Here is a 144179-nt window from a genome sequence, read left to right on the forward strand (position 1 = left end):
GTACACTAATGGTAGGAACAGCAAAACAAAAGCTAATTCTAGCTACTGAGAAATCTTTCCTGACACATTGCACCAATCAGTAGCTGGTCTTCAGTGGCTCATATTCCTAAAACTATACAGACAGTTTTGAAGTGATATATATGGAAATGTAAAATGAACAGTTTCAGTGTCCAAGGTGCAAAAAAAAAAAAATGCTAAGAAATTGAAGTTTACAGATAATTCTGGAAATGATAAAATATATGGGAAAAATCCTGGAATTTTTTTTTTTTTTTTCAGGAAGATGAGGTAGGTGGAGTGGTTCTGTAGGTCGAGGCAATCCCAAGCACAAATCCAGGCTGGGCACTGACTGGCTGGAAAGCAGCCCTAAGAAGAGGGACATGAGCTGTCAATGTGCACTTGCATCCCAGAAAGCCAACCAGATCCTGGGCTGCATCTGGAGAAGTGTGGCCAGCAGGTCAAGGGAAGTGATTCTCCCCCTCTACTCAGCTCTGGTGAGACCCCACCTGGAGTACTGCATCCAGTTCTGGAGCCCCTATTACAAGAGGGATCTGGACATGCTGGAATATGTCCAGAGAAGGGCCACCAGGATGATCAGAACTAAGGGCTGGAGCACCTCTCCTATGAGGAGAGACTGAAAGAGTTGGGGCTGTTCAGTCTGGAGAAGAGAAGGCTCCGAGGTGACCTAATTGTGGCCTTCCAGTATCTGAAGGGGGCCTACAAGAAAGCTGGGGATGGACTTTTTAGGATATGAGGTAGTGATAGGACTAGGGGGAGTGGAATAAAGCTGGAAGTGGGGAGATTCAGGCTGGACGTGGGGAAGAAGTTCTTCCCCATGAGAGTGGTGAGAGCCTGGAATGGGTTGTCCAGGGAGGTGGTTGAGGCCCCATCCCTGGAGGTGTTTAAGGCGAGGCTGGATGAGGCTCTGGCCAGCCTGATGTAGTGTGATGTGTCCCTGCCCACAGCAGGGGAGTCAGAACTAGATGATCCTTGTGGTCCCTTCCAACCCTGACTGATTCTATGATTCTATGATTCTAATTTCATCAACCTGACACAGTTCAAAATCCTAAAATGTGACTTCATGAAAGTCCTGCAATAAACAGAAATACCAATGCAAAAGGTTTGTCTGAAAACAAACGTTTATTTGAAAAACATCAACAACTATTATTAAAAAATTAGTTTTCCTCTCTACATTAACCTATTTACATACAGAGATTTACCATTTGAATTGTGCATTACTATAATGAATTCATAGAACTGTGTATTGCACAACAACTTGGTTTAAGGTTTTGCATTTCTTGGATAGAGTTACAGTCACATATCTGAAATTGTCTGAAAATTAAGCACATGGAAGACACATTAAATGAATGCATTGCTAGGAATGTTGTGTAGACACTCTTATTCACGTTACTAGACCATGCAGCCTTTTATAGGTCCTCTACTAGTGGTAGACATTGACTGGTCATTGCTGTTACTACTGTTGGGATTAAAAGTCTTTTTACAAATGAAGAGATTGAAAAGTTGCCTCTGATACTGAGAAGCATTGTAGTAAAGAGGTCAAGGCAATAGCTAACGCTGCTAATACAAACACAAAGTAGATAGGCACAGCAAAGATGGAGAGTGATAGGGCAACCACCTCAGCCAGCTCTCTCAGCACTCATAGGTGCATCCTATCAGGGCCCAGGATTTCTCATGTTCAGTTTTCCCAAGTGATATCTAACCCAATCTTTGTTGACCATTGGAGAGTCTTCCTTCTACCAGGTGGCCTTTTTATTACTTCCACGGTCTGGGATTCCTGAAGGCTGGTCTTAGCAGTAAAGACTGAAGCACAGAAGGCGCTCAGTAGCTCTGCTTTCTCTGCATCCTCTGTTACCAGGTCTCCCACCTCATTCAGCAGTGGACCTTCAGTTTCCCTTCTCTTCCTTTTAGAATTCTTTGAAGAAGCCCTTCTTGTTCTCTTTTACTTCATTTGTCAGATTTAATTCTAAGAGGGTTTTGGCCTTTCTTGTTGCGTTCCTACCCTGAAAACTTTCCTATAACTCTCCCATGTGACCAGTGCCTTTTTTCACATACTGTGAACTTCTTTCTTCCACACGACTTTTTTCAGCAGCTCCTTGGTCATCCATACAGGTATCATTCCTGCTCTATCTTGAGTTTGGAGGAAATGATGTTTGAATATCAGCCAGCTCTCTTAGGCCTCTGCTACCTTCTAGAGTCTTGTTGTAAGATAGGCCTCCATTCACTCCCTTCATCCAGGGTGCTGCCTCTGGTATGGCAGGGGCAGGATACAGGGGCCCACTGCTTCTGCATTTTCAGATAGCTGCTTCCAAATATTTCTACTCCAAGAAGGGCAGATCCTGTCTTCATCAGTCTGTCTCCATTTAGGCTTCCCTTAATGACTGTCATCCTTTAAACTTCCTCTTGCAGCTCTGCCACCGAGTAGAGATCATCCACCTGCTCACCTGCAGCAGTTATCATAACTGCCACATATGACCATTGTCATAACTGCCACTTGCTGCCATTGAAAGGCTCTGACACTCCCTACAGCTTGTCACCTGGGCAGCTGCAAGTTTCCATGGGTACTCCATCTGGGTTCCCACTTCTGCCCTGGCTAGCGTTGAGCACATGACCCTTTGCCAGGTGCAGACCATAGTTGATGACTTTCCAAGAGGGTGAGAACCACCAACAGGGGTCACCTGTTCAGCAGGCAGCACTGGTGTTCCTCTGTGTCTGCCCTGATTGCTGTGCTCCTGAGAGCTCTGCACACACTGCTCCGAGATGGTGCCACATCTGAGAGCTGTCGACTCCTGCTGGGTCTCTCCACTCTCCCTTGGGCTTCCCTGGCTCCTGTCTGTCTCAATCTAGTGCACAGGCACAGAACTTGCTGTTGCCTTGCTCCACATAGTCTGAATCTCCCTAAAATGATGCTCCTAAAACATCCTGTGACAAACAGACAGGCCTTATGCCATGAACAAAGAAAATACATCGTTATACATTGTACATGCAGCCTTAAAGGTAACAGGAGGAGAGATTCTAGGCCATTTTTACAGCCTATGGAACTTTCAGTTGGAGACAATAAACTAGCATGAGTGTCTCTATATAGTAAAATGTAAATTGTCTAGTAACTCCAATGGGAAGAGGCTTGTTAAACAAATTAGGAACACAAATAGCTTTTAAGTTGAAACAAAGTTAAGTACATATTCAAACTAATAATGTTTGGAGAGCACAAGTATGCGGAGGGCATGACCCCTGAGCACTGCTCTTTCAGGAAGATCACCACCTTGATCAAGAAGAGGCCTATCTTCACAGTGTTCTTATTGATGAGTCTTGCTGCTCTTGGTAAGTGTTTGCCTGGTGCCAGTGGAGCCAAGGAGGCACCGAGCACAAGCTTCAGAATGATTTTGAGAGGCATTGGCAGGGCCCTTCCAACCTCCTGTCTCTGCCATCTGGGGAGCTTCCAGGATGCTCACTATATGCAGTGTCCACCTAGCACCAGAGCCAGCAGAGGAAATGAGTGTGCAGTCCGTGGAACCTAGCGTTGGTGCTCACTGCAGGAGGGAAGGGAAGTGGGATGCGGCTGTGGGGCACCAAGCCTGCCCAGAAATAACGTCTGTGCTGAGCCCCAAGGCCTGGGGAGAAGGATCCCTACTTGGAGCTGCAATCTCTCTCTGCACCCCTTCCACATGTCTTCAGCCAGCTTCTTCCCACCCTGATGTGGGAGGAGATGGCACGACTACAGTGGTCACGAGGAACTGCAGTGAAATAATGCTGTCTTGGTGATGTGAATTACAGCTGGTGCCTGGTGTGGGACTGTCATTTTGACACGGAGGCTGCGGACAAACGATGCAGTACAAGAGGTCAGTAACTGCTGCTGTGGAACAGGAAAGTCTCCCAAAAGGAGCACTGCAGGAGGTGGGCAACATAAATCGCTCAGTCCCTCCAACTCCTGGCAGTGACCTATAGTCAGCAGCAGCTTCTGCTGTGCCTTCCTAGGGCTCCAGGCTTGGGAAATCCCCAGCAGCCCTCTTCTCTCTCCTGACCTGCAACACATTTGGTGGGGTAAGAGCAGATGAGCCTTTTGGGTTTGCACACATCTGCACATTGCCCAAGGCCCAAGCAGAATAGTGGGAATTGGGAGAGACCTCTGGAGATCATCCAGTCCACCTTCCCTCCTGGCACCAGTACACCTAGATCAGGCTGCACAGGAGTGTTCTGGATTTTCAAAGTCTCCAGAGAAGACTCCAGAACCCTGTGTGGGCCCCTGTGTCAGTTCAGGCTGGGTGCCTCCTGTCACTGCCACATAAGCTACACCTCCGGTGCTCCAAGTGTCCAACCCCATCAGGTGGACACAGGAAACGGTGTATTGCTACCCACAAATCCTGCCCCCTATAAATCCATCTGCAGAGTCATTCTCTCTCTCTTTCCTCCCTCTCTGCTCCCATGGGAGATGCTCTCTTATCAGGTAATGGTGGGGGAGTATCTCAAGGCCTCTTAGGCCTGTCTAGGCCTAATGCCAGGAGGAGAAAGGAGGTGTGTGGGGGGGGCAGTCCCAGACCTGGCCAGCCTGAGACTTGCCTAGCAGTGGGGGGGGGGAAGAAAGAGCCCTGGGGGTTTGGGTATACCCTCAGGTGGGAGGAAGGAAGAGTTGGGAAGCCTTTGGGTGTTATGTAAGGGACTCTGTACGCTTTGGGATATTCTTGGCACTATGCTGGTAGTTTTTTGTAGTTTCACCAATTGCTTTTCCATTTAAACTTTCCATCACTCTCCAATCCATTTGTGTGAGTGTCATTCTTTTGTCCCTCTCGGGGGAAGAGAGGATCTGTCTGGCTTCAAACCAGTACAGCCCAGACTGGTGTTGGCACTGTGTTTTTTCCCTGGCTGTGCCTGGTGAGTGGGTGCTGTGTTACACCACTCTCTTTACACATTACTTCCTAATGTCATTGCTTTTTTCTGTTCTTTCATTGTTACTTGTACTGTGCTGTACTATTGTATTTGTATTGTACTGCACTAATGAACAACTTTCCTTATCTGATCCTGAGGAATTTTGTGTTTTGCCCCCAGTTTTGATTCCTCTCTTACCAGGGTGGGGTGCAAAGGGAGTTGGTGGTGCACCATGCCAGCAGCTGCATGGGGCTCAGGCTGCCTGATGGGCCTAGACCAGGACAGCCATAGCCAGGAGAACACTGCTGCCTACAGGCCCCCAACTAGACTCTGCACTGCTGATCAGAGCCATCTGAGCTCGGCCTTTCTGCCAGTTCTCAACCCACCTCACAGTCCACTCATCCAGTGCAAGAACTGGCCGCAGACTAGACGGGAGGACTGTGGGCAGTGGAGGATCTGAGGCAGGGACATCTGCTGAGAGGCTTTCCAAGGCCTGTCTTCTGGCCAGGACCTCTGCATCGACAGCTCACCCCTCTCTTTGCTCACGTGGCAGGGAGACAGGCCCCATAACAGCTCCATCTCTATGCTCTTTCAGGAGCTCACTGTAGTCAAGACCTGGCAAGGCAAAAGGAGCCCTTGTAGTGTCCTGCATGATAATGGATTTTGGGAAGGATGGAGGTGGGCAACAACAGCTTGACAGATTCCTGGAGCCACTTTGGTGGCTAAAGCTCCCCCAAGATGATGTGGAGCCAGAGGGCCTGAGTGGACCAAAGCCCCATGCAGCCCCCCATCTCACTTCATCCACAACAAACACCACCTTGCCTTGCCCCATGAGACCTCACTGTCTGGCAAGGCTGGGTATTTCCCAGGGCAGGGGAACATGGGGGAGAGGTGCAGTACCCCTTGTACCACTGTACTGCCATACCAGATACACAGTGCCCTCAGGGCACCTTGTGGCCCTACAAAGGAACCTTCCTTGGTCCATTGGGAGATGATGAAGCAGACAGTAAATTTCTTCCTTCCTTGAAACAGGCCGTGGTGGTCAAGCAGGGCAAGGCCCAGCCAGTCCCCAGGCAATGACTATCTCTGTAAGTTACTGCAGGGTACTGGGGGTAGGACTCAGCAACAGGGTGAAGCTCTAACTTACTGCTGCCTGTGCATGTGCTGAGATTTGTGTGCTACCAAGCACTGCTGATCCCTGAAGGGGAATTTCAAGGGACTTGCAGGGTAGTGTCACCCCTTCTAAGATTTGCTTAGCACTCTCTCCTGTCTCAAAACAGGCTACGGTAGGCCCAGCCAGTCCCCCGGCAATGACTACTTTGGAAAGACAAAAAGCCCAGGCTTCACTGGGGATCCTGAGCTGATTTAGCAAGGAGGATCCCTTTGGCCAATTTGCATTGGCCATCCCCAGCTATGTCCCCTCCTAGCCTCTTGCTCAGCATCTGGCTACACATCTGGGGACAAAGAGTGAGAAACAGAGGAAGCCTTGGTGCTCTGCAAGCACTGTTCAGTAGCAGCTAAAGCACTGGGGGCTTTTCAATGGGGCCTAGTTGCAAAAGCCAAACACAGAACCAAGTGGGCTGCAGCGTGTCTCTCCAGTGCCACACTGCCCCCGCTTTAGGTCTGATTGTATTGTCACAGCCATGACCTCACACAGTGTGGAGCCAGGCATTTGTGACATCAGTGTGGCCTTTTTATTGTGGGTTTGGAAGGAGCCTGTACAGTGTTGGTTGCTGTGTGAGGGTTGAAGGTGTTCTGGCTGCCTCCAGGAGATTTGACCCAGACAGGCAAATCTCCACTAACATCTCACGAGGATGAGGACAAGGGCATCTTCAAGAAGCCAAGAGGCTGCCTGGCTGAAGAGAGAACCCAGCAGCAACAAGGAAAGGTCTTCGGTGGAGACTGAGGACATCAGCACTCCTGCTCAAGATGAGTGTATGTTTCTTCCTGCTTTTCTCCTCATGTTTGCACCAAGCCCACTGATGCAGCCAACCTTCCTGCTCCAGGTAGAGAGGAGACTTTGCGGGTTTTGTCGCGCTAGGGGACTTCAACTACACCAGCCTCTGCTGGAGAAATAGCACAGTAGGATGTCAATTGAGGAGATTGCTGCAGTGCCTCCATGGCAACATCCTGAGCCAAATAATAAACAGCCCTACCTAAGAAAATGCAATACATGAAAACTCAAATGAACTCATCAGTGATGTCAAGACTGGGGGCAGTCTGGGCTGTAGAGAACATGCACTGGTGGAGTTTGCAGTCCCTAAGGGACAGGCAAGTAGCAGAGTTAGGACTCTAAATTTTAGGAAGGCAAACTTCCAGCTCCTTAGGGAGTTAATCAGTAGGACCCCATGGGAAAGCATCCTCAAAGACAGGGGAGCAGAGCAGAGTGGACAGATCTTTAAGGACATTATCCTTATAGTTCAAGACCTCTTTATCCTTGTAAGAAATCAAGCGAAGAAGAGAAGAGAGACTGGCATGAAGCAGGTCCAGAGGAGGGCCACAAAGATGAACAGAGCACTGAAACACCTCTCCTGTGAAGGCCCACTGAAAGAATTGGGGCTGTTCAGCCTGGAGAGGAGAAGGGAGACCTTACTACATTTTATTATCTGAAGGAGACCTAGAGGAAGGCTGGGGAAGGGCTGTTTAGAAGGGCTTGTAGAGATAGGACAAGCGGCAATGATTTGAAATTGGAGCAGGGTACATTGAGGTTAGACATAAGGAGGAAGTTTTTTACAATAGAGTGGTAAAATATTGGAACAGGTTGCCCAGCGATGGGGATGAAGCCCCATCCCTGGAGACATTGAAGGTTGCAGCCCTGGGCACCCTGATCTATTTGGAGGTGTCCCTGCTCACTGGAGGGGGGTTGGACAACATGACCTTAGAGGGTCCCTTCCAATCCAATGCAATTTGTGAATCTGAGAACAATCTGAGACTTATGCCATCCTCCTACTCCCCACCCCAACATGCTTTCAGTGCCATGCCTGCATGTGGATCCTGCCAGCCCTCCACTTCTCACTCCCAGCTACTCCTCTCTCTAAAAGGCCAAGGACCAGCACTGTCTCCCTGCAGGCATCTGGCATGTACTAGACTGGTGCCCTCATGTTTTTCTCTTGTTTTTGTGCCTAGGCTTTTTCAGCATGAAAATGAACCTGACCAGCCCATGTTCGTTCATCACTGTGTGAGTACTACACATGTCCAGTCTGGACACAGAAACGTAGGGTGCTGGTGGGTGAGGGCAGTCAGAGGGATGCTGGTAGTATAACACAATAAAGGTCTTCACTTGGAACTGTGTTGCTGAGTCCATGCCAGGGTCACCACAAACACCCAGATTTGGAGTTCCACTGGGAATGTCATCATAGAGAGGACCTAATTTTACAGCAGAGATTGTATAAAATTTATCCAACATAATGGAAATTAACTGGGACCTATATATCACGTGAACACTAAACCTTGTGGGAAAGTAGAATGGATAAGTCAGAATCTAAAAAGACAAATTAATAAATAAATAGCAGGAAATATCACTTAAAAAGCCTATGGTTCTTCCTTTACCCACTTAAATTCCTAAGAGAAAGTGACTCTTGACAAGTTGTGCCATGGTCTGTTGGAGATGGCTAGGACTACCTGTCTTTAACATGGGACAGTCACAGCCTCTGCTCACAGAGAGTCTCTTACCAGTGCTACTGCAGCCAACATCTGAAAATGGACACCAAGTGCATCAATGCACCAGGTGGGTGGGCCTACAGCAGCAAGGTTCCTGTGCAAGGACTGGCATCAGACTAGGTGGAAGGACTGTGGGCAGTGGAGGAACTGAGGCAGGAACTGCTGAGAGGCTTTGCAAGGCCCATCTTGGACACAAAAATGTAGGGTGCTGGTGGGTGAGGATAATCAAAGGGATTCTGGTGGTGCTCCCCACCAGGGCACCCAGGTCTCCAGAACTGCTGCTACTCAGTTTGTAAGACAAAATCCCCACCCATGCAGAGGGCATGACCCCTGAGCACTGCTAGCACCACAAACACCACTCTTTTTCAGGAAGAAGATCACCACCTTGATCAAGAAGAGGCCTATCTTCACAGTGTTCTTATTGATGAGTCTTGCTGCTCTTGGTAAGTGTTTGCCTGTGCCAGTGGAGCCAAGGAGGCACCGAGCACAAGCTTCAGAATGATTGGGAGAGGCATTGGCAGGGCCCTTCCAACCTCCTGTCTCTGCCATCTGGGGAGCTTCCAGGATGCTCACTATATGCAGTGTCCACCTAGCACCAGAGCCAGCAGAGGAAATGAGTGTGCAGTTCGTGGAACCTAGCGTTGGTGCTCACTGCAGGAGGGAAGGGAAGTGGGATGCGGCTGTGGGGCACCAAGCCTGCCCAGAAATAACGTCTGTGCTGAGCCCCAAGGCCTGGGGAGAAGGATCCCTACTTGGAGCTGCAATCTCTCTCTGCACCCCTTCCACATGTCTTCAGCCAGCTTCTTCCCACCCTGATGTGGGAGGAGATGGCACGACTACAGTGGTCACGAGGAACTGCAGTGAAATAATGCTGTCTTGGTGATGTGAATTACAGCTGGTGCCTGGTGTGGGACTGTCATTTTGACACGGAGGCTGCGGACAAACGATGCAGTACAAGAGGTCAGTAACTGCTGCTGTGGAACAGGAAAGTCTCCCAAAAGGAGCACTGCAGGAGGTGGGCAACATAAATCGCTCAGTCCCTCCAACTCCTGGCAGTGACCTATAGTCAGCAGCAGCTTCTGCTGTGCCTTCCTAGGGCTCCAGGCTTGGGAAATCCCCAGCAGCCCTCTTCTCTCTCCTGACCTGCAACACATTTGGTGGGGTAAGAGCAGATGAGCCTTTTGGGTTTGCACACATCTGCACATTGCCCAAGGCCCAAGCAGAATAGTGGGAATTGGGAGAGACCTCTGGAGATCATCCAGTCCACCTTCCCTCCTGGCACCAGTACACCTAGATCAGGCTGCACAGGAGTGTTCTGGATTTTCAAAGTCTCCAGAGAAGACTCCAGAACCCTGTGTGGGCCCCTGTGTCAGTTCAGGCTGGGTGCCTCCTGTCACTGCCACATAAGCTACACCTCCGGTGCTCCAAGTGTCCAACCCCATCAGGTGGACACAGGAAACGGTGTATTGCTACCCACAAATCCTGCCCCCTATAAATCCATCTGCAGAGTCATTCTCTCTCTCTTTCCTCCCTCTCTGCTCCCATGGGAGATGCTCTCTTATCAGGTAATGGTGGGGGAGTATCTCAAGGCCTCTTAGGCCTGTCTAGGCCTAATGCCAGGAGGAGAAAGGAGGTGTGTGGGGGGGGCAGTCCCAGACCTGGCCAGCCTGAGACTTGCCTAGCAGTGGGGGGGGGGAAGAAAGAGCCCTGGGGGTTTGGGTATACCCTCAGGTGGGAGGAAGGAAGAGTTGGGAAGCCTTTGGGTGTTATGTAAGGGACTCTGTACGCTTTGGGATATTCTTGGCACTATGCTGGTAGTTTTTTGTAGTTTCACCAATTGCTTTTCCATTTAAACTTTCCATCACTCTCCAATCCATTTGTGTGAGTGTCATTCTTTTGTCCCTCTCGGGGGAAGAGAGGATCTGTCTGGCTTCAAACCAGTACAGCCCAGACTGGTGTTGGCACTGTGTTTTTTCCCTGGCTGTGCCTGGTGAGTGGGTGCTGTGTTACACCACTCTCTTTACACATTACTTCCTAATGTCATTGCTTTTTTCTGTTCTTTCATTGTTACTTGTACTGTGCTGTACTATTGTATTTGTATTGTACTGCACTAATGAACAACTTTCCTTATCTGATCCTGAGGAATTTTGTGTTTTGCCCCCAGTTTTGATTCCTCTCTTACCAGGGTGGGGTGCAAAGGGAGTTGGTGGTGCACCATGCCAGCAGCTGCATGGGGCTCAGGCTGCCTGATGGGCCTAGACCAGGACAGCCATAGCCAGGAGAACACTGCTGCCTACAGGCCCCCAACTAGACTCTGCACTGCTGATCAGAGCCATCTGAGCTCGGCCTTTCTGCCAGTTCTCAACCCACCTCACAGTCCACTCATCCAGTGCAAGAACTGGCCGCAGACTAGACGGGAGGACTGTGGGCAGTGGAGGATCTGAGGCAGGGACATCTGCTGAGAGGCTTTCCAAGGCCTGTCTTCTGGCCAGGACCTCTGCATCGACAGCTCACCCCTCTCTTTGCTCACGTGGCAGGGAGACAGGCCCCATAACAGCTCCATCTCTATGCTCTTTCAGGAGCTCACTGTAGTCAAGACCTGGCAAGGCAAAAGGAGCCCTTGTAGTGTCCTGCATGATAATGGATTTTGGGAAGGATGGAGGTGGGCAACAACAGCTTGACAGATTCCTGGAGCCACTTTGGTGGCTAAAGCTCCCCCAAGATGATGTGGAGCCAGAGGGCCTGAGTGGACCAAAGCCCCATGCAGCCCCCCATCTCACTTCATCCACAACAAACACCACCTTGCCTTGCCCCATGAGACCTCACTGTCTGGCAAGGCTGGGTATTTCCCAGGGCAGGGGAACATGGGGGAGAGGTGCAGTACCCCTTGTACCACTGTACTGCCATACCAGATACACAGTGCCCTCAGGGCACCTTGTGGCCCTACAAAGGAACCTTCCTTGGTCCATTGGGAGATGATGAAGCAGACAGTAAATTTCTTCCTTCCTTGAAACAGGCCGTGGTGGTCAAGCAGGGCAAGGCCCAGCCAGTCCCCAGGCAATGACTATCTCTGTAAGTTACTGCAGGGTACTGGGGGTAGGACTCAGCAACAGGGTGAAGCTCTAACTTACTGCTGCCTGTGCATGTGCTGAGATTTGTGTGCTACCAAGCACTGCTGATCCCTGAAGGGGAATTTCAAGGGACTTGCAGGGTAGTGTCACCCCTTCTAAGATTTGCTTAGCACTCTCTCCTGTCTCAAAACAGGCTACGGTAGGCCCAGCCAGTCCCCCGGCAATGACTACTTTGGAAAGACAAAAAGCCCAGGCTTCACTGGGGATCCTGAGCTGATTTAGCAAGGAGGATCCCTTTGGCCAATTTGCATTGGCCATCCCCAGCTATGTCCCCTCCTAGCCTCTTGCTCAGCATCTGGCTACACATCTGGGGACAAAGAGTGAGAAACAGAGGAAGCCTTGGTGCTCTGCAAGCACTGTTCAGTAGCAGCTAAAGCACTGGGGGCTTTTCAATGGGGCCTAGTTGCAAAAGCCAAACACAGAACCAAGTGGGCTGCAGCGTGTCTCTCCAGTGCCACACTGCCCCCGCTTTAGGTCTGATTGTATTGTCACAGCCATGACCTCACACAGTGTGGAGCCAGGCATTTGTGACATCAGTGTGGCCTTTTTATTGTGGGTTTGGAAGGAGCCTGTACAGTGTTGGTTGCTGTGTGAGGGTTGAAGGTGTTCTGGCTGCCTCCAGGAGATTTGACCCAGACAGGCAAATCTCCACTAACATCTCACGAGGATGAGGACAAGGGCATCTTCAAGAAGCCAAGAGGCTGCCTGGCTGAAGAGAGAACCCAGCAGCAACAAGGAAAGGTCTTCGGTGGAGACTGAGGACATCAGCACTCCTGCTCAAGATGAGTGTATGTTTCTTCCTGCTTTTCTCCTCATGTTTGCACCAAGCCCACTGATGCAGCCAACCTTCCTGCTCCAGGTAGAGAGGAGACTTTGCGGGTTTTGTCGCGCTAGGGGACTTCAACTACACCAGCCTCTGCTGGAGAAATAGCACAGTAGGATGTCAATTGAGGAGATTGCTGCAGTGCCTCCATGGCAACATCCTGAGCCAAATAATAAACAGCCCTACCTAAGAAAATGCAATACATGAAAACTCAAATGAACTCATCAGTGATGTCAAGACTGGGGGCAGTCTGGGCTGTAGAGAACATGCACTGGTGGAGTTTGCAGTCCCTAAGGGACAGGCAAGTAGCAGAGTTAGGACTCTAAATTTTAGGAAGGCAAACTTCCAGCTCCTTAGGGAGTTAATCAGTAGGACCCCATGGGAAAGCATCCTCAAAGACAGGGGAGCAGAGCAGAGTGGACAGATCTTTAAGGACATTATCCTTATAGTTCAAGACCTCTTTATCCTTGTAAGAAATCAAGCGAAGAAGAGAAGAGAGACTGGCATGAAGCAGGTCCAGAGGAGGGCCACAAAGATGAACAGAGCACTGAAACACCTCTCCTGTGAAGGCCCACTGAAAGAATTGGGGCTGTTCAGCCTGGAGAGGAGAAGGGAGACCTTACTACATTTTATTATCTGAAGGAGACCTAGAGGAAGGCTGGGGAAGGGCTGTTTAGAAGGGCTTGTAGAGATAGGACAAGCGGCAATGATTTGAAATTGGAGCAGGGTACATTGAGGTTAGACATAAGGAGGAAGTTTTTTACAATAGAGTGGTAAAATATTGGAACAGGTTGCCCAGCGATGGGGATGAAGCCCCATCCCTGGAGACATTGAAGGTTGCAGCCCTGGGCACCCTGATCTATTTGGAGGTGTCCCTGCTCACTGGAGGGGGGTTGGACAACATGACCTTAGAGGGTCCCTTCCAATCCAATGCAATTTGTGAATCTGAGAACAATCTGAGACTTATGCCATCCTCCTACTCCCCACCCCAACATGCTTTCAGTGCCATGCCTGCATGTGGATCCTGCCAGCCCTCCACTTCTCACTCCCAGCTACTCCTCTCTCTAAAAGGCCAAGGACCAGCACTGTCTCCCTGCAGGCATCTGGCATGTACTAGACTGGTGCCCTCATGTTTTTCTCTTGTTTTTGTGCCTAGGCTTTTTCAGCATGAAAATGAACCTGACCAGCCCATGTTCGTTCATCACTGTGTGAGTACTACACATGTCCAGTCTGGACACAGAAACGTAGGGTGCTGGTGGGTGAGGGCAGTCAGAGGGATGCTGGTAGTATAACACAATAAAGGTCTTCACTTGGAACTGTGTTGCTGAGTCCATGCCAGGGTCACCACAAACACCCAGATTTGGAGTTCCACTGGGAATGTCATCATAGAGAGGACCTAATTTTACAGCAGAGATTGTATAAAATTTATCCAACATAATGGAAATTAACTGGGACCTATATATCACGTGAACACTAAACCTTGTGGGAAAGTAGAATGGATAAGTCAGAATCTAAAAAGACAAATTAATAAATAAATAGCAGGAAATATCACTTAAAAAGCCTATGGTTCTTCCTTTACCCACTTAAATTCCTAAGAGAAAGTGACTCTTGACAAGTTGTGCCATGGTCTGTTGGAGATGGCTAGGACTACCTGTCTTTAACATGGGACAGTCACAGCCTCTGCTCACAGAGAGTCTCTTACCAGTGCTACTGCAGCCAACATCTGAAAATGGACACCAAGTGCATCAATGCACCAGGTGGGTGGGCCTACAGCAGCAAGGTTCCTGTGCAAGGACTGGCATCAGACTAGGTGGAAGGACTGTGGGCAGTGGAGGAACTGAGGCAGGAACTGCTGAGAGGCTTTGCAAGGCCCATCTTGGACACAAAAATGTAGGGTGCTGGTGGGTGAGGATAATCAAAGGGATTCTGGTGGTGCTCCCCACCAGGGCACCCAGGTCTCCAGAACTGCTGCTACTCAGTTTGTAAGACAAAATCCCCACCCATGCAGAGGGCATGACCCCTGAGCACTGCTAGCACCACAAACACCACTCTTTTTCAGGAAGAAGATCACCACCTTGATCAAGAAGAGGCCTATCTTCACAGTGTTCTTATTGATGAGTCTTGCTGCTCTTGGTAAGTGTTTGCCTGTGCCAGTGGAGCCAAGGAGGCACCGAGCACAAGCTTCAGAATGATTGGGAGAGGCATTGGCAGGGCCCTTCCAACCTCCTGTCTCTGCCATCTGGGGAGCTTCCAGGATGCTCACTATATGCAGTGTCCACCTAGCACCAGAGCCAGCAGAGGAAATGAGTGTGCAGTTCGTGGAACCTAGCGTTGGTGCTCACTGCAGGAGGGAAGGGAAGTGGGATGCGGCTGTGGGGCACCAAGCCTGCCCAGAAATAACGTCTGTGCTGAGCCCCAAGGCCTGGGGAGAAGGATCCCTACTTGGAGCTGCAATCTCTCTCTGCACCCCTTCCACATGTCTTCAGCCAGCTTCTTCCCACCCTGATGTGGGAGGAGATGGCACGACTACAGTGGTCACGAGGAACTGCAGTGAAATAATGCTGTCTTGGTGATGTGAATTACAGCTGGTGCCTGGTGTGGGACTGTCATTTTGACACGGAGGCTGCGGACAAACGATGCAGTACAAGAGGTCAGTAACTGCTGCTGTGGAACAGGAAAGTCTACCAAAAGGAGCACTGCAGGAGGTGGGCAACATAAATCGCTCAGTCCCTCCAACTCCTGGCAGTGACCTATAGTCAGCAGCAGCTTCTGCTGTGCCTTCCTAGGGCTCCAGGCTTGGGAAATCCCCAGTAGCTCTGGTGCTGAAATGGGAAGCCTTTCCCTTTCAGGTGCTGGCAGTGCAGACAGCAGCTGAACTGAAGACTGAATGGTAAGAGCCCTCTTCTCTCTCCTGACCTGCAACACATTTGGTGGGGTAACAGCAGACGAGCCTTTTGTGTTTGCACACACCTGCACACCATCCTGGGCCTGTTCTGCTCCTGTCTGGTCCTTCTGCTAAACCTGGAGAGGAAGGGAAGGATTGGCAAAACAGGGAAAGAAAAGGGAGCTCAAGCACCTTTGTCTCTGCTCCTGAGCTTGTACACTCTGGGTGGGGCTGGGCAGCTCTCTAACAAGATCTGCTTTCCCACTCTCTGCAGGAACATGCTCATCATGTGGAAGAAGTTCTCCCAAGAGCTGCAAGTGCTGATGGAAGAGGTGGCACACCAGGCTGCTGAGATCAGCATGTTGAAGGTGATCCTGCACTTTAGGAAAGAGGGCTGTGACAAGCAGTGGTGGACACAAGGCACTTCCTGGGCCAGCTGGTGGCCTTTTCCTGCTCAGCCCACACAGCTGTCCCTTGCCAGGAGTTGCTGGTTGAGCTTTTCCACTGTAAAGCCCTTTGTCTTGGCCAGGTCTGACGTGGTGATTTTCCCTCTTCATTTGTGTCTTTCCCAGGACTCTCAGCAAATGAAAGAGGCAGTGTCTGCCAGTAGAAGTACGTCTGACTGGCCTCTGAGAGGCACAGGTATGGACAGACACAGGCAGATAGGACTATCATAGCACTGGGCTCCTGCTTAGCACTCCCAAAAGGAGGCTGTGCAGCACACTCTGCTCTTGAGGCCATGGAGACATGGATGAATCCACAGGCACCAAAAGGATGGCTGTGACTGAGGATGACTTGGACTGTTCCCAGCCCTGACACCAGATCCTTCACTGGTGCTTCTGTCATGCCCCTGAAAGCTTTTGTGCTCCCTCCTGCTCCACAGACCTTTTCTGAGAAACAAAAACCAGGTCATACTTTGCTGTTCACAAAATGGGGCTGTGACCTGGGGCTGCTGCCATTCCTGTGGGAGCTTGCTGTCTCCTAGCACCTGCAGACCTTCTCTTTGTGTGGCTGGGAGAGAAATATTGTCACTGTGTGCAGGGATTCCCTCCTTTTCCAGAGGCATCTCTGAGGGTGCAGTGCTGCATGCAGGGCTGGCAGGCAGATGTGGAAATAGCCTGCAGTGGAGCCTGGGGCCTCTTGCAGGCAGCTGTTCTCTTTTCTCTCTAGGGGATGCCATCTACCTGCATCCATCATCCAGTAGCTCAGCACAGTTCTGCAAGGTATTTTGGTTCCTGTGTGCTCCACTCCTTCAGGATACAGATACCTTTGTGCAGGTAGAGTAGCAGAAAGTGTCAGTGTTACTTCTTTTGTGTCCTGTGAAGCAGTATGCAAACCCTGGGGCTTCTGCCCTCAGGCCAGTGCTATTACTCAGGGCCACAGCACTGCTCTGATGCCTGACACCTGAGCTCTCACACAGGGCTTGTCTTTCAGAAGTTGCCCTCAGAAGGGAGCTGAGCTAAGCCTCCTGCCCACATCCCTCCTCAGTACTTGGTGAAGAAGCTTCTCCTTATGGACCCCATTTCCCTGACACAACTCTGATTGTTCACCTCCTGGTTGGAACAGTGGAGTCTGGGGGGGGATGCAGCTGAGCTTGCTGGCCAAAAGGAGATGTTTCTTGAAAGCCCTGGCTCTGGTGCAGAACATCAGCCAGTAGCTGGCTATTTTCCTCTTTCTCCTGCTGGGGAAGCAGCTGGGCACTCCTACCCACTTCCCAACCCCTCATTCATTTTGAGCACAAGCACAGGCACAGTGCCACTGACTGCATAGGAGCACAAAAGACCCCATCACAACCTCGTGTTCATTGCTCTTTCCCTCTGCTTTCAGATGGACAATTCCCCAGGACACTGCTGGCCTTTCCAAGGTTCTTGGAGCAAGGTGCTAATCCGGTTGTCCACACCAGTACGACCATCAGCCATCACCATACAGCACAACTCAAAGATGGCCTCTCCGCTGGGGACTGTCAGTAGTGCTCCCCGAGATTTCACAGTCTCTGTAAGTTACTGCAGGGGACTGGGGGTAGGACTTGGCAACAGGGTGAAGCTCTAACTTGCTGCTGTCTGTGCATCTGCTGAGATTTGTGTGCTACCAAGCACTGAGGCTCATTAAAGGGACATTTCAAGTGATGTGTAGGGTGGTGTTACCCCTTCTAAGACTTGCTTAGCACTTTTTGGTCCAGTACTTCCAGGCCCTGAGAAACACACATGGAGGAGACTCATCCCCAACCCATATCCTGCAGCAGACTATACTGAAGCTGCAAGAACTAGGTTTGGAAGGATCAAGGGCCTGGAGCTTACATGAGCATTTCCTCATGTGCAAATTGTGCCTGACCTGCTACCCTGTGCTTCTTCTCCAAGGGACTAGATGAGGAAGACAAGGAGGAAATTCTGCTGGGGACATTCATCTATACTGTGCAGAAAGACCCGACCCAGACCTTCCTGCTGCAGGTACAGTGAGTGTCTATGGGGAAGAGGCCAGTGCAGAAACACTAGTTTGCCAGCAAGTTGCTTGCAGGAGTGTAGACAGTTGCTGCTGGGGCAGGGGTCCAACCTTGGATGAGAGAAAGTCTGGTGGGACTGGGAGGAAGAGTGGCATCTAGCAAGGTGGCAAAAGCAGAACAGAGGCTGCATTGCCACCACATCCCTAGAGCTGCCTGACAGGCAGGTTGTTGGCAGGGAGGTTGTCAGCACCTTGCCCTGGCAGCAGGACTTTTCTCAGGCGCCATTACCCCAGCATCAGCAAACCTCAGATTTCCACAGCTGCCCACTATGCCCTCTGAGGCTGGGTGTTTGGTCTTCAGGAGCACAGAGTAGGCCTTAGCTGCTTGGATAGGAGAAGGGAAGGTGGGAGAAGCTACCATCTCCATGAGGGTGGGAAGTGGTCCCTGACAGAGGCTGGACTGGCAAATGAACATGCATGGAGCCTGTGGTCACTCTGTACACCCCAGGAGTGACTCTGCTTTTTGCTACCCTTTCTTTGCAGAATGGAATCCCCAGAGCCTTTGGGATTCTGAAGCTTGTTATATGGAGCAACTGGGGAACACCAGGATATACGTGCATTCATCAAGTGCAGGTGCATGGGAAGATCACTTGAAATCACACAAGCAGGATTGCAGGGGTTGGGAGAGACTATGCCATGGAGACACCAACAAAACATACAGCAGCAGCAAATAAAAACCTCTGGATTTATTACAATTAATCTACTCTCCTTCCAAGACAATAAAATTACAGATTTGAGTGTGAGCTGGGAAAATACTGTTGCACAAGCAATTCGAAGAGCTGAACCAAAATGTGCACAGACTCAGAAAAGGTAAATCTCCCCACAGGTACACTCGCCAAGGCAGGGGTGAAGTTCCATTCTAAGGGGAGCAGATCTGACTGCCAGGCTGCTTCTGTGTGGAGAGAACTCAACTCTCTCCATAGCAGAACTCCAATTATAGCCTGTGCTGTGGTCAATTTCTTAATGACTTGGAGGGCTAGCTCCTAGACCCAGATAGTCCAGGGGCATCAGGCTGATCTTTATCAACTTCTACCATGCCCTGGCCCCATGCTCCGGGTCTGTCAGGACACTGTGCTTGGCGGGCAGGTAGTTGTACCTGCCACATGCTGGTACGCTTAGATCAGGTTGAACAGCAATGCCCCAGATTTTGAAAGTCTGGCAACAGATTAGATGGAAGGACTGTGGCCAGCAGAAGAACTGAGGTAGGGACATCTGCTGAGAGTCTTTCCAAGGCCTGTATTCCGGCAAGGGCCTCTGCATTGATGCTTCCCCCTCTCTCTGATTGCATGGCATGGAGACAGGGCCTAGTAGGGCTCCATCTATATGCTCACTTTTGTCATCACCTGGCAGCACCCTGCAAGCTGGCTCATCCCAGAAGGAGCCATTGTGGTGTCCTGGGTGCTCATGGGTTTTGGGAAGGATGGAGGTGTGCAGCAACATTTTGATGCCACTTTGGCCACTTTGGTATCTGAAGGTGCCCAAAGATGATGTGGAGCTAGAGAGGCTGAGTGCAGCCCCCAGCCCATTTCACCCACAGCCAGCACCCCTCTTCCTTGCCCCATGGCACCCAAGTGTCTGGCAAGTCTGGGGTCTTTCCCAGGATGGGGGGAAGTTGGGGACCAGGCTTGGTACTCCCTGTGCCCCAGTGCTGCCACACCAGGTGGCCAGGGCCCTCATGGCAGCTTGTGCTGCCTACACAGAAATCTTTCTGGTCCACTGGGAGACAAGAAAGCATGCAGCAAACTCTTTCCTTTCTCAAAACAGGCTATGGTGGGCCAGCAGGGCAAGGCCCAGCCAGTCCCCCAGCAATGACTACTTTGGAAAGACAAAAAGCCCAGGCTTTACTGGAGATCCTGAGCTGATTTGACAAGGAGGATCCCTTTGGCTAATTTGTGTTGGCCATCCCCAGCTATGTCCCCTCCTAGCCTCTTGCTCAGCATCTGGCTACACATCTGGGGACAAAGAGTGAGAAACAGAGGAAGCCTTGGTGCTCTGCAAGCACTGTTCAGTAGTAGCTAAAGCACTGGGGGCTTTTCAATGGTGCCTAGTTGCAAAAGCCAAACACAGAACCAAGTGGGCTGCAGGGTGTCTCTCCAGGCCCTGGCTCTCATGGGGGATTTTAACTGCCCAGATATTTGATGGAAAGTCTATTCAGCTGTCCATCCACAGTCCAGGAGGTTCCTCCACTGCATCAATAACTTCTGGATGCAAATGGTGGAGGAGCCAACTAGGAGAGGAGCACTGCTGGATCTGATACTCACTAACAAGGAGGGTCTGTATGAAGAGGTGAAGGTTGAGGGCAACCTTTGCTGTAGTGATCATGAGATGGTGGTGTTCAGGATCTTGTGTGGTAGGAACAGAATACCAAGCAGGATCACAACCTTGGACTTCAGCAGGGCCAATTTTGTCCTTTTCAAGCAATTGCTAGGGGAAATCTCTTGGGACAGGGTACCAGAAGGCAAAGGCGCCCATTATAGTTGGTTAATATCCAAGGACCTCTTCTTCCAAGCTCAAGATCAGAGCATTCCAAAAAGTAGGAAACCGAGAAAGGGAACCAGGAAGCCTGCATGGTTAGGTAAGGAACTGCTGAGCAAATTCAAGTGGAAGAAGAGAGTCTAAAGATCATGGAAGCAGGAGCTGGCCACTTGGGAGGAGTGTAAGACTGCTGTCAGAGGATGTAGGGAGGCTACTAGGAAGGTTAAGACCTCCTTGGAATTCAACCTTGCAAGGGAGGTCAAGGACAACAGAAAGGGCTTCTTTAAATACACTGTAGGAAAAACTAACACTAGAGGCAATGCAGGCCCCCTGCTGAAGGAGGTGGGTGCCTTGGTGACAGAGGACACATAGAAAGTGGAGTTACTAAATGCCTTCTTTGTGTCCATCTACACTCAGGAGCTCCACACCCCTGAGGCCACAGACAAAGGGGGAGTTTTCCTTGGTTGAAGAGGACTAGGTTAGAGAACAGTTAAGTAATCTGAACATCCATAAATCCATGGGTCCTGGTGGCATGCACCTGTGGGTGCTGAGAGAGCTGGCAGAGGTCATTGCCAGACCACTCTCCATCATCTTTGGTAAGTCATGGCAGACAGGAGAGGTGCCTGGGGACTGGAGGAGGGCAAACGTCACTCCAATCTTCAAAAAGGGTAAGAAGGAGGACCCAGGTAACTACAGACTGGTCATCCTCACCTCCATCCCCAGAAAGGTAATGGAACAACTTATCCTCAGCACTGCCCTTAGGCACATCAAGGACAAGAGGGTCATTAGGAGCAGTCAACATGGTTTTACCAAAGGGAACTCATGTCTGACCCACCTGATAGCCTTTTATGAGGACAAAACCAGGTGGACAGATGATGGTAGAGCAGTGGATGTGGTTTATCCTCATCTCAGTAAAGCATTTGACACTGTCTCCCACAGCATCCTTGCAGCTAAACTGAGGCAGTGTGGTCTGGATGATCAGGTAGTGAGGTGGATTGGGAACTGGTTGAAGGAAAGTAGTCTGAGAGTTGTGGTCAATGGGACAGAGTCTAGTTGGAGGCCTGTAACTAGTGGAGTCCCTCAGGGGTCAGTACTAGGACCAGTTCTAATCAATGTACTCATCAATGACCTGTCAGCAAGTTTGCTGAGGGCACAAAACTGGGTGGAGTGGCTGAGACACCAGAGGGTTGTGCTGCCGCTCAGTGACACTTAGACTGGAGAGTTGGGCAGAGAGAAATTTATTGAAGTTCAACAAAGGCCAAGTGCAGAGCCTTGCACACGGGAAAGAACAAGCCCAGGTGTCAGTAGAGGCTGGGGACTCACCTGCTGGAGAGCAGTGAAGGGGAAAAGGAACTGGGGGTCCTAGTGGATGGAAGGTTGACCAGGAGCAGTGTGCTCTTGTGGCCAAGAGGGAAATAGCATTCTGGGGTGTATTAGAAGGGGTGTGGTTAGTGGGTTGAGAGAGGATCTCCTTCCCTTCTATGCCACACTGGTGAGGCCTCATCTGGAATACTGTGTCCAGTTCTGGGCCCCTCAGTTCAAGAGGGACAGAGAGCTACTAGAGAGAGCCCAGTGCAGAGCCACAAAGATGATTAAGTGGAACACCTTCCTTATGAGGAGAGACTGAGGGATAATTTCAGCAATCTCCCCACTATGTCTGTGGGAAGTATATCCATAGAAAGGGGGTCTTTACAGATGTAGGTAGGGGCAACCAAGCAGTAATAATAGGTTCATTGAGGACAGATGCAAATCCTTGTACAAGGTTTTTAGGTTATCATCTAAACCATATGTAACTTGGAGACATAAAGTTTGCCTATTTTCAGTCCAAGTATCTTCTTGATTTCAGTTAAGATGCTATCCATTTCCGTAACAAAAATAAATGTATCAAGCCAAAACCTATCTTCCCAATACAAGTTATAAATGTCATGTTTACCAACTCTAGTTGTTACCTACGTGTGAGAATGTAGAACTTGCAGCTTGCAACACCTTTGGTCATGACCGAAAGTTATCAAAAATGGTCTCGTTTACAAACACATACACAAAAAAAGAAACAAAACCCACACCACACATAAAAACTAACCATCTGTGTGGGCACTTGGAGGTTAGCATAGAAGAGTCATTGATTCTAGGTGCAGTTTTCTGACATCCAGGGTACCAACAACCAGGTATCTTTAGACTGTGGACCGTACTGTCTCCATTGTCCTGTAAGAAAACACAGAACTGGCCTTGGTTTAGAAACCAGGCTTCAGGGTTGGAAGTCAGGGAATGTTCCCCAAGAACAAATACAGTGGGTTTTACCATTCCATCCAAGGCTTTCCAGGCATGGAAGCCTTTGGGTTTTGCTAGGGTCACAGGTGTGGTACCTGCTGAGGTTATGCTTGTGTCAGCATCTGCTATCAATGAGGTATTGCTGTTCAATTTTCTATAATCGTTAAATTTGTAAGCCTAAGAGGCTTACAAACTGGTCACACTAGAGTGGGTGCGACTAATTATCTGTTTCAGTCACTCTGTGATGGCCCCTTAAGCTGTGACTGGCAGAGGTTGAGGACTGCAGGTGACTTCAAATTGCAACAGTGCAGGGGAGCGAGCTTGGGATCCTAAAGTGAGCTCCTGCACATGCAGCCATGAAGCAGATCTCACCACCTGCTAATGCACCACATCCCTGTATACTCATAACTTAAGGGCTTAGAGCCACCTCCATGGTTCTCATCTGCTTTATCCCAGGCATTCAAGAGTGACAGTTAACGTATTTCTGCTGTACCTGTTACTCCTATGTTTATGTTTTTCTTGAGGATTGAATTCGTGGTTCCTTGGCTTGTTCCTTATTCAGAACATTGGTGTCTTTAAGCTTATTTGTTCTGGACACATGGGAATATGTATGCAATGTGGGCTTGACTTCAGCTTTTTAAGCGACAAAAGCAGCAGCATTGACACTTTCTGCTACTCCACCTGCACAGGGATTCGAGTTTAGGAGTGGCACCTGAGAGTACTTGCAAAAGCAGACATAGGGACTGCAAGGCTTTTAGATTGCCCTGCATTTGTGGAGAAATCAGCTTATTGAATTCAAGCAAAACAAGCAAGCTTTGATGTTGTTTACGTTTCTCCACATCAGATCAACACGTTAAGGAATTTTCTGAGTATGCGTCGCCTTCCAAGTACCAGAGACATTTCAACTTGACTTCTAGCTCTGCTCCTGCGGGGCAGCACGGAGCTTGCCTTGGACAAGCTGCTTGCGCCTCTTTGTCTGCACCTCCCGTTTCCTGACGCTGCCGAGCCCACAGCCCGGCTTCCTTTCTACGCTGCGTGGCAACGCTCTCCGCTGCCGTTTCTGCAGGGGGTGGGTTCCTGTGCTGCGCGGGGGGAGGGTTCTGCTATCTCTACGCTTCCCCGTGTCGCCGAGGGCCGGCTCTCTCCCACGCATGTGGGTGTCCCCTCGGCCTCGGCCGGGACGGGGCGGCGCGGCAGCAAGGTGCTCCCGTCTCCCCCGCAGAAAGCCCGCCCTCAGACCCAGCTTCTCGGTGGCTGCGATCCGCCGCGCATCGACCGGAGAGTCGCGGCCGCAATGCACGTGGGACCGGCCGAGGGACGCAAAGCCAACGCCTGCCCCGGCCCCACCGGGGCCCATCACAAGACGCGGCACAGACGCTTGGCGGAGGCTCAGCCCCGGCTTCCGGCGAGGTGTGGGCGGTGGCAGTGCCGTGTCCCCTGGCAGCGCGGCCAGTGGAGCCGTGAGCACCAGCAGAGAACGAATTAAAATCCGCGTCAGCACACGGCATGATTGGCCTGCCCTCAGCCCGGTCAGAGGTCTACCACCTCGGGAGTTCTGCCTGGAGCTTAGGATCCAGTTTTCTTTGGCATTGGGAAAAGCTGTGGTGGGTTTGCACTCATAGTAGTGGCACGAGAACAGGCTAAAACATAATTTAGCCTGCTCCATCAGCTCCATATCCTTCCTATATATATGGCTCCAGACCCATACACAGTACTCCAGGTGAAGTCTCACCAGAGCAAAGTGGCAAGAATCACCTCCCTGGATCTGTTGGCAACGCATCTTTTGATGCAGCCCAGGATGTGTCAACGATTCCTTGAAATACTGATTATTAGGAGAGTGCCAATCAGAATGCAACAGTCCAGTTTTGCCTGTCAAGAAGACTCACTCAGATTGCAAGATCTATGGGCTATAAATCAGGTTCCAACAAATGTACACCCAATGGTAATATTAGAAACAATAATTGACTCAAATATCTATTCTAAAGAATTGGATTTAAAAGATGCTTTCTTTTGTATTCCATTGGAGCAAAAAGTTAGAACTTGTTCGAGTTTGAACAATGAAGGCGGGCAACAGGATGCAAAATGCAGCAATGCTGGACAATACTCCCAAAGAATTCTCACTGCAGCCAGACAGCCCACTGGGCTCTTGAAAAGCCCTTGTCCTCATCCTCATCCCAGTGAGAAATAAACTGCTACTGGACCATTGCCTATCTAGGTCTGATCTCCTCCTAGAGACAGCCAGAACACCTGCAACACTCATGCAGTGACCAACACACCCTACAGGCTCCTTCCATACCCACAATGTAAAGGCCATGCACTGTGTGAAGTCATGGCTGTGACATCACAATCACACCTAAAGGGGGGCAGCATGGCACTGAAGCTCACTTAGTTCCCATTGTTTTGGATAAATTTTATACAATCTCTGCTGTAAAATTAGGTCCTCTATCTGATGACATTCCCAGTGGAACTCCAAATATGGGTATTTCTTTTCACAAGACTTTTGCTACCTCACTAGCTTTGTTGGTGATGGTCTCATCTCACTTTCTTCCTCTAGGGTGACCACAGCATATCCAACGTTTTAGTCGCTCTTTAATATTACAAAGGTTGCCATTGCTCCAATTCTTTTGCCAGTACATTACCCAGATTGTAGGGTTGTACCTAAATTCTTGAGGAAGTACTGTCAGCACAGTTGTAGTTTTTGGGCTTTCTCATTCAAACCCAATTTCTAACTTTGTTCCTCTTACGGAAGTTCCATACAACAAAGTTCCATAAGTTCTTCTGCCTCTCTACTCTGCCCTGGTGAGACCACACCTGGAATACTGTGTCCAGTTTTGGGCTCCCCTATTCAAGGGAGACAGGGACCTGCTGGAGAGAATCCAACGGAGAGGCATAAGGATGATTAAGGATCTTGAACATCTCCGCTATGAAGAGAGACTGAGATCCCTGGGGCTGTTTAGTCTGGAGAAGACTGAGAGGGGATCTGATCAATGTCTATAAATATGTGAGGGGTGGGTGTCAGGAGGAGAGGGCCAGGCTGTTTTTGGTGGTACACAGTGATAGGACAAGGAACAAAGGGTTCAAACTAGAATATAGAAGATTTCACTTCAAGATGAGGTGAAACTTCTTTACAGTGAGGGTGACAGAGCACTGGGAACAGGCTCCCCAGGGGGGTTGTGGAGTCTCCTTCTCTAAAGACTTTCCAAACCCACCTGGCTGCGTTCCTGTGCAGACTATCCTAGGTGATCCTGCTCTGGCAGGGGGGTTGGACCTGATGATCTCTTGAGGTCCCTTCCAACTTCTGATATACTGTGATACTGTAAATATAAAAGAAAACATCTTTTAAATCCAATACTGTAAAATAGATATTTGAGTCAATCATTGTTTTTAATTATTATATAAGGATTAGGTATTACTGGATTTTTGTCTGTCACAATCTGTTTTATAGCCCTTAGATATCCTGGAGAATGGGCTTCTTGACAGGTGAAACCAGAGTATTCAATTCTAACCCATGTTTCAAGAAATTGTTGATTATGGGCGGTAATTCCACACAAGGTTATTGTTTGCATCTTACTGGTTCTGCCCTTGGTCTCAGTCCTGTTTTTACTGGTTCTGCCACTTGGACTATTCCAGGCTTTTCAGTGGCCCATACAGAAGGAATCACCACATTCATTATTTCAGGAGGGATCTCCTCCAAACTTCCTCTTCTATGTTCTCTTTCTGAGATGATTCCTGTAGCATTTCACAGAGGTACCCACTAAACAGACCGTAACAGTCACCTGAAAATGTGGATTTATTGTAACTGCTCATCACTCCCTCTGACACAATAAAATGACAGGTTTGGATCTCAGTCAGGAGTATACTGTGGTGCAACCAATTAATCTGTCTAGAGAGAGATGAATCAAAATGGAAGACAAGAAGGTTATCTGGAGTAGCCAACATGGATTTACCAAGGGGAGATCCTGTCTGACTAATTTGCTAGCCTTCTATGAAATTATGACCAAATGGGTAGATGAGGGAAGAGCAGTGGATGTAATATATCTTGACTTCAGTAAAGCTTTTGATTCTGTCTCCCATAACATCCTCATGGGAAAGCTCAGGAGATGTGGCATAGATGGCTGGTCAGTGATGTGGATTGCAAACTGGCTCCACAACAGAGTTCAGAGGGTCATCATCAATGGCACAGAGTCAACTTGGAGGCCTGTGGCAAGTGATGTCCCCCCAGGGATCGGTACTGGATCCAGTTTTGTTCAGTATCTTTATCAGCAACCTGGATGAGGGCATTGAGTGCACCTTCAGCAAGTTCACTGATGATACAAAACTGGGGGGGGTTGGCTGACACCTGTCAGGCTGTGCAGCCATCCAACGTGACCTGGATAGGCTGGAGAGCTGGGTGCAGGCAAACCTCATGAAGTTTAATAGGGACAAGTGCAGGGTCCCCCAGCTGGGGAGAAATAACAGCAGGCACCAGTACAGGTTAGGGGCTGCCCTGCTGGAAAGCAGCTCCGCAGAGAAAGACCTTGGAGTGCTGGTGGACAGCAAGTTCTACAATGGGCAGCAATGTGGTCTTGTGGCCAAGAGAGCCAATGGTATCCTGGGGTTGTTATAGTTTATGATAAAAATTATAAGCTGAGAATATGATAAAATATGCATTCTAGTTTATTAAATCATTGAGTGTCTTATGCTTTGCTTCCAACCTCTCTACTTTTTTTTCCAAATGAAAAACCCTATCTTCAAAAATATGATTTTTTTCCTTGTAAGCATTAAATTCAGCAAGCCCCTTGCTGAACAGGGTTGCTAGCAGCATCAGCTAATTTGCCTGCAATGCTTTCCATATTGTTATAATTTTGTTTTGCCCATTCCAAGTCTGAGACTGTTAATTCATAAACTAATCTGTGTAAAACCTCTATAATTGGGCACCCTGAAACTTACTGTGCCATCTATTACAGTTTATGATAAAAAAAATGTAAGCCAGGAATGTGATAAAATATGGATTTTAATTTTGTTAATATAAAAAATTATTTTCTCAAGCTAATTTGATCAGGACCGTTTGCCCGGTCGACAGCAGGTTGATTACACACGATAGGATGTTAATAAGCAGTAGGGTAACAGTCTAGGAAAGTCAGAAACTTGGCATTAAGAGGCAAAAACTGGAATCGATACCAGGAGTTGTGATTTGTAATCCAAGAGGCAGGGAAAATCCAAGCGGCAAATCCCAAAGAGAGGAAATACGAGAGAGTCTGCTACTGTGGCAAAAAGCTTGGTAGCTGGAAACACGTTGCCGTTGGAACAAAGAGGACCTTGCTCTGAAGACAGGAACACAATACAGGTGCTGGTCGTAGCCCGATCCCTTAACCAACAGGCAGGCTTTTCTCAAATCGTCCCCTATACATTCCCTTTTTGAAAACTGAACGGCCCAGTGGCAGATTGCCTGTTCAAATCTAGCCAGTCCAAAATGCTGTACCGCGGGCACACTGCACACGCATTCTCAAGTAGGCAACTGCACGTCTCAGAGGCTATCTGAAGCGTGAGGCATGGGGCTCAGCTTTCACTCCCCCCAGGCCACCTTAATGGTGCCTGCCCGTTATTGGCTCCTCCACCTCACCCTGTAACTTGGGAGGGAGGAGAGAGGCTAGTGGCCAAACAGGTTTAGCAGGTTCATTAACTCCTCTTCCAGGACAGGGTTGCATCAAGATAAGTGTGTCCAGCAGCTCTGGGGAAGTTCTTTCCTCCCTCTACTCAGCCCTGGTGAGACTACACCTGGAATATTGTGTCAAATTTTGGACTCGCCAGTTCAAGAGAGACATGGACCTGCTGGAGAGAATCCAATGGGAGCCATGAGGATGATTAGGGGACTTGAGCACCTCCCCTATGAATAGAGACTGAGATACCTGGGGCTATTTAGTCTTGAGAAGACCAACAGGGGATCTCATCAATCTGTATAAATATCTGAGGGGTGGGCATCAAGTGGAGGGGGCCAGGCTCTTTTTGGTGGTGTGCAATAATAAGACAAGGAACAATGGGTACAGGCTTGAAAGTAGAAGATTTCACCTCAACATTAGGAGAACATCTTTATGTTGAGGCTGATGGCACTGGAACAGGCTGCCCAGAGAGGTTATGGATTCTCCTTCTCTGGAGACTTTCAAAACCCACCTGGATGTGTGCCTGTGCAGACTACCCTAGTTGATCCTGCTTTGGTGGTGTTGGGGAGGGGAGCCAGTGTTGGACTTCATGACCTCTGGAAGTCCCTTCCAACCTCTAATGTTCTGATTCTGTGATCTACCTACATCCATCATCCAGTGGCTCAGCAGAGCTCTGCAGGGTGTTTTGGTTCCTTTATGCCACACTCCTTCAGGATACAGATACCTTTGTGCAGGTAGAGTAGCAGAAGGTGTCAGTGCTGCTTCTTTTTCTTCATGTGAAACTGTGGGTAAGCCCTGGGGCTTCTGCCCTCAGCCCAGTGCTATTGCTCAGGGCCAGAGCAGTGATCTGGTGCCTGACAGCTGAGCTCTCATGCAGGGCTGGTGCTCTCAAGAATGGTACTGATGCTTTTCTCTTGTTTCTGTGCCTAGGCTTTTTCAGCATGAAAATGAGCCCACATTCCTTCATCACCATGTGAGTACTGCATGTGTCCAGTCTGGACACAGAAATGTAGGGTGCTGGTGGGTCAGGCAATCATAAGGATGCTGGTGGTGCTCCCTATCAGGGGGCCCTGGCTCCTCCAGAATTGCTGCTCCTCACCTGGTAAGACAAAAATCTCCTCCCATGCAGAGGGCTTGAGCACTGAGCCCTGCTAACACCAAGACTCCCTCTTGTTTTCAGGAAGAAAAGCACCACCTTAGTTAAGGAGAGGCAGGGACATCTGCTGAGAGGCCTTCCAAGGTCTGTCTTCTGGCCCCAGCCTCCAACACCAACAGCTTGCCCCTCTTTTTTGCCTGCATGGCATGGAGACAGGGCCCAGAAAGGTTATGCTCTTACAGGTGCCCACTTCTGTGTGGGCATCAGTGTGAGTTTTAAATTGTGTGTCTGGGAGGAGCCTCTAGTCTTTTGGTCAGGTGTTCTGGCTTTCTCCAGGAGATGTGAGCCAAGTATGCAACTCTCCAGTGACAGTTCGTTTTTCACCAGGATGAGGACAATGGCTGATTCAAGAGCCCAATGGGCTGCCCAGCTAAGGAGAGAATCCATTGGGAGTATTGTCTAGGACTGCTGCATTTTTGTCCAGTTGTGATACCTCATTTTAGTTGTCTCCAACAGCGCCACTGAAGGGCAGGCATGCACACAGCACTCTGCCCATCTGTGGGGGCTGTGCCCTCTGCTTGTGGCTGTCATGCTGGGGATAAAGGAAAAATGGAGATCCATGGAGGCTGGGGGGAGCAGGGGGCCAACTGTGCTCTGCCTACTCTGTACAGCCCAGTGCCTCTCTGTTCCCACTGCTGCCTGCATGCCTAGAAGGTGTACTGCTGGCCTCATGCTGCTCCATTCCCACCAGTGCCTGCATCCTGGAGAAGAGCTTCCCTGCCTCCATCAAGAACTACTCCCATGACAACACCACAATTTTCAAGCCATAGAAATGGTGATATCCCTTCTCTTTGATATATATTTTTCTCACTGCTTCTCCTTCCCATTTACCCTCTGCTCCAGTCCAATCTAATAAACCCAGTTTATCAGGCACTTGGTGTTATTTCACCTTTATTTATTCCAAGGGAATTATTTGCTTTTAAATGGATATTAGAGTCAGTTAGTGTTATTGATACTACCATTGGGTGTACATTTGTCACAACTTGCTATATATATAGCAGTCTATATAGTTTGGTGCATGCCTGGGGTGGGTAGCTGCTGCTCAGAGAGGGTTATTTTGGAAGGATATTCCAAAGGCAAAAATAATTTCTTCAGGAAGAGGGTTGGTCTGTCTGGTGGTGAACTTTTTGAAATCAGATTTACTTTTAGAAGAGACTGTGGCACGTTGCTCTTGTATTTTTTTTTAAAAAGAGACAGCTAATGAGGAAGGTTTGCAGACAGACACAAAGTCAAACACAACAAAATCGTCCTGTAGTGGTTTCTGTTTTCTTGGCCACAGAAAGATGTTGTTCTGCGACTTTGTGGATAGTTTTGGAATCTCAGAGTCCCATCAGAATGGTTAATTTCCAAAAATAAGCTAAGGTAGTCACCAAGCCCTCCTATTGAGCTCTAAAGAAGTGTTCATCTTGTAAAATGTTTGTCACAAAGAAAGTGAGAGTAGGAAATACTTTCCTCAGTTTGTGTATTTATCACATTACCTACTATACACACTTTTACTCTATAGGCAGAGTTGGCAGTTAATCAGCAAAATCATCATCACCTTCAGTGCATAAAAGCCAGGAACTCTTCACTGCTGAGCAACCTTCCCAAAGTGTTCTATGAAGACAATCAGGCTAAATTACATTCAATTTTATAAAAGCACTGAAAGAAGTTCTTTCACTATCATCTGGATTAGTGCTTTAATGACTTTTCTAAATGAAATTTAGGAGTGAAGCCAGTTCAATTAGGTAATGTTTATTTTACATAGAACAATCTCCAAAGAATATTTTAAAAAACTATCTAAAAACTTGATTTTATTGCATCTTACAAAAAAAGACAGGCAGGCACAATTTATGTATTCAAATATTTCAAACTGAAGGATGACTGTTTACTGTTCAGATTTCCCCAATGCCACTCCAAAGGTATTCAAATACTTCAAACTGAACAACAGCTGTTCACTATTCAGATTTCCCCAATGCCACTCCAAAGGCTGCGAAAGTAGAAAATGTCATTTTACACAAGGCAGTAGTGCATTTAGTAGGAATGAATCACAAAATATATTTTTGTACAATAAGACGTTACTGTCACTTTATAATTACCTCTAAATTTTTTTGAATTGCACAGTAAGTTTGCTTTACAATTGACAACTGCCACAAAATAGGCTTAGTATGTAACTAAATATTTGCCCCAACTATCCCTTAAAAAGAAATCAGGGTTTGTTGTTTGTTTCTTTTTTTGTTTTGTTTTTTTTTGGTAAATACTTAAAAAATCTAGTAGGAACTATATTATGTATCTGAGGTCATTTAAACATGTTTTAATTGGAAGAGGTTTATATATTCAACTAAAAATCAGCTTATGGCTACCTCAAAATCCATACAACTCCGAAAGTTGAGTGTCCTAAATAATATTTTGATTTGAAAGTACCAACACCAATGAAATCTTGAACTGTTTAATCTATTTCCTACTTTTCTGCTTCATTATCAATGTGGAAAAGGCACTGTGTACATTTTTCTGAACATTTGGTGGTTTAGTTCTTTTTTTTTTCTTCAAAATTAAAAACAGTTCAGCAACAGACTTAAACCAAATCTTTAAAAACAAAAAAAATACTGAATTGACTTCCCACTGGTAGATGTGGTCCATGGTATCTGAAGACACTCATTTTCCATAGAACTTTTTGTTCAACAAGAATATGAGCAAATTCACATTCACTTTCGCTTTATCAAACATTTTCATTACAGCCACACCTTCATACTGCATCTGAAGCAAATCCTGTAATCAAAAGAAAAATCATTAGCTGCTGTTTGAATCCATTTCTCTCAGCAAAAATATTGGGTAATTTTTATCATGCGATAATGTCCTGAAGGGACAACCACCAAGCATCCCTTAAACCAGACAGGGAGCTAAACACCTGTGAATTTGTAAACCTGGACATTTCCTGGGGTCCAGATGGTCCAGGTGAACGTGTGGCAAGTGAAGCATGTGTGATTGGCCTTGTAACACAACTGTGAACTGTGTGTGCCTCTACCCATGTTTGGACTTGCCTTATTCTACAGGTTAAGGTATTGTTTTACCAATGGACATTAATTGTCTTTGGACAGTATTTAAACCAGCCGAGATGATAGGCAATTTGCCTTGTTCTTACCAAGAAAGCAATAGGAGCTGAATGATGCTGAATTTGCAGCTGAAAAGCTTGCCCTAGGCAGGCAAACTACACTGTGGCTGAGCCAAGAGCTGCAAGGGGGCAAAAGATTCCCCCAAAACGCCCAGAAGCTGTCACAGCCAGCACACTGAAAGAACTCCCAGGAAGCAGCCAGATGGCCTGGCACATCAGCTGTCCTGCCAGCTGTGTGCCCGAGATGCATCCCTCAGCTACAGAGCAAAGCTACCGACGGGAAGCCTGTTCCCGGCACAGCGTCCCACATGGTGAATGCCATCTTTGCTTTGTTCACCTGCACGAAATTTCAAACGTGCACTGCCCTTCTTGGGTAATAATGACAGACTCAAGGAAGATACCAGACAAAAGCAACAAAGCCGTGAGTAACCTGGCTAATGTGCTGGAGAGTCCCTCTGGTGGGAAATTGCAAATCGCAGCACCTCTGTTTTTTTGAATTGCTGTACTGGAAATTCTGGCATTTTTGCTTAATCATTTAAACTGTGTCTTCCTAGTCGTTTAAACTAGTCTTCCTGTTACTTGTATGTGAAATATATTACCCAAAACCAAATATCGGTACCTGTAAATATGCTTTATAAGTAAGTTAAGGCACTGTCTGAAAATATCACCACCTGAACTATTAAATATAAGATTTATTTATATTTAATGCCAGGTGATTCAGAGTTTAGAAAAATTTCAAGTAACTATTGGACAGGTGTAGGAAACATTGCATGTCCTCTAGAACCCAAACTGTAGACTGTCAGCAACGGCAAAAGAGAAGCAGTTCTGTTTTCTGTGTGTTTTTGCTCTTAGCGTTTGCTGCTTGCCAGTGAAATAATGCGGCACTTGGTTTCATGCTGTTGGCCTAATATAAACCCAACAGTGTGCTCAGTATCCTAAAGCAGTGATGTAGTTACTCCCCACATGATCTGCTGCTGTGTTGATCGAATAGGTCATGAATGCACATGAAAAAACAAACAAAAAACCAAACCCCGAACTGAAATAGTTTAGAGGAAATGCAACTGTGACTATATTGCAAAGTAACAAAATTCAACTCTACCTGGAAATGGAGCTGCACCTTTTCCATCTCAACCCCCAGAAATTTTGCTTTGATTTCAAAGTCACCTACTTCTTCTCCAGGTGTGATATCAAACATCACATTCTTAAACCTTGAAACAAAATAAAGGGTAATTGATTATGTATGCTATACAGTTGTATATAGTCTAGAGACAGTCTTGGGGAAAAGCCTGCAAACACAAAATAACTTGACCACAAGTCCTGTAAACAGTGTCAAATGAATCACTCTCTGTCCCCACTGCAGTATCTTCTTGGAGACTTTATGGTGACGCATTGTATGGAATACAGAGCTCTCAAGTTTTCTATACTGGAAAGGTTTTATACAAAGAAAAAAAAAGAGACTGTGGGAAATTCAGAGAACAAATACGACTAAACATCCACAGCATGGGAATTCTGTAGCCAAGTTTTTCTTCTGCCATGCTTCAGTGTCTTTTTACAGATGTGTATGAGTTCTGTGCTTTGTTTGCCTCACATGGCTTCCTCTCTCTGATGGACTCACCTGGAAAAAATTGCAACCTGCAAAACCTTTTTCACTGCAAGAGATGGATAGAAGGGTGCCATGGCAGCCTCAAAATGGATAGAAACAAAAAGGATGTTAAACCACCAGGTCCATTCACCTTGCCATAGTGAGGAAGTGTAGAAAACCAGGTCTTTACTCAATTATATGAAAGGGATTTGTCAGTAAATGAAAACTGCCACAGCTGCTTAACAAGTCTGTCAATTAGCAGTGAGTGTATTGCTGTACTTGTAGGGGTTCCATCTAAGCTAATGCCAAAATGAGACTCACTCAAATATTTTTCCCCAAGATACAAGGGAAAACATGAATTATGACGGTCAGGCTGTATCATTCCTCTGAGTGCAAAAGTCTGAGGTAATTTTATGTGTGGCACAGGGAATAGCAAAGATTTTTTTACCAAAAGCCAGGTCCCTTAAGGAGCTCTGTTGATAAGCAAATGCCATAAATTGTTTTATACCACACTTACTGATTGGTTTGTAAATCTTCAATTTCTAGGATGACACCTTTTTCATGCAGTCTTGCAGCTGTGTACTTTAATGAGGTCTGCTTCATTTTTTTGCTTCCCTTCAGCTCCTCTTTTCCATCTAGTTTAATTGACCTTCGTGAATTTCTGGGAAGGGAACAAGAAAAACAGATTTTGATTGATCTGCTAGGTCTTTTATAAGTCAAAAACTTTCCTAGCCATATTTAGCTTTCCTTTGTTCTTTCTTTCTTGAACTCCTATTAATGAACAGAATTAACACTCAAAGCAAATCTAAGAGTCAGGTCGATTTTTTGGCACTCTAGACATTTTGGCAATGATTTTGAATCAACATTTTATAGCAGTTGTTTAAACTCTGTGGTGAAGTGCAACCCAGATCCATAACCATCACTTTAAAAGAGCAATTTGTAAGCATGCAGTGACCTAGGTGTTAAATAGGATTGGCCATTACAGTTAATTTTTGAACCAAGGAGGTCTGCACTGGGAAAGCTCCTGTTCCTGTCAGTAAAATGTTTTCCTGCTGACACTTCAGTGGCATTGGCAGGGAAGATTGCTCTCAAATAACTGCATCATACCTGGAAAGTAAAATTCTTAAATCCCCCGCCTCTTTTTTTCTTTCTAAAGAAAAGAATCTAATCATATTAATGAAGTCAATAACTACTTTCTAAAGCTCTGTGTTTTCAGAACATGCTAATGCATATGAAAAGTAGCAGCAGTTACATACATTGACAACACTTACACATCTCAGGCCTCTTATTGTAAGGCAGCTTTAAATAAATGCAAGACTTTTGCTTTCCATGGAATTTTGCTTCCCATGGATTTTTCCACCTGGGGATTGTGACTCTGTTGGAATCAAAACTTTCCACTACAGATTAACACCTGCTTTCTCTCCTGATAAAACACATTGAACTATTAAAAGAAAAAACGACTCAACTCACTTCCTTGTTAGGTTGTCTAAGCAAGTCTTTATATAGGTGTTGTAATAATTAATTTGTTCTTCATAAAATGCTGTCTTGGAGTTAAGTGCGTTCAAAGTCTGCTGCAGCTTCACCAGTTCAGCCTTTCGATGATGTCTGTATCTTCTTTGATTCCGAATATCCTAAATAAATTTATGTAATTGGTTAAGTAATTTGCCATTTTAAGAAGTCTCAACTTACTACAATTCAAACCTGTAATTACAAGACCTAACTTAATTACTGGGAGAAAGCATGAACTGTCATACTAATTCTCACAAGCAAGGTACCAGTAGTGAATTCTGCAGTTTGTGTGACTATATGGAAGACAACATTCACGAATACAAGTAGCAGTATCTCAAACTCTGCAGGTCTCCAGGGCACGCCAGGCACAAGTCATGAGGTTGGCATTGTCTTCATGCCATAAATAGGAGCTTTCTCAGGGCTAATGTCTGCTGCCTAAGAAATGAGAGCTTGGGCTTCTACTCAGTACGATCTAGCTACTGATAAATTGGATCTTGGGGTTGATGATAATGGTCAAGCTGAGGTAGTTGAAAGGAAAATAAAAGCCAACTCCAGTCCTAAGGCTCATCTCAATTTTGAGATTGCCTTAATGGCTCAAAACAAAGCACCTGGGCTTACAGATCAGTAAAAAGGAATGCAGCTCTAAATACACATGAGGAAAGGTTTTACCTCAAATGGAAGTAAATGCAGGTACCTGAACTGAGCAGGACTTTAAATTGACACTTCAGAGCAGGTACAACATGACATACCGAATTCTATTAGAAACTTAGCTCACATGAGTAATTTACTACTTTATATATTCAAACATATTTGCAACTTTAAAACATTTATTCATAATTGAACTGCTGGAACAGTCCAGAGGAGGGCCGTTTTTGCCATGAAGATGATCAGAGGAGTGGAGCAGCCCACCTGTGGAGATAAGCTGTGAGAGTTGGAACTGTTCAGCCTGGAGAAGAGAAGGAGACCTTATAGTAGCATTCCAGTATCTGAAGGGGGCCTAGAAGAAAGCTGGGATGGAACTTTTTACAAGGGCTTGTTGTACTAGGACAAGAGGGGAGTGGCTTTAAGCTTGAGAATGGTGGATTTAGACTGGATTTTAGAAAGAAATTCTTTAAAGTAAGGGTGGTGAGATACTGGAACACACTTCCCAGGGACATAGTGTATGTCCCCTCCCTGGAGGTGTTTAAGGCCAGGATGGATGAGGCCTTGAGCAGCCTGGTATAGTGGAAGGTGTCCTGTCCATGGCAGGCACATTGCAACTAGATGATCTTTAAGATCACTTCCAACCCAAACCATTCCATAATTTTATAATGTGTAAATCACTCATTTGAGAGAGAAGTAATTTACTCATGACTCAGAGGCAATCAATACACTAAGATTGTTACAGCCATATTTGGGTGTGGATATGGAACAGGCACTGTGCTTTATCAGCATCAGTGTGGACACTGCATTGGTCCATTATTGTCCTTGTTTCCTACCCAATTAGGCAGATTAGTGTTGATATCAGAGAATATTTGGGGGTTTTATAAGTTTTTTTAAACCTTACCAAGACTACAATAATTATTAATTGAAACAATGATGCTATAAGGAAACGCTGTACTGGAGAAGTTAAACCAGCATCAATATCAAATCTCAGTAACAAAATCCACAGTTGTATGTTATTAAGTTCAGATAGTCATGTATGAGAGTACTGTTTTTCACCTATATTGTCAGCAAAGAAAGATGATTTGTTTCTTACGTGGATATTCTAGTGATTTAGCATAGCATTCTCTGGAGAAGGTATGTTGTACATTGCTGGTGGAATGGATTTAGGCTAAATGCCTTAAATACAACAATATACAGGGAAGCATGTTCCATTTACCTTAGCAATCTCATTTATAATTTCTTGGTACTTAGTTTCTGAAGACACCAGTCCTGCTTGTTCCAATGTGCGGAGATTTCTCTGAATTTTCCTTTTCTTTTGTTCTACTGGTAGTTGCCCATCTTCAAAAACAGACTTAGTGTGCTTCATTTTCTCTGGAGTTTTGGAATCTAAGATGGCACGTTTTTCTACAAGTTTCAAGTGCTCAGATTCCTAGATTTAGAAAAAAAAAATGCCCAAATGGAACAGTTATTTTCCAGCTCATGGTAACATTTAAGTATTGAAGTACATTAAATTCTTGAAAGAAGTGATCAATCATCTAGTGTGAGGTGTCCCTGCCCATGGCAGGGGGGTTGAAACTAGATGATCCCTGTGGTCCCTTCCAATCCTGACTGATTCTATGATAATCAAGGTGCAGACTTTATTTATAGGTTCTTACCACATGGTCTGGAAGTGCTCCACATATTATGCCTTTTGACATGGCCTGAGTAACTAATCACAACACCTAAACAGGCATTTCAATTATAAAAACATGTCTAACATGGAACAGATATTTCAGTCTCTTTGCTTAATTGTGGAAAGGCTGTCCAGATTCATACTGTCCCCTACATGTGCACACACCGAGGCAAGGTAAAATGTGCACATTAAGATGCAGTTTTGTGTGTAAGTGTCTACAGGGAAGTCTTTGGCTACTATTCCCACTCAATTTCCATACCAAGAATAGCAGTATTTCCCTAGGCAGATGTTTGCTTGTGTTGCTTACACAAATAAACTCGGTGTCAGGAAACCTGAATTAAGGTCCTGAAGTTCATGAGGGGAAAAAAAAAAATCTATTAGAAGGATTCACATCACACTATTTGATTGTGTTATAACATAGGTGAGGAAAAAAAAATCTTACATTAAAAAAGTAAACAATTATTCTACTTGTACTAGTTGACAGCAAGACTTAGTTTACTATTTCCCTCTGAAACCATTACCAGTTATACAGTAAAAGAAAAATCTCTTGAGGAACTAGATTTGAACAGTCCAAAACTGGCACCAATGACTTCACTGTTACAAAGTGATGAAGAATGCTGTCAGAGATCCATCAAAATTTTCACATAACTATAACAAAATGTACTTTATTTCCTATTCAGACACAGCTAGCACTTACCTGTTGTGCAGTGGCTGGTGCTTCTAGTATTTCTAAAAGTGTGTCCCCTGGTTGTGTCCGTATCACATCCACAATAAGTCTTTTGGTCCTTTTAAAGAGGATATATGGATATTACAAAACAGATGTCACTAGTTCATCTGTGCCTTTCATTTCTTCAACAGTAAAGCTAGCATGTGGTCCCTTTCTTTTATATACCTGACAATGTTTCTTTCCTACTTTTTATATTTCAGAGCTCTCATTAATAATTTTGAACACCTGGCTTCTACTGAGGTCTGAATAGAGAAATACATGCATATTTTTTCTCCATTTATGTCAGAAAACAGTCAACCAATTAGCACAGAAAAACACTGTTAACATAAATGCATGCAACAACTCACGTGTAGATTTTAATTATGATCATGACAAAACAGCAGATAGGAATGTAATCTTTGCAGAGCCTGAGCTATGCATGGTTCTGCTGAGGGTCATATTTACTGAAGGAAATGAAAATCCCCTCAAAACTACAGAAATTCTGAAGGAATTTGACATCTGACACAGTGCATTTAGGCACACTGCATAAGGGCAGGTATTTTTCTTGCAGCAACAGATGAGGAGCGTTTCCTTCCTCGAAATGGGAAACTGCTACACCCCAGTACGTAAAATCAGTTCTTTTTTTTTTTTTTGCAGTAAGAATTTCTCAATCCTGCTGCCTTTTCATCCATAATACTTCCAAGAACAACCTCTTAATTTAGAAGACACAGTCTAAATATGATCAAGGCTTCTGAGATCAGACCTTATGACTTGGTTTAAAACAATAGTTTACCTATGTAAAGACTGAACTTTTGCTGGTGTTCAGAAATAGAAGTTCTCATAAAATTGCAATTTAATGGGACAATAGCTTTACTCACATACAGACCACATTATCTAAACCCACTGAGTATTGGGGTATGATCCAAGCTTCCATGGAAGGGACAGCAAGGTAGGAATGACTGACATCACAGGAAGACCTGGAGCACTGCTCTTTCCATGTTAAAAGGCAACCTGCTAGACCTCCTGGACATGAGTTTGCTTATCCAAAGCTGCTTTTCACTGAACTGAGTGGTTAAAGCACATTCAACAGCTTCTGATGGACTGCTGTTAAGTGTGTTTTACAAATCACAAACTGTTGGGATCTTCACTTTGCCAGGAAAAACGAAACAGATAGTTTCCTAAAATTAGTTCACTTGGGCTACATCAACACCTGGTTGGGTTTCTCTGCCTGACACAAACTTTCTCTTTAGTGGTCACTGCTACAGTCTAAAATGTGTAGGACATTTTATTCAGAGCCTTAGAAACAGGTGCTGAGATGGCTAATAAGACCCTTTCTCTCCCTTCAGCTTCATTCCCCACACCTGCTCAGCTTTGTTTTCCAGAAACTCTTCAGATGGCACTGGATGCTTCCCCTTCCCCTGCTACTTGGCATGTGGCACCTGTGCACTCAAATCATGTAGAATGGGCACCTGACAGTCTTGCAGACTGGGGTACCAGCAAATCTTAGGGTTCTTCACAGAAGCCTCAACGAAACCATTTAAAAAGCAAGTATGTCAGTAGTTCTGTAGAAGAGGCATATCTCTTGCAAAGAAATAAGGAATATTTAGTGGATCAGCTATGACTTGAATTTAGCTAGATACCTAACATTTCAGAGTTGCAATAAAAGACTTCTCTGCAGCTAAGTTAGAAAAGCTACAGAGAGGAAAAAAGAATAGCAAACAGCAGGCATATCCATATTACAAAACAGCTCTAGGTCTCTGGAATACCAAATGTCTGACATGGTTTTGATTCAACATTGTCATTGATTTGACATGATCATCTTTAAAATTCAGATTAAATATCCAGAATGACAGTGGGAAAACTATTCTTCCTTTCAGGATAAATAACAAGTTTTCTTGCACCTAAGAATCAGATATTTTGGTCCCCAGAGTTTAAACAGGCGTTATGGCTTTTATAGAAATTGCACTGCTTGTAATAGATATACCTAAGAACTTTCTTCAGATGTAAAACATCACATTACCTAATAAATTTAAGTAATGATTTTTTTTTTAACCCCCAAACCTAATAGATTAGAGTTGAATTACAACCTGCATATACACTCCTAGTGCTTGCAAAGGTTTGAAATCCTTTTGCCGAATTTTCCTTTTAAGTGAACTTCAAATCTTCACACTTGTGGTTCAAAAGTAAACAGAGGAGAGCAGCATCCCATTCTCCCCCTTATTCAGGAATCACCAGGATCTTAAATAAGCCAATTCTTATCCTGGACAGCTTGAAATCCCTTCAGAGGAGAGGTACCAATAATTTGATATTAAATGCTAAATTATTTTCTAATACGAAGTAGCCTATATCCCAGGGTATCCCAGTAGCCATTTCTTACTTTGTTCACCAAATAGAATATATACAGTTCTCTTTCCCTAGGTAAATGTACTATTCTGGTGAAGTGACAGTCACATTCTGTTCAAATGTCTGATGGCAGTAGGTCAGGGAATTGTTTATGGAGAAGAGGACAGTGTGATGCTGTCTGTCCCTTACAAGGATAGAGAGCTTTTAATCTCTTTTACTGTGGCTATGTGTTTAAAGCAGAATTCTTTTACCCCTTCATGGAAACACACTTACTGTGTTAGGTAATGATCTAGTCAAGCTCCAAAACAGAAGTGGCAGTGCGTTTGTCTTTCTGTAAGCTTTCTAAAAGAATTGACATCATCTGACTTTTGTGAAAATTTGAGTAGGACTGAAGACAGATTGGCTTTTGAAAACTGAGTGGACTCAGCACCTCATAGGCAGAGCAACAGAGTAGAAAAGCAACATTAAAATAAAACAAAAAACCCAAGAAATAAACAAAAAAACCCCACCACCCAAACAAAACCCTCAAAACCCCCCACCTCTCCAAAAAAAAAAAAAAAAAAGGCAACCACACAAACCCCCAAACCAAACAAAGAACCCAAACCAAAGCAGAGACAACACAACCCCAAAAACCAAAATAAAAAAAAAGGAAAAAACAACTGGATACCAGCCAAAAGAAAATAACCTACAGAAGTAAAGAAAAAGCATCATTAGGATATAGATCTTGAGCAGCACTTACTTTATCATCAAGCTTTTAAGATCCTGATCTTCACCTTCTCGTAACTCATAGTTGCTCGTTAGAGACAGTGAAATCTCTGTTTTTGCAAGTTGATTTAGTGTGCTTTCCCTGTTGGGGTCACTGGGATCAACAGCTCCTTCCCCTGTAAGGAAACATGTTTTACTTCAAGTTTGTCAGCTTTCCCATGACTCAGTGCATGAAGTGAACAAGGATCTAGATAAATCACTGTGAATCATCAGAACCAGTTAAGTTTATTAAATAGCACACCTGTTACTACCACTTAGAAACAATCTTTTTTTGGACACTAATCAAATTCATAACCTAGCTATTTATAAACCCAGTTAGACTATTTTGGAAATGTTGCCCATTTTCTCTTTTCATGTGCAAGAGACTCATCTTGTAAAGAACAATGCAAACAACATCTTTTGTTTTAACATGCAGTGATGGTGAAAAATGAAAGAGTAGCAGCTAAGTTAAGAGGATATTCACTTTGAAGCTGGTATTATCATGAGATCCGACTACTTTTTAGATAGGTCATATCTTAATACAGTTATGGCAAATTAAATATCAATGCCATGTGGTCTTTATAACTTGCTAATAAATGCACATAACTTATGTCACAAGAAATGTTCAGAAAATAATTATTTAGTAAATTAAGAAGCAGACATGAAAGTATTTAAATCAAGCCCCCATTTAATTCCACCCCTAGTGTGAACTTAAACCATAAAGACAAAGACCAGCATACCAAGGAAAGACTCAACATCAGGAACAGGTCCAAGCCCTTCTAGCAATTCATTCAGCAAGTCATTTGGATCACTGGCAATGGCATCCTGGTGTTCTAGTAGTAGCTATGAACGAATGTAAATGAAGCCAATTGTCAAAAACACCAACCCACCAACCAAACAAAACCCCCAAACCAAACCAAAGAAACCCACCCAACCAAAAAAGACCCCACACAACCCAAACCCATCCCACTGTCTTTAAACCTGCAAATAAATCTGGAGACTAAATGCTGAAAAGTACAGACCCTAATGTGATCAGGATTATGGAGGATCCAAGTTCAGGACTTAGTTCTGGACTTAGAGTTTAGAATTGTTCTTGCTGTAAGGCAGCTTGCCATGGTTTTCTGGCCATTGTCTCTGGAGTGCTGAACAGAGCAGCTGAGTAGAAGTTTAAGATTAACCTTCGGAACTAACAAATTACCACAGAGTAAAGGGAGATAATTCCAAGCAGAGCATTTCACAGAATCACAGAATTTCATTGCTGCATCCCTAACTAAGCACACAGAATGATGACTGGGTTGGTGGTCCATAGAAAGATATCAGTTTTCTGTATATCTATTCTAGAAGCTTACAGTAGCATCAGTGATACCTTTCAGAAATGGCTCTGTTTTGTAAGCGATATTATTACCCATGCAGCATCTGCTGCAGACTGCCTTGGAAGTTTCTTAGAAGTTTCAGGAAATTTGTGAATATATTCACAATAACTTCCATTCCATCTGGACACATTCTCAAAACTGAGAGCAAAAAAACCTATAACAGTTAACATGCAGCAGCTACCCCACGCGGTACATAATGTTGACTATGATACTGTGAGAATTGCTGAGAAACACTATGTGCATTGGTTAAAGCTCCACCATACTTGATGCTATAGAAGCACAGAATGAAAAGGACATTCACAGGACAAGGCAAGAGGTTATGAGGAAGCACTGAAACACAAAGCTGTTGAATGCACAGAGCTCTCAATTCCAGCTACATCCTATAGAGGTGAGCAATGAAAATGGAGCTCAGAGCTAGGTGTCATGGGAGGGCAGATGTGAGAACTTTTTCTGAATGTGAGCTACACATGACAACTGACAAGATGTTTATGCGTTTCCTTTTAGTCAATTTTTTTTTTTGAGGTGTATAACCAGAATATAGTTTTATTTATGCTTTCAGGTAAAGCAGAGTGGGAAAAAACAACTTTGGTGAAGGTTCAAGCTCTTGGAGCAGGTTTGGTAGAAGATGCGACATGCAACAAGGAGGATCTCCTAGTAAATATACTGCACACAGCTAATGTATGGAGTTTAGACCCAGTTGCTTGTTTCCTCCAGGAAGGCAAGTGTGCGCAGTCATATTATCAAAAAAGACCACCTTCTTGACCTCTGTTTGGCAGCTTTCATTAAGTTACTTCATATTTCGTAGTCTATTTTATCAGCCAGTATAAATTTGCTTAGTAATACTTTCTCACATTAGGATAAAAAAAATATATGTTAGACACACAGCAAACTTATTAAAAGGAATATTTGGCCAAGACTAATGTTTAAACATAACCACTGATCATAAGCACACAGGTGCAGCTCTGTGCCTTAAAAATTAAAACAAAGAATAGGTGTAATGATGATCCAGCAAGTATGTTTCAGCAGGCTAGGCTATTAGTTTCCACTGGAATAAAGTGGTCTACTGGACACTGATTCTACTTTTTCCATAGTGTTTCCAATATTGGTGGGAGGTTCTTTGTGGGATTTGTGGGCTTTCTTTTGGGGAGGTGTTGGGTTTTTTGGAGTATTTGATAGTGAGTGGGGGGTGGGGGGCAGGGAACAGTTTGCAAGCCAGAACACAGACAATAATATTCCAGCTTCAGGACCATGTAGTAGACGTTTAACTTACAGCCTTATGAGTCATGCTACAGACTGCAGTTAACCTGTGCTTTATCCATGATAAAGAACTAGCAGGATGCCACAGCTTCAGTCCTAAATCAAATATTTGCATCTGCTTCCAAAAAAACCATATGCCTGAATTCACAAGTCACAAAATACAGTGAGTTTTCCTCTGTTCCCAGAGCTGATGGAACTTATTTGAATTGGTGTTACTTTCTTAGATGGGAAAGTATTTTGAAGCATAAATAATTTAGAAATGTCACACTAGGTTAGAACAAAAATATTCCTCCCTCCCATCAGAAAATGTTATATTCTAGTTGTTACTCAAGATGATGCTTTTACATGGAAGCAGTCCTTTAGGAAAAATGCAATCTAACACCCAATTCCAGACCATTTCAGAGATGAACTAAAGAAATTATTTCAAAAGGAAGAATGAACACTGTACACTTTAGTCCGTTGACTAGTATATTTTCATTGACTTACTGAATGAGTGTTGATAATTTCTTCAATAGAGATATATATGACAGGTTTGCTAAGGGTCACCATGTCAGAGTATTCATCAATGTTGAATTTCTCTTCTGGTTCAGGAACATCACATGCTGCTTGAAAAAAATTCCTAAGAGAAAATGAGAAAGACTTCAATAACTGTGCCCTATAATCTCACTCACTTTAGCCTGTATTAAAAAACACATTACATTCAATATATTGCTCTTATAATCTACATTTACTATTTGAAGGAACATTTTGGAGGCAATGCATTTATAGACATCAATTCAAATGATGGAGTGTTCTCTCTTTCCTGGACAGCTAGTGGAAGATTATTTTGAAGGTAATTGTTTTTTCCTTCGTATTCATCAAAGACTCATAACTAGTTAAATTTTAAGAAGTTTGATTTTATGAAGGTGCTTTGCAGCTTGAAGAGTCCTGGGAAGAAATTACTTGAAATAGTTGCACAAAATTACCACTTGGCCTATAAATGGTTAGACTGCTGTTATTCAGAAAACACTTTGCTCAAAGTGACAGAAGATGACAAATTATGTTATTGTTTATAAATGGAATAATCTCAAGAGGGGAAAAAAATGCTAAGTGTGGTTCAAATGTTACTTTGACACAACTGGCACATACATGGAATGCTGAGACCTGCTTCCAAGATGACAGCCTCTCCAAGGTACTTGCAGCTTCAGCAGTGTGAACAGACAACAAAGAAACAGAAAGGTTTTCCTGTCAGAGAACCACTTCTGTTTTCCAGAGTTAAAGGAGGGCTTGAATTTGAGCAGCTGGCAGAAACGTTTTAGATGAGGCCTATGCAGTTGTGGCAGGAACTGTTCTGCCTTCACTATACTGACCATGTGCTGTTGACAAGGATGCATGTTTCAGGATCAGAGGACTTTTAAAGTTCATAGTAGAAAAAACAAATTTCTAGGAATTGTTGGTTTAGAGAAGAAAAGCTAAGGGATGTGATCAAATTGTACAAAAATCACATAGCATGATGGCATCATGGTATTGAATATCAGCAGCAGATTCAACTCAGGTGAGTTGAAGGTCAGCTTGAAAAGAAGGTCAGATGCTAAAGATACAAGTTCTGAAAGTGAGTTGGTCATAAGACACAACAATGCTTCAATACAATGATAATAATCACCCAAAAAGACGGGCAATAATCTCAAGGAACTTGTGCCCCTGGCTGTGGAAAAACAGGCAATTTCCTGTGACTGTGCAAGACGAAAGAATAAAATGTGCATGGAATCCCTTGGGAAAGAGGAAACAATGAAAGCAAAAACCTCTAACTACTTCTTGACCATTATTTTTTTTCCCCAGACAAAACATTCAGCTGTCCTCCTGATCCAAAGAACATCGTTTCTTCTGTGTGACAACTCTCTGCTTGCTGCTCTCACAGTCTGTTTGCAGTAAGGATGCCTTGCTGCAATGAAGCCAGCAGAAGTGATCTGTTCTTAAAGTAATGCTCAAGCAGAAGTAACCACCTGTTACTCCTGCTTCCACCCTCAACAGTGAGAGTCTAGGGCACAACACTCACCAATTTAACACTGAGCAGGGAATTTCACCTCCCTTACTTATCCTTGAAGACAGCTCTTACCTGTGCAGATATTTTTTTTAGGGCATTGCGTACCTGAACTTCTGGTATGTCTGTGAGAGGTAAGCGTTCATAGATGATAGATGTTCACTCTCTCCTTCAAAGAGTTTGTTTGAAGCAGCATGCTGAAGTACTTTTGCCACACAACCTAGGTTTCTCCTCTGGTCAGGGTGTATCTGGCCCCCAGCTGTCATATCAATTATATCAAAACCATCAGGAGCAACAATGGCAGGGTTCATGTAGCGATAGTAGAGGAGATTGCCAACAATCTGAGAGAAAAAAAAAAGATTTTTCCCTTTGCATACAATAATTAAATTTTACTAAATGTAACCAATAATTTCTGCTTCTGAATTAGACTATAGGAACAAGGGCTAGAACAGCCCCAAAGATCTGTATGTGGTCTATATGCCTAACTGAAAGTGTTTGTGGTCTTTTCTAAGGTGTGTCTCTTAAAACACCTCCGTGAACAGGCCTTTACAACCACATTTCAATTTGTTGCTGGCTTTAGGTCAGCTAATGTCAGACACTGAGTTGAGCACAACAAATACAATATTTTTCCTAGTTTTTGCAAGGTTCAGCTCCAGAGACTCATTCTCTGAGCTGATACAGGTATCTGCCACCACTGAATGCATTCATTGACAAGGGACCATTGTTTCTCACAAGGACCTACATGCAGCCCTAAAAGTCTAGAGAAAATATTTTCCAAACTGATTTCTATAATGATGTAACACTAGATTGTATTGTGCAGATGGTGGCTTCAAGTCATTCCTGACACCAGAAACAGGCAGGACTTTCTTCTCTGCAATTTGCCTCATCTTATGTGCAGTCACCTGCAGAACTTCCAACTTATACATTGAAAGGATTTCATCTGGGTGCCTTATGATCCCATTTGCTAAATGATTTTTCTCCCCCCACAGGTTAAGTAAATTTTTGCTGTTATTGCTGGAACGATGGACAGGAGAAACCCATAAATACTGGTTGCAAGGATTTCAAACGCATTGTTAAAACACCCAAACAAGAGAATTGATTTTTTAGCTGACGAGTTTGAGTTCTCTAGGCAGTAGGATATAATTTTTCTTTAAAAAACTCCCACACTGCTGAGTAGTATCTTTTTAAGAATAATTGGGAAGTCCTTTTGAAGTTAATAACTAGTAATTATGGAATCATTTCATTAAACATTAATGGAAGCAACTTTATTGAAGTAAGAGTGAGTTGGGGCTATTCAGTCTAGAGAGGAGAAGGCTCTGAGGAGAACTTCCTGTGACCTTCCAGTATCTGAACGTGGCCTACAGAAAGCTGGTGAGAGACTTTTTAGGATATTGGATAGTGACAGAACTAGGGGGAATGGACCAAAACTAGAAGTGGATAGATTTAGGTTGGATGTTAGGAAGAAGTTCTTCACCATGAGGATGGTAAGCACTGGAACAGGTTACCCAAGGAGATTGTAGAAGCCGCATCCCTGGAAGGTTTTAAGGCCAGGCTGGATAGGGCTCTGGGCAACCTGATTTAGTGTCACTTGTCCCTGACCATGGCAGGGTGGTTGGTGCTAGATGATCCTTGAGGTCCCTTCCAACCCTGGCAATTCTTTGGCTACGTGATTCTATAAACAGCATAAAATAATTAGTCTGTCAGCTGGCTGGAAGGCTCTGGGAGCAATTCTGCTAAGCCCTCTGAAGAGGCACCACCATTGTGGTACGTTAGTGATGGCCAGTGTGTCGGTGGTATGCTTATGACTCACGCTTCGGTCTATCTGAATGCCATTCTTACAACTTCAACAAGCATCTAAATGTAATGATCTATTTGCAATTAATTTTAAAAGCCCTTCTTCCTCTTTCTTAAATGTGGTTTTAAAAATATGTTATTTTCCTAGTATGTTAACAACTTCAGGAGAGGGAGAGGAAAAAAAAAAAATGAGAACAATTCTTCCTGAAAGGATTGCTGATAGTACGAAACTGTGCTACTCCCCTCCCACCACCTCTTTGCAACCCAAGAAGTGCCAAATTCCTTCAGTAAATGCTGATGTTATCAGTTCTTTAGAAAGCTTAGTGTTGATAGAAATCCCTTATAGCATTAAAAGATCAAGCTGATGGCCGTGTGCCCTCAGAAGTATACCTTCAATAGTTCGTCTTCTGTTGCGTCTGGGAATTTCTCATGGAGCGAGCTCTTCAGAACTTTGGCTATGTATCTCATTCCATAACTGCATGCAGGTGAAAATGAAAAATATTGAAGAGACTTAGATGAAACACAAAACAACCTTTCTAGTCAGCTAATTTATTGGCTTTTTCTCCTGCCACTTAAAACACTAAATGAGATGGTAATGGCAAACAAATTTTCAAATGCAGAGACACTTTCACTAGGCTGGTAAAGCAGAGCAGAAGTGGAGAAACCACTCCCTCTACTGGAGAATTCAATTGAGAGGCTCCTATCACAAGCTATGAAATTCAGTAAAGTGCTTCATTAAGAAGTTTCCAGTGAAGCTTCACTGTGCATGTGAACTGCAGCTCGGAGAGTCCTAAAGTCAGCACTTACGGCATCATATTGAGAGAAGAGAAGATGGATGTGAGAACTTTGTCAGTTACTGCTCGCAAACTCTGAATTGACGATTCCAGTTTATTGACCACTTCTGTGTGTGTTAATGCTTGTTCTGTGGTTACATCGTACGGCAGTTTGCTGCAAAGCAAGCATATTAAATCAGACTAAATGCATTTGAGAATAAAATACTTGAAACATACCAAAAAGTCAAACAAATGCTGTTAAAGTTGACTGAAGTCTCAGATGCATTAGCTTCCTTTTTTTCACCCCCCTTCTGAGAAGCAGTTTGTTTAAACAGGGGTGCACACACCATCATGTACCTTTCTCAATTACAAAAGGGGAATCCTAATTTAAGGTCTGTATCTCCACATCCCAGTCCCAACATTGCTCCTCAAGAGCTTGAGATGCTACCAACATCCTGTTACAAAGCTTGTGAAAAGCCTAGAAATGAGTCAGTGGCAGAACCTGATATAATTACAAGGATTAAGTAACTGACTTTTGAAGTTCATGACCAGGAAAGCGATCCCTTTGCTATTCAGAATAGGGTAAAGTACCTGGTTTTTTCAAGTACCTGTCCGCAAAAGCCTCTATTTGTGCTAAAGAAAGATGGGGAAGGGATGCGTGGACACAAGTGCATTTTGTCATGTCTGCATGGAAGGCAGACCAGAACATTTAAAATGGTACAATATTCAGAGCTCCCTCACTCACCTGGCCTCACCAGTCTGCATTTCTAGCTGGTTTACCCATGACTTATACACATCCACAGGGCTAGTGTTGATTACAAGGGACTTGTCCTCCATGATCTCTTTCACCACTGGAGCTAGGAGTTGGCGTAGAGTGTTTTGTCCACGAGCACCTCGATTGAAGCTGACGACCATCTTAATGACGGTTGGGTTTCCAGTAACAATATCCTGAATCTGGTCTACTTTAGAGCTGCATGAAGAACAGAGGATCCTCAGATCTGGCTTATGCATTTTTTTCAAAACTCACACTTCTTAAGCCATCCTTTTTCTCTATATTGAAACAGTACTTATGCAGTCTACTTCTTACGCTTTCATATAAAACAAGATTATAGACACTATTGTCTGAATGCTCTGTGTGGTGTTGTAGCGTCCCTGGAATGTAGCATAGTTAGTGACAACTAATATATATACCTGATTCTGATCCAAATACCTGTTCAGCAAATAATCTGTTAAACACATAAAATGAGATTTTATTGTTTCTGGAAAAGCTACCGCTCTCCAGTTAGACAACATACATTGATGTAAAGAATAAAAATACTTCCTTCACTCTTAAGTACTCAAGCACAAAAGCAGGAAACCCTAATTTTTTTAAGTGATTTTTTTTTGTTTGTTTTTCATATAGAAATGTCCACTATAGAAAGGTTCTTTTCTGAATTTGAAATAGCTTGAGTTAACGAATACGTTACCCTGAAAACAAATTTCTACAACTGCATACAAAAATACAGCAGTAACCATCAAATTCTTTTAGGTGTGAAAAACTCATTGAACTGCCTGCAAAGCAAATTAACTGAAGTTGCACATACTTTATCTCCTCTTCTAGAGCAGTTTTGAAGAGTTTGAGAAGCAGATATTCTTCTCTTTGATTGGAAGCATAGTTGTATAGAGTGAAGATGACTGTATCCATAAACTTGGTTGATTTATTTTGTGGCATCTGGAAAATCAGCTTCGCCAGATATGAGGGATTAGTCTACAAAGGAAACAAATTAAATGTTATCTTCCAGGGCAAACTGCTGTCGCTCTGGAGACCATGGTTTCTGCATTTGCCTTAACACTAAAAGCATTTAGTGTCACTGTCCCACACTTGCTTTACACTTTTTTTCCCAAATGCTAACACATAAGAGACTGCGAATGGTTAGGTATCACCAGTGGGAATTTGTGGGTATCACCAGTGAGAATTTTAGTTGTAGTCTGCGAACAATAGTGCATCAGGTCTCTGCATACTATGACAATTTACCAATTTACTGTAACTGTCTACCAAGAAGGCATTGCATACTATACGTGTTCACGTAAGGGAGCATCTGCCCTGGAAACGTCTAAAAATTCCTCTAGAAAAACTTAGTGAGACGAGGAAAAACCAGCACACGAACAGATGTATCATATGCTGTTGGTTGCATAGCAAACAACTTCCTTTTCACTGTGTATATGCAAAGTAATAGTGACATGGTCTAAAAGATAGAGGAAAACATTTCTCTTCAGCCTCAGGACAGCCTGAAGTGGACTGAAGTTACTGTCAAGAAAAGAGCAATTATATTCCTTGCGTGGTTCAAGACGGGAAGGATTTTTCTCAAATGTAGGAAATCTTAGAAATTGATCATAGTTTTTCCTGCAGTCTGCACACTACTTTGAAAATCTTTTCATGATCACTACTACAATTGCTCAAAGAAAGCAAACAATTTAATTCTAATTTTTCTTTAGCAATTTGCTCCCATGTTAGTTTTTGCATTAATATTTACCTGTAAAAGGTAGAATAAATGTTGATAAGCTTCCAGTTTTTTTCTTCTCTCTTTATTCAAGCCTTTGATACCCTGTTTGTCAACCATAACCATCTCTTCCAGCTGACTTTTACTCTTTTTGTTAAGTTTCTTACTGTGCAGTACCACGTCCTGCAGACAGATGATCAAAAATCTAGATTATGTATTCTCCCAAAGAAGAATAATTAGAAAGATGAACATTTACCCAATCATGTTCAATGTGATACTCCTCCAAGGGCCCTTATTAGAAATGTTGTATTATCTGTTCTCTAACCAGTCTTGTGCACATCTTTATCTTGTCACCAGTATGTCTTAGTGACAATGACCGTCTGGGAAATCTGAGCTGCTGTACAGATTCATTCATCATTTAGTCAACAATGAACAAGGTCTCAAATATCATATGAAGTCTACTCCATTCTACTACATAAAAGATGCCTAAAATCTGTAATTACTGTTGTCTGGAAGTAGCAAAATAAAGTTACATTCAGTATCAAACTGGCATACGCTCAGGACAAGAGAACCACCTCTCCCACAAAGTATTTTCGCAAAATTACTTCAGACACATGATGAAAGTACTTATTTACTAGGAATATTTTAATTCATTGAGGGTTACCAAGGGCTCACACAGATTGCTTGAAAAGTTGTAGAGTCTCTACTTCTGATGATATTCAAAAGCTATCTGGACATTTTCCTGAACACCCTGCTCTGAGTGGCTCTGCTTGAGATTGCTATCAGCCTCAGTGCTGTGATTGTGTAATCCTGAGCTCCTCCAATACAGCGCTCAGTGCATGCTACCAAGGGACTCTAAACAGAATCTGCTTACTTGGAGAGTGATTCTGTTTTTCACCAGCAGTCCAATCTTTATATCCATTAAGTTCAGGTCCTTCTCCAGCTGTTGGTTGGATCGAATTTTTGTAACCACTTCTTCCCTTAACCTTGTTACTTCTAGTTCTTCTTGGAAATCTAAGTCACTTTGATCCAGGAGGTAGGCAAATTTGCGCAGGACAGGCAAGGGGGGATTCTCAGCACCAACTACAAGTGAGGTAAATAAGCTCATTACTTGACATAATACTGAATACCCCTAAAGCTCTCAGGAAACTGATCACTATATAGAAAATTTTAGAACTACAGAGACAAGTTGTTAGAAGTTAGAACATTATTTTTGACTATCCAAAATAGTTTTGGGTGTAAGGCAATTGGTTTACAAAGACTTGCACCTTCCTTTGAGATTGAGAAATTCTGGGTGAAAGGTTTATTTAAGCAAGCAAACAAAAACCCCCAACCAACCAACCAACCAACCCCCAACAAACAAACAAACAGCCCCCAACCAACAAACAAACAGCCCCCAACCAACAAACAAACAGCCCCCAACCAACAAACAAACAGCCCCCAACCAACAAACAAACAGCCCCCAACCAACAAACAAACAGCCCCCAACCAACAAACAAACAGCCCCCAACCAACAAACAAACAGCCCCCAACCAACAAACAAACAGCCCCCAACCAACAAACAAACAGCCCCCAACAAACAAACAAACAGCCCCCAAACAAACAAACAAAACCCCCAACAAACAAACAAAACCCCCAACAAACAAAAAACCCCCAAACAAACAAAAAAAACCCCAAACAAGACAAAAACTGAGCGCAGTAACATACTTTTACCCAAGAAACATTTAACTATTACCACTTACTTAATGTTCTGTAGTCCTCCCTGGCTTTGTTTGCTCTGAGAAATGCTTGTATCTTCACAATTTCATCATTCTGGAAAGGACCAAGGTTAGGCAAAATAAACTACTTAGGACACATTTCTGCGCCCACTGCAGAACGTCCACCCTCTTTCCTGACACTCCCAAAACTGCACATGCAGTCACATTACCCTGATTTGATGCTTCATGTTCAAAATGGAGAAAAGCACTTACATGATCCTTGAAGTATTGCAGTCGTTTCCTGTAAGCTCTCTTTGCTAGCCACATTTTGACCCATGACTGAATCTGAAAATTAGATAAAAATTAAGTAAAAACTTAATGGACGTTGCACAGACTGTTTTGTGTGTGCTTTTAACTTGCTTCTGCAGGCAGGCTCTTCACACATGCTCAGGGCCATGACTAACACTGAGCTCCTACTGTCCAGCAACCAGATTAATGGGCTTCAACTGAAAAATAGCAAGTTGAGTTGAAGGCTTTCCAACCCATGTGTGTCTTTGTCTTTGGAATAATTTCTATTTCCACGTCGAGACAGAAGAGCAATATCCCATCTGTGATCTACAATCTATTTATGATATAGTATCCCATTAGCATCTCAGAAAAGTGAACACTTTTCAAACAGATATATTTGACAGCTTTTGTTTAAATGACAGCACACTACCATATCAAATATTTTCTAATTTAGTATTATGGGAAGGGAAGTGTAAGAAAATCTCTGTTAAGAGACACTCAAATTCAGGAAAGCTTAATAGAAGTATAGTGCAGAGCTTTCAAGAAGCAATTTACTTAAGCTATCAAACAACTTTCAACACCATGCAAATTTCTGGAGCACTGGTGCCTCAAGTTTGTGTTCTAAAATCTGATTTCCATGAGGCAGAGGACCAAACCAAGGGACAAAGCATACTCAGGCTCCAAAACGCAGTGGGATCTTACCTTAACAATAGCAGCAATATTGCCTTGAAGCACCTTTAGTCTGTCAACATAGCTTTTCCTTTGTTTGAATCCTTTCCAGAAGGCCTATTTTGTAAAAGGCAGGAGATCAATATTAGTAATAAGAAAATAATACATACTGAAGTCCACATATGTACATGAAAAATCATTAACAGTGTTATCTTTTAGAGAAAAATGACCATTGTGGTAAAAAGATAACTAATATGAAAGTATGCTTGCCTCTATATTTTTAAGGTGCCCTGATACATATCTTATTAATTTTGGCGAATCTCAGTGCACACTTTGTTATCCAGTGACGTTTCCTTCTCTCCCCTGAAGCCATCCTTACTCTTGTTACCAGTATACTTGCATCCTTTAGCATCTCAGTCACTGACTTCGTCCCACACAGGAAAAACTGCCAGTTCTTGCCCACTACATCCAAAACCTGTCCTCTACATAGCTGAACCCCCATTGTTCTTGGCCTGGCCTACTTCCCAAGTCTCTGGTCTTCCACAGCCACTTAGGATCATTTTGTACCACAGATAACCTTCTAATTTCCTCACTTGATTCTCCTCTTGCTAGCTCAGCAACAAACCCTTTTTAAGTACAAAAGTGCTCTTCATATCTGTCCAGCAAGTGACATCAGCCTTGTTCGCTACTTGCTTTCCACAAATTATTTTGATTTTAATGCACATAGGAAAAAATAAACCAGAGAACAACTTTATTTACTACATTTCTCCATATTTTAAAATGTGTTCACAGACCCAGACCCTGAATTCCTTAAAGAACATCATTGTCCTTTGTAAGGCTCAAACATCATGACAGAAAATGAGAAGCCATCTAATTATAAAGGTATTCATCATCATGAATAGTTGAATAATTTTATTATAGTTTTAAAAAAAAAGAAAAAACTCTATTGCTCCATGTCCTATGATATTTGGTGGTTGATTGTTGGTTGTTTTGGGGTTTTTTTCAGTATCAGATTGATGCCTGGGGAGGACAGATTTAGACTGAATATTAGGAAGAAATTCTTTACAGTAAGGGTGGTGAGGTTGCCCAGGGATGTTGTGGATGCTCCCTCCCTGTAAGGTGTTCAAGGCCATGTTGCACGAAGTCTTGAACAGCCTGGTCTAGTGGAAGGTGTCCATGCCGATGCCAGGAGGGTTGGAACTAGATAACCTTTAAAGTCTCTTCCAACCCAAACCATTCTATGAATCCATGAAATTGCTTCTAATAGCAGGTGCTGTTTCACTGCTTAAAACCAGCATGCATGCATTTGCTTGTTTTAACACCCTCAGCAGAAAGTTTCCTTTATACTCCTAAAGGAGTTCAGCAAAGAGACAACATCCAAGAAGTACTGTTAGAGCCCGAGAACACCACAACAACTGCCACTCCCTACTCAGCTATGACTTCACGGAGCAGAGGCAAACCACTTCCAACTGGGGGTAGTCTAGAAAGGAATGTATTTAAGTCATGCTTTGCCAAAGAATTTTTGCTTTGATACTCAACAAATGTAATCTGATCTTGTACTGTGCATAGTTGTGTACCATGCAAAACCTTGAAGCAGGGTTACATATTTCTGAGCTTTTCCCACTGAAGCACCTTTGGCTACAGGTGGATAAACCCCATTCTTTTAGAACTGGATATTTGCTATTTAAAAACACAATTACTCCAATGAGAACAACATATTTGCAAATGTAAAAGCTTAAATTGCTGCTAGTGTAAACAGGGAGACAGAACCCATCTAAGAATTTTATCAGTGGTGGTAATCAGCCACATCACCTGTCACATCCAGAAAGCTGCCCAAGCCTTGTTACCTTCTTTTCCTAGGACAATACCTGTATTTTGATGGCAGATGGTTCCTGGTTTTGAAGGTATGCTCTTCTCTCACGATAATTTTTTCTGACTAAGAATCCCCTTGCTCGGGCTTGCAGCTGAACAATCAGATTCTCATTAGCAAGCCACAGCTGCTCCCGATTGTAATCTGCTGTAACTTGTTCAACAATATTCTGTTAAGAGACCACGGAAAAAGGTAATTTAAAAGCAAAAAAAAACCTCAAGCCAAAACCATCCTGGAATTTGGTTGGTATTCTGTCCATTGTCTGTACAGCTTATGTTCATCCTATTTAAGTCCCTCTGATTTACCCCTAGATTATAATCAGTATGGAGGAAGAGTTGCTTAGTTAGCCCTGAATTTTATATGAAGGGTAAATGAACTCCTATTAAGGCTTAGTTATTCAGCTGGGTATGCTAGTTTGAGATTTTTTTTTTCATGCTGGAGGAGAGTTCTGCTCTCCTAATGCAAGCTTTTTGTAGAGGTTAGATGTCTAGAAATGCTGACTCAGGGGAACTCACTACAGAATAGTGCACTCAAGCATTGCTGCAGTCAGAGTAGCAGAAGGACCTACACTGTGATTTGAACAGTTTGTGCAGCAGAGTAAACCTGTCACCTAAATGGGTTGCTCAGAATAAAAAACACCCCAAACTCCACAGAAGGTTTTATGAGATCTGTGTTGTTCTAAGCTATATTTTATGCTAATACAAAACCTCTACAGCAAGGGAGTTTTAAGTATCACAGTCATCCTACTCAACTTGTAGATACAAGAATCATGCCAGATGATTAGATTTAAGCACAGCACAGTGCTTCTGCCTGCCCGCAGATACATAATGAAATTCCGTATCATAGGCCAATGGGAAGTCCAAAAAATATAAAAGGATATGAAAGCGCTAAGACTTCTGTCAGTGTCTGATGGTGGCCATTAATGAGAATACTGTAACTTCTAGTTAGGAAGTACCCAAATCATTATCAGACATCAGAGAGAAGGTTGTGCTATCACTGTATGCACTTAGGCTTAAATCGCTGCTCTTGTCAGAAGCTGATACTGAACTAAAGTGGTCTTCAGTCTCCCCTCAGCACAGCCTTGATACTGCTATGTATTGATATCTCTCTGTCACATGTAGATGCTGTATTTGCAATGAAGGTAAACATTTCAGGCACCTACCTGGATTTCTTCACCAGTTAACCAGGAAGTTTTTGGTACAACTCCCTCAGGGGCAACACAGGTACCTTCCTCTGTTTCCACGTTGTAGTAGTACTCATACATGTTTTTCATGACAAGTTTAATCCATGGCCATTCATTAGAATCTAAAAGCAACACATACAATTAACACTCACTCATGCCCTGTTACACTCATTAATTATACCTCTCTCCACCTGTTTCCCATTTCTACAGTTGCTACAAATCCATTTTACATGCAAAGGCACTCTATATCTTAGGCCAGGTTTTAGTAAGGATACTTTCAAAATATCCCATTAGGTGGATTAGGATCACTCTTCTAGAATGAGACAGCTATGAGATTAATACAGATTTTCTGCCAGTTTTTTCAGACCCCCATGTGGCAGGTTAGTGCTTGCCCCTGAAACTGTGCGTGCTATGTCTTCCATCACTCAGAAAAGTGGAACTGGGACTGTTTATAAAAGGACATTTCCTGTAGACACATCATTGTCTTATTTAGTGCTTTGGTAAACAAAGCTGTATCCTGGTAGGCAGGAAAAGCCTCACTTCCTTATGGACGAAGACCCCCACAGTAAAGCAAAAAAGGTCAGTTGTGAAAAATGCCTTCTCAGGATGTGTGTTGCAGGATGAAATATGCCCACCTGCTATTAAAAAAAAATGTACTACACTGGCAGTAACTTTATGTAATTGTTAGCTAATATTGGCTGCATTTGCTAACAAGATAAAACATCCCATTGTCTTGCTGTAGGCAGATTCTAGCCTCAGTTTTTGGTGGTACCTGCTGCTTTTGCAATGCGCAGGGACCATAAATTGATTATGAACACTCTGGTAGAGGCTGGCCAGATTTTTGACAGTAATCTGTAAGGCTAAAGTGTGTAGCCTAACCCTTCTCTGCTTCTGCTTATAGGAAAAAAAAATAACAGCAATATTGTTTTCAGAGAGGATGGACTGGTCTACTGAAAGTCACAAAGAAGCTGCCCTAAATTCACTCAGAAGCTAGTCTGAGACCTAGAAAAATCTTAGCTAGCCTCTGAAAGTATCTGGACTCATTTTCAGCACATACTGCGGTCTGGATCATTTGTGTAACAGCTCAGCATCATGTAAAAAGCACTTGGACAAGCATAACATTGGTCAAAAGATTTAGAACTGACAGTTTTAAGTAGACTTTCTGTGCTAGTGGCAACATGTAGACATGTGGATCTGTCATATTCAGGAAGTTTTTTTTACCTTCTCTAGTTTTCAGGTTCTTGGCTTCAGAGAGGTTCCTGAAGTAGGTTTCGGCACACTCAGGAATGACTCGTAATCCAAACCTCGACTGCAGTATCATCAGAATTGGCTGTGAATCACCCTTCTCCAAGCTCTTGTTTATCATTGATGTTCCCAGAGCCACTGTGGTTAAAAATGATATAGAAAATTAAGTGGCTTATACATTATTTACCCACAAGTCTGTCTTCCAGCAACATTGGCAACAGACTTTTAAGGCTGGCACATGCAGACAGTATGACATACACAGCATGTGTTACACCCATTTGCAGCCTCCTTCATGCTTGTAAGGACAAGCGTATCAGAGAAAAGCAATCTTGTCAGAAAATGTGTGCTCTGCCCAAGCTGAGATGCAGCCACAGTATAGACTGATCTGAGGGCATAACTGCTTTCCTATCAAGTGACACACCAGATGATGCCAGGGCAGGGATTGAGGATGGCAGGTATCCCCTACATAGCAGTGCCCTAACAGGCCATCATCTGCTGATCACTTTGGAGCCTTCTAGAGGTGAAGTCATTCAGTTACAAGCTGTAAACCTTAACATTCACTTATACTGTACAAAATAGGAACAAAAACTGATCACCTTGAGCCAACTATTGCAACACTAGAGCAACCCTTTCTTGTCCTCACCCCCTCTCTAAGTGTATTTAAAGATGATGTGGCAAATTCTCGCCCTTGAGTTTGCCAGAGATCCAGCTTTTGTTTCAAGGCCACATAAAAGAGCCCTGAGAGGTGATGCTACAAAGCATGTTCAAAATCTGAGGTTTTACAACATTACCCATACTTTGACTCAGGACTTCCTAGGTGTCCTTTGCTTTGTGCAGGTCCTGCTGAAGAAGCTTGATACTGTCACAACTGATAGCATGTAGTAGCACATGCCACTTCAAAGTGCCTTAAACACTAGAGTTATTTGCTGCTTTAGAAATTGCTTCTCTGCTCCTTAATAGTGTTCTTCACATCTAAATTCAAGATTCACACACGGAGGAATGAGTGTATGGACATTTAGCTAGAACATACTATATAGTGGCTATATACTGGCTTAAGTGAACCTGGCTACCTTTGCATCCCACAGCTGTGTTTCATGCTGCAAAACCAAACACTTTCCCTTATATTGTGAATAATAAAAACAATTTTAAAAAAGTTGTGCTCCACAGTGCTGCTCTTAAACAGAGCTGACCCAAAAGGTACTCAGTATTAGAAGCCCACATACAGGAGTTTGAGCTAGCAGAAGAGCATTTCAGCAAAAGACAGTTTTCCTTTGTGGCTTAACTGAAGTGGAATGGGTGGCTTTGGCTGACAACAGCAGATTAATCTCCAAATGGCTCTGGCAGCCAGCTGAGAAACAAGTAAATGTGCTATACCACACCACCACTGTTTGGATATTTACCAGACTGCATCCTGCTATTTTCTGTGCTTTCAAATAACCCCTGCCAAGCACACACTTACTCCCCATGAGACTGGAGATGGCTTTGTACAACAGCTGTGGGACTGTGATGCTCAGGCATATGCTCTCAGTAGTGAAGAAACAGGAAAAACTGAGAAGCCAAACATTGCTATCTTGCTGCTGCTGATCCAGATGACTCTGGGAGCTCAACCCAAAGCGTACACAGTCCCATCTGCCTTGGTAACTCTGGTCACCAGTATTTGAATGCTTTTCTTCCTCCTTTTCATGCTATAGCTGCACACACTGGAAGCTCTTACAAAACCAAAAAAGCACACAACCTAGATAAGAGTTGTTCTGTAGGTCCTACTTTTCCCATTTTCAATTAATCATGTCTTCAGTTTTGAAGGAAACTGTTTGGAAAATACTTAGTAGGGTAAAATAACAGCTTGACAGAAATTATTACTTTCCATCTAGCCACTAACACTGCAGCTATTGCTCCAAAGAAGGGCCATGCAAACAGTGAAATTTTAAGCTAAATGGATCTTAGCCATCTCTAGCTTCAGGAGAGCTGGTGGTTCCAGTCTGCTGATGCAGCAATTGGGCTGCTAGTACCAGAGCAGCACCATGGAAGGCTCTTTTCCATGCCCATCCTTCTTTCAAACACTTTGATATATAAAGATGCAGCTGTCTAGTGTGATAAATCTGAACTCTCAACAGGGCCAAAGATCAGCTTTGCCTTATGACACAGACTCTTTCATGACAGATGGACTATTTCTGTGCAAGACTAAGAACAGTATTGGTATCTATTTCTAATGGCTATACATCTGGTATTTGTTCTCATTTTGTCCTCCATTTAGATAAGGAGTACAATGGTTGATCTAAATAAAGACATGAGGCAAGGTGATTCAAACTGCACAGCAAACAGCACAACAAATTAGGCAGCGTACCAGCATTCTCTGAACACATCTTCCTAAATGAAGATACAAGATACAGAGTCCTTTAGTGACAGGGACTGTCATTTGTAAAAGTCTTAAAACATGTTAATATTGTAGTATTTTATAGCTACATAAGGCATTAAAAATAGTTTGGAAGGGATCGAGACTATTTAAACACATCAGTCAATATCTTCTCTTATCTTAATACTTATTTTATTGCCATGACTGCAGCCATCACAAAACCACATTTTGTTCTGACTGAAAAAAAAAAAAATAGATCTCTGACTGCTGTGCAGAAGTTTTGGAGTGGGATGTGAGGAGTTGTTTGCCTTTCAAAAATAGCATCTGAGATAGATTAAACTAAAAGTTCATTTCCAACTTGTGATCAAGCTGAACTTTAAGTTGACTACGTGAATGCAGCACAGTTACTTCCTGAGACAGGATGTGCTTGTTACAGGAAGTATCTGGTTCTGTTCCATGGGGAAATTTTAAATCTCGGATTTAGCTGCAAAACCTTAGAGCTCTTCTGAAGAATGTGCTGTGCTGACACTGCTTCCTTTCAACCCAGAGGGCAGAGTACAGAAGATTAGTAGTTATTTCCACAAGAGACTTGTTAAAACGTTTCTACTGATTGTGTGAAGCTTTTCATGATCAAGTATTTAATAAAAACATATTATATGAAACAATTATACTACAACAACTAGGTAGTTGTTGTTTGAAGCGGTAGCCTATCGTTAACCACACTGTAGAATATTGATATATGGATAATGCTGTACTATTTTCTGCAGGCCATTTATAAGATATATCCTTCATGCTTTTACACCAGTTAAACACAAATGAAGATGTTTTCAAGGCACTCTTTGGCTTTAACTTCTATCTGTTGATAAGCTATGAACTTCCTTCCCTTCTCCACACTCAGATATTTCCTCATGCCTCTGAGCAGCATCAATGGGACAAGTTTTTGTTCACAGAAGTGTGAGCACTGCTGCATAGAAGAGATCAGCTGGAACAATGCATGTGTGTCTAACCCCACCTCAGAAAACATAAACCAGATGCTTTTCACTACAGATGTGTGACCTACAAAAATACCTTGTCTTCAGTGTATCTGGTTACAGTAAGACTGTTGAATTGATTAAACTGACTCTGTAGTAGCAGTAATGCTAAATGCAATGTTATCTGTAGCAGGATTAAGAGCTATCTGTGTTCTCTTCCACCCATAACTTGCCAAGTGCTAACTACTGACACAGACTGCCTTTAAGTAAACAGGCTGCAGCACTGCACTATTGAATGCTGAATGCATCACTGCAGGAATGCACTGACTTCAGCAGTTGTATTCAGAAGCTCTCCAAGTGCAAAAGAAGGTGACACTGAATCATTCAAAGGCAAGCCAAGCAGAAGGTGAACCAATATCCAATGCCAAACTAACAGCCTCAGCTGGTGTGCACTGGCCCCAGGGAAGAACAGGTAGGGACATCATCATGCTCTCCAGTGTCTCATGCACTCAGCAATATTTCTACATTACTTGACATGGTTTATTGTATATTATTATTTTTTCTGAAATTATTAGTCAGTCCAAATTTTTACAGAGGGTGATACACAATGTTCTGACAGGATAAACCTCAGCATTTTCCCTACAAATTAGAATCATAGAAACATACAATTATTCTGATTGGGAAAGACCCTTAAGATCATCAAGTCCAACCATTACCTAACTCTACCAAGCCTGGTGTTAAAATATGTTCCTTAGCACCACTTCTGTGTGTCTTTGGGACACCTTCAGGGGTAATTCAACCACCTCCCTGGAAAGCTTGTTCCAGTGTTTGATAACCCTTTGAGTGAAGAAATGTTGAAGAAATGACTTCTAATGCCCAATCTAAACCTCCCATAGTGCAATTTGAGGACATTTCCTCTCATCTTATCACTTGTATGAAGGAGAAGAGAACACCCACCTCATAATAATCTCCTTCAGATAATTACAGAGAACAAGAAGGTCTCCCCTGAGCCTGCTTTTCTCAAGGCTAAACAACTCCAGTTCCTTCAGCTGCTCCTCTTATGATCTGTTTTCCAGACTTTTCACCAGCCTCATTGCCCATTGCTGGATGTGTTCAAGCAACTCAGAGTCTTTCTCATAGTGATGGCCCCAAAGCTGAACATAGTACTCAGGGGGCGGTCTCACAAGTGCTGAGTGCAGGGGAACAATCCCTGCCCTTATCCTGCTTGTCACATTATTCCTGATACAGGTCAGAACGCTGTTGGCCTTCTTGGCCATCTGGGCACACTAATGGCCCCATATTCAGCCAACTGTCAATCAACAAGCCCAGGTCTTTCTCTACCAGGCAGCTTTCCAGCCACCCTTCCCCAAGCCAGTTGTGTTACATGGGTTGTTGTGACCCAAGTGCAGGACCTGTCACTTGGCTGTGTTGAATCACATACAGCTGGCCTTGGCCCATCGATCCAGCCTGTCCAGGTCCCTCTGCAGAGCATAATGGCCCTCCTACCCCCAGTCAGATCAACACTCCCTCCCAGCACAATGTCATCTGCAAACTTACCCAGGGAACACTCAATGCCCTCATCCAGGTCACTAAAAAAGCATTAATGAGAACTGGCCCCAATGTCAAGCCCTGGCATACAGCACTTGTGACTGCCTGCCAAGTGGACTCCATTCACCACCACTCTTTGGGCCCAGCCATCCAGTAGTTTTTTACCCAGCAAAGCATCCACCCATCCGAGCCATAAGCAGACAGTTTCTCCAGGAGGATACTGTGGAAGACAGCATCAAATGCTTTAGAGAAGTCCAAGTAAACAACATCCACAGCCTGGGTCACCTTACTGTAGAAGACCAGGTTTGTAAAGCAGGACCTGCCCTTCATGAGAACATGCTGACCAGGCCAAATCAACTGGTTGTCCCGCAAGTGCTGACTAATAATCTGCTCCATGACCTTTGCTGGCATCGAGGTCAGACTGATAGGTCTGTATTTGCCTGGATCATCCTTCCAACCCTTCTTGTAGAAGGGCATCACATTTGCCAATCCACAGCTGACCGAGACTTCCCTGCTTATCCAGGACCACTAATCAGTGGAAAGTGGCTTGGTGAGCACTTGTGCCAGCTCCCTCAGTACCTTTGAGTGTGTCTCATTTGATCCCATAGACTTGTGTATGTCTAAGTGATACAGCAGGTCACAAACCATCCCCTCTTGGATTATGGGGCCTTCGTTCTGCTCCCCACCCCTATCTTCCAGCTCAGGAGGATGGGTATCCAGTGAACAACCGCTCTTGCTACTAAAGACTGAGGCAAAGAAAGTACTGAGTAACTCAGCCTTTTCCTCATCCTTGATCACTATGTTACCCACCCCAGTGCAACAAAGGACAGAGGTTCTCCTTAGTCCTCTTTCTGTTGCTAATATATTTGCAGAAGGATTTGCTGTTCTGTTTAACAGCTGAAGCCAAAATAATTTCCGGTTGGGCTTTGGCCCTTCTACATTTTCTCCCTGCATAGCCTCACAGCAACCTTTTAGTCTTCCTGAGTGGCCTGGCTCCTTCTGCCAAAGACCATAGACTCTCCTTTTCTCCCTAAACTGCAACCAAATGTCTCTTCTCAGCTGTATTGGCCTTCTTCCCCAGTGACTCAACTCTTAGCACCTGGGGACAGTCTGTTTTGCCCCTTTGAGACTCCTCTCTTGCTGTATTATGTTTCCAGCAGACATCAGGGAAGGTGAAGTTTCCCAAGAGAACAAGGGTGAGCAATCATGAGACTTCTCCCAGATTTCTGTCTCTTTATCCTGGTTGGGTGATCTGTAACAGACTCCTATCAGGATATCTACCTTGTTGGCCTTCCCCCTGATTCTCACCCATAAACAGTCAACTCTATCATCACCATCATTAACCACAATACAATCAAAATTGACCTACAGGAGCACACCACCGCCTCTCTTTCCTTGCCTATTCCTTCTGAAGAGTTTGTAGCCATTGACTGTGACACCACAGTCATGAGACATACCACCACATTTCCGTGATGGCCACTAGAGATGCACAGCGACTTCCCATTTCTCCTGTTTGTTTCCTATGCTGCATGTGCTACTGTAGATGCGCTTTGGCTGGTCTAATGGTCCTGTCACCTTTTTACAGGGAATAGTTCCTACCTGACTGTTCTCAGGTGCTTCCATGTTTATGAACCGATCAATAACCCTTGCATTTTTGTTGCCATGTGGGCCTCCATTCCCTACCTCCACTGATACGATAGACTGAGATCTCACTAGCACACCATCATTCAACGATTGGTGTGCTGCCCTCAGGCTTATTTCTAGCAAGCCCAGTTTGTGCCCTTCCCTCTTCCAATCTAGTTTCAGGCTTTCCAACAAGCCCTGCTAGCTAAGATACTGTCCTCCCTTTGCAACAGGTGTATCCCTTCAGTTGTCAGCAGGCCTGATGTCATGATATCCTCTTCCTCAACTGATTGGCAGACCATACACTTCTCCAAAAAGCCCAAGTGCCCTTTTTACACCACTTCTAAAGTTAATAAATTCCTGGGTTTTGTTTGTTAATACTTAAAAAAAAGCATAAGCAAAGTTGTAAATGTAAGAATTTGCTCTTACAACATGCACCAATATTTTAGTCTTATATAAGTAAAATAAGCTCCTGAAAAGTATTCTTATTTATGTATCTTCTGTTTCATCAGCTCTGTGAAGATACACTGACACTAGAAATCGTGGTCATGATGTTAACATGCGTAACCAAATCCACCAAATTTTTAGGCGATCCATAAGGACTATCACTTTAGATGAAACTGGTAACGCCCTTGGAGTGTTGGTCTCCAACACTACAAGTTACCCAAATTTCAGTATGACAATATCTTTGTTTCTTTTCATGTATTTAAAATGGCTGCCACACTTCACTGAAGTGGAAAAAATTAATTACTAATTTCAGTTTTTCAGGATTAAGAAAAACAGGAGAATGCACATGCAGGTTAATGCTTACAGATTTCTGCTTCCTTTATATTGTTATTGGCGTCACTGATCCCTTTCTGTATTTCATCCAGCCACAGAAGTGCTGATTCATCTTGGGATTCCTAGACAAAAATAGAGAGAAAAGTCTTGAAAAAAAAAATCAATGATAAGAGAACTTGTCTGGACCTACCAATAGAGCTCCAGTAGAAATTCTTCTCTTGCGAAGCCCTTGGACACTAAAAAGAATTTGGCTGCTTAAAATCAACAATAAAACACATTGATATGCTTATTTACTAACTTGAATAAACTGTTTAAATACAAAGCTCAGTTTTCATGTATAGAGACACCATTCTGCTAAAGATTAATAAAAACTTTGAGTGAAGCTAGATATGTTTTCATTTCCATAACATACAAGCAAAGTGATCAGTGTCAAATAAAACTACACATCATCATGAAGCGCTGCAACAGTAGCATAAAGCACACAAAACAGAAGACTGCAAAAAATTTGCTTTCTTTCAGAATAATCCCTTATTTGGAAAGAATTTGCATGTACACTTGAGTACACATTCATTAGAAAATAAGAGTGAAAGCTAACAAAAAAACAGCTCAAGTTTAATAAAGATGACCTAGTTCGGGTGGCAAGCGTTTCAAGAATTAAGGAGCACAGCAGGTCTCACTTTTCCTACATGGCAACAGTGCTTAAAAAGTTAAAATTGAATGTGCCTGAAAGACTTTTCACCATCCCCACTAACCAGCACTGCTCCATCTGCCTAAGTACACAGATGAACCAACACTTCAGCTGAGAAAATAATGTTTAGGAGTTAAAAGAGACATTTGAAATCTAATTCATTAGGTGGGTGAACAAAATAACATTCTGAAGAGGAACTAGGATTGCTAGGCCTAATAGGTTAATGATGACAGAAAAAGGAACATACTGATTCAATAAAGATCTATGATTATATACATACAAGTATTCCGGGGGGGGGGGAAGCCTACAGAAACTCTCTCAAGCTAAAATAGCATGGACAAAGAACTGTCTTTGGAAATCCATGTTTTTTCACCAACTCCAGGCCACGAATCCTATAAACCTGTTATCCACAGATGTTGCAAAGATAGGACCAAAAAAACCCTAGAGAGACTCTTATATGTGTAAACAACATAACAGAATATCAAAGTAAAATTAGGCTGTGGCAGGCAAGTCACATGACAGTGTGGGGACACAGGTCAAGTTTTAGTAAGAAGAAAGTAAAAATTAGGACTTTAGAGTTTATACTGAATTCCCAATCTGTGGCTGACAATTTTAAGAAAAGGACTGAGAAACAGTAAAGAATTTCTTATCCAATGTTCAGCTTTTACACAGTAGATATAAAAGACACAAATATTGCTCTATGGCATTCAAAAAAACCCCACAAAACAGGATGTGGGGGGAAGCTAGGCAGAGAAAAAATAAAAGGAAGGAATCAATAACAAAAGATGCAAAGAGGGGATAGGGGAAAAGTTTTAGAGACTGCAGGATGTGGAGAGGTGGGAATGGTTTGAACAGAGTCAGTAGCTCAAAGGAACCAGACAGCTAACACTGGGTAGGGAGGTAGAAGGCTAAGCAGAGTATAGTTTTAAGGCAAGTCTCTGTGTGGCTTGCTTTCACTTTTGCATTTGCTAAACTGAGATCACCACACTCCTTCACCAAGCCTGGCTTCTTCCTCAGAAGGGGTTACAGAGTTCAGCAACATGTGTCTGAGCCTGTGGATAAGACCCTAGAGGATTTACTAAAGCATACCCTTTGATTTTTCCAGAAAACATATTTTTATCCCAAACGTACAAATTCTAGCTGAAGGACCCACACTGGCTTCAGGCTTGTGGTAAATTAAGAGTTAAATTACTGCTGTAAAGCAATTTTATCTCTGTGTTGGGCAGAGGCTGAAACTGAGTCATGTGTGCATATTTGAAAACGTCACACCCTCTTGCTGTAGTAGACAAAGAACAAACTAGCTCCATACCTACAGGATGCTTCTGGAAGACAGATCAATCATTCTTTAGTCCCTTAGGGGAGAGTGGGGGGGCTGCAGAAATCCCCCACAGAAAGCCTCGGGGGATGAACTAGAGCAGCATCGTTGTTTGGCTTGCTGGATTTCACGTACCACAATGAAGATACTAGTTTTTGCTGGACTACTCACTCTTGCCTCCAGTCGTTTCACAACAGGTAAGTCCTCATTTCTCTATCTATTCCATATTTGAATAAATAACATGGGCTTGTTGATAAATGTGTTAATGTCCACTTTAAATTGATTGTATGTGCCTAATTACAGAAAACTACAGGAAGTCTCATGTAAGGCAGATTTTTATTCTTCCATTTCAGTGACACCTTACTTCCCCCCACTCACTTTCCTTAAGAAATTTTATTTAAGGGATCTTTCTGCACTTACTTAAGACATATATCTTCTCTCCAGTATTTCTGTAGTGGTATGATAATCTTAAACCTGTAGAGTCTTGTTCTTTCTGCTTTAAAACATTCAACAGAAGTACCACTTCACAGAGAGTGCTATTAGAAGGAAATGTTCAGAGAACTATTGTGACAAACATAACCAAAGAATCAAGTAATCAGCTGGTTTTCTCCCCTCACTAGAATTCAGGCTGTTTTCAAGCCAAGCTCATTTTAAAAGCTATTTATACATATAAACACACATGCAATGCATATATGCATATGCATACGTATCTCTTTTAAAGTGACCATAATTAATTTTCTGGATTAACCATCCAGAAAATTACTGAAAGGGATACAGTCTACTAATCATCATCTCAGAAAGCTCTACCATTAATCTACCAGTAAGCATTGATAAAGCTGTATTCTGTATTTCCTTCCATTATGCAGGGGTAAAAGAAAAACCCACAGGCTTTATCCTAATTTCAGTTTGCCTCTGAATTCCATTTCCAAAATGCATGCTCTAAGCTTTACACTAAGTCTTTTTGCAATACACACAGCTGAGGAAACTTTTAAATTACAAAATTAATTACACATCTATTTTGCAACACGTGGTGTTAGGAAGTATTTTAAACACATTTGTGCTTCATCTGGAAATGTCAGGGTCTCTACAGAGTTCTCAACTGATGACTGAGAAACAGGCATTAAAAAAAAGTGGCACCACTGGCTTTGCTCACATTGTAGTGATGTTTACTTACTGAACCTTCTCCTGCTGCATGAAAAGTTTTATTCACTTATCAGTAAATTTGATCTAGTATCAAGCCAAGCATTAGTTTTAACGTCTTAAGACTCACTGCGTTTCCTCTCGTGTGAGAAGCTGAAAAGGTCAGGTTTAGTCAGAGGCTGAAGAATAACACTACTTGTATCAGAGACAAAAAATTTGTGGGTTATTTCAATTTTCTAATGTAAAAATGTCAGCCTACATTAGGCAAGACATGAAGTGATCAGAATAATACAGCTCTTTGCTTTAGAAATTGTGATCAAGCCTAGACCAAGGCTTATTATATGATTGCTGTTCCCAGCATTGCTACCACTGGGAAAAACCCTCTACAGGTGATAAACATTAGACAAATATCTGATATTTTTTGCCCAAAGACTACTGAAAACATGAAGAAAACAGGGGAGGATCAACTTAACATCGTTGTATTTTTAAGGTTGGGTGTGAGATGACAAAGTGAAGATTGTCTCCTTGAGTACATTTGATACGAATAACCAATGCAAAGGGGAATGCTGACAAATCTTTAAAACATATTTTGCTTTTCTCTATACCTGAAGGTGAATTATATTGTTAAACCTGTAGTTTGCCCTTTTTAACAATTTAAAACTTTTTTTTTAAGCCTCAGAATTTTCACTGAACGACTCTGCAATTAAAACAGTGTCTCTTATCAAGACTTTCCGTGGAATCTCAGCAAGAGACTATGATTACATTCCCCCTTATGCTCTAGAGGGGGAGACAACAACCATCCATATCGAAGAACACAAGTGCTTTTCAGAGAAGTCAAATGATTCCACTTTAACAGAAGTGAACAACACCACAATGGAGTACCTGACCAGCTCTTTGAGCACCAAACTAATACCTCTTGTCTACCTCAGTGCTGTTTTATTGGGTGTACCATCTAACGCCATCATTCTGTGGATGCTGCTGTTCAGGATCCGGTCTGTATGCACTGCCATCCTCTACACAAATTTGGCAGTTTCAGATCTGCTCTTCTGCATCGTGCTACCCTTCAAAATAGCGTACCACATCAATGGGAACAACTGGATTTTTGGGGAGATGATGTGTCGAACTACCACTGCCGTGTTTTATGGCAACATGTACTGCTCCATTCTGCTGCTCACGTGCATCAGCGTCAGCCGCTATGTGGCCATCGTTCACCCCTTTACCTACAAGAGCCTGCCAAAACGTGCCTATGCCATTGTGGTCTGCGCTACCGTGTGGATCATTGTCTTCTTGTACATGCTGCCACTTTGTATAATGCAGCAAAGCTATTACGTGAAACAACTGGGCATTTACACCTGCCATGATGTGCACGACAGCTGTGAAACGGTATCTTCATTCCAGTTCTACTACTATGTTTCTTTATCTATCTTTGGTTTTTTAATACCTCTTGCAATTATTGTCTTCTGCTATGTGTCAATCATACGAACACTCAAGACTCAGGAATGGTTCTGGTATGTTAAAGTCAGCCTTTTGATCCTCGTAATCTTTACTATTTGCTTTGTGCCAAGCAATATTATTCTTATTATCCATCACATCAACTATTATTATTACAACATAGATAGCTTGTATTCTTTTTATCTAATTGCTTTATGCCTCAGCAGCTTAAACAGTTGTCTTGATCCTTTCCTTTATTTTCTGATGTCGAAAATTAGAAGTCAATCCAATATTTATCTAACAATGGTTAAAATATCCAGGGAAAAATGACATTAGTTCTATATTTATAATATCAGAATTATGGTTTTGTACAGTATTGACCCAGGCAACAACAAATCTCAGGTGCAAAAATTAAACTTTAAAAAGTGTTAGAAAAGATGGTGTCAGTAAAATTTACTTGCTTCCATGCACCACACCAGGAATATCTTCAGATATTCCAGCTCTGTGGTTTTACCATGTGTATTGCAACACCCAGAGTACCTAGATTCAGGGAAATGGCTCCACACCTCCATTTCCTTCTAAGGAAATCACTTTCACAGCCATGGAGAGGAAACTGCCAGTCACTGCCAGAAGAGAAATCAATATCTGAACAGCATTTATAGGCCCATTCATGATTTCCAAATACGTCATATTAGCTCTCAGCCCATAACCACTGCAGGATCAGGGATGTATAATCAAGTTCTTGTCCCAGTGGAAACTGAAAAAAGTAAAAGCCCTTTTTAACGTGCCTGGGAGCTGCTGAGCTTTGCAGAAGCTCCCTGTCAGATAGCCAACAGAAAATATTATCCTTCATGTTGGAAATTAAAAGTCTGAGTCCCCATAGGTTCAAGAAGCAGTAGATCTACAGCTCTAGGCAGAGCCTAACACTTTCAAGGAAGCATCTCCTATGAGGCTGCTTAACCAGCTTTGCACTGCAGACTTGTTCTTCCACTCTAACTCATGAGGATTGCTGAGAGCTAACCCTTATCAGTGTGAATCCAGGCATGTATTATTCTTGCTTAGTAAGCAAAAAGGGGAAGCTGTTTTGTAGTTTTCTCTACTTCCACATCCTCACAGGAAATGCCTGCAATGTTATGAATACTGAAGCTAATAATGATTGATTATTCATCGTAATAAAGTAAGAGGTCAACTGCTGTACTTACAGAAAACCTAAAGTTATGTATGTATAAAGTTCCTACAAAGTGAGCTCAGTGGTTGGCATTTGTAACCATAGCATGTAAAATGGGGATAAGAAAAGTGTTTTACATCAGTTTGATAACAATGTTGTAAAAAACTTTGCTTAAATAAAATCATTTGCACTGGAAAAATACCTTCAAGCAATTTTGAGCCTCGTAAGACTCCCCATTTTCAATTTCTTCTGTCTCCTAATTCAAGTTAGCTTTAATGATGTCATTCCCCAACAGGCATGAAAACAGATTTTAAAGGTAACTTTAAAATAATTCAGATGTTATATAACTATTGTAAATATAAAACCTAACTGTAAAATCTGCATGCTTGTCACTCAAAAAAAAAAAAGTAGTAACACAGGAACCATTTCTGAGTTTGGCATATCTCTTTAAGTTTTCAGATATCCACAATACATTCCCTTAACACAAGAGTTTCTCTTTACTGGGACATGAATACACTTCATTTGAAATGGCTTTGAGAACTGTTAGAAGCTGTGCTTTAAGGTAACAGGGAAAAAAAAAAAAAAAGATCAGGTTTGCATTTTCTATTTCTAACAAGGAGCAAGCAGATGTGATCTGAGATTATGGCCTGTAACAAGGATTGGGAGGTTTGGGTGCAGACTATTTCCCCAAAGCCACCAGTAACAGGGTTGTGACAGTAAGCTGGTTAGAATAAGTGAGCAGATTTGACCAATGTGTTTTTTTCCAGACACTGAGGAAACACAGGAAGTTCACAGGCAGACCTATCTGATCCTTGTAAATCAAATACTTCCTTTTGCCACAGCTCACTCTTAAAACATACTAAATACAATTTAAAGGCAAACCTCCTTTATAAATGGGGCTCATTGAAAGTGGGGAATAGACAAACTTTATACATTGTGCTATCTTTTCAGTTCTGTTTGGTTGATTTAGTGTTTGTGTTGTTTTGTTGGTGGAGTTTTTGGGTTGTTTTTAATTACTTAAAAATTATTGTCATCTTTTTATTATTTTTAAGGAAAGTTCAGTGTAAATTGTATATTCACCTAAAGAATGGTGGTGTCCATCTGACTGACCAGCACAGAGAGTAAGTCAGACTAATGAATCTGAGTATTTCTTTTGGGACCACAAATATTGTACAGTGTCTTGCTTTCTTCCCAGCCTCCCAAACAGGGATAATGCTCCCATTTACAGAGATGTTTCAAATCGTTGTCAAAGGACTTCAAAACCAAAATACCTCAGGACAGAAAGGCCATGAAAAGTCTCTAGGAACATCAAAAATATTTGAATGAAAATATTTTGAAGGGAGAGCACAGTTTTTGTTCCAAAGCTTGGAGACACCCATTTGTTTCCCGCCAGCAGGATCACACAGGTGTAGGAGTAGGCAGCAGGCTTGCTCCCAGGGAGCACAGCAGCAGCTGTGCAAGAGCAGGCCAAAGCACAGCACCTGGGGGCTGTAGACCTCTACCTCTGCCCACTATTCATGCACAAAGGTTCTAGCATGTCCTGGGCCAGCACCATGCAGCCTCCATTGGCATGGTCACTTTCTGCATTTTTATACCAAACCTGGTCCCTCTAGGACAGGAGTCAGCATGTGCTGTATCTTTCCCAGCACACACGACAAGGAAGGAGGCTTTTCAGGATCCAGAGCTCAGTGAAAATATCCCTTACCTGGGAACCCAAGCAAGAAATCAAAATGTGCAAGTGCCTTTAGAAAGCTCTGGCAATGGATTGTGGAAGCAATTTCACAGCTGGTACACACAGTATCCAGATAGCTGGAAATATATTTCTAAAAGCCAAAGTTCAGGGACTTTGTCCAGCTGACCATATTGCTTTAGGAATGCATTATGTGAATTTTAAGCATCTAGACATTTTAAGTGCTGTGTTAGTAGCTTTAGCTAATCTTGTGTTCAGTTAGACCCTGCAAGCTGTTAGGCTGATCTCTGTTTATGCATCCCTGAGCTATGATGCTAACCAGGGCATTGCTTTTGGGGAAGCAGATAGCAATATCCTGATGAGACAGCTTTAAATTGAAGGCACATGCGAGACAGTCAGCTTGTTGTTACACGATAAAGCAAGAACATAAATACAAGCTAAGATCCACTCTTAATAACTAATCAGATTTAAGCACCTGAAACTCCCCTAAGTAGGTCCCAGAGGTTTGTTAAGGAAATCTGTGACTCCATCAGCACAACTCTGACACCTTTCTGGCAAAAACCTGAGTTCCCATTCAAGTTGTAACTGCCTGCCTGACACTCTGTTAACTAGATCCTTGCAAAAATTCACTAGTGTTCACATTTTATAATAACTGCAGCAAGATACCACAATTTTAAAAAAGCACAACAGTAGGGACATATACAGATTACAATTGAGAGTTAATTCCTTTTGCCAGTCAGAATAAGTTGTAGGGGACAGTTACTTTTAGTGTCAGTTTTTTGTTCTTGTCTTATTCACAATCCCACAGGTACAGCTCATCCAAGCATCAGGAAAACAATACATGGACACATGTGCAAGTAAAACAAATTAGAATTTAACTTCTGGGAAAACATACACACACACACCCTGCCTCAGAACACTCCACCACCACCCCCACCCTCACCAAACACACCCTCCCCCTCCCCCCAAAGAACACACACATGCTCCCACCGCAGAACAACCCCCCCCCCCGCCTCAGAACACACGCACCCCACAAAACACAACACCCCACATCAGTCAAAGCTCTAACCTTGCATTTCTGTGCTTTGGCATGGTGCAGAACATCCTGATAATGCCTTGCATTTACTGGTCTCACATTTTGTAGCTTGGCTGTGGGCAACAGTAGGGTTTCCAGGGTTTTCTTAGGATTTCCTTGGTCAATTGCTTCATTAATGTGGCCAATTGCAATGATTCCTGTGAAATGGAAAAGTTATTAAAGATGTAGTTACCAAAGAAAAATGCAACTTACCAAATACCAGGTACAAAGTAGTAATGTGAAGAACAGAAAAATCAAGTAACAAGAAGCAGAGGCAGCGACAGCAGCTGATTTACAATTATTTTTGCTCCAATACTCTCGTGAAGATACTGAGTTGCAACTTTTCTTTTTGCCACAGTTATTCTTTACTCTGAACCTGCCTTTTCATGAAAATGCTTACTGAAAAAAAGAAAAACAAACTTCCCTACTTTCAGGGCAAGAGCATCTACAGGAAACCTGAGGAAAGATTGGGTGTCACACCTAAATATGCTCATCTACAAATTGTCCCATAGTGCTGAAAGACTTATTTTCAAGTGATTTAAGACCAGACTACTTGAAACACCAGTTTGGTCAACTATACATGCTGACCTCCCAACCAAGCTTTATGTAGCAACTTATTTTCATTTCAGCTTAAATAACTAATCTGATAATGATGACCTTAAGAGAAATCATTACGTTGTTCAGACCACCACCATTCAGGATTTTAAGTTAGCAAGGAACATGACCTAGTGTATTTCACAAAACATGTAACTCTTTCTTTCAGACTGGTCTCAACATTTTAAAATCTATTTTCCCTTACCCCGAAACAGAGATGAGGCACGCTGCTCAGAGTACTTTCTTCCTAAAGCCACTCCAGAAAGGCATCAACCAAGAGATTCCCCATCACCTGTGAGGGATGGCATCCCTCATAACAGCAGACTGTCTCTCACCAACTCTCTCCCAGGCCCACCACAGCCCAGCTGATGGGGTCACAGATCCCTGCCCTCATAAGACTCTAGGAGCAAGGAGTTTTTCGGGAGTGCTGCCAAAATGGGACTGTCAGTGTTATTGAAACCAAGTGCAGCTATTTTAGTACTGAAGACCAACTCTCCTAGTGCAAGACCACTCCTAGTGATTGCAGAGATTCAGGCAAAAAAGTGATTATGTCAGGCAAATTAACTGGTCAGCACCCTACCCCACCACAGTGCACACATTTTGAGTAAGCCATAAGGATCCACAGCAACAACTTGACCGGATTTGGGAAGTGACAATCCAGTCAGTTTTAATATATCTGTAGCATAAAGCTTCTCTTTCCAGTATGAAACAGTAGCATGCATGGCACTGATGGCAGTGTGGGAAGGGCACACACACCACACATCACTGCCACCGTGAAAAGAGCTTGTGTCTTACACAAAGGCTCTCAGGCTATAGTCCAGACTGCTTCCCCAATGGCAAGCAGTCTGAAAACTGCCATCACCTTTCCATGCTTCCAGCAAATTAGGCATAACTTGATGGCCTCAGATTTTAGTGTAAAAAAAAAAAAAATCTTCTGTATCTTGGTCCTTTAGCATTTCTGAAGCCCAGATGATCATTTATCTCATTTACTGTAACATCACCCTTTTGGGGCAACACAATTATATTCAGCTTCAAAAACAAGCTCTACATCTGTTTATATATTAGAAAAAGTGGGCATAAGAAGCTACTGTCAGAGAGAGTCAAGTTACCTAAATAGAGCGCAGTACAGATAATTGCATTGGAATGCTGCTTAGCAATTCTCTTGTGGAAAAACAAGGATTTGGAAATCACTGAACATTACAGAACTCTCTTCCACAGTACTCTGCCTATAATTTCTTCTCCTGTCTTCCAATATGCTCTTTGCTTAACATTTCTGCAAAACTCCCAAAGCAAGACCATCTCATTAAATACTGAAAGGTACTAAGTGGGCAGAACCAAGGCATTTCTGCAGACAGCAGGAACCCTACAATATCTTTCAGGCAGCCAAAACATAACCAGGAGTACCTCAAGGACTTTTAAAGACCAGCGGGGGCATTCAGAATTATTTAATGTGCTTCTCTCTCGAAGGCTGCCTACACAAGGCCATTCAGCTCAGAAGTTTGTGTACCAAGGACCAGACTATCATCTCTGCAGGCAATGTAGAAGAAGAATTACTTACTTTCATTTTCTTCTTGAATTTGTATATTAACCATGTCAATGCAGTTCTGGATATCATTCCAGCTTAAATAGTCTTGGCCTTGAGATGAAGCCTCTGACTTAATAGACAATAGTGTATCAGCATAACTATAAGAAGATATAAAATATGTGAGTGTATTTCATATACAAGATAAACTGCCATAAAGAATTAGTGAGTTACATCATCCATCATGTAGTGCCTATTATCTTTTTCAGTGAATGAATTTCAGATACTCATCTGAAATTACAGACACATAAGCTGCCTTGCTGGTTCCACACATGCATTTTAGTATCTGAAAACAATTGGCCTGTACACAAAGCACTCTTCTTGGAAATGTGGGGTGATGGTAATACACACACTGGACATATACTTTACTTTATGGTGCTACAGATAAATCTGGGATAGTCTATGATCATCTAAGTCAAGTATCACAATTTCTGCCCTAGTATCAAGTAGCAGCACTTCCTGCTACCTCCATGCTCCCTCCACAATGATGGGCCATGGGCAGAGGAATGGAATGAAAAGTTATGCTCTTCTCCCACAACTCATGGTCCTCCAAGGACAGGGTCTGTAGCCTGTGTCTACTCTTAAGAGGATCACAGATCAAGATGAACTGGAAACATTCACAGTAAACTCAGGCTTATGTAAGTTAAATAATTTTCAGATTCCTGAATCAAGCATAGAACTGCCACAATATGTCAGATCAAATACTTGTATTCTATTTCCAACAGAAGCCTGATAAATTAATGGTTGCTGAGGAAACAAAAAATACAGAGGAGTATCATGATTTCCTGCTCTGATTTATCCTTCCGGCATTTACAGCCTGTGTTTAAGGGCTTCCTAAGTTGAAGGCTATGTATCACTTCAATAGTTGCAAACATGTTCTGTGCTCTGTTCATTTACCCATTGTAATTTGAAATTGAACATATTCTTGAGTAATAAGTCACACTAAGTGTTTTGTGAGATTGCAGTTCCTTAAATGTATTTTAGCTTTATGCTTGATAGCACTTAATAGCACTAATATGCTTGATAGCAATTTTAACTTATTCCAATTCTCATAAGAAAATAAACATTTGAGTTAGAAGAGGAGCTAGGAACTTCTATTAAACTCCACAACATATACACTTCTGCAGACCTATTTAATATTTTCCCAAAATTTTCTCTCCTAGGAAACACATCTCCAACAAATTCATTGCTTTGGGTGGAAAGCCATTGGTCACAATCTCTCTCATTGAACTTCTACTCATTCTACTGTATTCTTTCTGTAAGCTTCCTGCAATATTCAACATATAGCTGCCAGCACAGATTTACATAATGCCATAAAAACCTATTTTGTTTTCTATTCCAATTAATTTACACAATCACAGCATGGTAGGTGCTAGAAAGGGCATCTGGAGATCATTTGGTTCAATTCCCCTGTTAATGCAGGTTTAGAGGAATTCATCGAGGTGTGTTTTGAAAGTCTCCAGAGAAGGAGACTCCACAACCTCTTTAAGCAGCCTGTTTCAATGCTCTGTCACCCTCAAACATTCTTTTTTTCCCTAATATTTTTCCTTATGTATTCCTAGTGTTTCATTTGTATTGACTGGTAGGTTAATCTAAAGATCTGGTCACAGAAACACCAGCCCAATTTGCTGCACTTCTGACACTTTGGAATCCATTTATATGTATTTGCAACATTGCTTCTCTTGCCCACAATCACCACCTCATATTAACAGAGGTCATGTGGCAGGTCAATTTTATTCCTCCAGTGAACAGGATGGCCTCTTGCTCCTATCCTGACTGCCTTTCTTCCATCTTTGTGACACCAAGCAAGGGTCTCTCTCAGATTCATGTCAGTCTGGTGAAGATCTTCAGCCACTGCTGTTCCTTTTGCCTAATAACGCCTTCCAGCAACATACGGAGGTTTCTACTAGCCATGGCCACATGCTAGTGCTCATGCCTCCTTGACCTCCACTTCACATGGATGGCTCAGGTCCCACACAAATTAGTGTTGCTTGATATTTTTTGCAGATACACAAAAAAACCATAGAGGTAATAGCAGCATATAGCTGTGACAAGTCAGGCACATGGTGCAAGCAGCTGGCAGCTGAGTGAAGCCTATGATTTAATGCTGAACATGCATATGTGCCACAGAGTTGTACTCAGCTTTTTAGAAAGCAGGACTGTGCTACTTTTTCAGACCTTTGCAATTTTCAAGCAAAAAAAAAAAAAAAAAAAAAAATTAGCTGTGGTTTAAGGGACCTCCTGGACCTTAAAGCCTTAAATACTACTTCGTTCCAAAGATCATCTTTCAGAACTGCAGAGAGGTTACTGATTAACAAATTTCAGCTACAGTTGCTTATGTTTTAGAGTCCACAAAAATTCTCAGATCTTGAAGGTTGCTTTCTGAGGGTATTTTCCCTGGACCTCACACATCCTCTGCCTTTAAACATCTGAAGTTGTCTGACTGCTTGTACTCCTGGGTAATACTTCTGGGTACACAGCTAGTTTAGCAATCATCACATTATCCCTTATTAACTTCTAATACATGTTTATCTTGCAGCTTTTTCAAATTCCTAGCCACAATACAGGCCAGCCCACATGGAAAAATGCCTGCTTATCCTTTTTCAGAATTTGCCAAGTCTTATCCAGACAAGACAAAATGAACCTTTACCGTTGAAAGTTTTCCTCTTCCAGATTATTGAAGTCAATGCATGGGTTTCTGAGATGATTCTTTATCGTTAGGATGTCCTTGTTTTCCAAGGCCTGGTTTAGCAACACAACAGCTGACAACATCTCTACTGCAATAGACAGTTCATCATGGGCCAGGTAGTTCTGTAGGACAACAATGTACTGCTGTCAGGAAGCTAAATAAGCAGTGTAACAAATTTTGAGTTACACAGTCTAGATATCATCAAGGAAATCGACTTGATTTAAAAATCCTGGCAAGTTTGCTAGTCACAGGCATGTCAGATTAACATAACACTGGTGGTAGAGCTTACGGGGTTTGTTACACACCCCTTCATTCAGCCTTTCCTTCTTTTGCTCCTCAGTCCCATCCATTCTGGTGTTACACTCATATTGGGGGATTACTTTTCTACACAACGTATAAAAGAGAGTTAGTCCTCATTAAGAGCATGCAACAACGAAAAAAAAAGTCAGTTGATTTGTTGCAACACAGGAGTTCAGCCAGAGTAAAGTGTGTTAAGAAACAAATTCTGTAAATGAGTTTGCCTATTCAACCAAAGCCATTCATGCAATACGTAACACCCTGGCAAGAGAATTAAGTCTGATTTTACACAACAACATGCTATGTTTGTGCTCTTTCGTGGTTTGACTATGTAACATCAATGAGCAGGTTGTAAGCTTTTTCACTCTTACCACAGCATTCTGTTGTTGGAGGTTGAACAGTTCAATCTGATAGACAGCAGCAGCAAATGAGTGAACAACAGGCAGCTGTGCCTCCGGTTTCATCAGTGCAACCAGTGTTTTACTAGCATCACAGTTACGAATTGCAGTATTGATATTGTCAACTGCTATAAGTTCTGGAGAACAGCAGGGAAAAACATAGGTGTGTGAGATTCTTCAAGACAACTGCTGAATGTTGCAGAAACAGTGTCTGTTCAAAGCTATGCAGCAAATTGACTAAAAGAATTTAAAGTTTCTGGACTCTTAGATATTAGAGACTGTTTTATGTTGAAGGTACAATAAGCAAGGAGCTGACCCCATCCTAACAGAATGGTCTAACATTCTTCCTAGGTGTGCTTGTGGCAGATATTGCTAGGTATGTCAGCTACTGTGCCTCAGTCTTGCTTCACCCCAGATGCTCCTTACCTTCTACACCATGCTTCCCTCCCCCAGCTCTCAGCAGGGCCTAACTCAGCTAGCTAAAACAAGCTTGTCTGCACCACCAGTGACATTCTTATTGTTCATTTCAGGAGGCTTCATAGAAATCAACCAAATATGTTGGGGAGTTGGGCTTTTCAGTGGCTCAACTGATGGAAAATCACATACTATGGCTTCTAGGACTTCCTCTGTATGCCATCACCTGTTCATTTGTGCAACAGTGTGGAAGATCAGTCCTCGCAAGTGCTACCATCTAGAAATTACCCCTTCCCTACAGCTCAAATTTCAAGGCAAACAGACCACCATACAGGAGGTATGAGTACCCTTTTTGGTACCTCAACAACTCCACCTGTTTCACTTGCTGAACTGACTTCAGCAGAGATTTGAACCCTAGCAGAGAAACTCTGAAAAACACTTCCTGCTTGGGCAGCTGCAGTAACCTTACAACACCCTTTGCTTAGTCACAGCCACACCTGGCGGAGCCAAGTCTGAGGAAATCCAGGTAAGATGCTCCCAGGGACATGTTGTACAAGGTCTTGCTCTGGTCTTGCACAAAGGGAAACAACCTTGAAGGTTAGAGTGCATGTGGCAAAGAATGACAATTACGTAACTGTCATTTCCATCAACAAAATAACTGCTGTCTCCTCCACCCTGTCTTAGGACTTTTCCGTATGCTATTATCCAGGGAATGTTTTTAGTCATCACTGACTGCTCAAGTCTGGACAAGACTGCTTGTACAGCAGATACCACGCACAGTTCATGTATGCAGCAAAACTCAGATCTTATTAAAAACGTGAAGACTTTGAAAACCTAGCTAACCCAGCCCACCTAAACAAGCCCCTTGCCTTATTTCCATTGCTCTGAAGCATGGTCATATAAATCCATGTTGTTACTGAAGGCTCTCTCGTGGCTATTCCCAAGGTCATAAAAAGGAAAGGCTCTCAAAGCTATGGCACGCATACATTTTTTTAGAGAAAAGAGCAAAGAGGAAGAGTCAGAGTCCACAAATGGCCCAGACTAGCTGTGTAGTCACACTACTGATTTGCAATTCAGGAGCTGAGCATGCAGCTTGCAAAACACATGTTACATTGTTCACATTCCAGTAACAAACCCCACTATTTTTGTTTCAGATGAAACGTAAGAAATAAGTTGCTTCCGGGACCACTGTTAGTGCTTTTCATGCATGACAGTTTTCCTCCTCATTTCCTTTATCAAGGAGCAACTCAGAGAAAGTACTGCTTACCACAACTAACCAATCTAAAATAGACTAACATTCGAGGTAGCAAGTCAAACCTAACTTGCAGCTTAAGTTTGACCTCACAGTACAGCTTGTATGTTACAATACAAAAGCAATCAGCCTGCATTCATAGCATTGGAAATAATACCAGGGATGAAACAGCCACTAAGCCATGCACAGATGTAGCACGAAATGACAGTAGTTTAACCAAAGATGAACTTCTAGCAAAGAAGTTTCAAGTCAAAAGCAGCAATACATGCACTGCAAATTTAGATCCCCCTTAACTATATTTTTTCACATACTGTAACTCGTGTCTTGGGACATTTGTAGTAGGCTAGGAGCAGGTTGAATTTAGATATGTGTTTAAAAGCAAGAATCATTTTCCTCTGCAATGTGATTGCAAAATGCTCTTCTATGTGATCATCCTATGTCATCACTCCCAAGTGAGGATTAATACTGCACTGATAAATATTTGTTCAAGCCATGCATTGTCTTCAGTTTTAGACAGTGTGCTTACTAGTGGCTCAAGTTACTCAAAGGCAAAACGGGTTAGCAACCCAAGATAAAAGTATATCCAATGCAGCACAGATTGATGACTTGACAATTGTGACTCTGAGAACAGTTACAAAAATAAAATGCAGCATATAAGGTTTCCATTTGAGGAACCTTGTTTACATGCAAGAAATGGTGGATTCAATTAATCAGCTTAACAGAATTAAACGGCAAGGGTGAAAAATTAATATTAAAACAGTTACTCACTAAGCTTGTGAGCCTCAGCTTCCACATTGGCAACACTAACTTCTCTCTGTATTTCACTTTTGTCGAGCATATTTTGGAACCCCTGCTATCTAACAGATCAGAAAAAGAGATATGATTATGTTTTTAAGTTTGATGGGAAATAAGGGATTAAACCCTTTGACAGGACACTAAGATTTGATTGTACTATCCACTGTGCATCAAATATAATGTCACAGTAAACACAGCATTAATCTTGCCCTGTGATTTTAATCTTACTCAAAATGATAGATTTTCTTCTTTAAAACTTCATTGACTCTTGCATTTGCTGTTCATGACTCAATATTACCTTTTGTTGTACTCAAATTATGACCTATTCTTTAAAGAAAGCAGAGTAATAGGGACTGCATGCTGAATCTCAGATTTTAGTCTTCTATATTGGTTAGTAACTACTTATAAGGGCACCATGTTCTTTAGAGCAAATGCACTTTGGTGTCAATTAGTAGTATACCGGTTACTCTAAAACTTTTATAAAACTGTTTCTTAAGTGATGTTGAAGGCAGAGTAAATGCAATTTATCTCTGGATTAAAATCATCTAAAAAAAGCAGCCATCTAATGCATAGTACCTGTTCCTTTCAATTACCTGCATTTTCTGTTCTTTAGAATCACACAATTGCAATAGGTACCATGAGGAATTTTGTGGCAGAACTTCAAGCAGGCTTAGAGCAGGATGGTTCAAAACCTGCCATCCGTGCCATTTCATCTTGCCAGTCAATAGCCTCATTCACTTGGACTAAAGCTATGTGAACTGAAATGAAAACAATGCTTATAAGCAGCAAATACACTTTTGGGGAGATGGAGGAAAAAAAAAAGAAAGAAAAAAAATCCATTGCTGTCAGCATCTCACTTTCTGTGAAAGCCAGCTAGGATAGCAATCATTATCCAGCAGAGGATTATCTGTTTCAAGACCAGTCCTACAAAAGGAGTCTCTGGCCTTCTACAGCCCCATGTGGAAGCAGTTCAACCGCAGTGAACTGGAAGCTTACGAACAAATGCCAGCTATATATAGCAGAGGGGGTCAAAATTTCCAGTGTTTTGCACATAGGAGGAACTCAAACATAAGGAAACACAGCAGATTTGATTCTGAGATGAGGCATCCTTACAGCAAAAACTACAAACACAGACATCAGCCCCCTCCCAAGATTAGTAGAGAAGGAGCAGCAAGAAAACAGTTGTAGAGAGACATTCACTAATTATGCATGTTTTATAAGTTCCCATAGAAATGTTTTGTTTTTTTCATGAGGATTCAAGTCATATTCAGCAGGAAACCAGGGGATCACATCTGTGCACGCTTCCATAAGGATCCATAATGGCTTACTGTTTATCTTATTGATATTGCCTTGAATCTCAGCTTGTGTCAGCAGCTCTTCATAGACGTCTCTCTCTTCTTCAGAGATTGTGCCATTCTAAGAAAACAAAATTGTTGCTAGTAACTGCAGAAAAAGTTATCAGCAGAGCCATTAAAACTGCATCAGCTGAAATATTTGATGAATGTATTTGTAAAGGAATTTGTTGACCACATAAACTAGAGAAATTAGCACTTGCTGGTGACCAAGCAATATTCAAAGCGTTTTCTGCTCCTGTAGTCTCTTGTGAAAAAACAAACCAAATAATTCACATTAAAGATCTGTGACAGAGGTTATACTTCATGCTAAAAACGGTATAATTCTTTTTGCAACCTTTTAAATACAAATGTTGTTTTTTTCCTAAAGCAGTTGATACAGGAAAATCAGTCTTTTTTTCTTTTCATTGTTTCAGTATTTTATCCTTTCGTCAAAATTAAGCTACATCATGCTTATATTAATAATATTCTTATAAAATTTGTTGTCAGCTTGTTTCATTACCATTATTTGTTTTAGTCTAAAAGTGTTATTGTTTTTTTTTCCCCCTAATTGATCTACTTTTTAGAAGCATGTTAGTTTTTAAAATGGTAATACTACAGCATGAGAAGCAACTTGAAGGCACATGTATACTAGGATAGCTAATAAAATACCACTACCTTAGGTCTTGCACTTGATGCTTTTCTCCTTTTAGCTTCAAAGAGTTCATTCTGATAATCCTGTGCAAGTTCCTCATCGACGTTTAGCAGCATTGCATTTGGGTTTCTCAGAGTGACAATGGTTTGCTCAGCTATTCCCTTCTCAATAGCTTCGTTAATTGCAATTACTGCTGCGTGCACTGGAATTGAAAGCACAATCCTAAATTTCAGGAAGCAAAACATTCAAAACTGGCAAAACTGTTTCTTCCAGTATATTTTAATGACTGCTTAACCTGTATTCCACAAGCTACATATTTCCCACATACATCCCAGTCCTAATGTATCCCCTGCTAGATTGCAGCAACAAAAGCACCCTGCTTTTCCAAAAGTGGCACATTGCTGTCCAGTTCATGTTCTCCCTTCTCCCAACCACAGGTTACTGTTCTACTGACAGGAAACAAAACATGTTACATTTTATTGTTCAAGTCCTGTGTCATTTAGAAGGCAATTACATGCAGCAATTGAAAGACTACTTGGAAAATTTTCTCTTAAAGCTGCTTTTGTATCCATGAAGCTGTGAAACATGAAAGTATTTTCTAAACTTACTACATATCTGAAAGATACTACACAAGAATAAGGAAATCAAAACTCGATAAAACTTGCTCTCCCCAGGCAGATTGCACATCTGAGTCTGCCTAGAATGAACTGCCTCCCCTAACTGAGGATCTCCACGAAGATCTGGGAAACCAGAGATAGTTCTGGTTACTTCTATTACCTGCAAAGCCATGACATAGCAAATGCCAAATGTGAGGAAAGAATACTCAAAGGTTTTTGCAAAGGTTTACTGCCACGGGACTCACCACAGCTATTGACCAGCTTAAGTAATAAATATTTTGTTTGAGAAAACAAGGAAACTTCAACTACTAAAAAAGTGCTTGATTGCAAGATTTTAAGAGTAAAAAAGCTCTTTGCACCACACAGCAAATTTACATGAATGTACAAAATCAAAACCACTTATAACTGGATTACATGTAGAGTAAAGAGCTAACACATCCCCTCAGATATTTCCTCCTCACATTTGGCCCTAAGACCCAGTCTAAATGAACGATTTTTGTGAGATTTATACTTTATCTGTACCTTCATGCCACAAAGACACCCCCAATGACTGTCTAGAGGCAAAACAATGTGTTATTTCAGATAAACATTTATTTAGCCCTTACCCAAATAGAGGAACACAGCACAGGTCAACATTTATCACCACAGTAGCTTGTCTAGGTTTTGCTTGCCTGTCACCAACTGGACATGAGGGAAAACATGAATGTCATCTTCCCTTATTCTATCAATATTTACATGCTACATGGCCTTGCATGGTTTTACTAAATTAGATAAAAGCATCCAGTAAAAATAATCTTTTGGAATTACGTTTAAGTGAGGGTCTCTCTCTCTATATAAGTTTAGGGTCTTTGGTTTCTTCCAGTGTGTGAACTAAATGAAAGATGCTTGAGAATGATTAGGAAATTTGAGTTTTTAGGGGAAAGAAAAGGAATGTAGAAACTTAGGAAAGCAGAACAGAAGAGCAGACCATTGGAAAATCAACATAGGCAAATGAAGCATGAATTGAACCTATACCTTCTCTGAGAGGGCAGTCATGAAACAACTTGCCTAACCGTTAGTGGATAATTCAAAGCTTAGCATTAAATTTACTCTAGAAAGCTGTTCAAACAATTTAACTCAAGCTCAGTTCAGCACACCATCAGATGGGAAACATAAGTAGCTGGTGTGGTGGAGGAGAAACAAGGAGACATACGCTGGTCACTGTGACATTGAACTATACCAATAGAGGAGATTCAGGTTATTAGGAAAAAGATTCTTCACTGAGAGGGTAGTCAATCACTGGAACAGGCTTGACAAGGAAGTGGCCATGCCACCAAATCTGTCAGAATTCAAGGAATATCTGAACAGGGCACTTAGTCATATGGCTTAGTTTTAGGTTGTCCTGTGAGAAGCAGGGAGTTTGACTTGAGCTTTATGGGTCCTTTCTAATTTAAAGTACTCTGTGAACACTCAGATCGGCTTCAAGGGGACAGAGAAGACTGCTATACGCAGACACGTGTAGGACACATCACCCCCATGTCTTCATACAACAAAATACATGGGAAGGATGTAATCTCTTCCACAGTTGTATAAAAGGCATCACTGATGGAAGCAGAGATAGGATAAAGCAGTTAAAATGATAGGCTCAAGGTTAAAAGAGATGTGAACAGGTGTTCATGGACGTGGTCAATTCATTTACCAGGAGAAAAAGTGAGAAGCCTGGTGGGACTTGAAAGAATAATTTGGAAGCATGAAAAAACTAAGAGGGCTACTCATAGAATCAGCTTGTTTTGAAAGCCCTTAAGCTTACTCTTTTCACACTCATTACTACTGCTGACAGTGCAGCAGAAATCATAAGCAATTGTTTAAATTCATCTTTTGCTTATCCTATTTTGGAAGCAGGGTGGTAGAATCTTTCCTCCATCAGGATCTCCACATCCAGTGTCACTAATGAGTGAGGGGTCCCCTAGCAGATGTTTCCTGTTCTGGGACAGGATATGTTATCCACAGCACACTTTGCCCAAAACAACAGAGTAAGGTTCAGGAAACCCTGGTTTTCTATGGAACACTGAAAACATGTCAGAAACTAAAGGAAGCCCCCTACACGCACTACAAGAAGCTTTTGGAGAAGGAAGCCACAACCCTTTCATCACTGTAGAAGGAAGAAAGGAAGGAAGCTCCCTGGGAAAAAAATGCTTGGATTCTCTGTAAATTTGCTAAAAAGGGAGACAAAGTACCCCCACTTCCAAAGGCATTATTTTAAGAGCTAATTTCACAGAAGCTTGCACGTATTAAGGTACAGCATGCTTCAAAATATACAACACAGACAATATGAATCAACGTGAGGAAGCATGTTTTAAGTTAAGGTCTTGAGATTTCAGCACATTACATAACTTCATGAATCAGCTTGTTTCAATTATGCTACTTCACAAGGTTTAAAAGAGTTACAAAGCAATTTAATTATAATGCAGCTTTTATGCCCTCCACCTCCTGATATACAGCCTGCAGTACCGTTGTTGGTTTGTATTACTGACCCTCTGTGCCATTGAGCAAACTAAAGACAGCCCTTCTGTTCTTCATTTTGCCTCTCTAAGAAAGCTTGAGATTTTGAACAAAATAATCACAGTTCAATAATGGATTTAGGTGGACATATTTCATGTCATTTAACTTAAAACTATTATTTATTTATTTAAAATATATCACTTCATTCCACAAAGAAAATTAAATGGAGAAAACACTGACTTACAGATCAATAGGCTTGGGCAGCAAAAACACCCCAACGTTTAATTTAGGTTTTGAGTGGGAGCTATTCAAGACAGACTCAAAGGCATCCTAACAGTGCATTGATCCCCTAAAAAGGTAAAGCTTATTTGGGTGCACCAGCAAGATGCACCCTCCAGCAGAGTTCTACCATGATGTGGGTCACACACCAGGAGTCAGACATATTTGCAAGCTGCCCATGGAGGCAAGTGGTTCCTCCATGTATGAACCACCATACATGAGAGAGTTACCTGTCTAGAATAGTGCCTTGTCCTAGCAGCAACCTGATTGGGTGTCTGTGGAGAACACAAGCCAAATACAGCAGGCATTCCCTATGGTGCTGAAGTACACACACAGCTCAATTCACCATTCTAGAAGAGTACTAGCTACCAAAACATCAAATCCAAGCAAAATACTGTAAGCAATCCATTTCTGGTAGAAATCCGTTTCCAATAGTTCAATGAAAATGCTCAAAATGCAGACTGCATAAAGAGATCTTTTATAAACAATGCAACATGAGAGCAGTGAAAACTTGTTTATCATGTTATTTGTTAGGAGGTGGCAAACTAGGTGAATTAAAGCATAGGAAATATTTTTGTAGTGCTCTGTCAAATTATCAGGTAGAAAACAGAGCAGGAGCTACACTTACATGCAGCTTCATCCACTGATAACTCACTGGCCAGAATCCCACCAATTTTACTGAAGGATGGCATCTGTATACCGTATTTCTCAAGCTCCTTTCGCATGTTGCTGATTTCTTCCTCTGTTCACATAAAAAGAAATATTGTCAGAACAAATGCTTAAGGATTTCATCATGCATCATGATACCTAAAAACACATGTGCAATGCTATTGAAAGTGCTTGTGGATGGAGCTTCTTCTCAGTTCTGAAGGAATCTAAGGTACGACAAGTACTCCATGCAAATTCACTCCCTCCTGTCCTCCAGAGATTGACATTCATTAAAAATACCAACCTCCCACCAAGTTCATTAGTATATGTTCAGAACAACCTTGTGGGAGGAGAAAGACCATAACAGAAAACAAGTACGATGTTAGCAGATTTACTGGGTGAAGAAACCATTGAACATATGATTAGATAAGCATTTTATTACCTGTGAAGTCTACTTTTCCCAAGAGGTCCTGGATCTGTGGTGCCAATCCTAGTTTGAACAGATATAAACTGCAAATAAGAAAATTAGAATTTAAAGCCCTGCATGTGTTTGAGGTTTTTACTTTCTTCGCAGAGAAAACTGCATTTATGAAGCTTGTCCTTTAACCCTTGACTGTCTTGGGCTGATATAGAACAAATTAACCATACAGTTTACTTCATGATGTACTTTTAAGTTCTACAGAAAGAGAAATCCTTTTTGACTTGATGTTTCAAAGAGCATCTCAGAGTATGTCTCAGATTACAGGGCCTGTGTAAACAAATAGAAAAAATCAGCATAGGAAGACAGTTAAAGAAATTAAGAAGCTCATATTGGGGGAAAAAACTCAACACATGAATGCAGTTTAGTACACCTTATAGATGTGGCTCTGTGTACTGTCTTGAGTTGTGTCCTTACATCCCTGTAATTAATAGCTGAAGTCACAGAAATCACTGACACCTTGCCTATCCAAGCCTTTCTCAAATATATTTGTCATTAGCTATTTAGCTTTTAGAAAATGAAGAAAGCTCTCTTTAAAGTGCTATCCAGGAAATTATATTTTTGTTTCAGCATAGCATGGAAAAATATCTATAATTATTATTCCTTGACTTCTGGAGTACTGTCTGAAAAATCATCTGAGTTGTACATCCATATTTTCTCAGTATCTTCCAAACACAAGGCATAGGTGTATCTATAAAAGAGTGATGCTTCTATAATCTATAAGTGAAATTCAATAAATAAGTTTTGCAAACAGGGATCAAAAAGGTAGACTTTAAAACATTGCTGCAAATAACACATTCCTCCAAAAGGATTATATTGCACCTGTGTTTGAAATTACTTTACCACTACTTCATACCTTGCAGATGTGCACTGTGGCTTGAGATTTTTTTTTTTTTCTAGAGCAGCACATCCCCGTTTATGTTTTGTTATTGGGTTTGGGGGATTTTTTTGCTGTTAGCAAATTAAGAGAATGAGATTTCAAAGCAGGTGTTCACAGCTGTCAGGGTTTTTTTTAAGAGCACATAGAACCTGCATTTCTTACTCCATGCTACCACAGCTACTCCTCTGCCTTGTCATTACCTGGATGGACACAAATGGGTATCTCATAGAATCACAGAAGAGTTTGGGTTAGGAGGTCATCTAGTCGAACCCCCTTTACAGTCAGCAAGGGCATCTTCAACTAGATAAGCTGCCCAGAGCTCTGTCAAGCCTCACCCTGAATATTTCCAGGAATGGAGTCCCAACCACACCCTGGGCAACCTGCTCTAGTGTACTACTACCCTCATAGTAAAGAACCTGTTCCTAACATCCAACCTAAAGATGCTCTTCTCTAGTTTGAGCCCATTGCCCCTTGTCCTATCACTACAGGCCTTTGTAAACAGTCTCTCTTCTCCTTCTTGTAGGCACCCTTCAGGTACTGGAAGGCTACTATTAGGTCTCCCTGGAGCCTTCTCTTCTCCAGGCTGAACAACCCCAGCTCCCTCAGCCTGTCTTCATGTAGGTCAACACTCTCTTAACTGCTGAAACACCTCAAAATTATTGCCATTCCCATCCTTCACTTTTCAAAGTAGTCTTAAATGTAAGTTAGCTATAGCAGGAAAAAGTGTCACATGAATGTAGTAGTAATGTTACCCTGACCTGCCTGCTTGGCTTCCTCTGTGGGCCTTTAAACAAGTTTTACTTGGAAGTTTGACACAGTCCTAGCTGAAGTGCTGAGTACCACACAAATCGTTAGGAAGATGAGGAGCATCAGTGGGCTAGGTTGGCTTTTTTTTAAGGCTACAATGAAAAGATAAAGCCTGAACTGCGAGTGTTACTTCCTACACTCCCTTTGTTTGGATAACTTATTAACCACCAGGTGGTGCTGAAAATGTGCTTTGAGCCTCACAGGGAGCACAAAGACAGCTCTCTGTATGAAGGTATAATTTCACAGTATCACGGTATATCAGAGATTGGAAGGGACCTCAAGAGATCATCAGGTCCAACCCCCCGACAAAACAGGATCACTTAGGATAGTCCACCAGGAACGCATCCCGGTGGGTTTTGAAAGTCTCCAGAGAAGGAGACTCCACAACCCCCCTGGACAGCCTGTTCCAGTGCTCTGTCACCCTCACTGTAAAGAAGTTTCTCCTCATGTTGAGGTGAAATCTTCTATATACTAGTTTGAACCCATTGTTCCTTGTCTTATCACTGTGAACCACCCAAAACAGCCTGGCCCCCTCCACTTGACACCCACCCCTCAGATATTTATAGACATTGATCAGATACCCTCTCAGGCCTCTCTTCTCAAGACCAAACAGCCCCAGGAATCTCAGTCTCTCTTCATAGGGGAGATGCTCAAGTCCCCTAATCATCCTCATGGCCCTGCTGGATTCTCTCCAGCAGTTCTCTGTCTCTCTTGAACTATGGAGCCCAAAACTGTACACAGTACTCCAGGTGTGGTCTCACCAGGGCAGAGTACAGAGGTAGAAGAACTTCCCTAAACCTGCTGGACACACCTTTCGTGATACATCCCAGGATCCCATTGGCTCTCTTGGCCACAAGAGCACATTGTTGTTCCTTGGAGAACTTGCCGTCCACCAGCACTCCAAGGTCTTTCCCTGTGGAGCTGCTTTTCAGCAGGGCAGCCTCTAACCTGTCCTGGTGCCTGCTGTTATTTCTCCCCAGCTGGGGGACCCTGCACTTGCCCCTATTAAACTTCATGAGGTTTGCCTGCACCCAGCTCTCCAGCCTGTCCAGGTCACGTTGGATGGCTGCACAGCCTGACAGGTGTCAGCCAACCCCCCCAGTTTTGTATCATCAGAACTTGCTGAGGGTACTCTCAATGCCCTCATCCAGGTTGTTGATAAAGATATTGAACAAAACTGGATCCAGTACCGATCCCTGGGGGACACCACTTGCCACAGGCCTCCAAGCTGACTCTGTGCCATTGATGATCACCCTCTGAACATTGTTGTGGAGCCAGTTTGCAATCCACATCACTGACCAGCCATCTATGCCACATCTCCTGAGCTTTCCCATGAGGATGTTATGGGAGACAGTATCAAAAGCTTTACTGAAGTCAAGATATGACGTCCACTGCTCTTCCCTCATGTACCCAATTGGTCATAACTTCATAGAAGGCTATCAGACAAGATTTTCCCTTGGTAAGTCCATGCTGGCTACTTCTGATAACCTTCTTGTCTTCCATGTGGTTAGAGATGACCTCCAGGATAAGCTGCTCCATCACGATTCCAGGGATGGAGGTGAGGCTGACTGGTCTGGCTCACTTGGAATAACTTGCTTAATATTTTATAATGTAACTTGAACTTCAAGGAATCCACATAAAGTCAATACCAGGGTGTCCTGAGGTTAAGAAAGCTGGATATGAGGTATCAGGAGCAAGGGAGAAAAAACAATGGAGAAAGGGCAGTTCCCAGGCAAATTTCCCTTCATGTTGTCTCTGCAGAGCTGCAGTTCCTGTCAGGCAGTTTCTCAAGTCTTGTTTTATGCTCAGATCATGTGTAACATGCCATAAAAAACACCTCTGAAAATAGTGTGCTTTTTTATAAAGACATGTGCTTGTTATTCTACTGCTTCCTAGAAAAACAATGCCTTGAAACTGTCCAGCTTCAGAGGGATAGTTTGCCCAGGATGTAGCAGGGATCTGCGTGCAAAGATAATTTGAAAGTTGAGTATTTTGGGGGTGCAGGGGAGATTCCAGGAGCACTGTTATTTACGAACAAGAATCACTGTTAACATTTTAAACAGAGGTGTTTTTAACCGCATTTAGTTCAGCAACAAATCCAATCTGGCTTTCACAAGAAAAGCAGTACAAGAAACGAGCCTTTGAAATTTAAGTATGTGCTCCAAAATGCATTAGAATTTTGGCATTTAGACCTAAAGGCTTCATATAGTCATCATGCATATGCTAGAGGTGCAAAGGTGAAAAGCCTGCTTGTAAGTGCTGTTTTTATAAAAACACAGAATTGTTTCAGTTGGAAAAGACCTCCAAGATCAAGTCCAACTGTCAGCCTAAGAACACCATGGCCATTAAATCATGTCCCAAAGTGACAAGTGCACACATTTCTTGAATACACCTCTCCAGGGATGGTGAAGCAATCACTTTTTTAGATGCTCTGGTGCCTACTCTGAGAACAATAGGGACATGGACTTTTCTAGGGTTAGTGAACTCTGCGTGAATTCCCTCAACAGGGTGCTCTGACAGATCTAGAGAGCAGAGTGGGTGGGGTGCAGAGTGTAGAACCGGCAGGGCAGCCACCAGCAGGTCAACAGTTCAACAGCAGAAAGGGAACACAACTGGACTCCTGCAGCTCAGTGCTCCTCTGATGTCAACCTTACTGGAAATACTGCAGACCAGGCAAGTGTCCTGTCCTTAATTCTGTTGGTCCCCAGACCGCTTTAAATGTTGGCTGTATAGTATTCAATGCTGACATCAGAGTCTGATTTGAAAGGCTCCAGTGAAGGATTTAGGGTGGGAAAATGCGTGGAAATAAATACAGCTCAACACCTTTCTTCAGTTATTGCATCCTGCATGGGATTCAGGCACAGGGCCCTACACTTCCATGGGAAAAATCATAAATGAAAACACTGCAGGTCTATTTCCCTTCAGTGTGGTGTAACATTTGCTATGAAGTTTGTTTCCAAAAAATAGCTTGTATGCATAGAGTTACAGCTTTGTATTGATATGCAGTAATGAAAAGTAGTTTAAAAAAGATAAACTTGGAAATGAAAGCTGACACAACACAGACTAATTCTGATACTGGCATAAAACCTGGGGAGCATCAAGACTGATAAAGGAAAACTTCTACCACAGGTCAATCCATTGCAAAATTCCATTCAAGAAGAAAGGAGTTATTGCAATGATTAAGCAGATATTAAGAATGTGTCTAACTGATGGGCTAATTGTTCTTGCAGCACTGAAATCCACAGTTGATAAAGTCCTCCACACATTAGGAAGCAAAAATTGGAAAATATCTGTGTTCTTCCACCTCTTGCAAAACATCTGAACTGACCCATGATGTGGCCAGAGGCATGCAGCCCACAATGTCAGCCTGAGCTGGTTAACATTAGAGCCCCATACATCTACTCAAGAAGTCACTTGAGGCTTACACAAGACTCTCTTACAGAACAGACTTTACTACCAAGTTTTAGGTGATAGCTACCCTTAAGGAGTGCTGTTGATAATGTCCAGTTTATATTACAACCAGACATAATTTTAAGTGGCAACACTTGTCAAAGATGACAAAAAATACCAAGGCTGCAAAGTCTGAACACCTAGCATTTGAAAGAAATATGCACTTTGGTGGCATGCCCTATTTATTGGCAGTGAGCATACATAGTGGAGTGCAAGAGTGGGCACACCTTTTCAAGGATAAGGCCTCAAAAAATTACAGCATGTACACTTTCTTGAAGTAGATCATGTGCCTCTGAACACCATTAGGAATGCAGAAGAAATTTTGGGGCATATGTTAATGATGTCCTTTGCAAACCTAGTTGCAAGAAAGTAGTTAAAGGTCTCCAGATGCAGGAAATGAGCTAGGAGAGCCACAAGAGAGAGGAGTTGTCTGCCAACACCACTGCCCCTAACACCAGGGGCAGCATGAGGCAGACATTCATTACTTTTAGCACTGAATATCAAGAAAATTCTTACGGCAGGACATGAAAAATAAAACCCTTTAAGTTCTAGCTTCAGTAGTGTGGTCAAAGCCTTCATACATTCAATTTGCTCAGAACACTAAAATCTTGGGAAATGTTGACTTTCACATGAGTGATCTCAGAATACAGTAATTATTTGCTTCTCTTTTGAGGCAGAAGGATGTCAATTCATCACTGTTTTCACCCTGATCAGCATGTCTGCCCTACAGCTAAGCTAACATTTTGCTAAGTTTTTGTACCTTTATTTGGTTTCTGCTACAAGTGTGTGTTCTGAAATGGTTAAGTGCACTTTGTGAGGGGCTGTACTCACTGAGAGAGGGATAGCTGCACTGAATTCAATAGTCTTTCATGTCTATTTTGGAAAATAATTTAGCCAGTAATCCTGACAAAGTTGGACTTTTGTCTCCAACTTCATACTAATGAATGTGTAAATTCTGACAGATTTTTATACACTAGTTACCCTAAAGCCATTTCAAGACTTACAGTCCCAGAACTGGAATTTTACATTAACTTTTGCTCCCGTTACAATTTACCTTAGAGCATGAATGCAGTATATCATCCTAGGGATGTTTTTCCTATCATAGACATCTGTAGTTTCTGGATAAAAGATCTAAAAAACAAAGAGCATACAGTTAAAGGAGAAGACATGCAACTGACCAGAAAAATATCAAAAACGAGCTCTCTGCAAAACCATGACTTAAACTCATAGAACTTCAGCTGTTACTTCTATGCAGTTATGAATCAAGTCTTTTCTGCTGTTATTTCATCACAAGTTTTCATGAGAAATTCAATAAAGCATAAAAGCTACTTAATAGGAGGTAAGAAAGTAAGATAAGCAGACAGCATTTTTAGAACAGGGTTTTCAGCACAAGCTCAGCCAGTAAGTAGAGCTTGTCTTTGTACAGACACCCAGATCCTGGGATGCAAAGTGCTCCAACCGAACTTGCTTGCAAACCGAACTGATCACATACAATTTTAAAATGCAGAATTCCAACTGCCGGCACATGTAGTTTTGTGAATACATAATTTATGGATAAGGTATATTAAGGAAATTACCCAAAAAGTCACATCATAAGTTCCAGCTCTTCTACTAATACTAATTTGCTCCTGGCCTTGGTCCTAGTCACTAAACACTATTTCTCCACAAAAAAAAAAAAAAAAAAAAAAAAAAAAAGACTTGGCTAACCATGAGAGCTGGCAACACAGTTCCAGGCCAGGCACTTGGGGTTGCACCATCCCATGGCTAATAGGACAAAGCTAAGTCAGGAGCACAGTGCCCTTTTCATTTGCTCACAATAGTTTTGTGAGTGAGACTTGGGAATGCTTTTGGCAATGACTGTCTTCCACATCACAGGTGCAGCCTTTCAGAAGAAAGATTTCAGGGTGGAAATTAGCCAGCTAAACTGAGGACCCAAGTTAGGCAAAGAAAAAGCCTGACCTAGGAAAGACAGGATCCTCCCCACCTTTATGGCATTCCTGATGGCACTCGTGGCTATCCTTTTCCAATTACAGGCACCTGTAGCAAGTTTGCCTTCAGTGACTAGCCATTAGTCTGCCGTCTGAGCATCCCTGCTGTGCTCAACCACAGTGCGTTGGCAGCACTGGGACTGCCCCACCCAAGCACCCCCAGAGCAGCTGCTGGGCAGCCTGAGTGAGGCAATACTTGCCCCAGGCTGTGTGCTGGTGCTGAAACGTCCAAACAAACCAAGTAGATGTTTCCACACTGTCTTTTCTGGAAGGATTTTCATCTAAAAAAGACTCACTGGTGCCCAGAAACAGCAGCAGAGGGGGGAGATGACAAGTGAAGACCCACAAGGAGGTAGATAAATATGAGAGGTGCCCCAAGAAAGCAGCTGGTAGAAGAGGAACAGTAGCATAGCCATGCAGAGCACTGGAGTGTGCACTGGAGTCTGGAAACAGGGTAGAGGCAGAAAAACTGGGACATACATTGAGAGGAAGAGGCAGCAAAAAGACACGATGAGAGGTAGTAACCTAAAAGAAGCAAACATTTTAAGTTCTCTTTTAAGCCATATTCCTTTCAGGCCCCCACAAAGACTATACTAGCAATGAGATAGTTAAAACACTGCTAGTGTCCCCATTTGTCTTTTTTGCAGGAATAGCACCCTGAGCATTTCCACACACAGCACTTGTCCACAGCAGCTGTGGACATCCACAGCACCAGGAGCAGTGGCACATAACTGATGCATTCCCTTCAGATTTGTTTGCTTAATTACCCATTCCACATAGACTTACTGTAAGAAACCATCTATGCTCCAGGAGATGAAAGGGAATCTCAGTTAGCATTGAGAAGTTACGCTGATAAAATTTGAAGGCTTACCTTCGGCAGACCAATGGACTCCATTGCCCTTAACCACTGCACAGTGTTGTCTGTATGTCGAAAATGAAGGCCAGATCTCTATTGCAAAGACAGAAGTAAAAGATGAGTAAATATAATAATAATTTTAAAATCGCATCAAGAAAATTTTCTTGAGCGTCCTTGCTTCCCAGTTTTATATCCTGAAGTCAAGATCCCTTGTCTGAACGTGGAGACCAAAGCATCCCAGCCACAATCCTGCTAATGAGATGTCCCAACACTCTTAACAGCCCCCACTATCCAGCTCATTCTTTTATCTCATTCTTTTGTGTGACACGAAGCAGGCTTGCATTCATCTAGGTGGACTGTGATTGAAGTGACCATTTGTACAGCCCTTCAGTAGTCTTTGGGAGAAAAAGCTGACTGTTGAATACTAGGAACCACTATCTCCAAAATACAGAAGTGGTAACAGCGATCAGCACTATTGTGAAGGTGAACAGATAAGGAGCTTAGTCACTCTTCAGATCTACCCAAATACCTGACCCTTCCCCTAGAGCCTACACAAATAACAGTTGAAAGAACAAAGTGAGAAAGTTGTTGTGTTGAGTTTTTTTGGGTTGTTTTCTGAGTTGGTTGGGGTTTTTTTGTTCTTTTTGTTTGTTCTGTTGTGTTTTTTCGGTGGTGTTTTGTGGTTGGGTTTTTGTGTATGTTTTTTTGGTTTTTTTTTTTAAAGTCAGGACAAAGTGGGGGAAAAGAAGCCTAAACTCCCATCTTGGAGATTTTCAAGATAAGTATTTAAATGTAATTAGTTTTCTTCAGCACTGTTCTGTTCACCATATAGGACCTAAACCAAGCAGCTTAACTGCTCAACCCACAAGCAACAGCCAAGGACGACACCTTTAAAATGTTCATTTCAGGTTTTTCCTGCGCCTTCTGCATGTTGAAATAATGTGTTCCACTGTGGGACTACTGCATGCATATGCATCTCTTTCTGTATTATTGAGAATCATGGATTTAAGGAACAGCTCACTCAGGTAGCAAGCTAAGATTAATTATTTGTAACTTCTTTTTTTATTTCTCTGGGTTAAATTTGGTTGAGTAATCATACAGATATAATAAAGTAAATGTCTTTCCATAGAAGATGAGGAAAACCTGGAACAGTTAAGAAGCTGAAATAGAAAATTAACCAAACATGCTGGGTATCCTTAAGAACTGGAAGACAGATCTTATGTTTTTTTGTCTTGTCAGTAAGAGAACTGAAAAGGTTATTACCTTGTAGCGAGCTTGCTCCACATCATAGATCTTTTTGTCTGACACTACATTAGGGGCAAAGAATTTTGCAAGCTTGGCAAGATAAACACCATTTCTTAAGCCTTCCTCCAGCTCTGTAGTTGGGGGCAGCTCTTCATCCAAGCAGATTTCCATCCACCTATGGACACATCATTTGAGAAACATTATTTATTTGTGATTTTAAACAGAAGCCACACCTTTCACCCACAGCCATCTTACTTATATTGTTGCTGCCACAACATAAACATATGAGAAAAGGAAGCAAGCTGAGGGAAAAAAAAAATCCCTGGCACTCATTCACACAGAGGACCAAAATTACTAGAGAATCACATCTGTACAGCATGGCTGTAACCCATCAATAACCACACAACATGCTTTGAAGTCTACATCTCCTAAGGATCTTTTGAACAGCACTAGGCTTTTAAGTAGCCAGCAACTTAAGTGGAAGCCAAAAGATAATATCAAGTACTGCCTATTATCAATGTTTGCATTATTAAAACATTCTTGTGATAGCCAGGGATGAACCTCAACAGCATCAAGGCCAGCAATGTGCTGGGTGAGGCTTGTTCCTGCAGCTGATACGTTCTGCAACCCAAGCTTGCAGCAACGCTAATCTCAGTACAAAGTACTCCTGAAGCTCATCCTCTTCTCACACCATGCAGCAGCTCTCTGTGTTCACACCACGCAACACATGATGCTGGTTCTTGAGGAAGCAGTAAAGCCTTTGTTTTAGGAACAGACCAAGGTACCTCATGCATGTGAGGTCAACCTGGCAGTGACCTGACTAAAACAATCCCACAGCCCACCAAGTGGGACGGCTTCTTGTGACTAAATTCTTAAAGGTGGTAGCATTTATGAGACTTGGATCTGATAGAAATGGTACTACATAGAAAACAGTAATTATTAAATACATAACCAGTTCAGAAGGCCAATATCAGACATTAAACTGTATCATCCACTATGTGCATACTGAGTATTCAAGAGACACTGCTACCAAAGCACTCATGAAAAAGGTTATCATCCTCATTACTGGACCAGACGTCCCTTACATTGGTGGTCTAGGCGTTTTGTCTCTGTGACATTATTCTTATTTCTAGCAGCCAAATCACATTACGAAAGCTATAAATCTGGTTAATTCTTTTCCAACATATTTTTGTTTTGTTTTTGCCTAGCCAGTCTCTGCTGTCATTAGAAGAACTTTAGTACCAAAAGGACAAGCACAAAGGTGGAGGCATGAGTTAACTTACTGTCACTAAGGCAGTGTTGCTGTACGCTGTGCAAGATAGCATTACAGATCTGAGATCACCTCCACAGGGGTGACTTCAGAAACCAGAAAGCTGGGATCCAAATTGAGAGTAAGCCAGTTTTTCCCTGACCAAGAAAAACAAAACAAAAATATCCCACCATCTCACTACAGCATTTTGTTCCATGTTAAACCTCAAGAAAAACGATCCACTCCATAACACTTTTGGATTTGTTACAGGACATATGAAAGATGTTGCACTGAAGCACAGACTACCCAAACAGCAATTCAGGAAACCACCATCCATAAATCTGGGACAGCATCACACAAACTGAATGGAGTGAGTGTCAGTAGGGGAATTGTAGCTTGCAGTATAAAAGCTGCTTTCGTGAGCAAAACAATCTTTGAGTCTTCCTGCTCCATCTTGCATTGCATATTCAAGTGTTATGGGTCAAGATTCCCAACACTCATTGCTGAAATTTTATAGACTAAATAGATATGTACACTAAGGAAGAAATGCCTCAACATTTGTCTTCCCCAAAATAGACAAGAACAAATAAACAAAGAATGCTTACTCCCAGCAAATGTGGGTTTCACCTGAGCCAGTTAGCTCTCTATGGAATTTATTTCCTCAAAGTATCTTCTAGAGAAAAAGCTGCACAGGTAGCAGGAGGAGCTTGCTGAGTCACAGGAGGTATCACCATGAGCTGAAACTGACACTGTTGACCAATGGACCATCTCCAGTGAGATGAACTGCATGCTCCCAGAGTTTGCACTGAATTCTTTACACTCCTAATTCTCAGTTTTCTTATGAAAACATTTAGAAAAATGTCTTCAGTCCAGGGCATCAGAAAGATATTACATTGGAGCTGTCTTTGAAGATATACACATGTGCCTCCCAAAATTGTGCTTCTCCCTTACAGTACAAAAAGTTGCCACTTAAAGGCAGCTTTCCCCTGTCCCAAAATCAGCTTGTGCAGGAGCTCCCTTTAAAAGCCAGGTAACCCCAGCTATTTGCCTTATCACAAGAGTTCTTCCTCAGGCTTTCCTTCACCATACAACTGAGGTTCACAAGCAGAAAAGTTCCATGTGTCAGAACTGGCTCAGGTATTACATTTAACAGCCTTATAGTTGAATATTCATTATCAATGCATCACTTAGTGCTAAGAAGGGAAGGCTAATAGCAACCTAAGCATGACACTAGAAGAGAGAACAGCCTTCAGAGTGGGTCCAGTCTAATCTATAATTCTCTGAACTCCTGTTCTTGTGACACAGAGAGCTTGCTCTTCATAACCTTCTGCAGGTTGGGACAAGCAGAGAAAGTGATGCCTTTGGGTGGGTTAGGTCTGGTTTTATAGAAGGGTCCCTGTAAAATTTAATCATTCCACAAGCTCTAAATGAGATGCTGGTCCTCGGTGAAAGATACTTGGCAGCTTTTCAAACGTCCTATTATTCAACAACAGCAAAATTGTTTTGGATTTGTTTCCAGTGTGGTGATTAGCATTTACAGAAAGTACCCTAAGTGGGTAAATGCAATGCACCTGAGAAACAAATATGAATTGTATAAGGAGGCAAAGGAACCAGAAAAAAAAAAAAGAATAATGAAGAATACGGTTGTCAGTAGAGGAAGTCCAAATACACATACAAGCAAGCAAGTCTCATGTTAGAAGGGAATGTTAGTAACTCTACAAAGAAAACCAAACAAACATAAAAAACAAACAGAAAAAAGAAACCACCAAAAAAACCCAAATCCCAAAACCAAACTGAAAACAAAAGAACAAAACAACACCACCACCAAAAGTGGGAGAAGTAAATGGAACCAACCTGAAAGATATATAGAGTTTCTTTCCATTTATAGCTACAAAACTGTAAGTGGGATCCATTCTAGAAAAACTAACAGGTCTGCAATAAGGCAGCTGTAACTTTCACCTCTTGGGAATCAGCTCCAAGATTGAGATCATGTCTACAGCTGTATTACACATAATACAGTTTTTATCAATGTCTGGAAGTTGCAGAACTGAGCTACACGATGATCTACTGTGAAATGATTTACTCTGTTTTGTACATGTTTAATCAAAAGAAGGAAAAATCCTGCAAATATATAAACAACACTGTAAGTTCCAGCTATGCAAACAGCTGCCATACTCTGTTGCTCTCTCGTCTAGTATTTGAGACTTTTATAGCACTTTTCTCCCCAATGCTTGAAATGACAGTAGTTTTGTTCCCTTTACATTGATTCAGTTGAAAAGAACTTGTGCTTTTCAACAGAAAGTAGCATTCCTTTAAGGCTGTGAGGTTCTGCTCTTTAAGACACCATTTAGAGAGTTTATGGAAGTTATTATGTGACAATGCTGACAGCAGTAGACTAGACTGAAAAAAAAAAATCCTTCTACTTCTGCTGCTTTAAGCGAAACAAGAGAACATCCACCTGACAACAAAGATTTATAGGTACCTTTCAAGTAATTTGATTTTCTTTAGAGCACCACCTTTGGCCTACGAATGGTTTTCCCAAGCATTACTGCAACATCAGTATCAGGTATGAGTCTGTTGTAGAAACTGTTCCCTATAAAAAGTAGTTAATACCATGACCATACAAGGAAGAAAGGCCTATAACTCAATGTTACATGACATTTTTTTCCTTCAGCATGAAGCTTGTGGATTAAAACTATCAGAGCTATGAAACGTGTGTATGCATTTCTGCTAATGCTTTTTGTATAGTGCAATATCATAACAAATACTGTGGTTTCAACAGCTTAAATTACTGCTAGATGTATGTCACAAAAAAATGCCACAGCAGTGAACACGATAGTTGACTTGATCACTTATTACAGCTAAACCCAACCCCCATTCTTATGGAGGGACAAAAGGCAGTCTCAGGAAGCAGACCAAAGCATGCAACATCCCTGAGTAGCACCATCAAAAATTAGCTGTCATTAGAACAGCCCTGCAGAACTGTCCATGCCAGTTTTAGTCCTATCATTTCGGTTTAAATATGCACAAACAGATGTTTTCCTGAAGAGAGAAACTTGGGCTTATACACAAGTATGAATAAATACAGCCTGCTTCTATTTTCCTAATACTGCAGTATTTGCCAGAACAGAAGCAACAGATTTGCTTTAAACAAAAACCCGAAACATGATCAATGGAAATATATCTCCAAAACTTTAAATTCCAATACAGAGTATTAGAAAGTCTGCCAGGAACAAGTATGGAGGTACAATTTTGCTTTGCTCAGTTCTGTTTTGACTCTCAGCAATCTGAAGCAGAGCAGTTCAACAGTGAATTTCTGGCAAGGTAACAATGATGACTTCTGTGCCAGACCCACGAGCAGTAAACAGCATGCTGCTCACCAAAAGATTCCAGTTTCCACATTCAACCATGCAAAACATCAGCAGTATAACGAGCTCAGCCTTGCACTTTAAAAGCAAAAATAACCCCTGAATCTCATTCAAGGCAAGGGTCAAGGGAACTGGAAGCACCAGTATTGCATTATGAAGTTCACCAGTTATGAAGTAGTCATTGACTGCCTGTGTGGTCAGCAAAGCACATGCAGATGGCTGGCTACAGGACTGGAAATGGTGGAGCCAATGTTCAGCAGATTAGAGAACATACATCAAATAACCCACCCATCTGGGTATCACAGCAGGATTCATACTTGCGTTGCCCTGTCTTATTCGGATTTCTGATGCAAGATGTGGATCTGAAGGCACCACATTTTCAGCTTCTGGAAAGCAGACCTTTGGAAAAGCAAAGATGGTAACTCCAGAGTCAAAGCTCAGAATGCTAGATGCTGCTATGAAGAAGGTAGAATGAAGTCATGGTTAAAAGAACTTACCACCCAGTTACTACCTCCCTGGATTACAACCACGGCCTTTCAGTTTGGTTCAGCATATGTGTAGTGTGGGGAAATGGAACATGCTATTGAGCTAGAGATTACAATACAGGCAATGTCATTCCAAACAAAGGGTGAAAAAAATCTTGCTACTAGAAAATTAGAGTTAAAACAGTCTGCCTCAAAGCAAAATATTAGATTCTAACTTTTGATGTTTGTGAAGTGGTGGGAATATTTAAGTCAAAACTTTAATTTGCAGATACTTAGAACAGTAGCATGAGGCATGAAAACTCACCATTTAAAGTTCTACATCATTATAACTTTAGTTTCTGAATCTAAAGATTTGTTAAGAAATCTCACCTCTGAACTCTTCATTTGCTTTTGGTTTTTAAGGGGGAAAAATATTTCCACCAACAGTCCCATAAATATTGCTTTTAAAAGCCAGTAAGAGCAGCAAAAGCAAGCTGTGTTGCTTGGCTGAGCAGGATTGGTGGTGGTGGCATTGATTTTTTTTAAAAGGAAAGACTGTGCTAACCTTGGAATTTGTTCTCATTAGACTGAAAGACTTAACATGAACCTTCTCTTAAACCAGAAACCTTAGAAAAAAGTTGTTTCACAAACAGCCACAGGCTATTTACAGAGCAAATGCATGCAAAGCTTCCAACCATTCCATGAAAATAGATACAATTTAAATACAATTTTAATATCATGACAAAACGTATGAATTGTATAAAAAAAACTTCACCAGCTTGGAGGTTCCACTTAGAGACTGTGGATAGCAGTGGCAGGCAGCTGAGAAAACTACTTTCTTCAGACTTTTTTACCCCCTCACATTCTGGTGCATTCAGTCCTAAATGTTCCTTAGAGTTAGCAGCCTTGGCTCAAGTCGTCATACAGCCCTCTTCTGTCAACTTACTCCTGGAGCCAGACACTCTATATAATAGAGTCTTCTAAATTTAACACTCTGGATTCATACTCCATCAACAGTCTCTCCTGTATCTGAGGCTTTATCCATTCTAAAAAACAAAGCAGTGCACAGAATGCATGCGTGATGCAAGTCATTCTAGCCACCGCTTACACTACACACAAGGATTAACGTGAAGATACCTTTGTGGAAGATACCATGAATCACTTGGCTACACAAGATCCCAGAACTTAAGCATGTAAAATGAGCATTGTATCTTTTACCAAGAGATTTTGGGTTAGCTTGTAGTGCTATAATTTTTTTCCCTTTCGTAAGTCAGTTCAAATTCCAAGTTGCTTATCTCTGAGTCTCCAGCTAGTGTTAGATTTACCAATATCTCAGCTTATCGTTACAATTATGATTTTATCAAGGAAGATACTGACTTTCAGCAAGAGGTACACTGAAAACTGTGAAACATTCACATATGAATTCTTTGTGTACAAGATAATGCAGATCCTCCTGCACATTACTACATTTTGTTGACTTGTGCACAACTGCTTGAAGTTTGTTGCAACAATCCATTTCCTTGACCAAAGCCCTTCTGATGCACTTCATATTCTACTTAGATGAGTAGACATGAGCAGCAGAAATGTCTTGCCCTCCCTGTACAGAACACTAAATCAGCAATAAATCATTTCTGCAATGTTTTTCCATGCCAGATTTCTGCTGCCATGGAAATACTGCCATATTTACAAAATAACCTTAAAGATGTTATAAAACTCTGTTTCACAAGATGGCAGCACAGATACTATTTGTTGATTTAATCTGTTTTATTTCAGCCATTCCTTATGTGGGTTAATCAGTGATTAAATTCCACAAGGCAAGGTGCTACTCAGGAAACCAGCCCTGGATTCCCAAGCACAGCCCCACAGCCATCACAGGCTGTTGGGCACCTGGCAGCAGCCAAGTTCCATTTATTCAGCACTTCTTCAATGGGAGGGAAAAAAAAAATTAGTTGAGACTCTCCAGCAACAGCCCAACAAGCAACAGCAGTACACATACGCTTTTCACAACAGCAACCAGGAAGGCTTTGTTTCACTGCCCTCTCTTTTTGCACATAAACTAAAATTTAGCTCTGGGAATCAACCTCAAACTCAACAACTGCTCTGTGAGAGAGTGCTGAACAGTGGCCAGTGCTAACACATGCCTTGCTGATGGTCACAAGAATGCCCCATCTTATCCTCCTACTCTTGGTTTGGCTCCCAGTTTTCAGGGGCAGGGGGACAAATGTTGAAGAGGCAGGAAAGAAAGTGACATGGGGAAGGGAGCTTGCCAAGCTGGTGGAGGCTGAACAGCCACAGCAAGTATTTCTTCTTAAGAAACCTCACCTAATTCTTCTCAGAAGAAAGAACAATACCCAATATGTTACCTGAGCAAATAATGTGGAAATATTAAGTCAGCGTCTCAGGAGAGACAAAGGATATGGGGAAGGTGTGGCCTGAAGTAGCCCTTTTTATATGAAGAATTGTTTTTCTCATTTGGATGAAAAGGGGGGAAAGGAAGAAGCAAAGCAATCTTCTAAAAATCTTGCAAGCTCTGGGCAACTAAGTTAACACAACTCAGATAGGAATCACCCAGCTGCAGCGCAGAGTCTAGACCTGTTTCAACAGCCTGTCTCCAACAGGCATCAGAGACCACAGCAGCAGACACACAGGTTGTTCTTGTGACAGTCTGGCAGTGGTGGCTCAGCAGTCCCTGAAGAGCATAATTTCAAGCAGAGGACAGTCAAACCACTAATGAAATTTCAGGTAGCGCAGACAAGCTCCATAGCAAGTTCCATGTGCAAACACAGTGTCTCCTTCCAACCCTACAAATCAAATAATGCTTTTATCTGAAAAGGAGAGGATTTGGCATGTTTACTTGGCAACTGATGCAGCTGGGTCAGCAGAAAAGCTCAAAGGAGGTACAGACTATAGAGTTATAGAGCATGTCAGGGCCACACAGGAAATCTACGGCAGAGCAAGAAACCAAGCTCAAGCATGACAGGATGCATGGTGCTGTTCTGACTCAACCAGTTCAAGGCCATGATCAGTTTAGGGTATTTTACAACCTAACATCTGACAAAAGTTGCTTTTGTGAAAGCAGCCAGCAACAAGTATGCAGGGACAGAAACCATGAAAAGGACCCAGGAAGTACATCTGCTAGACAGGCAGCCAGAACTCTTAAAGAAAGGTGCAGGACAGCAGCCAAGTAAGAATTAACAGACACAGACGAGAGAACAAGATGTTAAAGAAGTGAAAAGACTGGAAGAGCTAGCTTGTGAAAGGCTGAACTGTTGTTAAAAGCATTTAGTGTTATGTAAACACCACAAAACAGCAACAAGAGGGAGTTCGCAAAGTTTAAACTTTGTCCCATGACAAAAAGAAACACAAGGCAGAGGAACAAAGTTAAAACCAAAGCATTTTTGTGAAGAAATCCATGCACAGCACATAAGTTTCCTTTTTCTGCTTTCTTCTTTCCATGGTTATGCAAGCAATGCTTTTCTCTGTTTTCATGTTCCGTGGCTGGAAAGACAGTACTTCTCTCTCTCCTCAATAGCAATGTATAAAAATTTTGACAAGCATATGCATACAAATTAAGTCTGCAGTAGATTAGAAAACTGTAGTTAGTATAAGAGCATTTAATAATCCACAAAGAAACGAAACCCCAAGAATTTAATGCTACTGCTTTGTACTGGTGAAGATAAGCAGGCTTTCTGAAACAGAAAACAGGGAAAAAATCCATGAGTGCTCAACAGCCTGACCTTTAGCATCAGTACATAAGAATTATTGAACAAAGTTTTGGATCCTCTAGGACTATGTGAATATCCTAGGACCAAAACTACATAGGGTTTTCTACAGAGAACTGAAGCATCTAGATCACACTGATTTACAGGATGGATGGTGTTCAAAATTTCTGTACAATATGTAGATACAAACTTTAGGTGAAGACCTGGCTACAATTCTATCAACCAAGCTGGAGTTTTTGTTGAGGGGATACAATTCAAAGCTGAATAAAATAGTCAGACATCTCAAACAGCTTTCTAGACAAAATTCAAGAGTCAGGAATAAACCCATTCCTTTAAGGAAATGGACCTGGAGAAACTAAGTGTTTGAACAAGATGATTTAGCTGAAAAACTTAAAATCTTGTCTTTGAACAGCTTGTGTTAACACACATAGTTAGCAAGAGGACAGTGAAAGCTGTACTGCAAAGACTAGGCTAGGAAGAAGACTGATTGTGATCAGTATGGTAAAAATTTAACAATGCAATTAATAGCATCTCATGCAACGAATGCCCAGTATCTGGTGACAGCAGTAAGGGCTTTTAGACCACTCTTCCAAACAGCCTCACATGCAAGACAATCTCATCTCCATGAACAAACTGTGAAGCGTCCCTACCAGTCTGAGTAATCATCAAGTGTATGCCTCACTATCCAGGTTAGTCAGAACAGTAAGAAAGTTCAAGAAATACTTAACCAGGCGAGAGTCTGCCAATCGTCTGATGAGATATCACACGCTGGCAAAAGCAAGCTAGGTAGACACCACTTGATTCAATGGCAACAAACTTATCAATGGCATACAACATCTGCTCGTGGCACCTAGCAATAACCAAGAACCCCACTTGCCACACAGCTTAGTGCACCAATGCATACAAATATTTTTCTCTATCCTGCCAAAACCCTCAGTGCTTTCCAATAAGTGAAAGAGGCAATCAGCTATCAGCATCTACATTGTTGGCTAATTCACCCCAGACAGCTCATAGAAGGAAAAACTAAACAAGTTTTGGAGACTATTTCAAATTAGCTATGGAGCTTACTTTCCAGGGAGATTTTAGCTTGCTCTAACCCTCTAGCAAGTGCACAGACCCTAGAGAATGGTTTGCTCATCAATTTCTGTAAAAATTATTTCTCTGAAAAAAACAGACTATAGAGAAGCTCATTGGGGAAAAAAACTGGTTTAAACTGTTTCAACCACAGTGCCCTATTTGGGAATACTCTTCTAACACCTTCCCCAAGATGTCCAAATGATTTCCAACACAAATTAACAACTTTCATATTAGAAGTTGCATTTTTATTTTGAGATCACCAAAGTGATACACAGAACTGGCACCCAGCCATGCTGATCAGCCCCCTTTCTTTATGAAACTAATTTTTAGGCTGGTAAAACTCATTTTAGTATTGCTATAAAAACATTACTCTGTCTTAAAAAGGCATAGGGCTACCACACAATTTCACAATAAAAAGACTACACGTTACTATTATACTGAGAATTCTTTAAAATACTTAGTACTACTGTATTTGCTGAAGTGGGAATTAATAGGACAAGAGAGAAGAAACATTAAAATGCTTTACAGGAGCACAGTTTTGATTTTCTTAATAAACTGCAGTTAACTCAGGGTCTGATCCACAGTCAGCCAAGAATTTAACATGACAAAAAAATCCACCACACCTATGAACTTGAACCAAAAAATATTTTAAGTCAATCTACCTTGCTGCCAAGCCTATTAATGACCTAGGTACTTTGACCAAGTTAATCAGCAAACCATCACAGCTTGTTAACTCTCAGTCCAACAACGAGACCTAAGCGACTTAGGTTGCTGTTTTCACCTAAGAATTTGTTCCTCCTTTTTACTCTTCCAATTTCTCAGCACTGTATCCCAAGTGAGTACAATGCCTGGCTGAGAAGATTGTAACAGTTACAGACAGAAGACACACAATGCTAAAACTAAGTCCTCGCTTCCCCCCCTATTTATCATTTGAAGAGCATGTTTCTGTATGGTTTTAGGAGAGTTTGAGTACCTTGAGCCGCTGGTGGTTGCAGCCTGCAAAGCCTGCCTATTTTGGGCATTTTGAGTCCTCCTGCAAAAGAAGGCCACACACATGCTACTACCTTTCATAGCTATCTCTCCCGCAGCATGGTGAAAATTTAGCTGAAGATACTTCCACAGATGCTTCAACAGCTTCATTGCCCTCCTCTAGACATAATCCATCAACGAAACATCCGTCTTATACGGAAGGCTACAAAACTGATACATAGTACCTGAGGTGTGGCCTCACCAGTACAGGGGCACGAATACTTCCTTACTCCTGCTGGCCACGCTATACCTGATCCAGGGCAGGATGCTGTTGGTCTTCTTGGCCACCTGGGCACACTGCTGGCTCGTGTTCAGACAGCTGCTAACCAATACCCACAGGTCCTTTTCTGATGGGCAGCTTCCCAGGCACTCTGCCCCAAGCCTGCAGCATTGTTGTTGTGACCCAGCTGCAGGACCCAGCACATGGCCTTGGCCCATTGACTCAACTTGTCCAGATCCCTCTACAGAGCCTTCCCAAGCAGAGCAACACTCCTAATCAATTTGGAGTCATCTGCAAACTTTCTGAGGGTGTACACGATCCTTTCGTCCAGATCATTGATAAACAAGACTGGACCAAATACTGACCCACCACCAACCAGATTTAACTCCATTTGCTGACATTCTTTGTACCCAACCATCCAGACAGTGTTTTACACAGTGAAGTGACCAGCAATTCAAGCCACGAGCAGTCATTTTCTCCAGAAGGATGCTGTAGGACAGTGTCAAAGGCTTTACTAAAGTCCAGATAAACAACATCACAGCCTTTCTCTCATGCACTAAGTGGGTTACCTTATCATAGGAGGAGATAAGGTTTGTCAAGCAGGACCTGCCCTTCATGAATCAAAGCTTCCTGGGTCTCATCACCACATGCTGCATAGTAACACTCAAGATGATCTGCTCCATGATCTTCCCTGGCATCAAGGTCAGAATGACAGGTTTATAGTTCCCTGAGTCTTCCTTCCTGAGGATGAGTGTATGCCATTGAGCCAACTCCTCTTGGATTTTGGGGGGTTCATTCTTCTACCCAACCTTATATCCCAATTGAGGGGGCTGGGTATCCGGCAAACAACTTATCTTACTACTAAAGACTGAGGCAAAGGAGGCATTAACTCAGCTTTTTCCTCATCCTTGACCACTATCTACCCTCTGTCTCCCACATCCAGCAAAGGACAGAGATTCTCCTTAGCTGTCCTCTTGTTGCTAATATATTTGTAGAAGGATTTTCTGTTCTCTTTAACAGTTGAAACCAGAATAATTTTTAGTTGGAATAGACAGGTCATCCTTAGACATTTGCATACATCTAAGATTTTAGAAGTATGTTTTACAGAACTTCTGAACACTCCCTTTGATACCTAGCCAAATCCTTAACCAACACTTCTTTAATTCAGCATGCTATATGAAGATGAAACAATCAAAATGTTTCTCTACTGTTCTCTGCCTCCTCAGTGAAAACCAATACATATATTCCAAGAAACTTAACAGCCAAGTTGCTCCTAATTTGAGCAGGATGGCTGACAGACTGGAAGGCTGTGCTGCCATCCAACACAGTCTGGACAGTTTGGAGGGCTGGGCGAAAGAAAACCTCATGAAGTTCAAAAAGGACAAGCGTAGAGTCCTATACTTGTCTGGGAAGGAATAACAGCAGGCACCAGTAAAGACTGGGGATTGCCCTGCTGGAAAGCAGCTCCATGGAGAAAGACCTTGGAGTCCTAGTGAACAGCAAGTTCTCCACGGAACAGCAATGTGCCCTTGTGGACAAGAGGGCCAAGGGTATCCTGGAGTGCATTTAAAAAACTGTGTCCAGAAGGTCTAGGGTGGTTCTCCTCTCCCTTTGCTCTGCCCTGGTGAGACCACAGCTGGAACACTGTGTGCAGTTTTGGGCTCCCCAATTCAAGACAGACAGGGATCTGCAGGAGAGAGTCCAATGGAGAGCCACAGGGATGATAGTGGGACTTGAACATCTCTCCTACGAGGAAAGACTGAGAGAACTGGGGCTGTTTAGTCTTAAGAGAAGGCTGAGAAGGGATCTTATCGACATCCGAGGGGTAGGTGTCAAGGTGAAGATGACAGTCTCTTTTCAGTGGTGCCCAGTGATAGGACATGGACAAAGGGCACAAAGCCAGAACATGAAAGGTTCCACCTCAGCATGAGGAGACACTGCCTTATGGTGAGGGTGATGGAGCACTGCAACAGGCTGCCCAAAGTGGTTGTGGAGTCTCCTCCTCTGGAGGCTTTCAAAACCCACCTCAAATTCCTGTGCAACCTGCTCTAAGTGAACCTGCTTTGGCAGATGTGTTGGATTCTATCTGGAGATCCCGGCCAACCCCCAACACTGTGGATGCATTTCGGGAATGCAAAGGTTCCTGCAATGAGATGAAAAGCTGAGCTGAAGTCCCATGTCCATACATATAGATTTTTCCTATGCAAAGAAAGCAATTTTTTTGCACTAGACTGCAAAAACACCCAAAGACTAATAACAAATTTTCCTGTACTTCAAATGTAGAAAAAGATATGAGCATTATCCTCATACCACTCTTGCGCTCTCATAGCAGTCAACCACTAAAACTTAGCTGCTACTAGTACCAGTTTATAAGCAGGACACTTTTCTGGAGAAAACCTTTTCCAAGGTGCCTAGACTGGTGGTGCATTTTCATCACCACACTACAGATAAGGGGAGTTCTTCCAGAGTGGAAAGCAGATACCCATCTGGTCATTAGAGTGCATTACTGCTAAACAGCAATTACTCTAATATATCTAAGTCATATCTCACACAAAGGCAAAGTGATCCCATGTCCCACATCTTTACAACAGAATCCAAAATTAAATCCAAAGTAAGCATTCAGCCACTTTCAACATATTTGCTGCCATAGCACTCTAGATTTATCCTAGTGTCAAATGTCAGTGCCTTGAAATTCAAAAAGCTGTATTCAGAAGATACCTATGTGTCCTTCCTTGTCCCCTCCCACCCCAATACCCCACATAGAGTAAGCCCTGCTGAGACTACATAGTAGCATTCCAAAAACCTAATTAAAAAAAAAAATAATCTGTTAAGGATCTGTCAAAAGACGGCTTCTCATGAAGGGAACTAGTTAACATTCATACAAAAAAACGAATCACCTAGGTGGGAATCACGTTTATAGATACACACCTACAGACATTTGAGGAATCCTGCTGACAACATACAAGACAAGCTCTTGACGCATGGCAGCCAAGCAAAGCAAGTAGCTGGGTGAGCTGAGCAGGCCCCAAGTGTTTCCCACCCAGTAACCCAGCATCTGGCCAACACTTGTCACTAATGCTATACCCTCTTCTGGGCACTGATATGAGGAGCAAGAAGTCTGCAAGCACAAAGGGACAGTTTGAGGTGGAGGGTGGGGGGAAGTGTATGAAAGTAAACCAAAACATACATCCAAACAAATGAGCCTAATGGGCAAGGGAGATAAGTAAACTGGATGAGATGTACACACAGCTCTTACCTGAGCAGCAGGTTTGCTGATCTCACTTGACAGCTAACTGAAACTGAAGTATTTAACAGAGTCTGGTTTTCCACTAATACTCTTATACTTTTATTAAACATACGTTATGTTTATGCAAAGTAACAGATAGAGAACTGGTACTGAGAGAAATCCCAGGCTAATTCTTTTGTCCATGAAGTGGTTGCTGCAAGTACATAGTTTTTTACTTCTCTTAGCTCTACTGAAAAATAGCAGAATGTGCCCAGCACACACAAAGCATAGTGTCCTAACTCAAAAATACCCCTGCACTCACAGAGCTGGGGATTATTCTTTTCTAGATACCTGCACAAAAGTGCTTTGTGTTCAGCAGGGCTGGCCAAGAAAAGAATGCAAGCATTTATCCTTCAGAATAAAAAAAAAAAAAAAAGTTTTTATTTTCTTTGCCAATTGATTCTTTTATGAACGTGTTGTAAAGATAAGCTGTTCTTTTCAATACCACTTTGGTGGCAGATGTAGTTTTGAGATACGAACGGTTTCTTAGCAAAATCCTGAGTAACTTAATTCTATATTTACAAATATATGTTATGCTTGAATTATAGCATAGCGTAATCCTTTCACACAGCTTACTTTACGTAAACACTGCCCCTCTGCTCCATTCTAGCTTGCTTTGAAAAGAATACTCTCCTGTCACAGCAGCACTGTACACAAGCACCACACACAACTCAGGCTGAACTCTTTACAATATTTACAACCGAACAGAGAAACACCAACTGTGTGGAGCAAGAAACAACATCAAAGAAACTCTAGATTTAGAGAGAAACTAAACTTAGATTTCTTCAGACAGTTTTCAGTGTTGTTTTTTTTTTTTTTTCCAGACACTGCATTTTTAAATTTACATAGATGTGTATTCTACTACTAGCCGTGCTTACTGGCAAAAGACCAACTCCCAGTCTCTATCATGTTGGGCATTGTAATTAATTAGACTTCCCTACACAGAATTTTTTGTAGTGCTTCTATGGGTTTCCTAAATCAAACTAACTTGAAGTGCACAATTATTTTTTTCATTACAATGTTAAAAAGAAAAAAAAAAAAGATGTTTGCTTATTAAGGATCAGCATCGTACATCTGGGTAATTGCTATATAAGTAGTGACCACGTATGTGCCTATACTTTGAGGAGTTTTATTAGCAAATGATGGTGAGCAAAACTGAAATACTGTATATTGCCAATGACCACCCTTCAACAGTGGTCAGAACTCAAATGCTGCTTTTTGTATTATTTTTATTGTATTAATTTCTGTTATTCAGATGAAACAGCAGCACTGGGTGTAAGAGTTGTAGTTCTTCGGTTTAATGAAATCTTTTTCAGTCTTCCCTTTTTTCTCTGTCAAATTGTCTTAATTTTCTATGACAAAGTACTCACACAACAAATCTTAGTCCTATTTGTTTTCTTAGTTTTCAGCAATTACTGCTGCCTTCATATTGCATCTTCTGAAAAAGCTAGAAAAGTTGTTTGATTGGGTACGGCTGGTTAATTTTTTTTTAAGGTTTCTTTGGGTTCCTTTTTGGTTTAGGGTGGGATTTTTTTGGTGTGTTTGTTTTGGGTGGTTTTGTCTTTCTGGATTGATGGAGAGTTTTTATGTGTGGCTTTGATTGTAATTTTTTTTTTTTTTTGCGGTGGGGCGTTTGTGGGGTTTTTGTTTTGCTTGGGGGGGGCTGTATTGTTTTGCCTTTTTTGCCCTTTTTTCCCCCCCAAATTTTTTACTCAGTCTACTGCAATTTTACCAAGACTATATTGTTGTAGTAGCAATAAGGAGTGATAATGAGGAGTTGTTCAGCCTGGTGAAGGGGAGGATGAGGGGAGACCTCACCACTTTCTACACCTACCTGAATGGAGGTTGGTAAGGTGGGGGCCAGCCTCTTCTCCCAGGTAGCAAGTCATAGGACAAGAGGAGATTGACTTAAGATGCACCAGAGGAGGTTTAGATGTGATTTTAGGAAAGATTTCTTCACCAAAGAGTCATTTGGCACAGGAATAAGCTGCCAAGGGAAGTGGTGGGTTCACCATCCTTGTGGGGATTTAAAACACAACTGGATAAAATGCTTAGGGACATGGCCTAATAGGGAGACATTATGTTAAGGTCTTCTCCAACCAGGGAATTTTATGATTCTATTAGTAGTATGTATGTTTACAAGCACATACATAAGGTGGCCCCGCAGCCCTGTGGTTACCCAGTTTGGGATGCAAAAATCCTGTCATAATGAAGCTCCAGTCTAAGTATTGGAATTGTTTCAGCTCTGTTCAACACATGTGAGTTTGTGTTGCCAGAGTTTTCAGAGAGGAGACTACACATGCCAAGGGAAAGCAAAGCATTTACTGACCCTCAGAAGCATGTAGAAGTATTGAAGTAATCTGGAAGCAACTCAATGTCAGAGCTCAAAATGAATGACTGAAGAGAGGAATGTGTTGCAACCCTGAAGTTGTATCAAGTAGTTCAGTAATTTGCTATCCTAATGCCTAACATTTGATTTGAGTTTGGGTTTTAACACCTATTTAAAACCATGCACAGTGGACATCTCTCGAACAATGCATCTGACCTCCAAAAAACAATTATCCACAGGAAGATGAACAATATCAAATATTCAGCACTCTTTAGTTACAGGCTGGTGGAAACGCAATCTCTTCTGATTGTACCTGTCACGTCCGTACATAGAATGGGAAATCCTGCCTCAGAGATGGATGGCAGTCAAACAATGAACCCTTGCACTTCCTTTTGAAGTTACAGGTCCAAGATGTGGTCCAAATTACAGACAGCCAAAGGCCGAAGACCTTTATTTCAGAAAGAGTTTTAAATTATGATTAATTTGAGTTCAGTGCTTTATTTAATGATCTTCCCAGGAACATCTGTTTGTATTCTGGTTGTAATAATCAGAAGCAGCAAAACACTGCTGTAAGACAGTGCCAGCACTATATCACACAAGGAAATTAAGTGGACAGGCTGAACACGCAGACTTGTCTTGCTTAGTGCTGTGCTAAGTACAGGTGGGCCAGTTTACAAGCCAGGTTTTATTCATTGTTTAGTTTTTAATACAGAACACAGACAGAGATGAAGTAATAAGAAACATGCTGCTCAGATCATTTATCTTGGGGATACCCTGTATACTGTATTTCCAGGCTGACATCAGACACCTGAAAGTGTGATTATTAGTAGCAAATAAAATTCCATGTATATCCCTGAGGCAGCAGAATTCGGATTAATACATCTGCCAGCAACAGGATAGAAACAAAAGAAGAGGCAGATAGACCTTTTAAGACTGTTTATTTTCACATCAAATATCTTACCTGTGGGCATCTTTTGCCTTTGCCATTTTAAAAAGAAAAATACTTTGGCCTCTATTTGATGCAGGTTCACAGCTTCACCTACCTGTGGCTAAACACAGGCCAAGAACCTCATCCAGTGTCTGAGTTACAACTCCATGAGCTGCTGCTCTGAAAGAGTCCTGAGGATGGCAAATTGCTGCCAGGGCAACCCTTCTCCAGGTACCACCAACAAGGGCCATCAGCAGATACTGTCTTTTTGGACCATGTGGCAGGGTATGGAAGGGGACACAAAGTCAGTATTCTGTGTCAATACATTCGATATATGCATCTGAAGCTAAAGCTACCATTTTAGGGTTGCTTTAAGGTACAGATCAATGGCCACTGGGTAAGTTAGCATGCTTCCTGGCTTCCCTTCCCATTCTGGACTGCTCATTTCTGCCTACATTTCCTATCTGCTTTTTGGCCACATCAGAGCTCTAGTGCCTGTGGTGTGAGCATGACCTGGGAACTGATCCTGCTGAGAGCTAATGCAAATACCACAAGACATATGTTAATGCTTGGCTGTATGAACTACTTCTGGCAGAAGTCAGAAAATGCAGGAGAACAGGGCTACCCATGCTGTGCTCGTCTGAATATTCACTTCAAGAAACACTGCAGCTATTCTTTATGCTTTTTGCACTACCTCTGTATTTAATAAACACAATCATATAGACTTAAAAACTGAAATATATAGATTTAAAAAACTGTATCCCATACGCAACTATTTCCTTTCTGTTCTTGACAGCGCAATTTCTAAATAGCCTTTAGTTTGTACTTGGGATATTACATTATCCGAATTACATCACCTTCTGGCAACCATGGCAAGCCTAGCCTGTGAGTCACTTTCCATAACGAGGGGAGAGTCACTCTAGAAGAATACATAATTCAAAAGTTTTAATCGTTCTAGTGGATAGGGGTCTATACAAGTTCAGTTGCTGCACAGTACAAAAGAGCAGCTAGAAATCTCACTACTGATCATGAAGTTTAATAAGGACAAGTACAAGGTCCCACAGCTGGGGAGAAATAACACCAGGCACCAGGACAGGTTAGGGGCTGCCCTGCTGGAAAGCAGCTCCACAGGGAAAGACCTTGGAGTGCTGGTGGACAGCAAGTTCTCCATGGAACAACAATGTGCTCTTGTGGCCAAGAGAGCCAATGGGATCCTGGGATGCATCAAGAAAGGTGTGTCCAGCAGGTCTAGGGAAGTTCTTCTACCTCTGTACTCTGCCCTGGTGAGACCACACCTGGAATACTGTGTCCAGTTTTGGGCTTCATAGTTCAAGAGAGACAGAGACCTGCTGGAGAGAATCCAACAGAGAGCCACGAGGATGATTAGGGAACTTGAGCATCTCCCTTATGAAGAGAGACTGAGAGCCCTGGGGCTGTTTAGTCTTGAGAAGACTGAGAGGGGATCTGATCAATGTGTATAAATATCTGAGGGGTGGGTGTCAAGTGGAGGGGGCCAGGCTGTTTTGGGTTTTTCACAGTGATACGACAAGGAACAATGGGTTCAAACTAGAACATAGAAGATTTTACCTCAATATGAGGAGAAACTTCTTTACAGTGAGGGTGACAGAGCCCTGGAACATGCAGGGGGGGTTTTGGAGTCTCCTTCTCTGGAGACTTTCAAAACCCACCGGGATGCGTTCCTGTGTGGACTACCCCAAGTGCTCTGGCATGATCTCTTGAGGTCCCTTCCAACTTCTGATACACTGTGATACTGTGACTTCAATGACAAGAGACATCTCTTGAGAAGCTAACAGGCAGTTACAATAATACAGTCTGAAAAAGCAAAGATGTGTGATCACATACTTGTATCTATTGATTTATTAAGAGTTGACATTCTGTGATTCTGTGGCATGAAGCAGGTATGTGAACATATACTGAGCTGCAAGTTACATTACCTTCATCTGCCTGAGGAGATTCTACAGCTGTAAGCAACAGTTTCACTGTGTACACAAGGCAGGGCCATGGGACCATAAGGCTTTCCTACTCAGCTCTGTCCAACTCGCCAATTAATCTGAGAAATAGATGGAAAGAGACCCAAAAGACTGGGGAAACAATTTCTCATTACAGATGATCTGGAGGAATAATGCTAATTATCATAGAAGAGTTTCCACTTCTTCACCAAATCTACCCTGAGAAGAATGTTTCCTCATTAGTCACTAATTGGATCTTGTTTGTAAAGCCAATCTTTGTTTCAAAGTCTGACTCAGTTTGGGAGCTAGGATACTGTAGGGGCAAAAGATTAAAACGTCATTCTACAGCTATGAGACACTGGAATCATTGTCTATACATAAAAGGATGGGACACATTAAGCTATGTCATTTTCCTTTTTGCTTTTGTTTTGTAGCATAAGATCTAACACTAACTCTTCTCAAGTTATGTGGGAAATATATGTTCTTACACAATTACCAAGTCTCAAAAGTATTTGCTAACCAGGAAAGCTAATTGCACAGTCACTTTAAGTGCTAAGCTATGCAAATTATGGGTTTATTAATTGCTTAAGTTTAGGAAGTTTAAGGCATCTATTACAAGAAAGAGGGAGCTCTGCTCATTGAAGGCAGTAACGTACACAGGAGTAAGACACAAGTTTGCTATGCTGATGTCTTTCCATTTCAGACTCAAACCACTGCTTCTCCCACCCAAATAACAGGGATATTTGAAAACACCAGAAATGCTGTGGCTGAATTTGCTACCTGCATACATCTACCTCATGTGACACCAAAACCTCAGACTTTTTCTGGAAGTTGTTACCTCTGGTCATTAAGGTAATAATTGCTGCTTAAATTAGCCACAAACCTGATGATTGATATGCAGCTTAAGTCCTTTGCATGTGGTTCTGCTCTTCATGACATTAGCCAGCACAATTACCGTTAAAAAAGCTGTCACCATGTAACAGTATTGTGCAGTGCAATCTACTTTCAAGTTACCTGCTACTCCACCTTTCTGAACTCTACTCAAGAGACCAAAGCTATGCTACCTTCTTGCAACTCTAGAAAAGAGTACTCCAGAAGAGAGTACACCATCTTGGTCATGGAGCACACTGATTTCTCCTAGATAGACAGTGTCAGATCAGTATACAGACATGTAGCAGAGACCCGCCATGGGCCAAGAAATCCTCAGCACAAGAATGGTAGGAAGCAGCTCTGTGCTTTATATCAAATTATTCACCACAAAATGCTTCAAGAGAGATTGTTTTCTATCTGTTTGGTTGTTTGGTTTTTTTTTAAATCAAAGATTACTGCTAGTGGTTACAGCCTAACATCCAAAAATCACATGGTGAGCTGAAAACAGTCAGACAGACCTTAACTTTGGAAAAACATTGGGAAATCTGGTCATCTCTGCACCTGTGAAGGTGGCATGGCTCGGCTCTCAAAGGAGTGGAAGAAAGGCTTTGTCTCCTGTACTCAATCTGGGTGCAGCAATCACTCCTGCTCTTACTAAGCAGATCAGGTCTTTGGTTAAAGAACAATTTCCCCACAGGTTGCTTTCTGGCTGGAGGAGCAATGCCCACCTGGCTGTGTTGAGTCTAATCAGTCAAGTCTATCATGCTTATGTGGAAATTTAGACCACAGGAGGAAATCACAATAGCTTTTGATTAAAAACTACAGATTTAAAAAAAACTAGCCAGCAGTACAATTTTGGGGTTTGGCAACCAGAATAAAATGTTGCCTTTTTGTATGTACTGTTCCCGTCAAGTACTCAAATCAAACTACATGTCTAGCCAGAGCTGTTGCCTATTTTGTTAAATTGTCTCCAAATACTTACAGAAAGCACTTATTGTCTGACTATACCTGAAATTGTTCCTTTTCGGACCAGGTTCTCTACTACATATGTGAAAAAACATAGGAATTTCATATTCCTCTTAATCCACTCTCAGAGATGCATTTATCATGATTAAGCATATTTAGTTTGCAGTATTCACAGGTGAAAGCTAATTGCATGTTTTACAGATCAAGTCCAATGCAACGCAGGTATGCCGTCGGAAGCCTTAAAGACAGTTCCAGTCCTGTATCTAAGAGATTCCTTTCTGAATGTGATGTTTGTGTTAATATCAAATTTCATTATGAAAAACAGTGTGAACATCAGAAGCATGCCAGAGCATGTAAATTGGAATGAGAGTTACACAGGCTGGACAACACACCCCATAGCTCTCTACTTCACTCCTCAGCACAATCACCACAAAGATATGCAAATACATTTACCAATTAATCTCAAAGCCCTTTAAGTCTATTTCTCAGAAAAGCGCATTTTTTTTTAAAGCAGATGATTTCTTCGACCTACGTACTTCAGAGGATTGACTCTCCATACCTACGTACAACTTGTGGATGCAAGTATAACCAGAGCCTGAAGAAACAGCAAGTTTGGAACTAGCTTCAGTTCTGAGTACCATTAGCACAACAATTCAGGTTTCTTTGCACACAAACATCATTGGACACTATTCAAGCAGCTGTTAGAGAGCACAGTCATTTGTTATAGCAGTTGCACTCCAAGAACACAGTGGTGTGTGCAGATGGTGCACTAGAAGAGAGCATTCCCAAGGATTGAAGGCTTGATGTTATTCAGTGTCTTATGCTTGAGTGGTGTCAGGCAATTAATACTTTTTTTTCCTAAACGTGTCTAGACATTTTTCTGTGCATTTACATGGAATATATAAATGACTAAGAGGAACCAGTCTAGTTATCCTTAGGAGAATTGAGCTGCTTCTCAATTTTTTTTTGGGGGGTGGGGCTAGTGTAACAGATGAGAACTCCTCATCCCTGTGGAGAGCAAAGGCTGTCAGAAAATTGTATGTCATTACGCAAACGTCTTAAAGATTTACATGCCTGCTCTTTATAAAGAGGTTAGCGTTTTTCATTAGGAGATATATTCTCAAGTCAGAGGTTTCGTGATTTGAATGCTTGTTCTACTTGTGCTTGCTATTAACACTTCCTCTACAAACTTAGGCATTGCCATAGGTCTGAGGACAGTGATACTAATAATCTTCTGCAAATGCGTTACTCTGTTTTCAAGGCACAAACTGCCATAGCTAGCTAAGTTGCTGTGCAGCTTAAGATAAGAATGCATTCTTACCTAAATTCTTAGTATCAGTTTATGGGCCATATCTGGATTATTAACAAAAAAGTGGCACATTTATGCAGTATCTGAAGTTGACCATCTGCACACAAAGTTAGGTGCTACAGCTGTGTAACCCATCCACCTTTAGCAGTGAGAACAAGTACAGAAAGGCAATGTCTCCCTGTCATTTCTCCTATGTGTCAAGCACGCTGACCTGCAAAGGCTGCTTTCTACTAACATAGCTCAGCACAATCACTGAATACACCAGATATATTGCTCTTTTTATGTTTAACCCGTATTTAAACCATTTCTGGTAATGAAATGGTATTTAATTGCATCCTGGACAAGAATAATTTTAAAACCCAGGAATTTTCTTAAGAACACACAGTTCATGCTTTAGAATCATTTAAAGTGGAGGAGAATATGGGTGGGATTTTTAGCTTCCCTTGAAAGCACCAGACCATCTCTCTATGATAAATTTTCATCTGTTCAGTATTACTTCTCTAGTCAGAAGAAATGGATTTTGGATAGAAAAGATCTTGACAACTCTTTCTAAACAAGTGTTGGTTACTGAACCAAATTACAGCAACTAAGCCTAACCCATCCTGATTCACAACAAGCCACTACAACTGCAAAGATTCCTCCAGATCTCTGTAAGTACTTTGACCAAAGCAGCAAGGAACCACCCTTTAACTCACTATCATTTCTATTACTGACCTACCCTGTAACAGAGAGTTCCCTGGGAAGTTAAACATCTCCTTTCATTATTTGAGATAACATGTATGATTAAGGATAGTTAGGCAATGAATACTGGGATTTATTTACACAATTCCTACTTAATTTTAACAATATCTTATCAGCAACCCAATGGTGTGTATGTAGACGTAAGCATAGTTGCAGTCATTGGGAAAAATCAGATGGGACCACAACTTTGAAATACTATGCGCTATTTAGATTTCTAGATACAATGAAAGCACATTCAGCACAATTTTTCTTCACTGCCCAGCACACTGACTGTTTTGCACCACTCACTATTCCAACAGTGAATGCTATACTGAAATACCAAGTGAATTGCAATAGCTTCCAAATTCAAGAATAAAATGCAATCATTGTTTTAATGCCTGGAACTTGTGGGATGAAGATTAACAATGACTAACATCTGGCTACTATCAAATTGCCCTTTAAGGATCAGAAGAGACTATTAGCTGAACCAAAAGTATCTAGTGTTTCTACTTTCACACACAGCAGTTGGGAAAAAATAGAGTGATCAGTAAAACTTTCCTTCTGTGCTCCACGATAAGGCAAAAATCTGTCATGTGGGTTAATAATCCATAGGACAGATATAAAGGAGCATTAGAGTAATGAAGGGCAAGGAATAGATATAATCTGACTCTGAATTTTCAGTTCAGCAGGACTTTCTAGGTAAAAATTCCAGGTAACTAGCAACAGATCTCTTATCCCTCCCTGAAAAGGCTACCTGCAGCAGGAATGAGGGAAACAGTAATTGCTCAGACAGAAGTGAACCTATCATGCATCTCAATTATAAGAAAGATGACATAAGGCTAACAGTTTAACAAGGATTTCTCTTGCCAGAATGTACTTCCATCACTACAGTAGTAGTGTATGCCCTGTACAACATAACAAAGAGCTATACTTAGTCAAATCAGTTCTCTCCTCCAGGGATAAAGAGAATCAGTCAGTAAGGAGCTTCTTTCCCCAAGACCCAGTAGCTGGAACTGGGAAGCAAAAATCTCGCCCAGGTTGAATCTCAGCTGCCTGGGTTTGACTCTGAAAGAGGAGGAAAGCTATTCAGGCCTGGCAGGCTTAGGCTGCAGCAAGCATGATTTGCTTGAAAAAAACCTCATGCAAATAGACTACACTAAGGTGTAGACATGTTTATTAATAAAGAAATTGGATGTCTAGATTATTTTGACAAATTTTGCACCTCTTAAGTACTAATCTAAGCATCAAATGAGAATCAACAGATGCAGATCTATTTTCCATATCATTATTCTTGTTCTCATGTGAAAAGCAGCATTCTTGAATTGATAGCATGCAGTCATGGAGTAGGATGGCTTAAAAGGACAAATATTGCACAATGATTCCTTTCAAGCACATCATATCAGCAAGCCTCCATGCTTTGCAAACAAGAAGTCTGATCTGGGGGAATGAACTTTCCTGCAATTTAAGATCTCATTAAAACACATGGTTACTGTTCCTTATCACAGCAAAAATCTTAACCTGTGAAGGCAACAGAATTCAGAAATAATCACCAAGATTTTGAGCATGCAGACAGATTGCCACAGTGTTTTACTCCTCATTTGCTGTCCTTAAATAAAAACATGTAGACAATACTGATTCTGTACACTTTTGTTCCTGACATTCAGGGTAAAGACCCATACCTGTTTGAGGCAGAGCACGGAATACCAGTAAAGGTTGGAGAGAGAGTAGAATAGTAGGAACGGAGCCAGAAGAAAAAAACTCCTTTCTTAAACAAAAATGAGGAGGCAGAACAGGACTCCGGGAGATTTGATGGCTTCTTGGTTCTGGTTCTTCCTCCCTTCAACAAGTAGCAAGACACTAGACTTCATCTAGGGTTGGAAACAAGACCTGAGGGGGGAAAAAAGGAAAACAAAAACCAAACAAAAAACACACACAACTAAAAACACCACCAAGATCTCACCCTCACAGCCACCTTCCTTCCTGATAGTGAGGCATGCTTTTTAAACAGGTCCTTCCCTTAGCACACTTTCCCTTGCTTGCCACTGCTTAGCAAGCAGCTTTTAAAGTATTGTTCAGACTACTCAAATAGTCAAAGATTTTCAGCTTCCCTTAGATCAGGCATACCAGCTTGAGGAAAGACAGCAGCTAAGGAAAGAAAGTCTTTGCAGTAGAATACAATAGGCAATGCTGTACTTAGAGGGCGGTCAAAATTCATCATTTAGAAAATGGCAAATAAAAAGGAGCTCCTGGATTTCAGGATTTCTTAAAAAAAATGGAAAAAGAACATGAAGAAATTCCCAGTATTCTTGTGCAGATTGCATTCTGCTTCTCTATGTTAAGAATAACTGATGTAATCAGAACAATTAGAAATCTGTTTTACCCAGGAGCCACTGCTCAAGTTTGCAAAAGATATATCTGCACTAAGACAAATGCTTGAAATTTTCCTCCCATACAAAGTTAGAAGGAGAGGAGACAAAAACCACAGGACAAGAACTGAAACAAGTTTCACACTCACTTCTCAGAGATGGCAAATAATAAGTCAGGAGCAGATTGGGAGTTAAGCAGGCAGCAATGAGTGATCCTGAACAGCTGACCCAGTGAATCACATGAGGCTTTGTCTGACTGAGTTTTCATTTCAGACAGTTCACAGGTCACAGATTTTATCAACACTGTACAAAATAATGGCAAAGCAGTCTCCATTCATCCCAGGAATGATCCTCATGTAAGTTCTGATGACTCCTTGGGTTTTGTCATATCTACCCATTCCCAGACTAACTTCACTGGTTTGATGGCTTTTCAACTGTGTCTATAGTCAGCACAAGACCCTCTCTTTCATTGCTGGTAAATACCTTTCATTGCTGGTAAATACCTTTTCTGTTCACTTTAAGCATCTTGTTTATTCAACATTTGACTATAATTATAATGTATATCTTCAAATCAATAAAAAACCTGACACTGCCAGAACACACTGGTTCAAACTGTTAAAATTACTATAGGAAACTACCATTTAATTGTCACTGCTTAATGTGACATGTTCAGAAGTTTAATCTATGGATCTGTGACTATCCGGTCTTATGCAACCCAAGAACCACAAACTAGAGATCTGCTACAGAGAGAAGAACAAGCATAAGCAGATCCTGTTCCCCCTTCTGTACCTAAGCCCCCCTAACATCTACACAGTTAGCATGAATGTAGAGATAAAGCACATCTAAGCTTCTTTAAAAGAGCAAGGAATACAATTTGCTTTAGCAGTTCATTATTAGGTGCAAATCAGTTTACTCATGAGAAGACAAATTTACAGATCAACATTTGGATGGAGCAGAATAAAGATGATCTTATCACTGCAGAAGTGCTCATTAGCACTTATTCTGAAGGAGGAGCAATGTTTGAACTGTAACAACTCAGAATTTCCAAAAATCAAAAAGAATAAATAAAAAAAACCCAATACTATTATTGCTGTTTATAGCATTACATAAAATATTCCCAGCCCAGCTGCTAAATACTAAGGGTTTCAGTAAAACTATCTTCTTGTAGCCACCAGAAACCCATCATTGGGGCAAGCCTCCTACATCTAATGGTCCTTCAGCCTGTCATGTCCCTGCATACCATGTTACTCAGTCTTTACCCATCTCTTCCATGGCAGCTTCAGCCAGACCAGAAGGAAAAAGATGACAAGTCTCATCACATTAAACACCACTTTCTGCATGGTTCTCAACAGCACACTCTTGCACTTCTATCCACTTTATGCCTGCCCTTTTAAGGAAGGGAAGAAAATTTATTTTCATCCTCTGCAGAAGCTTCTATCCTCATCCAAAAGTCTATTCCCAGGATCCTATCCCTCACTGCTTTTCCAGCTTCTTGGACTGCTTGACTGTAATCCTTGGGACAGGCTTTTAGAATTTGCTAGAGTTGTTCCTCTGCACCCTGCGTGGGCCACCCTATCCCCAGACACTGTCAGCTCATGTGTTTGTCTCTACTCTTCATTGATTTCCTCTCCTTCAAGCTTGCACTTGGATTTGTCTGACATCATCCTGGTCCCATTTCCACCATGATGACTACTCATGCAGGCTGATATGCAGGACATTCTGTGGCTAAAGCAGACGAAGAGTGAGACAAACTTTCTTCAAACTCAGTAATAGGCTTTACTAGCAATGGCTTGAAAACTGTTACCCCCAGATTCTGACCCCAACTCTCAGACCTATTTGATGGTACAGAAGCACTCAATCACACCTCACATCCAGAACTACTCTTCCCTCTTTCAGTGCTGACAAAACCCATTTGGTTGCAATGCCAGAATACCTGACCATCTTTCACCTGTTCTTTTTACCAATGCATATTCAGCCCAAGTATTGCAATTTCCTTCTCCAAATCTCATGCTTTGACACATACAATGACAGGAATAAATTATCTGTGTTCAAAAGATTTAATTCTCAGCCTGCCTAGCAGAAAGCCAATGTGTATGACAGCAATGCCATGCTTAGTGTGCAATGTCTTTTATAGACAATGAGACAGGACATTCATTGCAATCATCCCTAATCTATTCAAATAGGTCAGAAGTTCAGTGTTTCACACACCACTGTCAGAGTGTCCAAAATGTAGTATTTTCAAATACTCTGAAAAGGCTGACCTCAATGTGATTACCTATAAAGGAACTCCAGATTTAACCAATACAATAAATATCACAAATGAACCTTTAGCCTTCCAGAGCTGAGGAGAACTGAAGGTTTGTATCTTCAGTTGTAATACTACATTACTTTTCTAGAGAGGGTGGAAAGAAAAAAGTAGCAGAAAAATATTATGACATATTTCAGCAGCTGGCATCATTCATGAGAAGCATCTTAGTCCCTCCAACAGGGACAACAATTCTTCCACACATGAAGAACAGAGTGGCTGCTGACTTCAGTGGGCCAGACATAGAGATGAATGTGGAAACAGTTAAGCCTAAGAGGTTGTACCTTTTAAGTTGTAGGTGGAAAAAATGCTGTTAATGGACTTCTGCGTGCCTTGGGTGCAATATTTCTTCACCATTCACATCATGGAAAACTGTTAAGCCCAATGAATACATGAACAAGTCAGAACAAAGTTATCAGTCCCATCTCACTTATCTTGGTGCTTTCTCAAGGCAAGAGGAAGAACAGTTTGTGTTCACTGCAAAGCACCTACTGACCCTTTTGCTCAGAGTTTTGCTCAGTAAAGTGGCAGGAGTCCATCTTTGACTGTCACATAACTATGCCAAGTTTGTAATTCAAAACACTTCTTCCAGTCTTCTCCACAGCAGCACCATTTCACCTGTTATTTGCAGCTGTTAAAACAATTTTGCATATCAAATAACAAGTCTTTCATCTGTTTTGACAGGTTTTCATCAATCAATAGATTTTAGTTAGTCTTACCTCTAGGAAAACCCAGTACAGTTCACATGATGCATCATAAACCAGCATAGCAAGCAGAAGTGAACTATAACAGAGGCTCATTTTTACCACCAGCTGAAGCACTTTTGGCCTTTAAAACATGACCTCTGTGCAAGTCAGGATTGCAGTTAAATTCATTAAGCCACTTTTTAAGACATATTGTGTCAGGGTACTTAGCCTTGAGAGAAACTTTCCAATAGAAGCAGAAGGAAAAATGCCTGAGGTTATTAATTTTCTTGGCTCCTTGATCAGACTCCTCAGAGTAATATGGTCATCATTAAAACATTCTGAAACACCAATTCAATAGCATTTCAACATTTAAGTGTCAGAAGTGGATAAAAGTGGTATTGTGCAAAAGCTCTAAAAACTTATTTTAGAAAGTGCTTTATGAGACATTACCAATGCTGTATTTCTAGGCAAAGAAGTTTTCCAGTCCTAGTTACATGTTCCAATATTCCCCAGCCAGAATTTTTACTAGGAGGCAACCAGATGAAATGATTTACTGCTCGAAGGTGATAGCCATTTTACACTAGACACACGCTTAATTTTAAGAGCAGCACTCAAAAAGCTGAGTGCCTTATGTTAAACATTTGAGTGCCTAGTTCAGCTAATGAATTTGCACATTTTTCCTAAATCCTTGTTTGGCTAGTCTTGAGAAAAGTGGATGCTCCTCTTCTGTGGTAGAATGAGGGAAAACCCCTAACGGCATCTGTTTCTGCTCTGCTTCCACTACTCTGATACAGAAGCTCAGGCAAGTACATCCTACCCATGTGCAAGGTGTCTGCTGCGTTGTACTGATATATTTCCTGCACAATTGTCTGGCCTGAAATAAATGGCTAAAAAAACAAATTGATCAGCAGAGAGAAAGGCAAAAATTTGTTCACCACCTTTTAAAATAAAACTGAGAGGTTTGAGACCTAAAGCCAACAAGAGGAAGTCATTCCATCTGTGGAGAATATCTCTGGAGATATTCAAAACCTGGCTGGATGCATTGTGATTCTGTGCTTTCTTAGCAGAGACATCAGCCAACAGTTCACCATTTTTTTCCTCAAAGCACTGGTATTCATAACCAAGAAAAGCACAAAATGCTGTCAAAACATTTAGTTCACAAAACTTTTTCATTATATTCTACAACTTTTTTTGGTTAAAAACAAACCCAGAAGCTATTTTAGTGTATGGTTCTCAAAGCTTAATGAAAGGCCAAAAAGCCATTTCCACCCCAGCTTTCATTTCATCAGTTGCCGAGAATTTGCTCTTCCTTGAAAACTCCCAAGTGTTACTCTCCCAACTCTTAGACTTTCTCTTCAGCCCTATTCCCTGGTGTTCCCGTAAATAAGAGAAAGTTAAGACTCAAATGAAACCAAAACATTCTACATTCCTGTTGTGCTTTATTTTGGTGCTGGTGAATTATAGGGCTTTTTTATGCTACAGGAAGAGACAATTTTTAGTAAGAGCCACCTGCTTATTCACATACTGGGTTACAAGGCCACACAGTACAATCAGCATTAATCATGTTAAAGTACCATCTAAGTAGGATCTTCACAGAAGACAATTCCACCAGTGATATCTAGTTAACAGAGTACAGAAACAGAATGATTAGAGAGCCCTGTGAACTCTGCTCTGAGAAAGTGGCTTCTTTTGCAGCTCATGGATTTTGACATCAGTATAGGTCAGAAGCACTGCCTGCATGAATATTTCCTCTTTGAACTTCCTGGAAACTAAGGGATTGATGGCAATTCTGCTCTGCAATGTAGGTATTGATACATTTAGGAAGCCTGTGAAGGAAAAGCAGAGGTCAACTCTATATTTTGAAATCTAATCATAGGCCACATGCAAATACCTTAGAGATGGACAGATCCAACGTTTTCTGCACTAAAGCAGAATCCAAACAAAAATTGTATCAAATGCAGTCTTTTGCCAGCATACAAATTTTGACCACACTTTCAAAAAGCAGAGCACATATAAATAACAGCTTTGCTGATCCCACTGAAGGTTCAGTACATCAGGAGCCCTTTAGAGATTTCAGAGAGGTCAGTTTAGCAGCTGCCATCAATTGCCTCTCCCTTGGCATCTCAGGTTATTAAAGGTCAATCTCGTTAAATCCTCCAAGTTAACCCTGCCTCACTACTTTTTTTGCACTGCAATGGACAAATTCAGTCTTTTGTTAGACATCTTTAGAAAGGTTGGAAAATGATTAGCATGTTCTTCCTAAGAAGCTGTGGAGATTGAAAATACCGTTGCAATCTTGGTCAGTGACCACCACAGCGGAGGGGTTAGTCCCTGCTAGTTTCAGGAACTGAGAACTCAAGCAGACACCATCTTTCTTGCTTGTAACCTTCTCTAACAATAAACAGCTTTTAAAAAGGAATGCAAGATGCTAGAAACATATCAAGAAGCCTCCCTGTAGTCCTAGTTTCTCCTTAACATAGTGAGAGTGTGTAAGACCACGAGTAAATAACACCTCCTGGAACAAATTCTGGTTTTAAAGTATGTTCTCTTCTATTACTTCTCACTAAGGAAAACTATGTGCTACTAACCAACATATGATATCATTTTAACCTTGATGAAGTGGAGAAAATGTTGAAATTGGAACAACAAGAGAAGCGTATTTGTTTTGCAGCAACAGGTCAAGGTCTTTTTGTGAAGACAAACCAGCGTTACAAGCTAAACACAGAAATAGGCAAACATTCGATGCTTGACTCTTGCATTTACCAAGACTTCAACTGAAGTATAAACTCTCCCCCTTCCAACCCCCCCTCCCTGTCCCCATCCCCACCCCCACCTCAAAAAAAAAAAAGTAGCCATCCTATTATTAAGTATTAAGCTAACCAGGTTAGTTCTGTGTTTTGCAGAAGAAAAACGAGGTAAAGGGGACCTGAGAAAAATGTGAAATACATTAATTAAAAGTGTACTACATAAAAATGCAAAAACCTGCAAATATAACTTTCAGTGCCATCGATACTTTTCTAAAACAAAACACTTTGCCATCTCCCAACAGCTCATGTGCAACACAAAGAAGTTCGAGTTTTGTTTCTAAAGTAGCCAAAGAAAGTGCATCCAAATTGCTACTGGTTGTATATCAAGTTGACTCTTCCCTATTCTGTAGAAGTATCATTAGAAAAACAGGAAGCCCTAAAACCCAACTTCAGTCACAAATCCCACAGAACTCTCTTCCAGCAAAGACAGTGCAGCTGAGACCAAGGGCTGGCACTCTCCCACACATGCTACGAAGCAAATCATACAAATAAACAGAGATACACTCAAGTAAAGCACACTGTGCTTTTTGCTTGGGCCATGGTAAGGGAGGTGATGCAATCTGCAACTTGGAAGCTGTCAAGAAAAGATGTTCCAGCTTTTAACATCCACCAATGCTGCATCATTACTTCATTGCTTTGGTATTTCACCAGAGAAAGAGAGGTTTGGCACAATGCATAGATAAATCTTTGATGTAAAATGTGTTATTTACCCATCTTAAAGCAGCCTGTTTGACAGGCTTTAAAGACACTCCTGCCACAGCATGTGGCTTAGGATGCATTTGATGATCTGACAGTTTCTGTGAGACCAGTGACAGGATGCCTTGTGACCAAGCATGCCTGGCATGCAGTGGCATTCTCCATGCACCCACCCAGCCTCACAGCCCTGGAACAGCAGCCTGGGTCTACACCCTGCATTCAATGGTTCTCCACAAATTCCTCCCATTTATAAGCCTTTAATCTGGGTTACTTCTTTTGCACAGCTCCAGTGAACCATTCCTCCTCTCCTTGCTCCCACTGTTTCTCCCTGTTCCCCCTGCCCACACTGGGAAATAAACATATCAGCAGTCTGAGCATAGAGCAATTCCTGTGCAGTGATGGGTGTCTGGAACCACTTTTACTGCCTTCATGCACCAGTTCTGCCTTTGACCCTACAACCGGCAGAGTGTTACGGACTGGAACTATTGGCATGATGAAAAACACTGGACTTAAGACAATTTCATTAATTATGGGAGTGTTCTGGTTTAAGACATCCTGCTCTCACAAGTGTGGTGGGTGTGTGCACTCAGATCTGGAGGGAAAGTAATGCAAACCCATCCCCCTTCCAGGCTGAGATAAGGAGGTTAATGAGATATGATATACAATTAGCTTAGCCTATTTCTCATAAAAGCACAGAAAAAGCAGAAGCAGTGGCAGAAGCAAAATGACTCCCTCATCCCCCAAGCATAGGCCAGTGGAAAGGACTAACACTACAAAACCAGAACCAACAACTAGAAACAGGAAGCCTCTCAGGTTACAATCTGAACTTCAAGCCCCATGATACTTTGGTCCAGTCAGCAATCTTATTTTAAAGCTGGCATGATAGCAGCATGGTATTGAAGAGTCACCATCAGATGGGTGGGCAGAGGCCAATGGGATGAGATTTAACAAGGCTAAGTGCAGGGTTCTAGACTTTGGCCACAACAACCCCAAGCAGAGCTACAGGCTGGGGACAGAGTGGCTGGAGAGCAGCCAGGCAGAGAAGGACCTGGGGGTACTGGTTGGCAGTAGGCTGAACATGAGCCAGCAGTGTGTCCAGGTGGCCTGGAGAGCCAATGGCATCCTGGCCTGTATCAGGAATAGTGTGGCCAGCAGGACAAGGGAGGTTATTCTTCCCCTGTACCCAGCCCTGGTCAGGCCACCCCTTGAGTACTGTGTCCAGTTCTGGGCTCCTCAATTCAAGAGAGATGTTGAGGTACTGGAACGTGTCCAGAGAAGGGCAACGAAGCTGGTGAGGGGCCTGGAACACAAACCCAATGAGGAGAGGCTGAGGGAGCTGGGGTTCCTCAGCCTAGAGAAGAGGAGGCTCAGGGGGGACCTTACTGCTCTCTACAGCTACCTGAAAGGAGGTTGTAGCCAGGTGGGGATTGGTCTCTTCTCCCAGGCAACCAGCAGCAGAACGAGGGGACACAGTCTCAAATTGTGCCAGGGGAGGTATAGGCTGGATATGAGGAGGAAGTTCTTCACAGAGAGAGTGATTGCCCATTGGAATGGGCTGCCCAGGGAGGTAGTGGAGTCGCCATCACTGGAGACGTTCAAGAGAAGACTGGATGAGGCACTTAGTGCCATGGTCTAGTTGATTAGATAGGGCTGGGTGATAGGTTGGACTGCATGATCTTGGAGGTCTCTTCCAACCTGGTTGATTCTATGAATTGGCTAAGCCCATGACAGAATTCCTCTTACACTTCTACTTATTGCATCAACTTTCATAATGCTCCCATATGCTGTCATGCTAACCAAGATTTAGAAAGTCAACACAATATAGATGGCAGAAGAAACAGTTCTCAAACTAGCTTTATCACTTCCCTCAAGGGGTGAAGGTACCACCAATAACCCAAAAGCTTTAACAACCCAGGTGTAAGCAATAAGAGCCACATTCATAGAATTCCCGATCTCATCTCTGCTGCTTCTCAAAGCAAGTGGACTGAAGGCATTCATAGCACATCTTTACAACTGCAAATCTATGAGCTCCCATCTCAGGTCAGACCAGTTGTTTGTCCTCTGAGTAGCTGGAAAATTATGTATGCAGCTGACCATCATCCTGCTAGAATAAATCTGTTCTCAGTGTCACAATAAAAAGTCACTTGTTGACACTTAATTTTAATAAAACCAAAAATCTGCCTTTCAAGCCAGTAGAGCTGTTACACTTAAAACAAGTGGAAGTCTCATATTCCAAGTCAGAAGCTGCCTAGCATTTGGTCACTGGGAAGCCACGTGAAATCCTTCCTAGCACTTCAAGCTCAAGAGCAGCTCTATTCATTCACTTCAGAGGATTTATTCACTGCCCTTCCCCCAGACTCAAATCTGTCAGACTCAAAACCCATTCACAGCTCTCAGTGTCTGTTTCAGAAACCAGTTTCAGGCCTTAGCTGTCAAGAATGATGCTGACATGCAGTAGAAACAGTAGAATACATTAAGTACATGGGTCCTGCTGTCACTGCAGAAACAGTCAGCTAGTATCTCACCTCTATTTTTCAGCTAACACAAGGCTCGCTGCTCTGCGGCTAATTACAGCAAGGATGTTCTGGGCTATCCTTTCTCTTTTTTACAAAAAGAAATGGGTAAATCTATGAATTATTTTCTCGTCTATACATACGCTGATCACCTCCTGCGATTCGCTGAAATCAGTATTAAAAGAATTGCTGAAAAATAAAAACTTAGGCAAGAGCTTGGGTTTCAAAGAAAACATTCTTGGCATATGCAACTGAATTTAAATTGTGCTCACTCAAGAATGTGTGCCAGTTCCTGAAATCACTTGCAAAAAGCATACATCACTTAAATTTTCCAAAGAATGCTTTGGCTTAAACTTTTTCCCCTGTCAGTGTTAAATCTGGGATTGACGACATTATCCTGAAATCTTTCTTCCTGTGCACTACAGAAAACGCATAAGCAATTGGAAGAAACAGAGAGCTGGAAACCAAGCAAACAGTGAAGCACTGAGATCCATTTTCATAGCCCTCCTCTACCTTAAGGTGGGTAGAATTTGAAGCTTTCACTCGGCTCCATATAGAGGCCTGCACATGCCTACTTCTACATCTGTCAACAAAAACAGCATAAAAAATTATGGCTGCCCCTTTATCAGCTTCAAATAACGATGGCTCCAGAACATCAAGAAGTGGTCTCACAAATATCCAGACTCCTGTAAGGTGTGTACATACACTTAGAAACTCTAGCACTGCTGTACCCCACCTCTTAATAGATCCTTGAACTAAAATACAGCCAAATAGAAAACTACCATTTTCTTAACATGCTTGAAACAGAGTCCAATAGCAATCAAAAGCAAAGCACCATATAGTAGGACACAATGACCCACACAAACCTGCTACTTAACCAGTTTAGTCATAAGTCTGCCTACACCGCTTTAAAACGCATCTTCCCAGTTACCAGAGACTTGAGTTTCTTGGAGGACTGCTACTAACCTCATGGTGGAGAACACTGGATCTTGCAGCTCACTGTCTAACACAGGATTCACTTGGTCTGCAGCAAGTAACATCAACAACCAAAGTACTGGCTAGCATTACTCCACACCTAAAGATAAGGTGATAGAAATTCATTGTGAATTGTTCAGATATTTATACCCAAAGGTATTTTGCAGGGAATTCATATTTATATCCTCCAGCAGCTGCCCTTACCCCATAAAATACTTGCATGCAATAGTTGGAGGCAAAAGCCAGGTGCAAGGTCATACTTACACATTCAGTGAGCACTGACCCCTCCACCCCCTTGGACAATTTTCCTGTCCAGAAGAGGTATAGTGACATACTGGTTCTTTTCCAAATATCAGCAATTATTTGACCAGTTTTAGGATCTGTGGTCCCAAAGTAGGATCTAAGCAAGTTGTAGAGACCTGGGTTTCTAGCACCAACAAAACTACAGCAGAAGCTTCCTGTTCGAGAAGCAGATTTCCTGTGAACACTCAATGTCTTGTTTCCAACAGAGTGAGATCCCACAAGCATACACCTGCAGGCTCCTTACCAGCAGCAGTGGTCTACAGAACTTAGTGCTATAAGGTCACCAAGTAAAGTTACTGCCTCACCTCTTCTGATCTATGAAGAGCCATTCACATCTGCCCACAACAGTTTCCGCAAGAGCCTGAATAAACACTTCTTCCAAAGATCAACAGTTCTCCAGGACATGGCAGCTGGGAAAGGAGGATCTCATCATGTGAAAAGTACACTCCTACAAGGGAGCTGTTAAAAAGCAATTCCATCAGCCCAGGTAATTTCCTTCTCCAGTCCAAGGCAAACAGAAACATGACCACATTACAAAGTTTTTTGAATGCTACACTAGTTGTAGTACAAAGGGATATGTGCAAAGCAGAATGCCTGACTTGGTCAGCCACACCAGCGGTGCAGCATGTGACCAGCAGCCAGCAGTCCAGCATAGATGGCCTGGTTACATAGCATGTGTTCCCTGGAACACATGCTGTGATTGATTCCATCATTAACATATAGTGAAGCAAAGGGCTTAGTTACTATTCATCTGAGAGTAGCCATGTCCTGATTTACTGAGCAAAGTCCAAATAGTGTAGAAGATTAGGAGCAGAACTTAAGCCCTTCAGCACTAAGCAAAGGTTAAAAAAACATGCCCTACTCTTCTGGAGCTACTGTCACAGATTCTTCCCAACAGCAGCTTCATAGGAACACCACTTTCAAGTCCCTCTGCTACCACTGATATCCACAACTCAGTCTCAAGCTTTCATGCACCATTATTCCAGATCACAGAATGAGATGTAGAAGTTTTGACTGCTGATGTGCAAGAATCCCTGCCAGTGTCCCCTGGTTGCCTGCTTCCCTGCTCCATGTTCAGTCCTGGAATGTCTCAGCTACTACTGAAATCTGACTGATGTCACCTCAGGTCACACTTAATATTAACTAGGAGATACTCAGGGTGCAGAATGAAGCTGTTTGATCTGAGTCACAGCTGGTCTTAGGAGTGGCATATAAAGTCAAACAGGATTTTCAGGTGTACCACAGATAATCTAAGTTGCAAAGAAGAAAGTAAAGAAGTGAAACGTCTTGAGCTGCATTGAATCTGGCCCGGCAAACTACAGCAATGTAAGAGCATCAGAGCACAAACTAGCTTAAAGTTTATTACTCTTCTATTAAAAAAAAAAAAACCCACACAAAGAAAACCAACAAACAACACTCAACTGAATCAAAAAACACCCAACCACCGAATAATGAAACCATAATTTCTTTTACAAGAGAATGGTGCCTGAAAGAAAGTTGGAAAACTCAGAGAAAGAGCCAGCCTCTGAAGTAATTGTACAGCATATTAGATTCAGTGCATACTAAGGGAAAAGTGCCATATGGTTTAGTCTTCAAAAAACAAAGGTCACATCCATCATTATTTAACAGCACTATTCTGCAACCATACACACTGAGCAGTGACCCGTAACATGCACAAATTACCTCAACATCCCAGTGAGCAGGTCAATGCATCCTGTACAGAAACTACCGCAAAGATTTTTCTCTCCTTCAGATCTGTTAAGACTTTTCATATGCAAATATCACTATCCAAACAATTATTGCATTGATTGATATCACTGGCAGTTGTATATGAAATCTCTGGCATATCTGAACAATCGTAACACTATCTGCAACAAAAATCTGTTCAGCTAAACAGCTGGCAGCCCATCTGCTAGGTAAGCACCCTTAAGGATCAAAGTCATGAAAAGCAGCAGGTATACCTGTTGATCAATACAGCCCTGAGCAGACCAAGATATTTCAGGAACTAGTACGTACCAGCTAAGTAGGATTCTTGCAAGCATTTCATCTTATGAAGCCCTCTAATTTTAAGTATTTGGCCTTTACAGAGCTGCTGCTAGCCATGTTCAGTGGTGTTTATCATCAGGCTTAAGGCAGATGGGTAAGGGGTAGGGAAGATGAGCCAAACTGCCTACTCTAAAATGTGTCAGTCGTCTACCACTCACAGAAAAATTTGGTTTTTTTTGACAAACCCAAACCAAACAGGTTACTAAGAAGTATTTTGCTTGTAGTCAGATAGTTGTACATCTTTATTACAAGTTTATGCATTTACCTCTCAAGCACAAAGCTTTAAAGAGTTTTTGTAGTCTGAAAGAAATAGACTTAAAGTAGAGCACTGGAGTAGCATTAATACACTTACAGGCTGCCAGAGCTTCACAGCTATCACAACTTTACTCAAGGAGAAACAGCAGCATAGAACCTGGCAGGATTTTTTTTGCAGTACCAAACCATTGTAGGACCCTGATATGCACCCCAAAACAACATGGACTCCAAAGCAACCCTGCATGGTCCCACAGTCTTGACAACTAGAGCAACTTTAACTTTGTGGTGCCATGGCACTGCAAAATTGTTCACTTGAACTGGAGCCAGTTAAGCACTTTAGAGTTTGATCTTTTCAGTATATTGAACTGCTTGTTGGTTCGTTTTTTTTTTTTGGTTTGGGGTTTTTTTGGGGGGGGGGGAGGAGGTGGGTTTAATTTTGGTTTTTGTTTTTGTTTTAATAAAGCAACTTCCACTTGTGATGTCATCAGTGACCAATACCAGAAGTAGCCATTGCAAAACAATTTCATAAAACCCCACACAATGAAGGGGAGAGATTTTGGAATCTAAACTGGCTAATTGTTTTCTATTGTAAAGAAATCCTCATAATTTTCCAATTTACATTTCAAAAATAAACATTGATTTATCAAAAGAAATTTCCTGGACAATTTCCCTTCACTGTCTTCATTGTCCTAACCTTGAACCTGAGGCTTCAGTGTTCACACAAATTCCTGTCCTATTGAACACCTGGGTAAAAAGAGTTAAAAAATATGACAAAAGCTGGCAGTTCTGGTTATGAATCTGAACCACATACTTTGTAAATCAAATTGTGTTCTATTTCATGCAGAGAGACAAGGTTAATAAAATGAAGCCTCCTATGGTTCAAATTCAAGCTTAACATAAAAAGGTATAATTTCTAAGAAACCAAGAGAAAGAGTGTCTGCTTAATAGTGGATGATCATAATCTTAACCAGTCACAACAGATTTATTGTAAACTTAATTTGCATTATATGCTAAAGCTTTAATCACGGTTTAAAACCTCTCGAATCTCTATCATCATCTACATCTGCAAAGAGACAAGCAACAGCAAAAGCCCAACTCTAGGCAGAAACTGATGTTCTGGGTATTACACAGATAATCTTTGGAAAGGAGAATGTTGCAGTAAATTTTATCTATTAAAATTAACTTAATCCAATATGATGTTAGGACTTGTGAGATAGCTGTTCATACCTCAAGTTTTGGTATTTAACAGAAGAATTTCCCAAGCGATGCTGGAAACATATTAGTGTACTATCTGGAGAACCTCTGTTAGATGCACCCATGGCTACATTACCTGAAGTGAGAAAATCTTTTATTCTCAACTTTATTCTTCTCAAAGATAACAGATGTTATGATTTTTCTCTGAATTTTTCTGAGAATTAATAAACCAAACATCGTATGTACAAACCCAAAAATTTATCAGATGTGTTACTTTGAAGAGAAGGTCAAGAACCTAACAGAAGAGTATTTTTCTTCAGTATCAAATGTAATCCCCTATTTAAACATTACTGACCTCTGCAGATACTACAATCCTGATCACTGTGTTTAAAAACCTGCTTCCTATGCTGCATACATACAACAGCCTACCACAAAGTATTTGCAGAAGTATCAACTTCCCGTGACAGGATCCTTCTTCCATGTTAAACTTGGAAAGGTTATTAAAGCTGAGATACATCAAGTAAGCGTGCAAACAGTGTTCTGAAAAGCAGTTGGAAGTACACATTCTTCACACATTCAATTAACTGTGGTGTTTCAAAATGCAGAGCTGCTATAAAATAAGAAATATGGTGAGAAAAAAAACAACTCCTGCCACAGTACTGTCCCAGACATACTCTTCCTCAATCTTTTGCTTTTTATTGCTTATTTTAGCATTTATTTCTCTCATATATGAACCAAAACACATTGTGTTTGCTCACTGCTTATTAGCTGAAACAGCATTGGCTGTCATTTCAGCAACTGCCAACTGCATGTGAAAACTCACCTTGCTTTACCCATTTCAGTCTGTTTGTGGTTGTTACTAGCCTGTTTACTGAAAAATTCTCTCCATGCATTTGGATTGTATAGAAGCAAAAAAGACTGCAACTGTAAATAGAAACCAACAGGTCAGAGAAGCAGTTCCCACACCCAGATTCTGCCCAGGAGGGCACCACTGGGAGGAAGCAGGCAGCAGCCATAGCTCCATGTGGTTTCACAACCTGCTGTTGCACTCGGGGCTAGAGTCACCATCCTGCCTCCTGTGACCCAGCCCTGCTGCCAGGAACACAGTCAGAGAGCAGGCCCTATGTATCCCACAGGTAGTGCTACAGCACCAGCCAGCAGCAGCAAAAGCCGATTCATCAGCTGACATCCCCTGCAAAACTGCACTCCTACCACAGCTGAAAGGCAGGGCCCTCGGGGTGCTGTTGTGGTAGCCTGAGCCCTTATTCCAAGCCTTCCAAAGCTTTCACCAGTCCTGTTTTGCTGCAGTTTGAGTTATGACCCCACTATTCCCTCTGAGTCTGCTGTCCTGATTTCCAGAGTCACCAGTTTAAGATTCAATTGTGGCAAAGAAAATTCTATAAACTGCTCAAAGCAGAGAACAGAGGGAAATAATTGTGCAGTGAGAATAAACATGGCATTTTCTCATGCTGCTTTGCCAGGTCAGGGCTGGGGAAGATACAGCCATGCAACTTTGCCACCCAGGCCTGTCTCTAATTCCAGCCTGACCTGTCCTGAACAGCACTATTCACCTCCTGAGGAAGGGATTGTTATACAGCCATAAGACACAGGCATTTCTGCTTGTTTCTACAAGTTTTTTTATACATGTTCATCTTAAGGTTGTTTTTATGTTAGTAAGGTTTGGTTGTGGTGTGAAGTCTCATGGTACAACTCAATTATCCCAACAGCTCTCTGTGGAACATATCTCTTATGAGGAAAGACAGAGAGACTTAGGGTTGTTTAGTCTGGGAAAAAAAAAAAAAAAAAGAGAAGGCTGAGAGAAAACCTTGTTAGTGTTTATAAATACCTGAAAGGTGGGTGTCAAGAAGGGAGTAGTTTCCTTTCAGTGGTGCCTTTTGGCAGGACATGGGGCAACATAAACTGGAACACAGCACAAGGGAAAACTTCTTTATGGTGAGAGGGACAGAGCACTGGAACAGGCTTCCCAGAGAGGTTGTGGAGAGGGAGCTCTCTAGAGTCTTTCAAGACCCAGCTGGAAGCATTCCAGTGTGATTTGCTCTAGGTGATCTTGTTTTGGCATGGATCTTGGACCTGATCTCTGGAGGTCCCTTCCAACCTCTACTGTTCTATGATTCTATGCAGTATCAAGCACTGGTCACAAACATTACCAGTAAATTCCAATTTTCCAAATGGACATCTGGAAATGCTTGCAGATGTCTGACAGTCCCAAGACACAGTTCTTATTGCAAAGCCCCATCATGTGCTAGCAGAGCTAAAAAAGCATTTCTTCTAAAAAGGTGCTAATGGCATGAATCTGTACAAAAATAAATACAGGGACGAGGAGGGGCTTACTCACAGCAGGTACTAATTTAAGTCACTAATTATAAACCTTTCACATTTCCTTGTGAAATATTAAGGGAGATGCTTCAAACAAATGACAGGACTTGAGTTCAAAGGAACAAATATCCCCGGAAACAGGGGATAATGGGGAAAAACAAAAACAAACACATCAACAACAAAAACAACCAGAAGATAAATTATTAATACTAACAGAAGAAAAAAGGCTGAATTTTGAGGCTAATTATTATTGGCTGCCAGAAGACAGCAGATGCAAGTTGCAACAAAGCAAAAATCAGAGCTTCACTTACTAAGGTTTTCTGAGTAGTGGAGCTGATCTAAATTCTCAGCAAGCAAGGTGTAGAACTTCTTCCTTCCCTCTCTCAAGAGAGTGGCTGCACCCCATTCCCTTCCTCTTGCCAGCATTCTTCTCTGAGCCCTTAATCAGAGCAGTGAAGCTCACTAAACCGCTAGAAAACTAACTCAGCAGAAGAGCTACAGATTTGCTGCAGGCATAGCAAGCTGACTCAGCTTAACCAAGGGCAATCTCTTGCAACTGCAGTGGAGGCAGCGAGGAGTGCGTGAAGCAGCACAGTCCTCTCTGGCAGCAATGTAAATGAGGAAACACTCTGCAGTTGAAAGAGGAAGAAAGGGTAAAGGAGGAAATGTTTGCTACTGCAAATGGAACAGTGTAATGAACAATGTAAGATTTTTTTATAACGATGTCCCTGGAATAAGATCAATGGCAATTAGCTACCCTGTGACTGCTAAGTAGGCTACTCAGTGCCACGCAGTGAGTGCAAGGGGAATAGCATGGAAACAAAGCCCATGGTACTGTTTTACGGTGATTCCTCAATGAAGTAAGGTGGGTTGCTCCATTCTGATCATTACATGGTTTGTTATCACACTGAGATTTCTCAGGTTTCTTTGTTAGTCATCAGAATTGAAGTTTCCTTTTCTTTACAGAAATTCCTAGGAAAGTCATCCAACTGAAGTTTAGGACTGAAAACACCATTATGAACAAATGCAGAGCAGATGCAAGACACTTATCAGTGGTGAGCAAGGCAATAAACTGAGCAGACATTTTTTAAAAATTCTGACCAGACTGAGTGTAAAATAGGCGTTTATCTAACAAGAATAGCACCACTTCAAGTTTCAGCAAAAGCACAAGAATATTGTGCCTTCCTTTTCTCAGTAATTATGAAAATATCATTGAATATTTGAGAATGGAGTGTACATAGCACCATACATTTGCACAGAGGTGACAAAATCCCTGTGCACTTGCAGATCAGTGTCATCACAGACTGTTGCTTCAAGAGATGACTACTCATGACCAATGGATTAGAGGCATGGAAATAAAAAGAAGAGTAGGGTCCAGGTTACCTTATTGCCCTGCCTTCACTTACCATTCAAACACTGAGATGATATGGATCATTAACTCCAAAAGAGTCCAGGTAATTTTCTGAGATCCTAGCAACCTGAGTCACTCCACAAGCATTAAGATTGAGAAAGAAACACAACCATACAGCCAGGAACAAAAGACATTCTCTAGTTAGTCACATAAGCCTGACAGCTTCTCACAAAACCATAGCCTTAGGTTTTAGTATCCTACTTTTGTTGAAGATGGCCATGACCGTAACTCTGAGGAGACTTGTCTTGATTCTTTCTAAATCCTTCTTTGAATTAATCTTTTAATATTGGGTTTTAGTTTCTCATACTGAATACTCTAAAATTCCAATATTAAGTTAACCCAAGAAATTAAAAAAGTTGAATTTAAAGTTACAAAGCTCAAGAATACGATAAGCCTCAACTTCTGTATTTAAAGACTTTAAGTGTGCTTTCATTTACTTACCTTTTAGCTTCTTCTAAGTGACACAAATACTCGTAAGCAATGTTCTGACGTCTTCTCTCATCCATTTCCTCTGCTGAAAGCCTTTCATCATCCACAATAGCTGCAAATAGAAACCCATCATCAAGTTATACATGAGTCAGGAGCAATTTTTCTGAGATTCTAGGCAAACTACTGCAGAAGATAAATTAAAATAGTGTTCCCTCCTCCTTGAAAGAGGTCTTTTATAGCATGGTACACAAAGATATTTAGGTGACCAAGAAGATCCTGGTCTCTGCACAATTAATTCATCAAGATTCACTTGTTCAAAACCAAGTGTGTATTGCTTTTTGTCCATCGACTGTTTTGATCTGGGGACAGGAGGGAGAAATCAAGCATGTGGGGCTGAGACTAAAATCCATCAAACTTTGAGCTTACACATCAGGAATTTGAGGACTCCCATGTGGAAGCTCAAAGCAAGCAGTCAAAGATAGAGCAGCCCCATGTAAGCAGAGCCTCAGCAGTAGAAATGAAGACCATGTATTACAAACTCAGGGGCAACTTGGGAACCAGCTGCAGCTTTAGGAACCTGTGAGGCTGTGACAAGCTGAGCTGCCTCCCACTGATGGAGGCAATGATGGCTGTAATCAAATGAACAAGCTGTGGTATTCACACCCCTACTGTTACTGCTCCAACCTCATCATCTCTCACAAAAGCATGCTCCCAGCCTGCTAAGAATGACTCTATGCACATCTTCAGCTGTAAATGACCTTATTAACAACCACTACCCCATGACTATTATACCTCTCTTTGTAGGGTACAGAGGGCCTCAGTGAACAAATCTGTTCCAAATGTTTCCAGCAATCGATCTGAAAGACCACACAGTAGTGATGACTTTTGGCTGAATTTCAGTCCTAACATGTGAGACCTCTGCTTTCAGCATAAATCAGTTGCCAAGATGATACCCTGTTTGTGCTAGCAGCTGCCAAAAGATCTGACTCTACCCTTCTTCATGTTTGAAGGGGGTGAATATTCCCCCCCCCAACATTAAATTTGCCAGACCAGCTCAGTTGGAAGCAAATGAAAGCTGTATTTACAGGCAAAAGTAAAGTCTACAATGAAATGCAACGAATATGTACAAAATATACAGTACTTACTATATTTACAGGTATTTATAATTAATAAACAGCACAAGGACCCCCCTGGCCAAGGACCAGGGGAGCTGCAACAGCTTCTCCCCCCCCTGCCTCCCAGTACACAAAAAAAGGGACAAAAGAAAGGAGTAGAAGGACATTAGACTTAGCCAAAACAATGTAGCCAAGGTCAAATGGGAGCCAGCAGAAGCACAAATTTACTATCTCCCAGCCTGAGGAAGCGAGGAGAGAGATTGCTTTGGGAGAACTAGTTTAAGTCCCTTATTTCTCCAATGGGTTTTGTTTAGAACTATCATTATTTTCCTTTTCACACCCAATAGTGGTTTATTTACATTTTACTACCTTCTGTTCAAGATCTGTGAGAAAATTTTAAAGGCATAGCCTAAAACTACCACACAGCCATGTACTCACATCACCTCTCAAGTCAGGTCCAGAATGTCTGACTGTGGCTGTATCTGTGAAACAGAACAAGTGGCAGCCCTCACTGAAGACTGGTGGCTACCAAAAAACCTGTTTTTCTCGAAAGATAGGTGCCTGAGCTTCTGTGCACCTGTGGGCACACTGGCACAGGCAGAGGGAGTGCAACGGAAACACAGGGCTGGGCCCCAACTGCTTTCTGTGGCAGCCCACAAGGCAGTTAACTGAGAACATCAAGACACATCCTTGTTAAAAAAAAAAAAAAAACACCACACCACATCCCTCTCCTTCAAATGCACTTTGAGATGCTTTGTTAGACTGCCACAGGGATTTCATATGTCACAAGCAAGTTTTACAGCATTTCCCCAATGCATCTGTCTCATGTATTAGGCACATATCTTCTGTTAGCAGATACTGGCAACTCAAAGGGCACTGTAACAAAGCAAAAAGCTGGGCTTTATAAGTACATGTAAGGCTGTACCTCAAAAACACCCAAAAGCCAACCAACCAAACGAAAAGCAACCCCAAACCAAAAACAAAACCCAACCACCAACACAGAAATGAACCCACATGAGTTGACTGAGGACACAAACAAAATTACAGTGTATGTGTATACACTATACAAATACATGTTTTGGATTGATGCCACCATACATTTATTGATGTATCATAAAGCTGGTTTAAGCTTTGCAGTGTCAATTTTCATCACCACAAGCACTGATATCTCTCATCTTCCCTTGCTTTTATCATGGATCTTCCTAATGACCCACAAGTTTCATACACCGATAAAACAAATAGATGCCTCGCTATGAGTCCCTTTTAAGTCTGCCAGCACTCATAAGTGTCACTCACTCAAAAATGTAATTGGGTCACCACTTGCTATGAACTAAAACACTGGTTTGGAGGCAAACATGCAGA

General features: G+C 42.1%; 3 protein-coding genes across 4 annotated transcripts; 2 read left to right on the forward strand and 1 right to left on the reverse strand.

The window, feature by feature from the left end:
* The first annotated feature begins 6692 nt into the window (after positions 1 to 6692).
* LOC128979344 (sperm-associated antigen 4 protein-like) lies at positions 6693 to 18469 on the forward strand. Its single transcript, XM_054397561.1, has 10 exons — positions 6693 to 6813; positions 8005 to 8056; positions 13649 to 13700; positions 14552 to 14625; positions 15651 to 15744; positions 15949 to 16018; positions 16547 to 16653; positions 17204 to 17371; positions 17734 to 17823; positions 18359 to 18469. Exons 1-10 carry the CDS (start codon positions 6693 to 6695, stop codon positions 18467 to 18469), a joined length of 939 nt encoding a protein of 312 aa, XP_054253536.1.
* A 13578-nt stretch (positions 18470 to 32047) lies between these two features.
* On the reverse strand, positions 32048 to 98047 carry IQGAP2 (IQ motif containing GTPase activating protein 2). The gene is made up of 34 exons (XM_054398141.1): positions 97891 to 98047; positions 96643 to 96720; positions 94838 to 94914; positions 88611 to 88678; positions 88149 to 88262; positions 84161 to 84345; positions 83486 to 83573; positions 79670 to 79824; positions 78963 to 79123; positions 76289 to 76413; positions 74131 to 74294; positions 65661 to 65751; positions 58331 to 58492; positions 57089 to 57231; positions 55925 to 56095; positions 54090 to 54173; positions 53373 to 53444; positions 53145 to 53214; positions 52277 to 52485; positions 51436 to 51585; positions 50506 to 50669; positions 49668 to 49892; positions 48957 to 49097; positions 48540 to 48624; positions 46464 to 46696; positions 44822 to 44954; positions 42446 to 42548; positions 41701 to 41842; positions 38610 to 38697; positions 37457 to 37669; positions 35557 to 35717; positions 34604 to 34735; positions 33604 to 33712; positions 32048 to 32161 (listed from the first exon to the last, which is right to left on the reverse strand). Exons 1-34 carry the CDS (start codon positions 98041 to 98043, stop codon positions 32048 to 32050), a joined length of 4563 nt encoding a protein of 1520 aa, XP_054254116.1. The 5' UTR covers positions 98044 to 98047.
* Positions 67633 to 71494, forward strand: F2RL2 (coagulation factor II thrombin receptor like 2). 2 transcript variants are annotated; one of them, XM_054398142.1, is made up of 2 exons: positions 67633 to 67829; positions 69446 to 71494. In XM_054398142.1, exons 1-2 carry the CDS (start codon positions 67772 to 67774, stop codon positions 70531 to 70533), a joined length of 1146 nt encoding a protein of 381 aa, XP_054254117.1. In that variant the 5' UTR covers positions 67633 to 67771; the 3' UTR covers positions 70534 to 71494. The 2 variants fall into 2 exon arrangements, with proteins under 2 accessions (XP_054254117.1, XP_054254118.1); XM_054398143.1 differs by having other exon boundaries at positions 69452 to 71494.
* Positions 98048 to 144179: the final 46132 nt, after the last annotated feature.

The sequence above is a fragment of the Indicator indicator genome, chromosome Z (assembly GCF_027791375.1).
Source record: "Indicator indicator isolate 239-I01 chromosome Z, UM_Iind_1.1, whole genome shotgun sequence".
NCBI classification, from domain to species: domain Eukaryota; kingdom Metazoa; phylum Chordata; class Aves; order Piciformes; family Indicatoridae; genus Indicator; species Indicator indicator.

What these genes read in the sequence shown, in the direction of transcription:
- LOC128979344 (XM_054397561.1), top strand. Translation starts at nt 6,693, where the DNA reads ATGAGGACAAGGGCATCTTCAAGAAGCCAAGAGGCTGCCTGGCTGAAG. An exon ending in CCATGTTCGTTCATCACTGT is followed by an intron (nt 13,701 to 14,551) that starts GTGAGTACTACA and finishes ACTCTTTTTCAG; the next exon opens with GAAGAAGATCACCACCTTGA. An exon ending in CCCAGACCTTCCTGCTGCAG is followed by an intron (nt 17,824 to 18,358) that starts GTACAGTGAGTG and finishes CTTTCTTTGCAG; the next exon opens with AATGGAATCCCCAGAGCCTT.
- IQGAP2 (XM_054398141.1), bottom strand. Translation starts at nt 98,043, where the DNA reads ATGGAAATCTGCTTGGATGAAGAGCTGCCCCCAACTACAGAGCTGGAG. An exon ending in TGGAGCAAGCTCGCTACAAG is followed by an intron (nt 96,721 to 97,890) that starts GTAATAACCTTT and finishes TCTTTGCAATAG; the next exon opens with AGATCTGGCCTTCATTTTCG. An exon ending in CCAAAGCACAGAAATGCAAG is followed by an intron (nt 65,752 to 74,130) that starts GTTAGAGCTTTG and finishes ATTTTTGTCTAG; the next exon opens with GAATCCCAAGATGAATCAGC.
- F2RL2 (XM_054398142.1), top strand. Translation starts at nt 67,772, where the DNA reads ATGAAGATACTAGTTTTTGCTGGACTACTCACTCTTGCCTCCAGTCGT. An exon ending in CTCCAGTCGTTTCACAACAG is followed by an intron (nt 67,830 to 69,445) that starts GTAAGTCCTCAT and finishes TTTTTTTTTAAG; the next exon opens with CCTCAGAATTTTCACTGAAC.